We start from the raw sequence: 142,440 nt of genomic DNA, 5'->3' as shown, positions 1-142,440 counted from the left end.
AGGAATTTAATATCAACCTCGTAATCTCTCGCACTTCCTCACAAATGTTTATTTTTCCGCTCGATATATATAACCACTTGAGTTATTTATAGTGCTATAAGTTTTAGCGACTGACAGCCCCAGACGGAAAGTAGTTCTAGATTGATGCCTTAGTGAGTCATTGAGAATTACCAGAACATTCAAAACATTTAGCGAGGATTCTCAGGCGATAAGAGAGGCTGAGACAAACACCCCAAACAAGCCAAAAGACAGACTTTCCCCTTTGACCTTTTTTGGGGGGGGCAGGGGGGGGAAAGAAAACAAATGAAAAGCCAAAAGCCATGCCTCAGACCAGAAGTTATGTCAGGTCATGTGACCTTTGTGAACATTCGACTGCAGTCTTGACTCCAGTGGAAAACTCCTCTCTAGAACCTTCCGAGCTTCGCTAGGAGTCCTGAGAACACCAGAGCGTGAGCCTGGTGGAGCCACCTTAGGAATGACAGGCATGCTCACTCCCTCTGTGAAAGACTACGGAGACAAACACAGCATTTCTATTTCCTATTTCCTGCTGACCACTGGATTCTGGGTCAATGTGAATTTGACAGGAGGGAGGAGGGGGGTTGGGGGATACAGAGTTTCACAGTCAGTTTCGATGATTGCAAAAAAAAAACTTACAGTCCTAATCATTAGGAATCCAAGATCAACAGCTGGTCGGTTTCCAGTCTGCATCAATTCCGTCTTTCTTTTTTTCCCCCCTCCGACTTATTTTTGGAAGTCAAATCGCCCCAGAATGGACGGTTCACTGGCTGTGCACATTCCCCCTGCTTTTATTTGGAAATAATTTCCCTTTCCCTAAAGCACTAATCCGATCCAACGCTGAACTTCATTCAAAGCTTTTTGATACACGAGAACGGAGAGAATGGAGTTATGATTCGATTCTCACTCTTCCAAACGCATTCCGCCTCTAGGGCGAGTTGGGTTTTAGTGGCTTTAGTGGGGCTAAGGTATCGCTGTGAAAGGAGAGAGGAGAGGAAATGTGCCGCCCTAATTGGTTTATCTGTATGTAATGTTTCTTCCACCTCTGAGTAACGGAGTAATTCCTTTCCCCCTCTAATGTCCCCTCTGAATGTTAGTGGATACAGAGACTAATGCTGTGAATTCCAATGCCGATATTGTGCAGAGTGCAGACCTGAGACAGTAATGTAGGCCGATTGCCAATGTAAAGCTGTTGCCAATTTGCAGTGTACATGAATGAGCCCAAATGTGTTAAGCTGCCTACAGGTCGAAGCATAAACAGGCTGCTAATCTTTCAGATGTGCATCTTTAAGTGAACACATGTTCTTTATAAGCTCTCAGTAGAAATGCTTCCCTTCCCAGAGATAAGGAGTGGTCGCCATGGAGACAGGACTGGACTGTCGTGCATTGTGGCCAATGGAAGGGATGGCAGCCCGGTTAGACACGACATAGGATAGGACCAGCCAGAGTCCGGTGACGGGGCCCTGAGGGGTCCGCTGGGTCCGGGCCTGCGCTGCGCTGAGAGACACAGACAACAATGGAGCATTCCTGAGAGGCACATTCAGTTGAAACCATCATCATCTGCTTCGTTGAGTCTACTCCTGTAACGACTGTACCTCGTGCCATTCGTCCCCAAATCGGCTACCGAGAGAGAGAGAGAGAGAGAGAGAGAGAGAGAGAGAGAGAGAGAGAGAGAGAGAGAGAGAGAGAGAGGGGAGGGGAACTGATGGGAGGACAGAAGGAAATAAAATGGATAGAGGGAGGCTACAGTAGAAAGGAAGAGAGAGACATAGTGGGCGAAATCATCGCAAACAAGTGCTTGCAAGCATCAGTGCTTCCTGGGAACTGATGGAATGTGACTAATGAAAATAAGCCACAAACTGAGGGAGCCAGAGAGAGAGAGAGAGGATGGGGGGAGGGAGGATGAAGAGGGGGAGGAGGTAGCTGTTAATTACAGAGCCTACCCATAATGCCCCATTCAACGCCCACTCATTCACAGAATGTGGGAGAGGGAAGAATAGAGCAGGTTTCTAATTAGTGACGAATGACTGTCCACATAAAACACACAGGAGGAGGAGGAGGAAAACTGGACTCCCTCATTCAATTTAAACACACGCACGCACACTCTGTAATGAACAGTCCTCCTCTGCACTAGACACACACACACACACACACGAAAACAGGACTTCAGTCATCTGCAATCAGTCATCCCCCAACATCAACAAACAGTGTTTAACAGGGATGCTTTAGTGGCGTTAAGAGCCAGCGTTCAATTACACTTTGCTGGTGTTGATGTTTCCCCTCTCGTCCGTGGTGTAACTATTGCGGGTGTGATATACGAGTTGTGTAAACCATTAGGGGTGACTCGTAAAGTCCGCCAATGAGGCCGTAGGTACACTATAACACCTTCCATTTTGGAAGCCACTTTGTTGAAGAACTGTGGGAGTCTTGGGTGATTTGATATAGATATGGGTGATTTAAATATATATATATATATATTAGGGGTGTAACGGTTCAGTTGGCCCATGGTTTGAATCTCGTTTATTTTTTATTTTTGGGGGGGCTTTTAAGTGTTTATTTATTTACAAACTGTTACTTTACTTTAATTAGACTTATTGAACTTTAACATTCAGACACATTCCAGAATATGACTTGTATATTGTATGATCTAAAAATATAAATATCTAAACAAAAAACACTTTCAAATGTAAAAAAAAAAGAAGAAATAAACACTTTCAAATGTAAAAGTGCCTCTTAGCCTTGACTACTGGTATAGGAGAGGAAGAAATAAAAGTAAAAGTGCATTATAAAACCGAGAACCGTTGCACCCCTAATATATATATATATATATATATATATATATATATTTATGAACGTGTGAACGCGCAAAACACAGGGGTAGGGCTAAATTGTAGGGCCAAGGGGTGTAGTGGGATTGGGCCTCTGAGTTGAGACCTCTGGCTTATCTGCATCAGGCTTGGCTCTTCTTCCAAACCCCTCTGGACAGAGCTGTGTGATGTCTCATGGTTGGTTACACATTATGAATAATATTATAGTAGTATAATAGTCAGCCTGAAGACTTCAGTTTGGCCCATACAAGACACAATATCTCTTTCTCTCGTGTACGAGTCAAACGCATATAGAAACTCAGCTTATAACACATCAATCACTCATCCTTGTGAGCAACAATGATAGCAGCTAATTGGCAGCATTTCAATCCCAGTCATGTAAGTGCTTCTGCCCCAGCCATTCCAGACTGAGAAGCAGTGCTGTTAAATGTCACTTCTTCTTCAACACATGGTCATATTTGGAGGGGAACATAATCTAAACTAGCATACGACAGGCCTATGTATGTCCACTCACTGCATCATCCCAACTCAATCACTGACCATTGAACTGTGAGCATCGCTGTCTTAACAGGTTCAAACAATGTGCTCCAATTATTATTACTGTATTTTTACATTTAATATTATCTGCTATTGCCAGTGATCCAAAGTAGACCTAAACTAGGCTACTGTAATAATAAGCATAACATCCTGATAATGTTTATAGAGAGGAAACAAGAAGGACAATTCTGATGTTATTAAATGTATGTAGGCAACTCTAAGACTAGGCGACACTAAAGTGGTAGGTCATTATGGTTATGGCTGGGGGATTGTGATAGAGAATGGAGAAATGTATTTAGCTGATGCACATGATTAAACACATGAGAAAAGTCACGACAGGTTCATTAAACCATTCCAGCATTTGGTGTCTCACAGCAGGTAGGTTCCCCCACACAGAAGCTTCTAGAGAGCTTAGATGATGGTATCATAGACACTTCAGCTCATGGTTAAACAACCGTGAGTATTCTTCATTTGTCAAAACATTTTGAATTCACAGTCAAATCCTCACTGGCGAGTACAGTGGACATCTCACACATATTCAATTATTCCCACCCACACATTTGCCGGAGACCTGCCTTCTGCCTCTACACTAATTGAAACGTTGTAGAATGGCATTGATCCACAAAACATGCAGCGTTGTGCATTGCTATTTAGTGGAAGCTAATCTGGGCCCTCTATGTTCATTCAGATTTATATTGCGCTACTTTTTCTAAATGTGTGGGTCCGGGTCAGGTTCGGATAATTGTATCATCAGCATGATATCGGGTAGACATCTTCTGCCCCTCAGCACTGCGTCTCCTAAAGACACCCGCTTTCCCCTCTACTGTGTCCCTAAAAACTTATATTGCCCCCCCTTGTACTGTTTCTCTGTTTCTCCAGTGTAGAGAAAAAAAAAACTAGGTTTAGAAGAAGGTGATAGGAGAAGCTTTTTCCTTCTAACAATGGCCCCGGGCCTGTGCTGGATTACTCTTCCTGCTACGACTGGTGGATTGATGATTCACTTGCTTAGTATTCAAATGTATTGATTGTAAGTCGCTTTGGAATAAGGCGTCTGCTAAATGCCAAAAATGTAAAAATGTAAATGGGTAGACCGGCTTGGGCAATGTTTATGAAAATGCATGGGGCGGGTGCGGGTCTATAAATAGCCGACCGGCGCATCACTACGGAGACGGGTTAGTGTTATAAGTGTTACCCTACTAATAACCGTTTCCCTGCCTGCATTCTGGCCTGTTAGGCCTGGCTAACTGTACGAGAGGTTATTTATAGAAAAAGCCCTACAATGGCTGCCAAAACTGAAGAAACACATTCCTCCTCCTCGGCTGATGAACTTCAGGAGGAGAAGAGTGAGGAGAGGGGAGAGGGGAGAGATTATCGCCTGTGCTCTCTTCCGTAAAAGTTCTTCTCGCAGTACAAAAATAAATAAATGAACACGAAATTCAGTCAGCGGAGTCAGTTCTTTCCACAAACAGCACCTTTTAGGGAGAAGTTCTTCTCGTCAGTCATTTGGACATGGTCCACTGCTCTGGGGCACAAGAGGCACTTGTCACTGGGGAGGAAGTTCCCAAGGCTATTAAAACTTTATGGCCCAGAAGGAGTCACTCCTGAGTGAGAGTCTAAAGACCGATATCGGATATCCGGATGACAGACTTCAAGTGAAGGGAGATTCTCCCTCATTACTGGGGACCAGAAATGGATGTCACACCAGCACTTTGATCAAATCACTATTCTGAACTCTCTCTCCTGTGCAAGTCTGTGCAATTCTCTCTGGCATGTTGGCACCCACTTGGCTGGTTCAAGTTGTTGCTCGTAACATAACTGTGTGAGGGCTGGAGTGGGGATACTTGATCTGAAGTCGGATGCTAGGGGCATAGAAGTCAGACAGCCGGAACATTCTCTGAGGGTACAATTGTCAGAATTATCCGAATAATAAACAATAACCGACAGCTGCAAGGAAGCTATTAAACCTAAATCTCTCGTGAGTTTGCCTATACCCTCATTCAGAGGTTGACAGGTGTGCCCTTTCACTCCAATTCTCTTTTTTTTTTTTTTTTTAAGAATCTATTCTCATATCATAACAAGTCTATCATCATAACAAGTCTATGAAAGGTGAGATTTAGCTCCCACGCACACACACACACCACCATTCCATTCTAACATTCTAACATTGTTAGGTTATCATTTCTGACCATCCAGCCGCATGCATGCGTGTGTACAAGGTGTATAATTCCATTGTTTAGGGCGGTCACTACCGGTGTGGCAGTCGTCCAGGGGGACATTCATCCTGTCACACAATAGCAGGGCGGAGACACCGATGGTCGGGGCATGGGGCTCAGATACAGACAGACAGATAAACACATACACACTCAGTCAAACCCTGTCATTAGAGACCTCAGACACTCTGAAGGACAGCCTCCAGACCTGTGTTTAACTGCTCACGGTCCTGACCAGTCCGAATGCAGGAACTCAGGAGTTCAAAGCCCCCCGGCCCGACCCCCCCCCCCCCCCAAAGAGTAATAATGGAGCACTTGACCATACCAAAACAGACTGGGAGGAAGAAACCAAAGATAGGGGATGTGGGGCTTTTTTTCAGCATGTAACAGACAACCAGGTGACCCAGTAAAAAAACTAACAAAAAAAACAGACAGGTGTGTGAAGAGAGAGAGAGAGAGAGAGAGAGAGAGAGAGAGAGAGAGAGAGAGAGACAGAGAGACAGAGAGACAGAGAGACAGAGAGACAGAGAGACAGAGAGACAGAGAGACAGAGAGACAGAGAGACAGAGAGAGAGAGAGAGAGAGAGACAGAGAGAGACAGAGACAGAGACAGAGAGACAGAGAGACAGAGAGACAGAGACAGAGACAGAGAGACAGAGAGAGAGAGAGAGAGAGAGAGAGAGAGAGAGAGAGAGAGAGAGAGAGAGAGAGAGACAGAGACAGGGAAACAAAGCTACTGTAAAGTCATGTCTCCGGCACGAGCACAGAGACACACATTACCACATAACTATATGATGGGAAACTCCACAGCAGCCAAACAAGCAGAAGTTGCGGCGCACGGGACACCAGTAGGTGGCACTACAACATGTGAACGGCACAACCACATGGGGGAAAAAAAACAGTCAATAGAGAAGGGAAGACACCGAGACCGGAGGCCTTAGTGAATGGCGCGGCTGTTTAGCTGCAGGGTCTGGGGCAGGACGGCAGTTAGTCTGGGCATATTACACAAACACAACCTATGACATTGGTTTTCTTTGTCCCGCCAGCATAGGGTTGTCCCATGCCGGTTAACACACTCCAGTTATAGACACAAGCATCTGACGTGTGTGGGTTTTCTTTGCGGGCGGGTGGGTGGGTGGATTCTGCAGCGGTGGATTGGCTGGGCCCTACCCACTGGTTCCATAATAAACTCAGTGTCGGCCATCTTGTTCTGCCAGTGATTTGGACGGACACTGTGCCAAGAGGTGATTATGATGAGTTTACTACTCCCCTACGGCTGTGGGGAGGGAGGGCGTGGGCAGGGAGGGTGTGGGCAGGGAGGGCGTGGGCAGGGAGGGCGTGGGCAGGGAGGGCGTGGGGAGGGAGGGTGTGGGCAGGGAGGGTGTGGGCAGGGAGGGCGTGGGCAGGGAGGGCGTGTGCCGCTCTATCAGCAGTAAACACATCCACATCCGTGGCAGGAGGTGCTTCTTGAACCGAAACGCTAAGGAATCTGCAACTGACGCAACTAGGAAATACAATCTGGGGAGAATTGTGGGAGGCTAGGGGATTCAGAGAGCAATGCAAAAACACAGAACAGAAAACACAGTCTGTGCAGACTGTCAGGGGTGTGCGCGGCGCACATCCACGTTAATAACTCCTGGCACTCTGGGGTTCCCATAACCATGTCAGTTTTAACGGTTGGACTTACGAAGAGGCCAAGTTCAGAACGGGCTTCTAATAATCCCTGGGTTTCTTCAGCAGAAAGTGGCAGAGACACACCATCATCAGCGTGGTTGACAGATCTCTGAGACAGACGCTTCCACAGAGCCTGTTGATAAATCTCTGTTTTACGACCGGGAGGTGGGTGTAAGTCTCATAAAGCCATATGCATCCATATCCGTCTCAGAGCATGGTGAGGGTCCGGTAGGGTCTCTGTTCTAACCCTGATGAGGCATTACCTAAAAAGGACAAAGTCCAATGGGTCGAGCTCATATACCCTAATCAATGATAGAGTGGGAGTCTCGAGTGAAGGGTGGTCAGATGTGGACCCATAAACAGTGTGTCTCTCTGTGTGTGTGTGTGTGTGTGTGTGTGTGTGTGTGTGTGTGTGTGTGTTCCATGGAGCCATGCATGAGGGAAATTACAGCTTGTGTTTTTACATGCTGATTATGGGAGACAGAAATATGTGCACATGATCGGAAAGAATGCCCCAACCTTCGCTGACATGACAGAAAGTGGAAAAAGTGAGCGAGGGCCATTTCTCTCCCTCGTCCTTTTCATCACAACATACAGTGGCTCTACTATAGCTAGCATCATACAGTAGATGGAAAAAATCAAGAGACCACTCCAATTGTTTCTTAAATCAGCAGCTCTACATGTATGGCAGCCATTCCATTCCAGTGTCTTGAATTCCAACACAGGCACACCTCATTCTACTAATGAGTTACTGATTAGGTGATCACCTGAACCCAATCTTATTTAACAAGGAAAAGTATAAAATATAAAAACCACTGACTGCTGTGGTCATCACTTCACTATCCTCTCACAATAGGACCAGCTGGATGGCAAAAACAGTGCTACTAGTACCTCAAAAGTAATGGACCTATCGCTAAGCCACGCCCCGAAATATAAATTGTCCAATCATATCACAGCAAAAGTCACTACAGGCAGAAAACTCGGACAAACAACTCGCTAATATCTGATGGTGAAAAGCTTCTAGACTAAATATTCTTGTTATCTTTTAAAAAAACATGTCTATTACTTGCTGTGGTAAATCAGAAATCAGAAATTTGCCAACTCCCGCCATTGTAAGTCATTGAATGTCATTCAGTCACGGTCGGTCAGTCAGTCACTGTCAGTGAAGTGTTGTTTGTTTGTCTGAGTTTTCAAAGGGGGCGTGGCTTAGCCATAGGTCCATTGGAATCAATTAAACTTACTGGCAGAGAGGTACAGTGAGGCTGCTTCCTGCTACGGCTGAAAGCGTCCCAAGAGAACAAAAAGGACTAAAACAAAGTGCTGCCCAAAAGCCGTATGCATAAAGTAAGCCACAAAACCAGGAAATGGTCAGAGTCACTGAAATGGTGTATAAAAGGTTTAATGGATGCCCCCATCCCTACACATACCCCATGAAACAAATATCCACTAGTATGGACAAACAAAAAACAGGCATCTCTGCCTTAAATGTTCAGTGTTCAACGGTGGCAGGGCGGAACAGAGAGACAAATTAAGAAAACAATACTCACCCTCGCCCTGTCAGGCAAAGAACTAAGGGAGAATCATACTTCCCAGGGACATAAGCACCTAAACCAAATCCCACCCCAACAAAGTCAAAAAAGAAGTCCATCAAAATTCCAGAAATTGGGGAGCTTAGGTGGCGTAGCGGGTTAAGCGTTGACCATGTAACAGCAGGGTCCCCCGTTCGATTCCGGCCAGGGGACATATCCTGCATGTCATCCCTCCTCTCTCTCTCTCTCACCCATCCTTCCTGTCTAAATCTCTACTGTCTCTCTCAATAAAAATAAAATAAAAATAAATATGAGTGGGACTGCCCACTCAAAAAAAAAAAAAAAAAATGTAATCAACACAAAACAAAGAAAGGGTATGTGTATTGTGGAGAGGGCCAACAAACATGTCCCCAGGCTGCAGTCTTCTGAAGGCTATGGAGGACATCACCCGAATTAGCAGGAGCAGCACATCCAAGGCCACGCCTCCTCAGAGACGCCACCTCAACAGACCGACTACAGAACAAACAGAGTAATTTGGGCAGGGGCATAAATAACACTTCCTTCCTTCAGATTTCAAAGACCGTCGGTTCATAAGAACAAGGTCAACCAGCAGACGTTGGGGACAACAAAAGGTACAGAGTACAGACGGAGCGAGAACGACTCTCCGCTGACCGGGATGACCGCCAACTACATTCAAATGTCACTCAACAACCGAATAACATCGAGTGACGTACAAAAAGATTGGCGAGCGGGCAGCTGGGGTGAAGTGCATGGTGAGGAGGGTTCAGGCAGGGCTGAAAGATGCAAAGCTAGAAAAAAAAGCCCTTCATCAATGAGAAGCAAAGAGGAGCCAGGCTGAGGTTTGCAAAAGACCGTACGGATTGGACTGTAGAGAGACTGAGAATCCAATTTTCAGATTTGCCCAACACCCGATCGTCTGATGGTTAGACGGAGACCTGGAGAGGCCTACAAGCCACAGTGTCTCGCACCCACTGTGAAATTCGGTGGAGGATCGGTGATGATCTTGGGGTGCTTCAGGATTTCGGGATCTGACGGAACTGTGAAATGACTGACCAGGCCAGACACTAAACAGACACTAAATGGTAACTTGAGCTATGCAAGCATAAATTACGATTCAATTCGATTTGTGCAAAAATGTCAATATTCGTCTGTCACTGGACATTTATTATTTAACATACATGTGTATTCATTACTGTGTCTACAGTCCTTTAATTAATTGAATTCAACCCTGATACTTGTTTTGTGATTGGCTGGGATATGTTCTTTGATGTGGTTGAAAGGCTTTATGGGGCAGTGATTAGAGAGAGCCCGCCTATTCCCTCAGTGGGTGTCTTTTTCTCTCATCCACACACACACACACACACACACACGCGCACACACACACACACACACACACACACACACACACACACACACACACAATGAAAGGCCTCTTGTAACAGTAGTACTCACACATCATCGAAGATGTATGTGCATGTGGGTACAGTAGATCGGACAAACTGTACAGAACCAGGTAATGTAACACCTCAACACACACAGACACAGACACACCCACTCGCACCCCCACCCCCACACACACACACACCCACACACACACACAGACAGACAGACACACCTCAAAGCACTTGGCATTAAATACTGCTGGTTCAGGGCTATCCGGGAGTTGCGTTCCATCTGAGCCCTTGACGACTAACCAGGATTGATTGGAGGTCTTCATTATGTCAAACGGCCCTGTGTTTGATCCTGTGGAGTGAGTGATGGAACAAAGCTTCTCAGCCGTAGTAAATATGCATGAATGAATCCCTATGAGAGAGGACCTCAGTGAACAGGCAGACGCACACACACACACACACCTCCCTTTGATAGCTCATTATCTAGCAGAGATGCTAGGGAGGAGAGGAGAGTCTGCATTTTCGTCCTGGAAGCCATCTTGGTCTTAAGAAACCGTACTGTAGTAGTAGGGAGGATAGAGTGTGAATGATGTAGGCTACTTTAGAAATCGAAGAGTGTGCTACGACGACACTGTCCATGACACACTAGAGTAGGTACTGCAGTAAACAGAGGTACAGTACATACATAAGTACATTCATTTGGTCTCACTGGCGGACTCAGGGGGGGGGGGGCAGGGGGGGGCGACCGCCCCTCCTGGTGCCCCCACGGTTGAAAAACGTCTCTCTTAAGTGCCCTTTTGAGTGGCAAAAATGCCCTTTTGAGTGGCGAAAATGAGAGGATATGCCCTATTGGTGCCCCTCCAAAGGTCTAAACTTGACCATGTGCCCCCACAGTTGAAAAACGTTGCACTAAAGTGCCCTTTTGAGTGGCAAAATTAGAGGATGTGCCCTATTGGCTGCCCTTCCAATGGTCTAAACTTGACCATGTGCACTGATGGGGTCCCATGTTGTGCAGTAGGTGCCTTTTTTTCTTTTCAAACAGCCCGAGTCCGCCACTGTTTGGTCTGATATACCAATGAACTCTTCCTGGGAAAAGAAACATTCAGCAAGCAATAAAGAGGTGGTATCAGGAGCGAGTGATGAGGAGAGTAATAACTGGGGAAAGGTGCAGTGAAAGGGAGAGAGAGAAGAGAGAGAGAAACAGAGAACAAGGGAGAGAGAGAGGGGGGGGGCAGATGGAGTAGTGCCAGCTGTGTTGGGTGGGATGGGGACGACCCTGGGAAGAAACAAATATTTTCCCTCTCCCGGCAGCAGTAGTGACACAGCAGGAAAAACAAGCAGCTATTTATAACATCTTGTAGGAAAAACAACAACCATCAATGGACAAATGAGAGGGATGGAGAGGAGGACAGGGATGGCCCAGAGGAGTCATTAACCCACTGGAGAGAAAAAAGTTCAACAATACTAGGGTTAGACTGTTATACCGTAAACCGCCGTTTTTGAAAATAGCAAGGGTATTTGTCAATACCGTCATAAAACCGTCATAAAGTGCTATATATAATAAACGCCTGAACAGTGTTTGTCCAACACCCTGTCTGTGTGGTTGAAGATGCTATGAAAGTGATGACAGAACTTTGTAAACAATGTGATTTGTCAAAATGAAAGTGATAGAACATTTAGTAAAAAAAAAAGATTTGTCAAATAAATAACCCGTCAAAAAATACTATTTCAAGCAATCAGAAGGATACGCACTCGTCTGATGTAACACACTCTGCACTTTTGTACTCGAGTGAGTGGCGGTGTTTCCCATACATCAAAGTAGAACTGTGTTTCCTTTGATAAGATGGTGGCAGCGCGTGTAATGACTAGAAATCGTTTTTTTGTGATTATTTTCCTACTTATTTCAGTATGTTTACTCAGCATAGTCTTGCAAACACTTCATACGGCCGACAAACAAACACTTCATACAGCCGACAGACAAACAGTACGGTGTTTGGAACAGGAACAGGACCTGGTGCCCGGAGGAGGAATGCCTCTCGTCGGATACACGACCATAGGCAAAGTTGGCGCCTTCGGGCTAAACAACAACGCGAGCCTAACGGATTATCCTTCGGTCCACCTTTCACCAGCCGCGGTCGAATTCATAATTTGAACCCCAAATTGCTCCCAGTGAGCGGGCCGGCACCTTGCATGGTAGCTTGCCGCCATTGGTGTGTGAACGTGTGTGTGAATGTGTGAATGTGTGAATGAGAGGCCGTTGTAAAGTGCTTTGGATAAATCCGCTATATAAGTGCAGTCCATTTACCAATACTAGCAAAACTGTACTTTTGGAGAACACTGCTTTCGAGGAGATTCAATACCCTCTCTCTCCTCCACGGTTGACCTATAACAATCTACTGTACTGCTTGTGTCCATGGAGTGAAAGTTTAACAGGTGATGTTTGACATTTCCACACTGGTGTTATTACAGTACGGGACCACCCAAGGCCCTGGGGGGCAGACAATAGACAACGGTCCTCCCAGGCACCTTGTTATGCCTCACCTTGGAACGTACCGGCAAGGTGAAACGAGTGCGAGTGCCCGCACACACACACACACACACACACACACACACAAAATAACACACACACACAAAAGAACACACCCGCACACACACACACACACACACACACACAAAAGAACACACACACACAGACACAAGACTACATCCCCCCCACACACACGACATCCAATCTGGTTTCAGAGTCTGACCCGTCTGACTCATGTGCTGTTAGAGGAGCAGGATATGGAACATGGAAGACTCAGGGAGTAACAACATCAGACATCATGGAGGGAATAGCATCACTGGGCAGGAAATTACAGTACACTCCCCCATCCCCCTACCCCCCCCCCCCCCCCTTACACTCCACTAAGAAAGACATGTCCAGGTTAAGACTTACTCCCCAGCACTCTCAAGCGTAAGCCTGTAGGTAGGGTATTAACATATTTAGCATTAACATCGAAAAGGCTGCCATTCGTAAACATTCTAGTACATTACTCTAGGCTATTCATTCACTGTTTTCCACGCTGTTTCACACACCGTGACTTTAAAACCTTCCAGGTCATAGAACCTTGCTACAACCGGGGGCTGAGGGGAATTAGTTTTTTACGGTTGCACCGCCACACGTGGCCAATCCATTTCCACAATCCGTTTCGCCCGTTTTCATGTGACTGAAACGACTTGACACACTTGGATTTGCCGAGAACAAGGAGGGCAGTAAAAGACCTACGCACACGGATTAACACTGACACTTTCTTTTTGAAACATTGAACAACTGGCCCCATAATTCATTTCCGACTCATTTCTGACTGTGGACTCTTCCACCCCCCCCTCCTCTAGAAATGCAATCCTCTTTTCAGAGTAGTCTTTTTCAAGTGCTGAAGACATGACGTGCCTATAAAGAACTAGCCATTGCACATTAAGGAGGTATAAATGTTCTGTGGCAATGTTCTGAGGGAATATGGTTTATTTGATTCTACCTTGGAACTGCCTGTGTGTGTGTGTGTGTGTGTGTGTGTGTGTGTGTGTGTGTGTGTGTGTGTGTGTGTGTGTGTGTAAGGGCTACAAAGTGCTTGGATAGTGAGCTTGTATGGTGAAGCTGAGACACACACACACACACACACACACACACACTCCTTTTCATCACTGCCAGGGCAATAACAAGGGCAGTGCATAGAGGCGGAGGGTAAATGTTACTGCTGTCTAGGCCCCTTCTGAGCGATGATGCGTTCGTAAAACACACCCCGTTTACAAAGAACCCCTTTGTGTCCCTACGGCCAACATCGCTTTTCCATAACGTTGCCTTAATAAAACATAGGGGTTGTGTTGCTTACTCCTACCCAGCAAGCAGGATTGCATGAGTTCCTGGGGTGAAAATTATGCCATAAAACAGGGGGTGGGTGGGGGATGGAGGGGGGTACCATAGCAGCACCAAAGCTTTGAGACCATGGGGGGTAGGGGGCCTCTCAATAGTCTAAAATGGCCCCCTCTCCTTTCCTCATCAGCACAGGACAGGAGAACCCTACTGTACAGCCTGGAGGCAGCCATTCAGAGGCGGTTCTGTCTAGTAAACTAGATGAGCTGGTCGTGTTTCTCTCTCCAGCAGAGGCACACGAGGCACATGGGGATAAATGTTGACCTTAACACGTCCCTATTTACTCCCCCTGCAGACTCCCTTCGCCTGGGTCTGTGAAATGCCTGGAATTTGGAGCTCCAGAGCTGGCTGGTACGCCTGGCCACCTTATCCCAGGATTAGTGCCCTCAACCTGGGTAACTCTCCTTAGGAGTCAGTGCATGTATGTGGGTGTAATATATATGAATGATGCCCACAGGGCTGTATGTTTGTGGACGTGCATATCAGGAGTGCGTGTGTGTATGTGTGCTTGAGTGTGCATGCTTGTGTGTGTGTGTGTGTGTGTGTGTGTGTGTGTGTGTATGTGCGTGCATGAGTGTGTGAGTGTGCATGTGTGCGTGTGTGTGTGTGTGTGTGTGTGTGTGTGTGTGTGTGTGTGTGTGTGTGTGTGTAGTCAGGAGGGGATTAGTGCTGGGCCCGGCCCCCTGTGGCTGTGGTACTGGCGGACTTGGTCACTGATTGTGCTGGAAACAGACAGGGGTCAGGGCTGTGGGTCAGGGCTGTGGGTCAGGGCTGTGGGCCGTGCAGCAGGCCAGGTGCCGTGGGACGATGGAAACTATGTTATTTTCATCTCTTTTCTCCTCCTCTCCCCGGTTTTCTCTCTTCTATCCCTCGCTTGCCATTATTTCATGACAGGTAGGAAGGTCATTGATTTTGATTTTTTTGTTGCTTTCACATGCCACCACTCAAACACACACACACACTCACACTCACATACACATACACACACACATACACACACAGTTAAAAAAAAGCAAATAAAAAAAAAACAAAGAAACCCCAAAGTTTTTGTTTTTTTCCTGATATCCGTACACAACCACTCTCCTGGACCACCGAGAAGCTGTGTATATGCTGTGCTCATATACACTATATGAACCAACCAATATACACAAACAGGGCTGAGGAGAACACACATCGGGGCACTGAATAATGACAAAGGGAGGAATCGGAGGAATGATAAACAATGGAAGAGATAAGAGCCTCGCACATTCCTGTGGTGACTTTACACAACACTATATTCCCCGTCCCCGAAGACCGTCGAACGTGTGTTTCTGTCATAACGACGTTGTATTGAGGTGTCTCCCTCTCCCCCTTTGTCTAATGTACGAGATAAAGGCACAGTTAGCTCCTAAAGCGTTGAAGGACAATGCCATGGTCTGGTGGAGGAGGGGAGGGAGAGGGCGGAGGCGGGTGATTATGCCTTTTCTTTTCACGAGGTGTGCGCCCCCAGCCTTGCAAGACCACCTGTCCTGCTGTCTCTGCCTCGCTCCCTTGTATTACACCTCGCCTGGCTCTTGATAAGGTAACAGAAAGGGAGACTGCACACGGTTAACAATACTATAATATTTAATAAAGAAAAGAATGAGTTAACAGAAATGTTGGATAGAACATAACAGAAATGTTGCTGGTCGACGAGGAAGAGAGACGAGGAAGAGAGAGATCCATGACACCGGACAACTCTTATAGTCCCTGGGATAATTAGGGCAATCACCCACACCTGGTGGCTTATCTGAGAACAAAGAGAGAATGGACCACACAGGACAACGGTGCCAACCATAGATCCATACAACGTCAACAACCCCCCCCCCCCCCTTAAAACAGAGGCCTAGTAAAAAGGTCTCTGCAAAACCTTTAATAAAGAAAATATGAATTATAATAATAATCTGGCAACATTACCATCCAGCACAAGGGAATCGGGTGATATCCGCCACACGACCTGAACATCAACTCCCAACCTCCCCCACAACCTGCCCACCCTCCAGCAATTCCTGGTACCGGGAAAAGCTCTTTTAAGGAGGGAGTTGCGAGAGAGAGAGAGACTTAGGATAAGATTATCAGACCGACAGCATCGACTCACCCAGACCCTCCGGAGCACGTGACGTAACGCATCAGTGATGTCGTTCATTATAGACCAAGTTTACGTGACAAATACTTTTTACGGTTAGGAGTATCGATCAAATAATTTTGTTCAGAAACCTGACGTATAACAGGGAGTAGGGACCAGTAAATTTCGCCTGGAATGGCGAACCAGAAATAGGCAATAACGCCAACACTTGGTCCCCAGGACAGAACACTCGTGGTTCAGTCCGGCGATCAAACAGTCTCTTCATTTTACTCTGTGCCACACTCAAATGCTCACTCGCCATCTTACATGCCAGATGTAACCTCAGGTGAAAACCATGTACATAATCTATCAAGTTGGGAGGTGGATCAACGGTCTTCAGACCATCTTGTAGCACTGCCAGTAGGCCCCTCACCTTGTTCCCAAACACCAAACCACTTGGACTAAACCCTGTACTCTCCTGTAGAACCTCCCGTGCTGCCAACATGAGCCAAGTCAGTCCCTCCTCCCAATCCCTCTTAAGCTCAGTGCAATAAGTGCAACAACAATGACTTCAGTGTTTGATGAAACCTCTCGAGGGCCCCCTGACTCTGAGCATGATAAGCGATAGCAGTGTTGTGCTTAACGCGTAACTGGCGCAAAACTTCAGCAAACATTTGTGATGACCCGAGGTATGCCGAAAATGGATATGAACTGGGTCAATGCCTTTACAATCGATCTAGTCGTAATAGTACGAAGAGGGTACGCAGACGGATACCGAGTGGTTTGACACATTACCGTTAATAGATAGATACACCCAGACAAGGAGAAAGTGGCCCAACACAATTGTAAGTAACAAGTAAGTAAGCTAGCTAACTAGGATTGGAAATGACGTAGTTTCAGTTTAACAAGCATGCGAGAGTGGCTAGTTTAGATTAATAAGCATGCGACAATGAATTGGCTCACGTTGTTTGCTTCATTGGTGGGTTGTCGTGATCGGCGACTAGAAAGCATTATCGGATTTCCCCGATGTCATTTTTACTGATTATCGACCGATTCCGATTGCTAGCCGATCGATCGGGGCATCCCTAATACTAAAAGTGAACTGAACCTACATACTAGCCTATGTGTACAGGAGATGATGAACCTACATACTAGCCTATGTGTACAGGAGATGATGTGTACATAAAATGACATGTTAACACTTGTAAAGCCAAAATTACAGCTTTTAGCCAATGGAGGTTTAAAATGGAGGAATTTGAATTCCCCGCTCCCGTCCGGTGCGAAATGCATTCTGGGAGGCAGTATGCATACTGCAGTGTAAACGGTCGGCTGGTTTTCGCAAACTTATTATGAATTTAGTAGGCAGGCAGTATGCAGTATATACTCATTGAGTATGCTAGTATGCAGTATGCTAGTATGCCATTCTGAACACAGCCTTTGTCTCTGAAGCAGAAAAGAGAAGATCCTTGAGGGTGATACCACACCCACACAGCATGATACGATCAACAGTGAGAAAGAAAGAGAGAGACAGAGTGTGTGTGTGTGTGTGTGTGTGTGTGTGTGTGTGTGTGTGTGTGTAGGCTAGGGAGGATAACACCCCACAGTCAAGTCTCACACCTCCACTACAACGGTCCCATTCATCATAGTGTCCCAGACAGGACAAGGGTCAACACACACACAGACATTAATTACACACACACACACACACACACCATTTATATTCTTACGCACGCACACCGCACACAAACACACACACACACACACACACACACACACAATGTGGCAGGAGGATGTTTAAGCACCCTGAGAAACAATGTTTCTTCTAGGTATTACTTAGAGCCAATGAAACAGTGACGCTGAGATGTGTTGCGTAAAGGCCTCTTCATGCTTCTGCGTCATTCGTGAGCCTAGTCGGCCTACACGGTTTGCGCTGCGCAACCCTGTCGCAAGCACTCTGCAATTCATCGTTCTGCGTGGCCTGTGCACAGTGGTGGTCATGACACTTCGGTCCATTAACGTACCGATTCGATAATTAACGGTTGACAACAGCTGCAGTCAAAGTAGAGCATGGTATGGGTGCTGACTAACACTATTGATTATCTACTGTACCTCTATTCTGGTTTGTTTGTTGTGTTTCTTTGTTCATTGTCATGATTCTCTTCTTTTTGGGGGGGGTTTCCTGTACAGTGTCCTTGAGTTTGATAAAGACGCTATTAAATAAAATCTATTATTATTATTATTAAAGTAGGGCAGCAGACTGTACTGCAGGCTAGTGGCTAGTTCACAAACAAAGCTAATTAGCTAGCTAGTAAACAAAGGCTGCCTCTCAACTGGGATTCAAGCCTCAAGTGATTCCTCCAGTTAGAATCGGCCTTGTGTCATCAATGTTCACGCAAGTCTGGTTTGGAAATTCTCGCATTATTCAGGGCTGCTCCCGGAAAGTGTTCGAGCAGGTTCGGGCCGGAGCTTGGGCTTTAGTCCACCTTTCACAAGCCGCTGTCACAAATTCATCATTTGAAATTGGCGGCTCCCTCAAAGCCCTACAATGTGATTTTTAATCCCACGGCAATACTGTATACCGCGGTTAAATGAGGGGGCGGTTTCACGGTGTAAAAAATTGGATACCGCCTAACCCTAGTGCGTGGTGCCTTTGACACCATGTATGGGCATTTTACACTCATACATATTGCCTGAGGTCTGGTTAACCAATGCTCCTGATCAATACGATTATATGGTGTCAGTTACAACGCTCCCTAGCCGCTAAAAAACCAGGCACACGTAACATACACACACACACAAACACACACACACACACACAAACAGAATCTACACAAGACTGAAAACACACACACATAAGCACACACATAACCAAACACACAACAGCACCATAAACAGACATCAAAAAGCCCCCTCCAGTTTGCCCTCTCCACGTTGAGTGGAAATCCATACACGGTTCAGTCATAAAGTTGGACCCAAAGTGGATTTCCACCACATTTGATTATGTCTAGAGGGGAATCCCTCCCCGCTGCCCCCCCCCCCCCCCCCCCTCCCCTCCATCTGTGTACCAGTGGTCCGGCCCATGCGTCTCCCCAAGGGGCCAGACAAACCAAGCGGGAGTCAAGGGGGGGTGGACAAGCCATGATGGATGAGTCATCCCAACGGCCGGGCTCAATAGAATCTCACTGGGCCTCCACAGCAGGAGAGAGAGGAGAGATGGAGGCAAGAGAGGGCGATAGGAGGGGAGAGGAGATGGACAGATGGACAGATCCATTTAAAACACAATGGACACCCCCCTCCGGCTCTCCATCGGTCTCCAGATGATTCCAAATAGGGAGTGGTGTAGGTGTGTGTGTGCACGTGCGTAGGGGGTTAATACATGTGTGCACATACACTGTACTAACCCACTTGTACAGATTCACATACAAACATACGGTATATGTAAACCTACCCCCAACCTACACACACGCACACACACACACACACACACATGTGTGCGTGTGCGTAGGGGGTTAACACATGTGTGCACATACACTGTACTAACCCACTTGTACAGATTCACATACAAACATACGGTATATGTAAACCTACCCCCAACCTACACACACACACACACACACACACACACACACACACACACACACACACACACACACACACACACACACACACTATCGACCTCAGTGCCACAGGGTCAGTGGAACCCCCTGCAGACACAGATGAGCTCTATCCTGCTCTTCTTCTCCTGTTAACACTCCTAGGCCAATCAATAGAGTGGATTGATTCACACCCACACACACACCCATATACAAGCCCCACACACCCACACACACACCCATATACAAGCCCCACACACCCACACACACACCCATATACAAGCCCCACACACCCACCCACCCACACACACACCCTACACACCCACACATACTTGCTACCCATATGCTACCCATGCCACACCCACACACGCACACATGCTACCCAGGCTAAACACGTATGAGCCAGTCGGCCCTACAGCAGTGAATCAGCTATTGGATAATGACAAGGGAGGAGGCGTGTGAGAGAGAAGCTATCGTACACACAGAGTTGCAGAGGAACAATGGGCCTCGACTCACTATGGGCAACCACACCCAGAACCTACTGTTCTGTACGTCAAGTAAGTCACGTCAAGTGGTATCCAAGATGGCCGCCGTGTTTGGAGTAGAACATTGCAATTTGGAACATTGCAGTAGTTTGCTTATTTTATTGCTTTTAATTACCCTGCAATGTAGTTAGCTATAAAACACTTTATCAATGTAGGGATACCTTTTTTTTTTTTACTTATTATTATTGTGTTTTTTGTATCTGAATGCTGCAATGTCAATGTTAAAGAACCAAAGCCAAATAATTTTAAGATGTAATAAAAGCGATTCGGATTCTGTGTCCACCTCCTTATTGTTTGGAGACACGTCTAATCTCAGTCAAAATCGATAACTGATTAATATATACCTCCATTTCAAATGAATGGGAGTGATAGGTATGGTCCATCATTTCAAGCATAGAGCTGGATCTCCATAACAGAACTCCTGCAGGAGGCAGTACACATTTAGTTATCTCAAATTCAAATGGGATTGTTCATCAGATTGTTCATCAGTCCCAGTCGATATGGATTTTACATCTGTCCAGTGTGTGTGTGTGTGTGTGTGTGTGTGTGTGTGTGTGTGCACGGGATGTGGCTCTCCTTGATCAAGGTGTGTGTGTGTGTGTGTGTGTGTGTGTGTGTGTGTGTGTGTGTGTGTGTGTGTGTGTGCATGTGTGTGTGGTAGGGTAAATGGACTGACTTATATAGCGCCTTATTCCAAAGTGCTTTACAACGGCCTCACATTCGCCCATTCACACACACACATTCACACACCAATGGCGGCAAGCTACCATGCAAGGCGCCGGCCCGCTCATTGGGAGCGATCTGGGGTTCAGTGTCTTGCCCAAGGACACCTAGACATGTGGCCAGCCGGGGGTTCGAACCGCCGATCGGCCAACCTTGCGATCATTAGACGCCAGCTCTACCTCCTGCGCCACCGCCGATAGTGGAGTTCTGATGTGGAATTGACGGCCCTTTTTCCTGTGTCCTCTCTCCCACACACTGTTATCTTGCGCGGGGCTGACAGCCAGTTAACTACTACTCACTCCACTGTCCTTCCTGTCTGGTAACCACAAGAGGCACTGGCTCAGACAGCCATGCTGTTGTAGATACATCACTATAAATCATTGTGTTGTAGACACACATGCGGACACACAGACATGGGCACACACGCAGACACACAGACAGCTACAAACACACACACATACACAATTGAGAATTTCCCCATTGTGAATCAATCAATACGGTAGTATCTCACCTTCGAAAGTCAAGAACTTCTACACTTCGTTGACATAAAGCAGAGTGCAGAAAGGAACATTTCCAAAACGTGTTTAGTGGGATGAGCAGTGATTCTGGCACAATGAACACACACTAGAAGAAGATGAAAGAGAGCGTTTTCCTTCAAAGCAGACCTTGGATCTGCGGCTTTCAAAACAAGTAATGATGCAGAAGATGGAGGGCTACCGAGACAAATAATAATATTTACACCGCACGCACGCACGCACGCACGCACACAAGCAGTGGGACTCATGACGTCTGCCCCCTGCTCTCCGATTCCCTAATGTCTTCATTAATTTCTCTTCACGGAAATTGCTGCCTTGTTCTCTGACGCAATCAAAGACCGTCCAAAAATAAAAGACAATCCACACGGCTCCATAAAACGTCTGCCTTTCACAGTTGCTGCGATAATACAAGATGTCTGCAGCACATCCGACCCCCTCAAAAGGACTACCATGTGGTCTTTACCTACAAGACACCCTTCCGCCTCACACCCACATACCACCAAACCCCCCCCCCCCCCCGGCGACCCAACCACACACAAATCCACATGGTAGAACCCAGGTTGACCTAGGATTCCTTATGTGTCTCCAACTGGAGAAGCCTCTCTAAGGGTATAGCTACACGAAGACTAAACGCTATTTCGGGGTCGATCTGATCTCTGGCTACACAAGCGCTTTCTCATCGTCGCACAAAAGAATCTCTGGCCACATGGAATCGCGTATTCAGGTACACTGGGCATGTGCGTGCTGGTAGGCCCAGAAAACGATTCAAAGTAAGACAGTACAGTTACTTGCCTCTTTCATAATTTTATTTAGCCTATATAGCACAAGTCATGCATTGAATGTAACCTCAAGTGCATACCCTAAGCACAGAGCATGTGGGAGGAGAGGGGGAGTTGGACGGGGAGTAGGAGGAGGAGGAGGGGGGGGGGGTCCCAATTTGTCAGCTCGGGACAGAGGGGTGGAGCGCTGTTTTTGGGGGGTGGGAGAGGGGTGGGCAGTTGACCCCTGATGCCCTAGGAGGCACGTGTGCATGTGCTTTTGTGTGTGTGTGTGTGTGTGTGTGTGTGTGTGTGTGTGTGTGTGTGTGTGTGTGCGTGCGTGCGTGCGTGCGCGTGCGTGTCAGGCTAGACCAAACACCTGGGGACCAGTGTACATGACTGATTAGGCTGATGTGTGTTTAACTGTACTGACGCTGGGTATCATTCACTCAGCATATGCCCTTGGGATTGTGCACCCTCTGGCTCTCTTTCTCTCTCTTTCTCTCTGTCATTTTGTCCTTCCTCAATTTGTTTCTATTTCCGCGTATATCGTTTTCTCAAGAGCTTTCTCTCCATCTGACAAAAATCTCTCTACTGTGCGTAGCGTCTGTCTCTCTGTCTCGCTCTTTGGCTCTCTCCGTTTCTCCCTCCCAGTCTGTCTATCTGTAGGCTTTACTCTCCTGGGGGTTTGGAGGACAGAGAGGGGGAGGGAGAGAAGGAGAGAATGACTGGTTAATGACCACCCCTCTTAAAGAGAGGTGAACGTAGGAGTGAGCGTAGGAGGCAAGTAGGAGGCAAGGTGGAAGAGGGGAGAGAGTACAGTGAAGAAACGAGAGACTCTTTCTTGATGAAGAACACATTCCACTAGCGCTATCATACCAAATGAAACTTAACTATTAAAACAAACACGGGGGGAACGATTTTGCACATCAAAGTCTTTGGGAAAAGATACTGCGCCAGTTCATTATCTCATTTCTCACGGACGGACAAAAACAGACACAGAAAAGCCTTCTTAGATCCGGTGAGCCAAAAATGAGAGAGACAACCCACCAGTAAACAAACAAATCAACAAACAATGGAAGACAGAACCACAGTGGGACTTCCAAGCAGAGTTGGCCTATATTCTCACATTTTAATACATTTGAATAACAAAACACACCACCCTCCCGGACGTGACCCAGTTGCAAGAAGAAGGCCCCAATCAGCGCCGATGGTTTCCCTTCAGATCAAACATGCACTGCAGCATTTGCCCCAATCACAAGCAAACCAATCATCCAATAAAGAGTGCCGAGTAAAAAATGCCAGGTGAATCCCCCCCCCCCCCCTAACAGGTAAACGCTTCAGGCCATTTTGAAAGGAGACATGTGTGTGTGCACAGACGACAATAGAGACATTGTCATCACCACAGTTACACTCTTGACTTTTACACCCAGTCCAACCTATGGAAATCACTCCTCTTTTCCTATCAATTTACAGGCTCCTGATCAGGTTGTTTCAGCCATTTCCTTTCAACATGCAAACTTGCAAAAGAGACGATGACCCACTTTCGCCTTTTCACAGCCTGCCTTTCTTTTGATAGTGCAAGATCTTCAGCTCTGTAACATCAAAGGCGGTGCACCACCCTTGGAAGCCCCTCCCCCTCCCCCGTGTCAAACTAGAATGTTCTGTACTCAGGCGACGGGACATTAGGTTGGACGTCTGGATACGGACCTAAAAGGAGGGAACCGACTGTACCGGGCTCTGAACGGCTACACTGGGCATGTGAATGTCAGAGGGTCAAGTGGTTGATTATGATTCTAAACCCTTCTCTGGAGCCGGGAAGCTCGGGATGGATGGATGGATGAAGGTGACATTGGAGGACAGGGATGAGAGGACGACCTCTGAGGAAGGAATCTTTCTTTCTCTCTCTCTCTACCTCTCTCTCTCTCTCGTCCCGGGCGATCACATTAAATCCAAGCATAGCTCATGAGACAAAGAAAGGCAAGACCGACTGACATGATTTGATTACTTCTGCTGCTGCTTGTTATGACTACTGCCCGCTCATTCAAGGAAAGTCACCTTGCTTTACAAAGAGAGACTGTGTGTAGATAAAGCTGGCTGCTTTTGCGGGGGTGATTACATTACGTTACGGTGATTTATTAACGCTTTAAGTGCACGCATGGTACATGCAGAAAGACATCGCTAAAGACCAAGAAGAAAGAAAGAAAGAAAGAAAGAAACGAACTCCAGGAAATAGCTTCGAGGCTTCTTTCTTTAATCAAGGGTTTGTTGTAGAGAGCTGAAGGCAAGGGTTTTAGCGAGACTAAGTACAGCAGCGGTGTGTGTGTGTGTGTGTGTGTGTGCGTGTGTGTGTGTGTGCACGTGTGGTCTAATAGTGTCTACTAGACAGGCTGCAGCATGGTAGAGCTCCTCTCAAAGCAAGCCTAATCAGGAAATCACATCGGAGTCATTCAAACAAATGGTCCCTATTACAGTCCCTTAGGGCAAAGTTTACGATGATAGGCTACTTTGCGAAATGACAACATCCTTTTATGGGAAAGACTGCTCTGCTTGAATCAGAGTAGATGCTTTTCAGTTTTCCTTTCCGGACTAACTGCTAAACAGACAGTATGCCTAGGCCAATTCTTATCTTACAGGATACTGTACGTAACATGTTGAACAGGACTGTACGCTGTTCAGGTCCGGTTATTGTCTACAAACCTGACCTCAACATTTGTCAGACACTCCGAGAGGTCACTATGTGACGATGTCACCTCCGCAAATACAGATGATTAACCAATTATGTATGATGATCTGGATTACACTCTGTGTCCAGACACTGCATCAGCATTTTGTCGGTGCCGCACCCATCGCACCGACACCTGAAAATGTCAAACATTTCCCCCGGGAATGTGAAAGGGAGTTTTCCTCTTTTGCCACAGGAGAGTGAGAGAATCAATGACATGGGTCAACAGCCTTTTACTCCTTTGACCATTTGGAATCTAGTGTTGTGAATTGCTTTTGCAATTCAATTGAACAATGAAATGAATGTAGTACTGTTAATTCAAATAAATACAACGTTTTGGTGGTGCAAGGCTGTTATCTAAAATAAACCAACCAAAAGTAAAACAGACACTGAACAAAAGGTGGGGAAATCTCATACAGGGAAGAGTGATATAGAAGAGTGATATAGAAGTGCTTCAGTACTCGGGACTTCAACTTAGCTTCTCCACCACTGCTGTTTTGCACACTGTACATAATACCCTAACTGTACATATGGTATTGATATCCACTGCCCTTGTTCTGTACACTGCACATACTGTACATATCTTTGTCCTCGTCTGTAGATATCACACTATGTCTTTACTACACATATCATATTGATATTCATTCTCATATATTGACTTTTTTATATTCTTCTATATTCTTTTAGAATTGCACGTATACTGAATTTATATTCATTTACTTAGACTCACTGTAATACGATATATTGTCCCACCGTGTCCATACATGTAGGGCGTTGCACTATTGCATGTTAGATGCCGGACTGTGTTCCGTTGTCTTTGTGCTTACTCATACTGTCAATGACAATAAAGTTGAGTCTAATCTAATATCTAAAGTAGCGCAGTAGTAACGTTGCCTCAGCCTTGTAGGACCACAGTAGTAACGTTGGCTTAGCCTTATTTGGCGATACCAATAAACGCGTGCAACGTTGGTCTCCCAACCCAGAGCATGACCTCATCCTCCAGACACAGCCCTCGGAGTGGCAGCCAATCTCTGTGGTGTACCAGCATGGTTTCATTGAAGCAGGTTTATTTTGCAACCCCCTTATCAAACCCCCTAATGTTTGTTAAGATGTCTGATACGCTTAGAGGCCACCTAATCTGCACCCCGTGCCACCCCCCCCCCCATCCCCTCCTCCCTGGTCTAAGACCTTACTCACTCTTAGACCTTACAGTTTGATGGAAGTTCAAATAAAACTGGGTGTGTGCTTTGGCTAAGGTGCCTGACTGAGTAACGTGTGTGGGGGTGGAGTATGTGCGTCAGTGTGTGCGAGTGTACACAAGAGTGACAGAGCGGCTTGGTATTTTAATAAGGTTCCTTTAGTACGTTTTAGGCTAGGTTTCAGACTCCTGGATTTGGGCAAGATTGGCCAAGCGAGGTGCATAGCTGCCCTCATGGATCTGGGCATGGAACTCAATGACAACAAATATCATCATAAATCAACATGCCTGAGTGAAAACATACATGGAGAGCTGCAGTCCCACTTCACTTTCATTTGCATCATCATCTCCCTCCATCAAATCAGTGCCTCTCAAAAGGCTGTAACGATGAATAGATTAATCCAGTATCATGGATAGTCCCAAATAGTTGGTTTGTAGATGTTCAACTAACATTTAAACTAACTATCCATTAACCTTAAACTTAAACCTTATCCTAAATTCTACTCAAAACCAGCCTTTATCCCTAACCTTAACATTTTACATTTACATTTTTGGCATTTAGCAGGCGGCTTATTCCAAATCAACTTACAATCAATACATTTGAATACTAAGCAAGTGAATCATCAATCCACCAGTCGTAGCAGGAAGAGTAATCCAGCAGTCAGCACAGGCCCGGGGCCATTGATAGAAGGAAAAACCTTCTCCTATAACCTTAAGCTCTACTCTTACCCTAAACCTAACCTTGACTTGGTCCTAGCAAACTGTTGCATGTCAAGTTTCAGTTGATAGTTTGAGCAACTGTAGATCATCTATAGGGGGCTATCCAAATAAAGTGTGATGATGACCAAATAAATAAAGCATGTAGCCGAGAAAGGGTGTTGTACCACAGAAGCTCAATTCAAGCCCTTCATCTCTGGGCAGGGGACTAGCCACCCACACCTTTGATAACTGTAAAGTCAATGATTACTTCCCCCACTCATTGTTTAAGTACCACTTTTGGAAAATCTGTGATGACCTAAATTGCAAGGTGAAACATAAAGTAAACAATTATCTATTTCCACATTAGATTAAATGGAAGATTAATCAACTAATAGGAACATATTAATCAAGTAAGTGTTTGTTGCTAAAATGTCTAGCCTACAGTAAGTCCTTCCATGGGGTTTTAAATGACACCACTCCACGGTCTGGTTATCTTTGGTATGAGACGTCGACTGTGGGTTTGTGGTCAAGACCAGGTGTGTGACGCCCCAGTGGATCAGTCTCGATCCCGGTCGGGGTAAAGTTCAGGTGCACACACGCAGCCACACACACGCACACACACACACACACGCGCACGCTCTCCTGCAGTGTTTCCTGTCTGCCCTGGTTGATCATTTCCCTGTAATCTAATGCTCCGCTGCTCATCTCCGGTCTGCTGGTGTGTGTGTGTGTGTGTGTGTGTGTACCTGAACTTTTACCCAGTTTTTTCTGTTTTCGTGGCCCAATAGTACTTTTTGGTGACTGACTGATAAAAAAATAATAAAAATAATGATTGTCGCTCAAGTTGTATCAATGATTCACAAGACCTCCCAAGCGTGGGGATGACCTCACCATGACCTATGCAATTATCAGGCCGTGTTATCTTTTTTTTCATGTGTGAATAAAAGAAAATAACTCTTAAGTGTGTCTGTGTGTTTTGCATGTGTGAGTGAAAGAAAGTTATAAAAAATATTAAAAAGTGGGCCTGTTGGATCACATGGAGGGGGGTGGGGGTGGTACTGTATGTTTAGAGAGGAGAAGGGAGATACTGTAGGGTGTGTGTCTGTTTGGTGAACAGCTGGGTAAACACAGAGGCAGGGTGACTCTGGGTGCCGGGCTCTACTGAGAGAGCTACTGGACGCCAGGAGGTCTCGTGAGTCAACCAAAACACCCCTCCCTCCATCCAGTGTGCATGCGTGCTTGAACACAACCATAACACCACTTCCCCTCAGTCAGACCCCTATGAAAAAGGCAGACAATATTCACACACTCCTGGGGCGTATGCCCTTAGGCCCGCTTATGCCCGCTGGGGAGCGGAGTACTGTTTAAACAGTCCTCAAATCATAAGCTTGGCTGAGTGCTAGAGCCGTAATGACAGTACTGAGTGTTAAGAGTGCTAATGTGGACACAAGGTGACTCACTAATGATGGACCTGTGAGAGCGAGGGACGGACATAAACGTCCCCCTTAATGTTTCCACTGTCTCCATTGCAACGTATACAAGTGAGAAACTAATCAGTGAACCGAAGAAAATTGTTGTTGGTATGACTCATATCATTGAAATAGAGAGTCACACATAGGCAGAAGAGAGTTGGCAGAGCATCAGAGCATGCTGTCAGGAGTGGTCGAGTGGGCAATTCCACAGTAATAGAATGATCCTGGGACTAAATGATTTCACTTTCATATGTATGCCAAGCAAAAACCCTTGATAGCAAAGGTTAAAAAACTACACAACTGCACAAGGACTACTAACAACTCCAACATACATAAAAAAATATATACATACTTTAAGAACTGTGCAACTCAAAGCTTGGTAAAGGAATGACTCATGTTTTTTTTAATGTAACCACGTTTCCCCAAAAGATTCAAACATGTCTGCAGAAAGAGTGTGTTAGCTATAATAACATGCCTTTGAGTTTTGAAAAAAATCTCTTTTGGTTGTTGAGCTACAGTAAGTGAAGTGGACTTACCAACAGAACTGAATTGGTCCCCTACAGAAATGCATAATGTCTGGTTCTGAATATCATTCTGTACTAATTTGGAAGAAATAGAATAGGTAGGCCTCTCGACACACACACACACACACACACACAGACAGCCATTCTGCTCCTATTGTGGCAAGGATCCTAAGAATCTGTCAGAGACCTATTTGTTAGCGTGCTCTTTCATGATGCAGATAAATCCCTAATTTTTCTTAATTCTCATTAATTTCTTCTTTTCTTAATTTTTAATCCCTTAATTTTTGCAGAGGAAATTTTGTTTGTGCAACATGCATGTCATCATTCTAAATGAAAGTGACTTTTGCTCCAGATGTGTGCGATTAGCTGGCTTTGCTTTCCCCACTGTACTCCAAAACAATGAAGTCTCAGTTTATTGGAGCATGAGATGAGGATGCGCTGGTCTGTAACTACTACAGGAGGATTTCCCGCTGTTTGTTTCAGCTGTCCCGGAGGAAGAACCTCTTTGGAACCCTTTTAAGTTGTCGAACCCTTTCGGTTCCTATACTGAAATATGAATGAGGTTTGATGTTTCCTAAACACCTTTAAAGACTATTTCTGGTACGCTTTTCCATATGCTTGACCAGAAGTCAAAGCCTTTGCTTATGGTTTTTTTAACATGGAAGATGGTTGAGACGTATTTTCTATTTTTGATCCTCATGTGTCCTTCTACACAGAACTGCCCTAGGACGTTCTTCAAATGTTTCCTCAACGTAATGCTTTCGGTGGGATAAAGTTGAATAATAGGCTTAGGGCGGGCAAACAAAAGGTTAAAAAAACGGATGAAGAAGATGTGACATGATGGTGGTTTTACTGTGTAATTAAGACAGCTGCTTCACCACAAGAGCCACGAGGAGAGGAGGTTCGAGGAGGCGCAAACAGCTCACACACAACAACCCTCCAGGTTCAACCACAACAGCCTCCCTCCTGCCCGCCCGCCCGGCCGCACATTTACTCCTCTTCAATCCTCCCACTCCCCCCTCTTCTACCCACTCGCCCTGGGAAGAAACAACCCCCCGATCCGATTTCACAACGTAATCAAAACACTGGGCTTTGTGGGAGCGCTGGAGGATGGGGGCCTGGCAAAATGGCAACTTGGACTCAGGGAATCAAGGGTGGGGGGGGGGGGGGATCAGGCGCTAGTTTATGTAACCAAGGTCAGTTGGAGAAAAAAATAAAACAATCCTTGGCTAAGCCAGAAAGGGCACCAGCGAAGAAGAAGGGAGGAGGGCTCACCAAGGGAAGGGAAATATGAAAACAAACAGATAAAAGCTACTGTAGGAGGGCTCTCTCTCCGTCCGCGGAGCGGCCCAAAGCTTCTGGGTTTAGTAGTAATTGGGACCAGACGTTGACACTTTAAATAGCTGCTGAATACGCTGGGACGCGGTCGGGGGGAAGTGGACTTGTCACCAGTAGGGAGGAAACTCAATTCCCAGGCGATGTCCCGTTGTATAATTCAGATGAATCGAAGGAAATGTCTAGAAAGCAGCTAATGATTATTCCCTACCACAATGGCCTTGCCTCGTGTACAACAGAAGTCGCCAACAAAACAACCCCTTGAAATCAAGTTATGGAATATCTCCAGACACCGAATCGGGACTGCTCTATCAATATGTGAAAGAAATGTACGATTAAAAAGCCAATGAAAATAGAGATTGATGCACACAATTACCATCACTCAGCATGCATTCCCTCAAACCTTATTTTGATTTTGTCATGGACTCATGGTCAGTTCAAACCTAGGGCGAGGTGGCTACGGCCTACGTAACGAATGACTGCAGGGTCATGCCATTGACACCCAGTCCAACATCGTTCTCATAAACCTGACACTAATGTTGCTTCATCATCATTAGCCTGATTTTGGGTGTCGCTAATAATATATTTAAACAAAATCATTGTCACCACGGATGCAGGACATATAACCCAACATGCTAAGAACTGTTACGATAGACCGGTGGCATTACTAGCCTGCTAGCATCCGTTGGTTGATGCTGAAGTCACTTTTAAGTGTGACGCAGTTGATTGGTGATGATCACACGTAAATATATCAAGCACGAAATTCAGACAGGAATGGGAATCCTGTTACAATTCAAAAAAGTGTTTTATAAACATGTGTCGCTTCAGGCTACTTTGTCCGGGTTGCTATGGAAGTGTTCCAATGTCTTGCCCAATCTTGACTCAGGTCCAGGGGCTCAAATACCTGATTGTCTTCTCACTCTATAACAGAAAAAGACAAGTTCTTACCTGTAAAATTCCAAGTTCTACTGTTCTTTCCCTCAACATTCCAAACGTTCTAGAATTACTGGATCCCCATGTGAACCAATCCGAACCTAAAAAGAGAAGAGAAGTGATTAAATAAACATAAATAAAACGTCCTTTCTTGGATATATTGTCATGTGTATTGAAAACAGTTCTTATGAGAGGGATAACTTGAAGGCTGGTGCGTCATATGCATGCATGTATTAATATAATAACTCGGTGGGGTTGAATGTCATCTTTGCTCATGCTGTTCAGGTGAGGCCCACATGAGTAGAACAAGATATATTTTGTCAGAGAAGACATTAAAAGTCATGCTGAACATGGAGAGGCAAAGCGAAATACAAAAAAGCCACGGGCTGACAAATAGACCTCTACCACAGAGAGGAGAGACCTGGCAGAACTTGAAACATGGCCCCATTGTAGCCCTTTTACAAAAGCTCCTACCAGCCATGCTCAGAAAAGACGAGGCAGATTCAGTTAACCAGGTCAGTTGGAGTTCATAAGAGTTATGAACAAGAAACACCGAGCTATCAACCAGACAAAACAAGAAGTAAAGCAGAGTAAACATCACACATACTGAATAATCATCAAGGAACCAGACATCACGTCATAACTTAACACAAGATTAAGCCAAACAAGAATGGATCAGGCTCAACATCAATCGTCTCAACTCACTCGATAGGGCCAATTACGGGGGTTTGGTGTGGTTTATAAGTTAACAACAATGGATAAATTACAATTTCCTATGTTCAGTTTAGGTGTTGTCCTTTCTATGTCAGTAATATTATTTACTTCGTCCTCCACAGGAATTCTAAAACGATGGTCATAGTTAAGGAATGCTGCCGTCTATGCTTGGCCGAAGCTGCAGCGTCTCCAGAAACACTCGAGGTTTTAAAAGAGAGAAAGCAGTAAACTATACATTCTGCCCTGAGGACTGCAGCGCTGCTATCTTAGCACTTTCTCATCACCAAGGCAACGGCTTTACAAGTCAGGAAACCCTATAGCCCTCTGCCCAGCTGAGCTGGATCCGTTTGGTCTTGCAGAGAAGTGGTTCCCTCAGGTGATGCAAGCTCAGTCCCAGGAGGGAACCCGAGCAGCTCGGCCATGTAACGTCTTCATTAATCACTGACCTAGCCTGGGACTGCTGTAAAACAAGACCAATGGAGAACCAAAGACATATTTAATCATTTGTCTGGTCCTTCAACTATGTTGTTTTGGTAGCGAAGATGTGAATTAGGAAACTGAAATGAATAAAAAGTGTATTGTCATCTTGTATCTTTGTGCGTTTCTCCTCATAGGACTTCAAGGATTAGATTACCTTCAGCACAATGGTTCCAGGTTCAAGACAACGAGTCTAATGTAATCACAAATCTACACTGTGTAAGCATATTGTTAGCTGTTGCAGGGTTCTCCACAAAGAATGTAAGAGGTAGAGGAAGTGGTATTGTTATAAGGTTTGGCCAACATAGGCTAAAATACCAACCAATTGAAAAACACTCAGGGACTCACAAAACACAACCACACATACACTTTAATTTAAGGAGGACTTAAAGCCGGATGCTTTTAAGCCTTAATGAGTCCCATTGTGACCATGAAATGGACTGTGCCTGTTTCAACACAACTTCCCATCGTTTGAGACTAAGTACAGTAACTCCAACGAGTGACATAGCGTGTTCACTCACCCCTGCCAAAATCGGTGGGTCACCACCAGCCCAAACAGAGGGGTCATTGTCCCCTCACATGCACTCTGGGGGGTGACATCACACTTATTGTAGTGAGAGTTCTCTCGAACATGACCAGTGCACCAAATAAACAGGGCCTTTTTATTAGGACTAATAGGGCCAGCTCTACATAAATCAGGTCAAACAGAAAAGAGAAAATCAAATATTACTGCCACACCACATGGGACTTCGGACTAGTTGTCGGTAAATGGAGAGAAGGAAAAAAAACATGAGGTTTCTCTCTCAAAAAAGACTCTTGTGAGAAAATGGGGACTTCAAAATAAGTCAATTGAGACTTATTTCCAAAGCCATCGGCTAACTCAATAAAACAGTAAAACGAGCAAATGATTTGTTCGTTGCCTTTATGAATCACGGTAAATGTATAAATTATAAGAATTGACTGAAACCACTTTACAGCCAGCTAAAACTGCATGTTGGCCAGCTATGAGAGCATGCGCGTGCGCACGCGCACACACACACACACACACACACACACACACACACACACACACACGCGTACGCACGCACACACACACACACACACACACACACACACACACACACACACACACACAGGGGCATTAAGGCTTTGGTTGAGTCGACAGTAGCTATAGCATTGTGGTTCAGTCAGAGAGTCTAAAGAGTCACCCTACGTGACTTCATCCGAAAGACATGAGAACGTTTGCTGGAGCTGAGGATTAGACCAGGATTACCCATGTTACATAATAATGAACTGGGCATCTTCACTCACTTTAATGAGATAGGGGATGAATGCATTTCTGTGATAGCGTATTCATTCAACTGAATTGTGTTCTCAGTCAGAACTGAAGTATTACCCTCGTGCGGCTACTTCGTTAAGTTTAAGACGCATATTTCTAATGGTCCGCAAGGATTAAAGCGTCGATTTAATTTAATCTGACAGGGACACATGGCATATGTGTGCAAAATATGGAATCAGATTAGTCCCTTTCCATTTTTAGTAAGTAGAAAAAAGGACCCTACATTAATGTGCAGAGTCTGCGTGCATCTGCCTACGCATATACACACATATACACACATATACACACATATACACACATATACACACATATACACACATATACACCGTCCAGGTTATCAGCTGGGTCTCATCTGCCCACTTTCATTACCAACGCTTTTTTAACTCTCAGGGTGAGAGGTCATGGTCCCTCTGGCAGTCCCTCCTCCTCTCCACAACGCGATGGTCGACCCCCCCCTGCCCCATGGTCTGGCCCGTCCCTGCACCATCTGTCAGACAGTCTTTCACACATCTCCAGAGATCACATAAAGTTAACAACTGAGAGAGAGATCAGAGTCAATTCAATTTGGAGGCAGAGAAGTAGAGGGAAAAAACAGAGAGGGTGCTGTTCATACGCTTTCGTAGGGTCAGGCAACGGCCGACAAAGCCACGAACATCACGTTCATTGAAGACAACGATAATAGTCATGACGGCTGAAATTGGCCAAAAGGCAGCCAGAAAAATCTTCAAAATCCAGGAATTCCTGCAGGAATTCCTCTCTCGGCAAGCAAAGTTAATAAGAAATCCTAAATCAGAAGAAAAGAAAATGGCTAAACAATAGTGTGACTGTGTACACTAGAGGAAAAACTCAAGGGCAATTGATATGGACATCAATTGCATGTCCGTGGGGTGGTAGACTGTCTCCTCTCTGATAGCAGTCAGCTTGCACACAACTGAAAAATCAGTTTGTGATGGTATTGTGACTGTTTGTGACTGTTTGTCCTCTAACATGACCATCTAGTGCCTAAGAGACGGTGATAACGCCATGGGGAAGCAATAACAGGTTTTGGGAGTTGTGAAGTAAGTGACTGGGAAAGCTTCTAATAATGTCCTAGGAGGTTTGCAACAAAACTAAGGTTCCTTGTGTTATTCTCCAGTTATGAGGATGGTTTATTGCTTGAGTCATTGAATTACTTTGAATGCCTTTCGTACTGCCAAACTAGGTTGTGCTCTTGCCAAAATAGCAGATGACTCACTAAGATAAAAATATTTACTATGAAATACAAGACACACAGAGAAAGTCAAATAAACCACAATATACCATAGTCAACTAAAAGAATATGATGTTGACAACTATTGGCCAGTCAAAATCTCTCAATTTAGTTCCAGGGCCAACTTCACTCCCCTTATCACCTTACCTATATTCCAGTGGTTTCCGATCCATTTTCACAACTTTGGAAACTTCTCTCACACTAAAATCATATGAATGAATGAATGAATGAATGAATGAATGGACTTTATTGTCATTGCTACAGTACAGGTACCAAACAACGAAATTTAGGAGGGGTGAGCCATATGAGCTAGCTTGCATCACAATTATAGATATGCAAAAGGCCAAGATATGAAAAACTGTATGTCAGCTGCCTGGCACTATACAAGTTAACCTGTGATGAAAGGTCTTCTGTCTGAAAATCTCCATTCTCAATGCTAAACAAGGAATTGGAGCAAACAAGTAGGTCAGGGATCTTATTTGGCCAAGTTCTTGTGGTTAAGGTTCAATGGAAACAATTTTTCCCCTTGATTTAACAAACACAAACAGTGGAGCGGAGATCCATAGGAAGATTTAGGTCTGTATTCCCAGAAGATTGTTCATTCCTGTGGTAATAAAATGCTGCAATAAGCTGCTTTTGTGAAATGAAATTATTTCAAGAATTTCCACAGCAAGGCCGACTGACCTATGACTGATCTTAGTCCGATTCAATTGAGATGTATTGACTTGGTGATAAAGCTGAGTTAGGATTAGGGTAATTTCCTCAAGCAAAACATGTGATCTGAATATATATATATATATTCCATTGCAGTGTTTGAATCAAAGAGCAAATCACTCAAATCAGTGAGAAACCGGTATGGTGAGGCCCAAATGAGAGCAGAGCACAGAACAACGATTGACTTCTAATATCTACGACATGTGGTCATCTGAATGTCATTGCAATCAATTTGTGGGGGTCAATATGGGAGGTTCAGGGTCTTCTGGACTCGATAGGGGAGGTTCAGGGTCAGCTGGACTCGATAGGAGAGGTTCAGGGTCATCTGGACTCGATAGGAGAGGTTCAGGGTCTTCTGGACTCCATAGGGGAGGTTCAGGGACATCGAACGAGTGGCTATTCCAGTGTAGGGAGGACATATTAGCTCTAAATGGAACACATGCTAATTTAGAGGTATTCACCATTACCATTAATAGTCCTCCTGTTGCGTCTTCACCTTGAATGGTAACAAACCATTCAGTCCAGGACCACTGTAAACCATAGGGGGCATTGTTCAATACGGTAAATAATGTAATAAAAACCAAGTCAATTATGCTTTGCATTCAAAGCCATACATCCATACATGGCATACCAATCTGTTATAATGAGTTGAATCCGATTCCTTGAACCTTGAAGACAAATCCAATTGACGGAAGTTTGCATAGAACTCTTGCAGAGCTCTCACCAGCAACATTCGGAGATCATGCTATCATGCTACACCAAAACATGCCACAGACCAAGCCTGCTATATTCATAGCGAGGAGCAAAATAACAACACTTTAACTGTATCTCAGGCCCCCGGAGATCTCTGTGTTTGTGTGCACGATGAGCGAGTGTTTTTATTTCCAACCCGCTGCTTAACATTTTTCCGGGTTAACCCCTCCATCTGTGGAATGTTCTGGAGCCACACTGTCACTGCGTGTGCCTGGACAGAGAGAAAAACAGAGTGGAAGAATAGGTTTGGGTTCTCTCTTGAGCTTGCGTGTGTGTGTGTGTGTGTGTGTGTGTGTGTGTGTGTGTGTGTGTGTGTCACTATGTACAGTGGTGCCTTCGGAAAGTATTCACACCCTTTTCACTTTTTCCACATTTTGTACTCATTTTAAAATTGATTCAATTAGAGGAATTTGCCATCAATCCACACACAATACCGCAGAATGACAAAGCGAAGCTATTCGAGACTTGTGAAAGTATTCAGACTTGTTGCTATGACACTTTTAAAATTAGCTAAAATGCCATCAACAAATCACTCAATAAGTTGAATTGAGGCCATCGTAATGCAAGGATTATAGTTCATGTTTTTATAGGGTCTCTGATTTACATTGGAATCAATTACACACAGTATAGATTAGGATGTCACTACCAACTCAGAAAATGTCATAATTTTCTCTTGATTCTGACAAACTCCTCAGTCCCTGGCAGTGACAAATACACCCAAAACTTGATATATCTACTACTATTCTTCACACGAGAGATGGTGCGGAAACTGCATTGCATGTGCTGGATTTGCACTAAACGTAATGCTTTGTATTAAAACCAAATAAACACATTAAAACCAGCCACTTTCTTTGCTGTATCACTTGAATTCATTGTTGCAAACACAATTATGGATATGAGATATTATTTTCCATTTTGAGATTATTTTTGGCCACTTGGTTATACTGTAGACCAATTTTGTAGAGTGACTGAGATGATTTATTTAATGTTGTGTGGTTGTGTGTGGGTGTGTGTGGGTGTGAGTGATGCCTGTGGGCACTGAATGTCTCGATGCTACCAGAATTCCTTCCAGCTGGATCTCATTAGGATATCTGTGCTGAACACATCCGATTCTGATCCTGTGTGTGTGTGTGTGTGTGTGTGTGTGTGTGTGTGTGTGTGTGTGTGTGCGTGTGTGTGTGTGTGTGTGTGTGTGTGTGTGTGTGTGTGTGTGTACTAACTTTGCTACTTTGGTGATAACAAAACTATACAAAGGGAAATGTACTCTCATACTCCTTAGCTTAGCCTATATAGGGGCACATATCTACCTGCCCCTGACTGGTTATCACTATAACAACAACAATGCAAACTCATTTGGAACTATTACACATTCACCTAAAAACTTGTTTCTAAATTGCCTGCGAAGGAACCATACACAACATAACCAGACTAATGAAGAGAAACCACGACAAATAGCTTACATATGCTTTCCAACCTTCACTCGTTGTACCAAAACACAACTAACATGACAAGAGAGTGCGGGTGGGTGTGCGGTGGGTGACGAACCATGACTGAAATCTGTTATCCAGACTGAATACACGCCAAGCACCTCTCCTCCCATTCAGTCAAGTTAAACTAAAGTCCACTGGAAACAATACCTCATATCCTTCACCAGAACAGCCCAATAATTCCAAATGGAAGGGGGTTTGTTGAAGCTATAAAAGTTTTTAATTGTTTAACAGCTCCCTCACTAAACGCTGCTACTGCTGGGCGCCGCATGTGGTAAATGCCAACTGTATGTTACTTTGCCTCCCTGTCTAAACCTTCCATTCAAACCTACCACTAAAGAACCCGAAAAGTCAAATGAAACGTAAACCAGCATGTGTTCATCAATTCTCTTGAAAAAGGTTGTCGTCGTCGTCTCCCCCCCCCCCCCACGAACCTTCCCTTTCCTCACACTGCCCCGGGTGGGGGGGGGGTTTGTCGACGGGATCTGTTGGACACCTGCTGGCTTCGGGATTGTTGCTTGGCCGGCAACTCGGGCCCCTGTTGACGTTTTTATGGAAGGAATGTTAATGGTTGCTTGCCTGAGATTGTTGCCATGGCTCAGCTGGAGGCGAGAGGGATATCTGCCAATGAGACGGAGGAGGAGGAGGAGGAAGAGGAAGGAGGAGGAGGAAACGGTAGGCCTAGATGCTGAGGAGACCGGGGCAGCGCACATCAAAGCCGCTCTCACCCTCTTATCAGCGGCGTCCGACACGTTAGCAGAGCGAGACACCTCAGGGCTACTCTCCATGTTAATGCGCCGACTCTCGAATAGAGAGAGAGCAGCACAGCAGGGGGGAGAACAAACAGTAGATGAAGAGAAAGGGAAGTGATAGTGAAGAGAGAAGAGGGAGGAGGGTGGGGATGGGACCTGGCGGCACTCAGAAGTGCAAGTTCAGAGACTGTGAGGGGGCCGTACAGGTACAGTGAACACAATCTGCACGTGGACGGGCCCCAGTTTGGTACATATCCGTCAGTCTGCTCTACAAGTCAAAACTGCTGTTTTTTAGCGCTGGACTTTCAATGACATTCGCTCCATCCAGGTCAATTCTGTGGAGCCGCCGGACACCATTTCACACCCGTTTAACAAGTGGAAGATGTAATTGAAACAGTTTGGTGTGACCCTTAGCCAGTCCCCTGTTACCATACATGGAGTGTGTGTGCAATGGGGGGGATGATAAATGTGTCTGCCAACTACACCACTGGATGGGTGATGGGTGAGGCTGGGGATGGGGGTGGGGGTGGCGAAGCACACCCCACCCTGTTCTCCATAACCCCAGTTGTAAGGAAACAGAGGCCTAGTTCATTAACCACCCAGATTAGAGCCACTGGGGTGGAGCGGGTGGAAAAGCTTATTCCTGGTAAGCAAAAAAGACCATTGAGCTCTCCATTAATGGCATAAGGAGAGAGAGAGAGAGAGAGAGAGAGAGAGAGAGAGAGAGAGAGAGAGAGAGAGAGAGAGAGAGTTATGTATGAAGTGGCCTGCAGATTCGTTGGGATTCTGCACACACAGAGACTTGCAGTGTACTGTAAGCCATGCATAGCGAATGAACATATTAGGACAGACACTCACACACACTCATGGGGGCACAAACCCATGCCCCCCTCTACATGCACACAGATTGGGAGCACTCTTTCACTGCTTTCCCCGCTATACTTCACAGTTTCTGGTGGGGTGGAAGAGAAAAGATGTGTGTATCCAGACATGGTATTCTTTTAGTGTGATGAAAGTAATATGATCCTTAATAGCAGTAGTCAAGTTGTAAAAGAAAATCAGGGGGGATGGTGGATTTTATCATATTGGGACAATTTTAGCATCCCCACAGTGTGAGTGACTTCAGTGTCAGTGATTTGGTAGAAATGTCATTGCATGTGTGCGTGCCCCCTCCCTCGCCCACAGTATTTTACTCAATATGCGCAAAACTAAATGTTGAAATAGCAGTAACACCACGTTCATTGATAAAATGACACAAGGGATGGAAAGGGGGAATGGCAGTTTTAGAAGGGGGATGATTTTGAACGTTTTTATTTCAGGGGGGGATGCCATCCCACATCATCCCCCCTCAACTCGAGTGCTGCTTAATAGTAAAGTAATATGTCACTTCATGTGCTTATATGGCATTTTAGATATTGCCTCTTCCTCACAGAGACGTGGGACAGCACATACACTGGAAAATACCAGAGCCACCAAAATAAAATGAAAGACCAAAAGACGGCCTCACAGCAAGTGGCCATTCACTGAGCAGTGTGGGTTAGCTTAGCAACAAGTGGCAAAAGGTTGCTAGGAGACACCTTGGTCTCTAGGGGCTCTCACCCACACACACACCCCCAGACATATACACACACACACACACACACGGACGGACACACACACGGACGGACGGACACGAACACACACACACACACACACACACACACACACAGGCACATACAGGCACACACGAACACACACACACACACACGCACACACACACACACACAGACCAGTGTATTCACTAGGGATTGGCAGTTAACTCCTGATCTGTTGAAAATCCAACAGGAGTAAAACCGCTGTCTTTGGAGCGATGACACCTGACCTTTCACCTTTGACCATTTAGAAGTGTGAACTAACAGGAAGTGTCATGGTGAGTAGGTAACAACATGCCAGCTGTAAAAAAAATATTTAAAAAAACACCCCACCCCATCATGGCCCATGTCAGGCCCTGTGCTCTCACACGGGACACAGAGCTTAGGAAAAATATTTTGGTGTGATTTAATCTGAACAGCAATGTGTATCCATAATATGCAGTAGTTCTTACTCATGCATAAGTGTAGCTTTTATAAAGTGTAGGCCTGGTATTAGCATGAAAATGAGACCGAACCTTATCCATGTCTGCCAACCTTTTGTTGCAACATTCATAGTTAAACTAGCAGTGTTTGCATACCATACCAGTCACGGTAACATTATTGGAAATAAAAAAAAACGTTGATGAAAACTTGAAGGTCGGTTTCTGAAAAGGTCCATTTGGAACCAGCGAAAGGTCCATTTGGAACCGTCCTTCATCAAACCATCAGCAGCCAAAGTACCAAACTTTTAACAGTCCAGTCCAACATTGGTTGTTTTCTCTCCATGGTAACCCCCCTTTCCCAGGACAGAGGGGGTGCCCCCGGGGGGGTTTAAGGTAGGGGGGGGGTGTTTCAGGGTGACTGCCCCAGCTTTGGCAGCAGCCTTGAGAAAAAGGGTGTTTCTGGGGAAACCGAGTAGTCCCCATTTCCAAGGACTCCATGGTTTCCACATAGCAACGACCGGCAGTGTCGGTATTCTAAACACCGCTTTTCACACCGCCTATCGGCCTGCCAAAGCCACGCACCAAAAGAAAAACCTCAGGCTAATGTCACCATAACAGATGCCCCTAGGATTGTTTCCCAGGGGGGGTCAAAAGCCAAAAGGAGCTCCTGACGTCATCGAGATGATATTCTGTTTCAAGAGTGCTTCAATATCCATTCACTTCAAATCAGGAGTTGTCATGAACCTGTCAGCATGATTTGAGAACAATTCATTGAGAACCAAATTGAAATTGAATAGCCACACCCCCACACTCACGGAACCCCTTAGGACTTTACCAGGGAGTTAGTAAACCACTTATGCACGTATGCACTGAACGTGGAGATCCAATGACAATGTACCCTAAGAACTTGAACGTTTCGGTTCTCCTAAGCTTGAAGTGAGGCCTTTCGGAGAAGTTCTGCCCTCGTCTTTGGTGTGCAGGTTCCAGATGGTGGACACGCCCCCTCCACCACACCCACTCACCTACGCCGTCAACACCAGCTGTTCTCCAACTGACAGACAGACAGACAGACAGGAGAGCAAAGCCTGCAAACACTCATCTTCCCTTCCTCGACAACAGCCTCCCCATCTAGCCCCATACCTCTCTCTCTCTCTCTCTCTCTCACCCTCCACCCCACTCCCCCCTCTTTTTGGCTGGCCTTTTCAACCTTCACTTCAACAAAAGAAACAAAAGAGGCAGTGCCGCAGAGACAGAGAAAAGAGAGAGAGAGAGAGAGGGAGAGAAAAGAGAGAGAGAGAGAGACTGGAGAGAGAGAGAGCAGACTAATCTTTCAGAGGGGTATGAACACTTTACGAACTAGCAGGCAAAAATATGCAAACATATTATACACACACGTATGGGCACCGATATGCAGACTGTTGACACAAACACAACACAATGCAACAAAACACCTCAATCCAACTGGTTTAGTGAGCACATCACACTGCACCTTCTGGAACATTCTGAACATGCTGAATTTACAGTGCAAAGTGAATGAACATGACAAAAGATGGGTGAGGTTTGTGTGTGAGAGTGAGTGAGTGAGTGAGTGTGTGCCTTTCCAAGCTCTCCCTCTGCACCTGCCCCAGGTGGGGGTCTCATCTCCTCATAATCATCTGAGCTTTTGACAAAGACCTCCTCCGCCATGTCATTCTATCTCACCAGAAGGGCCTCATTCTCTAAATGGCCGCTTGAACTTGCTAGAAAAGAGTGGCAATGCTAGGAAGTGTGTGGTGGTGAGGGATGGAGGGGAGAACAAGGAATAGTAAAGAGAGAGAAAGAGGGATACAGGGAGAGAAAGAAACGGGGGGGGGGGCGAGAGGAAGAGCCCGACACAAGTGCTGATGCCACCTCTCAAAACTCAACTTTGCCCTCACCGCGGGGCTGTGTAAACTGCCCCCTGCCCCACCTTACCCTTTGGTAAGAGCAGAAATTGTTCATGCAGAAAGGTGTAAATATTCTGTAAAATGCTGATATAAAACCATGTTCATCGTACATACATATTACTATCATTCTCTCAAATATACAATATCCATCACCCAACCCCCTACTATGCAAAAAACTGTATCTTGCAAAAAAAGACTGAGTTCTTGTATTTCAACATCTCTGCTGGTATGTTACATGCATGGGAAGTGTGCAGGGTGCCCCTTCGAGTTAATAATTTACACTCTGATAGGGCACTTCAGCGGTGCTTCAAAGGAATTCCAATACAGCACTGTGTCTAGATTTCGCTGCAAAGTGATCTAGGCCCCCATTTACATATTTGAATAATGAACACGCTTTTCGCTCTAATTAAACCCTAAGAGAGTTTGGGAGTCAAAAGTCAATGTTATCTTAAAAAAAAAAAAGGCATCAGCCATTTTCACCAAAACTCCATGGGGTTAGTCATTTGAATAAGGGCATGTCTAGAGGGGGCATGGGGACCTCTTGACCAATGAACATCAACAGAAACAGGCATCCAAATTAGATTAGATGAATGCACATTTACTAAGAACTAAGAAACTAGTGAAAAGAATCAGTCGTACCAAAGGAGCCTTGTGCAGGGCGTACTATAGTCAGTACCACTGCCACAAAATGAATAAAGATGAGAATTAAGAGCAAAGTGTCTAGGCTTTATTAGGTAAAATAATTGTCACACTATGGGGTAGGCCTATCTTAAGATCTAGCTTTGAGCGACTCAAATCAAGTGTATATCCGGCTACATGGAGCTAAACACAGAACTATTGGGTCAAGGACCGACAGGCCTTATATATTCTACACTGATTGAGCGTGATATGCTTGCTACGCTCGTCTTTGTCAATTCCAAGAACCCCTGATTGATACAGTACAGCTCGAGATCATCTTCGATGGCTGCCGTCTATCTAGCGAGATCCACCGATCTCAAACGACGGCGATGTCTAGTTGGACTGACACGGGGTATCTGATCCTGCACCCCGCTCCTTCGTCTAGGGGGGTTTTAGCATTGCACCACCAGCGTATTTGACCTAATCTTTTTTTGCATCTGTTGGCTTGCAAAGCCCCATTTAAATGCCACATCACTCCGATAAGGTTATTGAGTTAATGCCCACTGACATAATTCAATTGAGTATTTAATCTGGCCATGGGAGTAGATGTGGTGGAGACCCCTTTGATCGTAAGTGCAGCGATCACATATCTAGAAAGCCTGGTTGTCCTTCCCGGTTAACTTGTCCTTGTGTCCATGTTGAACAGACAAAAAGCGTTCTGACTGATCAGGGACCAGGGTCGTGATTTTTGTCTTCATTACAAGTTTGTGGCACTTAATGCTGTGGCCGCTCTGGCCTGACCGAGCACACTGCGAGACACAGTTAATCAACGCCGTCGCTGATGATGTACTGCCATCGCTACCCACTCGCAGTTTGTCAAATCTCCGGTCCGCCCCAGTCCGTCCTTGACATCTCCCCACCTGTTAATTACCAGACCGCCGGGAGAAATGTCACGGCAAACAGTAAACAAGACAAATCACCCGAACGTCTAGTCTCTCGTCAGACAGCTCCCCCCCGACCTCCCTGTTCACCGCTGTGGAGGACACCCTGACTGTGCACTCCTGGAGACACCCTGACTGTTCACTATGGAGACACCCTGTCTGTTCACCATGGAGACACCCTGACTGTTCACTCCTGGAGACACCCTGACTGTTCACCATGGAGACACCCTGGCTGTTCACTCCTGGGGACACCCTGACTGTTCACCATGGAGACACCCTGGCTGTTCACCATGGAGACACCCTGACTGTTCACTCCTGGAGACACCCTGACTGTTCACCATGGAGACACCCTGACTGTTCACTCCTGGAGACACCCTGGCTGTTCACTCCTGGAGACACCCTGACTGTTCACCATGGAGACACCCTGACTATTTCCTCCTGGAGACACCCTGGCTGTTCACTCCTGGAGACACCCTGACTGTTCACCATGGAGACACCCTGACTGTTCACCATGGAGACACCCTGACTGTTCACCATGGAGACACCCTGACTGTTCACCATGGAGACACCCTGACTGTTCACCATGGAGACACCCTGACTGTTCACCATGGAGACACCCTGACTGTTCACCATGGAGACACCCTGACTGTTCACCATGGAGACACCCTGACTGTTCACCATGGAGACACCCTGACTGTTCACTCCTGGAGACACCCTGACTGTTCACCATGGAGACACCCTGACTGTTCACCCATGGAGACACCCTGACTGTGCACTCCTGGGGACACCCTGACTGTTCACTCCTGGAGACACCCCGACTGTTCACCATGGAGACACTGTGACTGTTCACCATGGAGACACCCTGGCTGTTCACTCCTGGAGACACCCTGACTGTGCACTCCTGGAGACACCCTGACTGTTCACCATGGAGACACCCTGACTGTTCACCATGGAGACACCCTGCCTGTTCACTCCTGGAGACACCCTGACTGTTCACCATGGAGACACCCTGACTGTTCACCATGGAGACACCCTGACTGTTCACCATGGAGACACCCTGACTGTTCACCCATGGAGACACCCTGACTGTTCACTCCTGGAGACACCCTGACTGTTCACCATGGAGACACCCTGACTGTTCACTCCTGGAGACACCTTGACTGTTCACTCCTGGAGACACTGTGACTGTTCACCATGGAGACACCTTGACTGTTCACCATGGAGACACTGTGACTGTTCACCATGGAGACACCCTGACTGTTCACCATGGAGACACCCTGACTGTTCACCCCTGGAGACACCCTGACTGTTCACTCCTGGAGACACCTTGACTGTTCACTCCTGGAGACACTGTGACTGTTCACCATGGAGACACCCTGACTGTTCACCATGGAGACACCCTGACTGTTCACTCCTGGAGACACCCTGACTGTTCACTCCTGGAGACACCCTGACTGTTCACTCCTGGAGACACCCTGACTGTTCACTCCTGGAGACACCCTGACTGTTCACCATGGAGACACCCTGACTGTTCACCATGGAGACACCCTGACTGTTCACTCCTGGAGACACCCTGACTGTTCACCATGGAGACACCCTGACTGTTCACTCCTGGAGACACCCTGACTGTTCACCATGGAGACACCCTGACTGTTCACCATGGAGACACCCTGACTGTTCACCATGGAGACACCCTGACTGTTCACTACTGGAGACACCCTGACTGTTCACTCCTGGAGACACCCTGACTGTTCACTCCTGGGGACACTGTGACTGTTCACCATGGAGACACCCTGACTGTTGTGTTCACTCCTGGAGACACCCTGACTGTTCACTCCTGGGGACACTGTGACTGTTCACCATGGAGACACCCTGACTGTTCACCATGGAGACACCCTGACTGTTCACCATGGAGACACCCTAGTGTTCACTCCTGGAGACACCCTGACTGTTCACCATGGAGACACCTTGACTGGCTGAGTCAGGCTGACTGACTGACTGACTGACTGACTGACTGACTGACTGGGGAGCACTTTGAGGACATTTGGTGAGACAGGGCCTGATGAAAGGTTTTAACGCCACACATTTGTTCTAGCCTGTACAGCTGCCTGACCATGGAAAACAAGGGCAGAAAACACCCATCCCCCCTTCTCTCTAACCTCTGACACCGTAACAGTTACATGGTGTCTGGGGTGACACTTGGCACCGTTTATTGAGGGAGAAGTGTGTTCAAACCCAGTGGTCATCATCGTAGTCCTCTCTTCCCAATATATCTGTGAAGTACTGATGCATCAATAAACTCAGCTAGAGGCAATTACCCTTTCACGTTTATTCAACCACTACGGTTCATTCACATAAGATAACTTAACCTCTATATACTTACCGATACATATCGTTATTGAAATCCTACAACCTTTTTGATTCATGGGATTGTCAGTGGTTCTGCAGCTTTTTTGTATTTGCATTCCCTGTCGGTTCATGTCTAGACTAAGACTTAAAATGAGTGAAAATCCTATTCCTCACCCCTCACCCCTCACCTGGCACCCTTGCAAAATTGCACTTTTTACTCAGGTCATCCCAGGTCAGGTCTTTAAAGGTCAAAACGAGCACATATAATGGTAGCATTTATAGACATGGGCCAAGGGTCATTTTACCAAGTCATGGGCTGCTCGGTGTTTTCTTGTCTTGACTTTGTCCAGGTACAAGTGCGGAAATATCACACTTCTCCAATAGAAGATCATACGCATTCATTTGAAAAGCAGAGGCATTGTGCAATATGTTCATGCCTTGGTGACTGCTTCCTTTGTGCCCATTTTCCACTCTGTAAAAATGTGTCCCAATTAGCCCCTCTACGACCCAACATGAACCACAAGAGCAGAGCCTGTGTTAGTCAGCTTCAGGCAACACTGGCCAGCTTGAACTAGGCTTTATATTCATTTGCACATGAACAACCAGTATTGAATAACAAAACTTTTTCAAATGAACAATAACTCATTTGTAGTCTTTACGACAGGAGACCAATGTCAGCCATTCTTGATTCCCCAGACTTTGGATCTCCATGCTGTTGGATAGGCCTAAAAACCCTAGAATACTGACGACAAATTCAGTGTCGGTATAAATTCAGTCAAATCTAACGGCCAATCCTCATCAGGATGCAGTGTTCTCGGCTTAAACCGAGCCGTCGGTTCAGTTATGAAGCAATCTTTACATGAGGAGAATCTATGACCTCGAGGCATGCGAAATGGAAAGGGCACACACTCTCACTGACTGGCTCGTATGTCTGGGCTGATGGCACTGAGACAAATGAACATCTCTCTCACTCTCTCTCTCACACACACACACACACACACACACACACACACACACACAACCATGACGGCCTGAACTTGAACTTTGGCCTCCTAATAACTGACCCAGATTTTTAACACATCTGATTTTAACACACATGGCATTCACTGTCTGGCTGCATGGTGCTTTCAAACAACTGCTGCTTGCCATCGGATTGGATTTAATGGAAGGAAGTGATTCACTGAATGAAATGGTATTAATTTGCCCACAGGAAATGTCACCCCTACCTCTCTCCTTGTCTTTATTCATAGAGCATGTCTTCAGCACAGGGCCATATAACACTGTCACTCCACATACTGAGATACTGGCATGCAAATGGGGGATCAGACTTGCTGCATCTTTTGGGGTCTAAATGTCGGAATAAAAGAAGGTATAGACCCTGTAATATAGGACCAGTATACTTTAATGTCTTTAACTGGATTTGTTCTTTTGTCAATTACACGTTCATTTGTTCATAAACTGTTTAGTCAAACACCCGCCGGGTAGGAAAACAAGTTAATAATTAATCCTAACAATATACTTTTTATTTATGATCTGTAAAATACTTATACTTATACGAGATTCGAGAAAACCCAGAAATTTATTTACACCAGACACACTGCAACCCAACAATCACAATACTTCATAGCTGGATTTAGGGGAGGCTGGAAACAGTCAGCGTGGTTAGTTCTACAAAACATTCACGTCTCAATTGCATCTGATTTTGGAGGAAGAAAAAAAAAGTACATAACGTGTTCCTTCACACGTGTTTTTGTGGATCATTATTTATTTATCATTATTTAACTCTAAATAAAAAACAATCGGGCACCCGGTGCCGCGTAGCGCCACATTGTTGACACTTTCTTTTCCTTGGAAGTGATAAACATTGTAACATTGTTACCAAACAGCAATAGACCACTTCTCCCTTCCCATGTAGTGATTGTAAACATCTAGCAAGTTGGTGAAATCAAGTTAGTTACAATTTGAGAGTCGACCCTATAACAAATAAGAATAAAAGAGACAAATAGCACCACAATGGCTATGACTCCATCACGAATAGCCCAATAGTGATCGTTAGCCTACCGCCGAGGGACAAGCCTCACTTTGCAAAACTGCAATTTTAATATACTATAACACACTGATATAGTATAGTTGTCGATGCAATACACATCATGCAATATTACAATGCATGTATGAACACTAACATTCAATGTATGAAACATGGTTTTGCAACATAGTAAAGTGGCCTATGCTATGGATGGCAGCAGTCAGGTGCAATGAAAGTGCCAGCGTGTTTTAAAACAAAAAATCAATTAAAACAACATTCACTCACCTTAAATGATTATAAAAGAAGGTTTTTTAATTCCCCGACCCACCGTTTCGTTCACCTCTTTTGAGTAACAGGCAAAGCAAGAGAAGTTTTCGGTGCCCCCTCGGACTGGGGGGAGGGTTGGGGGCAAGCTTATCCAATTTGTCAGCACCGAGGGCTTCTAAATCCAGGGAAATCACAACAGTCTCCACGGGTTACAACTTGAGAAACACGAATTCCATTGTCGTTCAAACTTGAGAGTTTTGGTTGGAGTTTGTTTTCTTGCTGGTTTTTTAAGAGTTCTTTCACGAGAGCTGCTTGCTTCATCAACCTTGCAGACTTTACTTAAAATACATGCATGCAAAATACATACATTTTCTTCTCAAGTTGCACACTGGTGCGCTTTCGTATCCCAGCCACATGTACCCGGCGAATAGTGTGGAGAATGGATAGATTGTAGACGATAGATTACCTCACAGGGCCAGCCCTCGATGCGCGTAAAAAAAGGGGCTTGGCTTGGCCATCCAAACTAGTCAAATGCCCTGGGTACATGAGGCACCCCTCCTGGCCAATTTGAGGTAGACATGATATTTGATTTACAATCAGGGGGATGTTAGGGGGGGAGTAGATAGATAGATTCACTTTTAATGAATGTGCAATAATACTATGTGCAATATGACAACCCTCGTGTACATAAGGTTCAGAGATAGGAAATGTTAGAATAGGTATAGCATAGCATAGAGTACAGCACAGTGTTTTATTTGTACAGTATAGTATAGTGGATAGTGTACATAGCCTTTATGTATGTAAACCAGCTCTTTTCCCTTCTTGTTTTTAGTATTTTTTTCCTAGCACCAGGGGAGCCCCCCCTCCTAAATTTCGTTGTATGGTACCTGTACTATATCAATGACAATAAAGACCATTCATTCATTCATTCATTCATTCATTCATTCATTCATTCATTCATTCATTCATAGATTGACAGTGTTGTTATGGTGATTTATCAGGATGCACATTTTGCCTGAGATAATTTAGGACTAGTTATAATAGACACACAAACAAATTGGGATATATACCATTTCAAATAACTGTATTCAATTAACCTTTAAAAAGTGCCCATTTAAGGATTTTCAAAGTATTTGACTTATAGCTAGTTATATATGAATGAATGAATGAATGAATGGACTTTATTGTCATTGCTACAGTACAGGTACCAAACAACGAAATTTATCCAATTTGTTTTACACTAAACATTTCCGTTATCTTTGTCAGCTCCTTGTGTTGGAGGGTTTGAATACTGCCTTCTTTGGTGAGTCCTCATGATGTCATCTCCTTGTGTTAGAGGGTCTCACCTTCAACATCTCATGCATATCAATGGAGACCACACATAGAACACAAACCCCCCAGCGCACACACACACACACACACACACACACACACACACACACACACACACACACACACACACACACACACACACACACACACACACACACACACACACATCGTCTTGAAGGAGAGTTTTTCTCTGTCTCTCTACCCCCCTCTCTAGGTGAAAAAGACCTCTCACTTCTCTCTGTTAATAAAGATGCCATTTAAATATGCTGTGCTCTCACAGGCCAGTTTAAAATATGCGGTGTTCTCTCAGGTCAAGGATGCATCCCATTCCTACCCCCATGCCACTCTTTTAAAAGCCACTAAACCCCTTCGTATTGAACTACTCACAAACAAGAGAAGGAGAACAATGCAGGTTAACCAGGGCATGAGACAACAAGGGGAAGAGGGATGGAGAGAAATAAAATAACAAGAGGGGGGGGGGGGGGGATATAATAAATAATCTGAGTTAGAGAAGGAGATTGGGTGAAAGTGAAAAAGAGAGAGGGAGAGGGAGGCGTATTTTGTCTGACCCCACTAGTTTGTGTGGATGTGGATGTGTGTATGTGTGTGTGTGTGTGTGTGTGTGTGTGTGTGTGTGTGTGTGTGTGTGTGTGTGTGCACATGCATGTGTGTGGTTTGGTTGTGTGTGAGTATTAGCAAGCACAGGCCAGTATTTGTGGCAGGGGGACAGAGAGGTGCAGGGCAGGGGACAGAGAGGTGGGGTGGCAGGGGGACAGAGAGGTGGGGTGGCAGGGGGACAGAGAGGTGGGGTGGCAGGGGGACAGAGAGGTGGGGTGGCAGGGGGACAGAGAGGTGGGGTGGCAGAGGGACAGAGAGGTGGGGTGGCAGGGGGACAGAGAGGTGAGGGGTGGCAGGGGGACAGAGAGGTGGGGTGGCAGGGGGACAGAGAGGTGAGGTGGCAGGGGGACAGAGAGGTGAGGTGGCAGGGGGACAGAGAGGTGGGGTGGCAGGGGGACAGAGAGGTGAGGTGGCAGGGGGACAGAGAGGTGAGGTGGCAGGGGGACAGAGAGGTGTGGGGTGGCAGGGGGACAGAGAGGTGAGGTGGCAGGGGGACAGAGAGGTGGGGTGGCAGGGGGACAGAGAGGTAGGGGGACAGAGAGGTGTGGTCGCAGGGGGACAGAGAGGTGGGGTGGCAGGGGGACAGAGAGGTGCGGTGGCAGGGGAAAGTAGGGTATGTGAATGAGCGCGCCTGTCTGCCAGGGCCAACACACTGCATTCATGCCTCCCGAAACACTAAGCCATTCATCCCCCAACTCCAGCTCTCAGACTTCTCTCCTGAATACCGACTCTGCTTTTCAGAGAGAGAGAGAGAGAGAGAGAGAGGGAAGAGCTGGATAGGCTTGGATAAGAGGGGGGGGAGGGGGGTAGGCATGGGGATTTGGGGGGTCAAGGGGTACGTCCCCCCCCTCCTTGTGTTGATTCACACAGAGTGGTTCATGAGAAACGCTTCAGTCACTGGGTTATTTCACACTTTGTGACCTACGGGTACTTGCTTTTGAAGCACCGAGGGTTTCCAACAAACATAATGATTCAAACTCACACAGTTATAATGTTTTAGATGTCCAGATGATTTGCCTATAGCAAAAAAAGAGAACCATGTTAGACTATTAAGCAAAATAGGAATTCCTTTCTTCACATTTCCTCCAATCATGCTCATACAAAAGTGCACCCATGAAGGTTTTAAGTTTATAGTTACATCCCATTATACAAGTATAAGAGAGTAATTTTGTGGCCGTAGTTAACTGCTAGAGATATTGTGGCAGTAGTTAAAAAAAATATATATATATATATATATATGATAATAATAATTGTTTTATTGCCATGCAATCAACTTGTCAGTCAATTGTTTGAATTCGGTATTTTACGCTCTAGGCCAGGGGTCGGCCATAGACGGCGACCCTGGAGCAATTAGGGGTTCAGTGCCTTGCTCACTTCGACACGTGGCCAGCCGTGATTCAAACCGCTGCGAGCTGCCAACTTTTGCAATCATTAGACCAGTGTTTCTCAACCCTCTCCTCGGGGCGCCCCAGCCGCACCACATATTTGATCTGTTCCACCACCAGCACACCTGATTCTACTAATCAAGTACAAAGCAATTATGGTTTGTACTTGATTAGTTGAATCAGGTGTGCTGGTGGTGGCGCCCCGAGGAGAGGGTTGAGAAACACTGCATGACGGCGGCTCTACTGGCTGAGCTACGCAGCCTCCCCAGGCCCTAAGGCAGATAAGGCAGATAAGACAAGGTCAATGAAGTGGCAATACTTAGGCTATAAGAGACAAGTGGGACAAATAAGACAAGTGACAATAGTTGGAAGACACAAAGAGGAGCTCCTATCGCTACTGTTTATCTGCATAACTGTGATTGGATGGCTTTCTATTGGCCAAATATCCATGCCTGCATTAGAACTATAGCTTACCCTGTTTCTGAGGTATAAAGGTATTATGCAGAACTATAGCTTACCCTGTTTCCAAGGTATAATGGTATTATGCATTTTGTGTCCTGATATTGCTTTGGCTTAGGCATAGCCGGCACAGGGGACGGTTAATACCACCTAGGCAAATGTGTTATGGTGCTATAAATACCCCCGTCTTAATCTCCATGAGTTCTGTCTAAACCACAGACCTCGAGACACAATATTCGGTGCCCTTTGATGGAAACATGTTTTTCATTATGGGGAATAAAAATGGGGAATGTATTGAAACATAAAAAATAAAAATAAACGGCGTTTCATGATATTATCTGTTGAGAAAACCAGATGATCTAAAAAAAAAACAACAACACACAAACAAAAAAACAGGACACATTTAATGCCATGTGTGGAGGTAAAGCCTTTGGTCAGATTATTGCGGCGGATACTTTACGTCATTGGATTTGAAAAAACCAAAACAACCTCCCCCTAATCTCAGGTAGTCTACTATACTAAATCAACATATCTGACTCTATCTTATGTAGTTCCACTATAGGGTGGAGTAAGCCACAAACAAGCCTGGACTCCAACTGCTACATATGGCCACTCTCAAGGTCATAAAGTAACATTTTAATAGACCTTGTCAGATGGTACAGCTGACTGATGTTAATGCCAATAACCTATTGGATTGGCACACTTAAATCCCTCATACCCTATTTGCCGCCGGGCAATGATAGATTGCTTTTTCATACTGTGGGGTGTTTTACTGTATGCGTTTCATGTATTGATCAGATTTGAGGCTGGGTGGTTTATTGCAATGCAAGCCATTATACCCAGTCACTGCTTTTATGACAAATATAGCAGTGCTATTGTAGTGTATTTTCATATGACGTGGCCATGGCAACCCAACGGCCACGTAGTGAAAGCAACATAGTAGGAGACTCTGTTTGACTCTGTTTTACTCATCCAGGGCTTGCTTGAGGGCAGAAACATATTTGTCATTTATCTGATTCGTTCCCCTATTCACTAGATAACCGTCCGTTTGTGTTGTTTCTGTTAGGAAAGATAGGGAGAGACACACGGTGGCCTTTTGACAATGCATATGCAGAGGATGGAATGTCATCATGGGAGGATAATTGCATTGGGGTCGAGTCAGCAAAACGGCCATAACATAGGTTACATTGGAATTGTATTAGAACATAGGGTGAGTTGCATTATAATAAGACAATGACATCCTATTTGCAGGACGGAGAATGGCCTCACCTACTCACTGGTATGCTTTGTATTCAACCAAATTAAAGTAACGTGGACTCTGTTTAGTTGGCTCAGCGAAATAATAGTGACAGGGTATAAAGTCCGCTACGTAGATGGACTCTTTCTCTTTATTTTTTCACATCCATCCTGTGACCGATTCGGACCATCAGCTCCATTGAAGGGGCCATGCTGTGTAACCTGCTTTTTTGAATAAACAAGTCTTGCTCAAATTTGCTCAAGAATTCTTCTTCATTTTTAGTAAGTAACAGATACCAAAATATATACGAAATAATGGCGAGACTAGCCCAGGAGTTAATTAATAGCTTATAAGTAATTATAGTGACCGTCAATTTTTACATCTCTTCATTCAGCGCCTGGAGGTAAGTACCTTTCTCTGCTCTTTCTCTGTCTCTCCCTCTCCCTCTGCCTCTCTCTCTCTCTCCCTCTGCCTTTCTCAAATTGGTTCCCTTCCTCTCTCACTCTCTGTCTCTCTGTCCCTCTCTCTCCCTGTCAGACTTCCAGCTTTGATGTAATTAAATGATCTTAAGCTAAACAAAAGAATTTAGATTTGTGTTGAGTATCTGTTAGAAATATAAGATAATTACAATTGGATTGAATTTAAAGAGCCGGATTTAGAAATCTGTATTTGTACATAAATGTGTAAATTGCACTGTATTGGGAAAATATCGTGTGTGTGTGTAAGCCTGGTACTAAAGGAAGACGAACTTTAGTAGTGTCTACATGAAAAGTGTAGGCTTGTCGACAGAAAATTAACGGAAGACGTTTTGTTAATGGGTCGGCAATATTGGTTATTGTGAAGATTAGCGAGAAGCTGATGAATGTGTTATTATGTGTATGGAATGAGCATTCCTGTTTGATAAAAGTGTAATTGGACTGTAAAGTCTGTTTTGGAAGACAAGAGGTCCTTTGTCCTTGTCAGCGGAGCACAAACACGCACGCAGGCACGCACAGACACACACAGGCTCAGATTTCTCTTGGGAGAGAGACCGTGGAAAAAAGGCATTAGAGAATATTAAAGTGAAATAATACGTTTAACTGCATTGAAAGATAATCTTGATATTGCGGAGTCGTGAATGTGCTCTGTTTGAGAAGACCGTGGTTTTTCGAGGAAAAACCGTGGGGTAGAGCCCATCCCCTCCCTTTCTGTGTGTCTCATTTCAGAGAAAAAAAAAAGGCTGCAAAAAAGCACACATGCACACACGGAGTTGAAAATCCTTTCTACTACAAAGGGAACCTGAATTTGATTGTTGCATAAAAGATAAAGTTAAAATCCATTTCACATAGACTATAGTGGTATAGAGATAAAGTGGGTTGATCGTTGGGGTATTTTAAAGTAGTTTGGGGATATTTGTTGAGTTTTCATTCACAAGTCTAGTGGAAAGCGGGCGCATGCGCGTTAGCCGGAGCACATTCCATACTAAGGGCGTAGCCCAGCAGAGACTAGAGAACACAGATTCTTTTTCCTCCATTTTTCTTCCTTGCCTTTCATCTCTCTCTGTAATAAAGTTGTGATTGCAGAAATCACGAAAGTTAAGCATAGTTTGTTAAAAGTAAAGATAGATTGTGGGCTTTTGATAGATTCAAAGGAAAAGAGGCCAGTCGTTCTGTGAGACATCTGTTTTCTGAGCAGAACACAGGAAGATTTATGACCATCGATAAAACAGCTCTGTGACTCTCGGTCTGCCTGTTTGCATAGAAGACAGAGATCTGTAGAGAACATTTATAGAATGATGTTTGTAAATGACTGTTGAATATTACATTACTTGTTTAAATACTAATTGATTGAATTAATTATTCAGATCATTTCATTGTCTGTTTCACAAAACAATTGATTGATTCCACAGGTTTGGTCAAATGTCTGTGACTGTCTAATGAAAACTATTCTGAATAACCATTCATTTTGTTTAATATTTTGATAACAGATAATTGACTCCACAGGTTTTAAATCAATGTATATGATGATATAATGAATAATTCTAACTAGTCATTAATTCCTTTCACTTAATAGTTGATTTATTTACAGATTGTAATTAATATTTGTAAGTTACTTTTCAGCATATTGTGATCGCTGAAGCATTGTGTTTGATAGGAGAAAAATAATAGGTTGTGACTTGAGATCACGACAGGGTGTTTTGAAGCAATCGATACCCAAGTCGGTTGCTTGGCGCCATCTAGTGGACAAAACACGACAAGACATTTTAAAACACTAATCCTCAGTGAGATCTATCTGAGGTCGATGAAATAGTCCTTTACATTAATAAATGGATGGTTGTAAATGATTGTAATATATTACATTACTTTAATTAATTTAATTAATTACAAATTGATTGAATTAATTATTCAGATCATTTCATTTTCTGTTTTCACAAAACTTTGATCAATTGTTTTGTGACAATCTAATGATAACCATTCCTTTGTTTGATATGTTGATAATAGCTAATTGACTTCACAGGTTTACATCAATGAAGTGTACGATTGTACAATGACTAAGTCTAATTAATCATTCATTCCTTTCAAATAACAAGTCGATTTCTTTACAGATTGTAATGAATAATTAATCATTCATTCCTTCCAAATAACAAATCAATTTCTTTACAGGTTGTTGTCACTATTCGTATTTTACATCTTTTTATTTCAAGTTCTTTTTCACAGCTTTTGATTAAAGAAGAGCAGAACAGTTTATATCTGAGGATTGAGCAATCAAGGGTTTTGTGAATCAGAAAGCGTGACCTGCCTTTGTAATTTGATAAATTGTGTTGAACAGCCTTTGTAGTTTAATAATTAAAGTTGACCTGAACTATAATTAGTATTGACTGAGCAATTAAGTGATACACATTCATACACAATAAGGGAAAAACATTTAGATTAAAACTAAACTAAATTTGGATTGAATTGAATTGAAATTAAATTGAATTTAAATTTGAATTGAATGATTATTTAGTTATGATTATTAATAATTAATTAATATTAATTAATAGTGATAATTGATTGTTAGTGATTAATTAGTTATGATTATTTAAATAATTTAAATAAAATTGAATTAAAATTTTAATTAAATTTAAATTAAAACACACACACATAGATTACATTTAAGTCAATAATACACAATACCACTGAAACAATCCGTTGTTCTGAATTGTAATGTTCTGTGTAGACAGTTGACGCAGTTAAAAGTTGGACTAGCATCTGTTTAGCAGATACGGCAACAGAAGGTGGGTTGTAAGAAAAGTACACCTTATAGCATATTTTCAGCATATTAAGCAGTATAAATATTTCAGACATGGGAGCCAAACCCAGTAACATTGTGAGGGCTGTTAATACAGACAAGGGAATATTAGCAAATTCATCCCCTGTGGCTATAGTGGAAAAAATGAATCCTCTTGTTAAGGAGATTAGCAAAATGTCAACGAAATGGAATATTCGTTGGGCAGACATTGAACAACCATGGCCAGAAGAGGGCACCTTTGACTTACAATTAATTGCAACATTGGAGATACTTATCAATGCACATAAGGCGCATCAAAAAGGAAAGATTAGATCAGAGAAACGCAGGTTAGAGTTAGCTATTTTAGACCTCTTCAAGGTAGAGGGGCAGAAAGTAGCATTAGCTTGGAATAAGAAAACAGCTCACATGGATCCAGAAAAAAGAGATGAATTGGCCAAAGCAATGGAAGAGAAAGTGAACATTCCATTCTCACACACAGCTCCAATCTCCAGTCCTCCTCCCTATGCCAAGATACTGGAGGACAATTCTCAGCGGATCTACCCTCAGGTCCCCGTCCTAAGTACGAACGGAGCCTTCACTATCAAAGATGGGGGTGATAATGTACTAGAGAGGGGAAGAGCGAAAGTGACCGTGGATTTCGAACCAGAGAACAAGACAGATGACAATGAAGATGGCAGTGGAGGTGAAGGCGAATGTTCCGGTGCTGACAGCAATGCACAGGGAGGTTACAGTGCTCAGATCAGAAAACTAATAGCCAGGGCCGAAAAACAGGGAAGGACAAGACGCTATAAAAAGGGAAAAGAAGAAAGTGGTTCTGAAGATGAGCAGGAGTCTCTGAAGATAGAGAAGAAGAAAGAGAGCTTAAAGCAAAAGAAGAGGATGTCGGAGGAAGAGGAGGAAGAAAGGGTGAAAAAGGATAAGGAGGAGTTAAGAAAGAGGGCAAGAAAACTCCAGAGAAGCCTAAGAGAGGAGGAAAGTTGTATACGACAGATAGAGGAACTGGAAGAACAGATAGCTCAAGTGACATCATTTCATACATCCCAGCCGAACCTCTCAAGAGAATATCGTCAAGTGTCATCACATCATACATCCCAGCCGAACCTCCCAAGGTCTACAGCGACACCAAGGTGGGACGAAAGAACGGAGCCACTAGTAAGCAATTATGGCCTTAGACCAAGAGGGAAGGCATCGGAGGAAGAGGAAATTCAGGGGATCTTCCCGGTGCTGTTTCGAGATAACAAGATAGAATATCGTCCTTGGGGTCATACAGATCTGTCTGAAGTGATCGAAAAACTCCCAGTCCTAGAAGATGGGGGTCACCCTTGGACTAACGAGATGGACGTGAGACTGACAGGGACGCAGGCCGCGATGGGAGACCTGAAAAGACTCTTAGCCTTTATTACAGGATTGGACACCATGCAGGAAATATTGACGAAGGCAGGACTTCATAAATATATCGGTACATCAGTTTATGACCCAGAGCTCTTCGCAGCAAACAGAGGCAGGCTGTGGAAGGCAATCAGAGAGACATACCCTACTCACATTCACCCAGACAATATCATTGTGATGCCACTGGGAGAAGATGAGAATCCCAGAGGTTATGTAGCCCGTGTGCACTCTCAATGGAGAAGTGTGACAGGGAAGGATGCCGAAGATAACCCGTTAGAAAAAGCCATAATCAGGGAAAAGATTCAACAAGGTCTCCCTACCCCAGTTAAGAACAAGTTAGCAGAAGTGGTGGGGCTACGACACATGAACAAGGCTGTTTATATAGACAACGTAGCACACCAAGTAGAATTATTTAGAAAGAAGATTCAGATACAGAAGGCACAAGACGAAGACTCACTCAGAAAACTAACTCAAGTACAATTGACTGAAGGCAAGAAAACCAGAGAGAGAGTGCAGACCATAGCCCTACAGGTCCCATCTCAGCCACAGCAACTGCAAACTGTCCCTCCCCAGTCATACCCACAGGGGCCACAAGGGGGGTATCCATACCCACAGGGGCCACCAGGGGTGCAAGTGGTTCCGTACCAGCCATACAACCAGCCTGGCCAAGGACCACCACAAGAGGGATGGACCGCAGCCGGGAAGAAGATGTTAGGACCATGTTTCCAATGCGGCCAGGATGGACACTTAGCCCGTACCTGCTGGAAGAAGAACCAGGGGGGCGCAGGGGGGAAACAAAAAGGAAGATATAGGCCCCCTGCTACACCGGCTCCAGGAGTGGTGAACCCCTACGGAGGCCCACCAGCTGGGCTATAGGGGTGCCCAGAAGATCCGAGAGGGGGGTGCCAGCTGGTGGTGACGAACAGGCCTGAAGATGAACCTACCATATGGGTGTCGGTCAACCAACGTCCATTAGAATTGATGGTGGACAGTGGAGCAGCCTACACCTGTCTGAAGCCTGAAGATGCCACGCACCTTCCTATGTCTGGGAAATATGTGAAGACAATCGGATTCGAGGGAATTAAACAGCTGATCCCTACTACTGAGCTTGTAAGCTTAGAGTACAAAGGACAGAGAGCAGATCTGTCAATACTTGTATCAGAACACACGCCAATAGGGCTACTAGGGAGAGATGCACTATGCCAATTGAACTGTACAGTGAAATGCACACCTGACGGCTGTCGGGTGACAGTGCCACAAGAGAACAGACAGCTATCTGTCATGATGGACAACAACGCATCTATGGTGTATTGGGTGGGAGGGCTTAGCCCAGACCTAATGGAACCAGCAAGGATGTGGGACAATTATATCCTGGCACACATGTCAGAGGCCAGAAGGCCTACTGATCCATTGCATTGTACACTCCAGTATTTTAGAGAAGTTGCAGATGCAAACCCAGATGAGTGGCTGAAACATCAGCCAAAACAGGTACAGCTTAGTACAAGTTGTATAATCCTAGGCCCTCAGGGAGTGGCTATGAAGATAAACAGTGACACTTATCTAGATCAGGAGCATAAGATTGAGGGTAGCATCCCTCATGTGACACTTATGATATCTGAACACTATAAACAGAAGCATTTAGGGGCAATGATGGCAGACTCAGAAAAAGCCAGATTTGTAACGACAAAAGAAAACCCTGCTATCTGGAGGAGCATTGATGGACAGTTCACAAAACTGATGATCTCTGCTCAAGGAATAGGACATCCGCAGACTGTGAAGCTAATGAACCAGCTAATCCTTCCTGTACAACCTGAAAAAGACCTCAGAGAAGAAATGATACAGAATGTGCCAGCAGACCTGTGGGCAAAGAACAGTACAGACATTGGATTTGTGAAATCAGCTCGTCCATTGAGAGTTGAACTCATACCGGGTGCAAAACCCCCTTGGAAAAACCAATACCCATTGAAGCAGGAAGCAATTGATGGAATTGAGCCACAGATCAAAGGATTGTTAGAGGCAGGAGTCTTGAAGATAACTCAATATCCGTTAAGTAACACACCTCTTCTGCCAGTAACGAAACCTGATGGTTCATATCGTCTGGTACATGACCTACGGGCTGTGAATGAGGTAGTTGTCAGCTATCCAGCCGAAGTTCCTGATCCTCATGTGCTGTTGACTCAGATTCCATCTACAGCCAAAGTATTTACAGTGATTGATTTATGCGGGGCTTTCTTTTCTATACCTCTTAGTGTAGAAAGTCAAGGGTTATTTGGGTTTACCTACAAAGGTCAACATTATCAATATACCAGAATGCCACAAGGGTACAAACACAGTCCTCATGTTTTTAATCAGGTCTTGAAGGAGGACTTAGACGGGTTAGGGCAGACGATAAGTAGTACTGCCATTCAGTACATGGATGACATACTCCTTTGTGCCCCAGATGAAGAAACATGTCACAGGGATTCCGTTAAACTGTTAAAGGTTTTGGCGGAGAAGGGACACAAGGTGTCTAAAAAGAAGCTACAGTATTGCCAGGAAAAGGTAACTTACTTAGGACAATCTATTACACAGGGACATCGCAGTGTCACTAACGAACACTTGGAAGCTATTCAGAAGGCTCCAAAACCACGAACGGTTAGGGAAATGATGATGTTTTTGGGCATTACTGGGTATAGTTCAGCATGGGTGGAGGATTACACTAGACTGGTCGCTCCATTGAGGGGGATGATTAAGGAAACAGGTAGTGATAAACTCCAATGTTGCATTACTTGGACAAGGGAAGCTGATTTGGCGTTTGAGACAATTAAACACAAATTACAAGAAGCGCCAGCTTTAGCGCTTCCAGATTATTCCAAAGAATTTGGATTGTATGTTTCTTCTTCAGCCAAAGGGAAGTATGCCTGCGCTGTTCTTACGCAACCAACAGGCATTGGACCTAGTCCACAGCCCATAGCCTATTACTCTGTCGCATATTCAGAGGTAGAAATGGGTTTCGCGCCATGCTACAGAGCAATGGCCGGGGCATATCTTATGTACGAGAAGGCAACAACCTTAACAATGGGGTACCCAATTACCATTCTCTGCCACCACAGTCTAAGGAATCTTTTGAATCAAGGCAAGTATACTTTGACGATGCCTAGGATTAGGAATTATTACAGGATGTTGGAAAGAGAAGATGTAACATTACTAAGATGTAACACACTTAACCCAGCAGAGACCTTGCCAACCCCAGAAGATGGGGAACCACACGATTGTGTGAAGGAAGCTATGAGGTACTCTAAGCTTAGAGCAGATCTACTAGCTTTGCCTTTAAAGGAAGCTGACGTTGAGTATTGGACTGATGGATCTTGTTACCGGGTAGGAGAAAGTTTACGTGCTGGGTATGCCATAGTCCGATCCCAAAATTCAGGGTTCATTGTGGAACAAGCCGAGGCTGTTCCTCAGCCTTGTTCAGCTCAATTGGCTGAGTTAATTGCCCTCACAGAAGCATGCAACTTGGGAACCGGACGAAGAGTGACAGTGTACACCGACTCTGCCTACGCCCATAATGTGTGTCATCTACATGGAGCTGTATGGAAGGGACGGGGTTTTAAGAAAACTGATGGTTCGCCTATTCAGCACCACGCTCAAATCATGAAGCTGTTACAAGCCATGATGAAACCAAGGGAATTAGCCATAGTGAAGTGTGCCGCACACAGATCTGACTCATCACATGTCACACAAGGTAACAGGGCTGCAGATGATGCAGCCAAAGCCATTACAGGAGCAGACAAAGCAGGTAAAGTTCTGCTGGTCACACATGAAGCACAGTTACAGGGCATGGTCACGCTTGAGGATTTGTTGATGTTACAGAGTGGGGCAAATGCGCTAGACAAAAACCTATGGTTAACAAGGGGGGCTAGTCAGGATGACACAGGTCTATGGAGAAATCATGAGGGACTGGTTGTGGCACCCCCAGATTTATTAGGCATGCTGATACAGGAAGCCCATGGATTAGCTCATGTGGCCAGGGGGGAGGTAAGACGCAAGATCACCAAGGAATATGGTTTTTGGGCTCCATATTTATTGGAACAAATAGACCATATCCTTGGTCAATGTGTGGTCTGTTTGAAAAACAATATCAGACCTGGAATACCAGTGGGAACTGGGCATATCCCTACCCCAAACGGGCCAATGAAACACTTGGTGATTGACTATGTGGACATGATTCGTCCTGTTGCAGGATACAGGTACATGTTAGTTGTAGTGGACAGGTTCAGCAGATGGGTAGAAGCATGCCCCACTCGAAAAAAGGATGCTCAGTCTGTAGCAAAGTTCCTATGCAGGGAATTCATACCTAGGTTTGGAATTCCAGATAGGATAGCGTCAGACAATGGTAAGGAATTTGTGGATAAGACGGTAAAGCTTATACTACAAAAGTTGGGAATCAAGCAGAGATTTGGGTGTATTTACTCACCTCAAAGCCAGGGGATGGTAGAGAGGATGAACGGGGTCCTTAAGAACCGTCTTTCTAAGGTCTGTCAGCATACAGGTCTTAATTGGGTGGAAGGACTCCCTCTTGCATTGATGGCCTGTCGTTCCAGTGAGATTCGAGGGCTGCACTTGACTCCCCATGAACTGGCTATGGGGAGAATAATGACAGCTCCCTGTGCACGAACCAGTGGGAAAGGGCCAAGTTTGGCTCTCTTGGAGAGTGACATGAAAGCCTATGTACAGTACATGACTAACCGGCAAAAGAGTATCTCTTCTTATGTGCTCCACAAACAGGAACGTGAAGAGGAGGTGAACGCACAGGAGAGGAAGGACGCGTTGCAACCGGGTGACAAAGTATACGTGAAGGTCTACAGACGGAAGTGGCATGAGGCTCGACGGGAAGGACCATACGAGGTCGTTCGGTGCACTGGGACTGCCATCCAAATCAAGGGGTCCCCCACCTGGTACCACGTTCATCACTGCATCAAGGCACCCAATGAGGACGATGAGGGAGAGCCTCAGCAGGATGGTGAGGAGACCCCTGGGGACGAGGAAGTCCACAGCTTGGACATCCAGGCTGACGAAGATGTTGGTGAGTATCTGCGCCGTGATGCAGATGATGAGGGGGGCCTCGTCCCAGACCCTGTCCAGCCCAGAGACGAGTGGGCCAAGGGAGATCGTGAAGGATCCAGTGACTGCGACACCCCTCTTGGGGGTTCTACCAAGCCTGGTGTTGCCCCTGTTGTCATCCCTTCCGACCCTGACAATGCTCCAGACGGAGATGTCAGCAACCCGGGCGGCTGCCCGGACCAAGGTACCATTGAGAGACACAGACCTGTCAGTGATACACCCCAACCAGACAGATCCCGTGATACACCGAGGCCAATTAGGAGGAAACTCAAGCCATGCCGTTTCAGAGACTAATATAACCCTTAGTGTTCCTACCCCATTGACTTCCTTGGACAATGCTACACTTCACTCACACACTGTTATGCCTGGACGTCAGAAAAGATTTATCACATTAGGTAGAGCTTTTATTTGCCCACATTCACGTTGTACTGTTGATGATTGTTTGATCTATGCCTCGACTGAACTGGCTGAGTGGTACTTACTGGATGCCAAATATATTACACTTACACAACAGTTAACGTCAACACTTGTGACATTAACTAATGTTGACAATGAGGTGAACTCGTATTGGTGTGCTAGACGTAATATCGGTGAACAGGTGTTTGACAAATCCAACAATTTCAAGGACAAAGTTTGTAGTAACATTCCTGACTTTCCACACGACTTTTTGGTGGACTGTAGGGAATTTGTGCATGTGCATGAATATATTTTTCCAGTTGAGTTACCAGGAAAGGTTAAAAATGTTACTGTAAAGGCTTCTACGAAGGCGATTGTAGTCGCTACTGACGATTATTTGTTGTATGATTCTAATCACCTGGGGACACGGTCCCACCCTAATTCTGCCACTAGTATCATGAAAGATTTTGCTTCAAAAATGAATTATTCTGATTGCTGGATTTGTCAACAGGTCCCTGTAAGTACATCTGCTCCTATGTTTTTCCCCATACCGTTAACTAAAGCAGAATGGTTTCATTATAATTGGCAGGGTTTAGCCCAATTTGTTTTACAGGGCAAGAACCAGAGCTCTTCTTGTCAGCCCAGCACGATTCTGGTTCCTTTAAATTCTTCCTATGCAGGTGTGGATATTGGTGTGTTGGAACGTCTGACAGCAGCAGTTAACGAACACCATAGGCCTAGCGGTGTGGGGAAGGTTATTATTGATAGGCTTACACATTTGTCACAACCAACAGGTCCGAAGAAGATATATATTATCCAAGCTATGTTCGTTCAATTGAATGGTACTGCATTGAGTCCTCATCTGTTATGTTCTGGGAGTGTGACTTCTACACGGTGGAGAGGTTCAGTTGTTATTTCTGGATTGAAATGTAAAGTTGTTGATTGTGCTATGGTGCCTCAAATGAAATTACATGATACCAATACTACCAGACGGCAGAAAGGCACCACGCAGCTTAAGGTCATGCCTCTCGTAAATATTACAACCTGTATTGACATACAATCTCGGCCCAAGGGCAGCGCGCTTCGTCAGCTAGGGGCCGCGTCTTGTATAGGTGGTGTCATTTTCCCGTATCCTGGTACGGAGCTTCAACTCCCGGAGGGTGTGTTTCTTGTGTGTGATAATAATGCATTCTCTAAGCTTCCTGCTTTGAGTGAGGGACTTTGTTATTTAGCTCATCTGATACCTTTGATTAGGAAAGTTACTCGGGAAGAGATGTCTGTACTTCACAAACAAGCAACCCATCGTAGTCGTAGGGCGTTATCTACCGCTCAGAAGTTTTTTGGCCTAATATTCCCAAGTTATGGTGTCTACAACTCTCAGACTGAATTAAGTGCCCTATCATCCGTTCTTGAAAAACACATTAATGCTTCGGATGCTGTAGTATCTGCCCTGGCTACTGAATTGACTGAAACTAAGAATGTAGCTCTCCAAAATAGAATGGCTTTGGACATTATTTTGGCCAGTCAGGGTGGTACTTGTGCTTTGATAGGCGGTGAATGTTGCAGTTATATTTCGGATTCTGGTAACGCTCTGTATGATTTCCATGAATCTAACAAGAAGGGTATAGAGGATTTACGTAAAGAACACTGTTGGAATACATTGGATTTCTTTGATTCTGCTTTTTCAGGTATTGGTAATATGATCAGGTCCGTCGCTATTATTCTTGTTGTCATTATCATCTGTATTATGTTACTTGGTATTTTAATCAAATGTTTTGGAAAGTGTATTTCTGATGTTCCGGTTAATGCTTTAATGATGGCCGACATAGCTGATGAGCAAAAGCTGGATTCTGCTTTGCTTTCTGATTTTGTTTCCTCTTTTGATGATTTGTTTATTAAGTGATGTTTTGTGATTGTTTGCTTCGGTTCCTGTTTGTTTCTTTCTATATCATGTGATTGATGTCGGTTGTGAAGTGATGTAATGGTTACGCAACAATGGAAGCTCCTGACTATGAAAGTGTTATCAATCTGAGACAGCGGTAAAGGCTGTTCTCCAACTGGGGCCATGTGCTAGCAACCTCTGACCCTGCCGCTTCGGACGAGGGAAACATCGGTCGTTGGAAATTTCTGTATCTCAGTTTTTGTATTATGCATGATGAACTGAGTGATGTGTTGATGTGTTGATGTGTTGATGTGTTGATGTGTTGATGTGTTGATGTAGTTGATGGGTTGATGTAGTTTTTCTGTCTGTCGTTTAGTTTCGGAACACACTCTGCGTGTTCCGAGGGGGGCTGTGTAGTGTATTTTCATATGACGTGGCCATGGCAACCCAACGGCCACGTAGTGAAAGCAACATAGTAGGAGACTCTGTTTGACTCTGTTTTACTCATCCAGGGCTTGCTTGAGGGCAGAAACATATTTGTCATTTATCTGATTCGTTCCCCTATTCACTAGATAACCGTCCGTTTGTGTTGTTTCTGTTAGGAAAGATAGGGAGAGACACACGGTGGCCTTTTGACAATGCATATGCAGAGGATGGAATGTCATCATGGGAGGATAATTGCATTGGGGTCGAGTCAGCAAAACGGCCATAACATAGGTTACATTGGAATTGTATTAGAACATAGGGTGAGTTGCATTATAATAAGACAATGACATCCTATTTGCAGGACGGAGAATGGCCTCACCTACTCACTGGTATGCTTTGTATTCAACCAAATTAAAGTAACGTGGACTCTGTTTAGTTGGCTCAGCGAAATAATAGTGACAGGGTATAAAGTCCGCTACGTAGATGGACTCTTTCTCTTTATTTTTTCACATCCATCCTGTGACCGATTCGGACCATCAGCTCCATTGAAGGGGCCATGCTGTGTAACCTGCTTTTTTGAATAAACAAGTCTTGCTCAAATTTGCTCAAGAATTCTTCTTCATTTTTAGTAAGTAACAGATACCAAAATATATACGAAACTATTCAAAGTCAAAATTGGGATCCACATTTGGGAGCGTTCTGACAACTTTTTTGAGGGCGATGATCTGTTAGGCTTCCAGGTATTATCTGAGTGTTTAGTGTAGATCCTTCCAGATAGACTCTATCTGTGTTAGACTTGGAGGTATTATCTGAGTGTTTAGATCCTTCCAGATAGACTCTATCTGTGTCACTGATTATGACTATAACAGGCAGTTGGCCCATGCATTGCCTGCAGTGCCACTTGAGAGTGTTGACTAGCAAGTGAGCATCTGTTCCAATAGTTGATCATGTTGATATCTAATATTTCTGACCTATTTCTCTGTCGGTCGTTGGTGATATCGTACTGTGTGCTGCTGGGATATGCTGTAACTGATTGAGCAAAAGTTCAGTCAGACAGACATGATGAGCAACGTTTTTTTTTTTTTTTTTTTTTAATAAAGACTGATGTGGAAACGTAGTTGTTTGTGTCTTGTATCCCCAACTTTAAAGATAGTTGGAGGCTGGTGGAGGTAGAAAACACATGTTTGCGAAACCAAAATACGTCGCTAGAGGTCGCTGTTTCACCACTGATGTCTTGGCAGTCAGGAAAAACGTTTGTCATTGTGAGTCACAATACACATTGTGAATTAATTGTATTTAATGATCTGCTTCATGAATGCATTAAACCATATATGTGTGGTCAGCTATCCACTTGTCTTGGTTGATGAAGCAAGATCATGACACACGTTCTGTGCTTACCTATTGTGATGCAGCGTGCAACATACTGTATGCATTTGTGTTGCAGTCAGGGATCATTTTCATTGTTCTGATAGTCATTGCCCTACCTTGTAACCTAAGTACCTATCATGTCTATCCAGCTATACATCCATTATAGTTTCTTTTATAAATGGATTCTAACAGGACCACTCTAGATCATTTATCTAATACAAAGGAGAATATTTTAATGAGTCTTAAAGGGAAAGGTCACCCACATTACAAAATCACATAAAGTCTATGGCCAAGGACAGACTTAATGTGTCTGTGTGGTATGTCAACTTTCACAGTGTGGTTGATGTCAGGAACAAAACACTAACACTGCATTGTATGTAGGAAAATGGGAGCATTTGTTTTACAAGGGTGTAATTTACTGCTAAATTATTAGAGTTAAAAATAACTGTAACCCATTGTCCTAATGCTTTACTCTCTGTGCCGTTGTCTTTAGTGATTGATGTGAAGTTGTACCGCAGATACAGTATTAGGAACTTGCCTGAGACTGTGAAGAACTTCAAACTAAAGCAGTCACCACTGATGGGCCAATAGAATGATATTCTACCAACGATTTAGAAATCAATTTCCAAATTCTGAATCAATTAAGAAATGGACTGAAACACCTAATCCAGAAAGTATTTGTATGAACTGTAAACAATGAACTGTACAACACAACAGTAACGATTTAAAAAAGGACTTTTAGAGTAGGGGTGTGTCAACATGTTGATGCCATATCATGAACCATTGCCTCTGTCAATTTAAGGCAATTGTGGTGAGACACCATCTCCAGCTTACTAAAAGATCAGCTAAAACCTTCCTTATTGATCTCTTCGTCGATGGTAAGTCGACAACATGGAGAGTATCCTCTTTGCTGTGACGGTCTTTCATTATAAGTCACCAATCAATCCTTCAGAATCAGTCATACTTATTTTCTGTCATACACTCATGGTTTGGTTTTTGTTGGGTAATGTCTGTGTTGTTTTTGTGCCCGCTTTTTCACCAACTTATGGGGACCAACCTGATTCAACATCTTTTTTCCAAATAGTCTCTATATTACATAATGTCTCTATATTACATAATGCCTGCAGCATCTCAGGAGTCCTTCAGGCCAAAGCCTGTGACCAGAGTGGTAAGACCAGGGGGAAACATTACTTTGACCTGCAGTGACACAGCAGAAACTCTCTGATTTTGGACAGAAAGCCAACAATGTGCCCTTCCTCATTATGTCAACAAACAATAGGAATATAAATTGTGAATGAAAAATCCATGGAGGCTCTGGCCTTACAGTCTTGACCACAGTCATTAACACATCCATCAGTCTGACCATCAAAAGCATCATTACATACGTAGACTTACATACGCTTATTATTATTGCACCTCAGAGTCTGACATCTGTTGTAGCAATATCCTTACATACAATATAAATGGTACTGTGTATGTATTGCATTTCAGAACATACAAACTATATCTTTACTGAGTTCTATATTCAGGATGCAAGAATGCACCAAAGATTTGGTATGTATACTGAAGTGTGACAGGCTCAGAGACGCAATCGGAGGACCGCCGATCCCGTCGGAGGGGCCGTCGCAGGGCTCCAGATCTTTTCAAACATGTTTCATTTTATCGGCCGACGGAATCTACATTCTGCTAGTCTGAGATGGGCAACGACCCGTGTGGACAGCACAGCCAATGAGAGGTCGAGGAAATGCAGCGCGAAGGAGGCGTGAAAGAAGGGATGGCTCCGAAGAAAAAAGTTGTCAGCGCTCGGTGGAGTGAACAGATGGAAGGAAGGCTTTTCTGAGCAAATAAATGCACATGCAACAAGTGCAGCTAATTGTTGTTGCATGTGCATTGCATTGCAACAATTGCATGTGCATTGCATGTGCATTGTGCAATTGCATGTGCATTGCATTGTTGTTGCGTGTCGAGCTCCATCTTTTTGCATGTGTGAATAGAATCAGAATCGGTTCTTTTGATTGACTGCTCCAAGGAAGAGGAGAGATGTGTTGTGAATCCCTCTTCGGCTCCGCCCCCTCCTGCCTCGTTGGCGCTCGTGGAGCCTCATCAGGCTCAAGTGGAGACAGCTGGACCTTCCACAGCAGGCTATCATCTCAGGAAGAGGCAGCCCTATAAAGAGCCCCAGAAACCTTCCTCCGACGCGTGATTATTTTGACCCATGTGGTTAGTTGTTTGGCTCTCCCTGTTGTCTATTCTATTTCTAGTAGTTTCACTTCCGAGTTTTGTTTGTTATTTTGTTAACTCTAGTTGTTTTCTTTGTTTACCCCTCGCTCCCCAAAGGAACATGCCTTCCCTGCCTAGACCCCTGCCTGCCTATCGACGACGTCTCCTGCCTATGCCCCAGCCTGCCTGCCGACTACTCCTCCTGCCTACTCCTCCTGCCTAACCCGATGTGGGCAACAAGGAGTTGCTGGCCATCCACGCTGCCCTCGGAGAATGGAGGCACTGGCTGGAGGGGGCTAAGCTGCCGTTCCTTGTTTTTTTGGAAAATTGATTGAAAACTTTATTAGAAGATTTGCAGAAGTAGGTACATGAAAGTACATATTACATACAAGGTTGTGTGGTCTGACCACAAGAACTTGACTTACATGAGGACGGCAAAAAGGCTTAACCCTAGACAGGCACGCTGGGCCCTGTTCTTCAGCCGATTCGACTTCACCCTCACCTACCGCCCGGGGTCAAAGAACGTCAGGGCGGACGCTCTCTCCCGGCTGTTCCCGGGGGGGTCCTCGGATATGCCGGGCGGTGACCCAAGACACCATCCTCCCCCCTACCCGGGTGGTAGGTGTCGTCACCTGGGCCATCGAGTCGGTGGTCAGACAGGCTCAGCGTGCCGAGCCGGACCCAGGTACCGGACCCCGGCCGGCACAGACTTTTTGTTCCCTCCACTGTCCGGCCGCAAGTGCTAGAGTGGGGGCACTCTAGTCACTTTGCCTGCCACCCTAGATTCTATTGAGATAAATTCCTGGAATTCACATGTGTATGTAAAGAGGTACATCTTGATAACTTTTGAACCGTACATGATAGAACCATGGGGTTTGGACCATTGTTTTTCTCATGAAATTCTCTGTGATGGACATATTTATTTTAATCTAAAGTGAAAGCAAAATTATATGTGTGAACACCCTACACCCTCGCACCGGACGGCGGAGTTTATCAGCCGGCGATTTTGGTGGCCCACACTCCGGGGGGACGTTAAGGAGTGTGTGGGTGCCTGCACCACAAATACAGTCCTAAATTCAGAGTTGCAATCAGTGGTTGAATGGATAAAGAATAATAAACTAGTGTTAAACATATCAAAGACAAATAGCATCATTTTCGGGTCAAACCATGCTCTCAGTAAGAACCCAGTCTTGAAACTTTTAATAAGTGACAAGGCAATCGATCAAGTCCAAGAGACTGTACTCCTAGGAGTAACATTAGACAGTAAAGTACTTCGTTACGGGGCTCCCCTTATCCAAAGGTAAGGACACCATCCTAACCATTGTGGACAGGTTTTCCAAGGCTGTCCACTTTGTCGCCCTTCCCAAGCTCCCCTCCGCGGCCGAGACTGCAGACCTCCTCACGCTCCATGTGGTGAGGCTTCACGGGATTCCCCACAACATTGTGTCCGACCGGGGCCCCCAGTTCATCCAAGGTGTGGCAGGCCTTCTGTAAGGGAATTGGGGCCTCGGTCAGCCTCACCTCTGGATACCATCCACAGTCCAACGGACAGGCCGAGTGGACCAACCAGGCCCTGGAGGCAGCCCTGCGTTGTGTCACCACCAGCAACCCCGCCTCCTGGGCCAAGTACCTACCATGGGTGGAGTATGCCATTAACACCATGGAGAGCTCCGCCACGGGTATGTCCCCTTTTGAATGCTCCTTGGGCTATCAACCTCCTCTCTTTCCCCAACAGGAGCTGGAGGTGGCAGTCCCGTCCACCAGGGTCCACCTCCGCCGGTGTCGGTGCATCTGGAGGACCACCCGGACCGCTCTGCTGCGGGCCACTGAGCGGTCCCGTCGCTGTGCCGACCGGCGGAGGGTGCCAGCCCCGGCCTATCGTCCCGGCCAGAAGGTCTGGCTGTTGGCCCGGGACCTGCCCCTCCAGACTGCCCAGACCTCCTCCCGTAAACTAAATCCCCGTTATGTTGGGCTCTACACTGTTGACCGGATTATTAACCCTGCAGCAGTTCGATTGAACCTTCCCCCTGCTCTGAAGGTCCACCCAGTATTTCTTTCTTTCTTAATTCTTTTTATTGATTTTTAGACATATACATTAGACATTACACGTTACTTATGGGATGATCGGGTGAGCTGGTTCATATCAGGCATAGAGGCATGTAGGCAGCGTTTACATGAAAAAATAAATAAAAAATAAGTATGTGTGTATATCTAAACGGTAGTAAATACCTAGAAAATGGAGAGCCACCTCCGTCAGCCCCTATACAGCCTAGTATGCCCCTAGATGTTTCCCACCCCCAGTTCATCATTGATAAAAAGAAAGAAATGGAATGTAATGGTAATATCCCTAAAAGAAATGAGATTAACACAAACCCAAAGCATAACCCCAAACAAACCATAACATAAAATCAAAATCATAGTAGAACAATAAGGATAAGAAGGGGGGGGGCCATCTAGTCATCATCTGGTTGAATGGTGATCTTACTCAGGTGGTCGGCGAAAGGCTTCCAAGTCATGTCAAAGGTTGTATGTATTGTACTTTCTAAGTGAGAATCACATTTTTTCTAGTTTAATGTGGTTCAGGATCTCTGAGCCAGCTATTATGTGAAGGGGGAGGGTGTGCTCCCATTTAAATAGGATAAGTCTTCTTGCCAGTATTTCACGTGTCCCTCCTCAAGCCTGTTTCCACTAGCCCCCTGCACTGCCTATGCCCCAGCCTGCCTGCCGACTACTCCTCCTGCCTAACCCCCAGCCTGCCTGCCGACTAATCCTCCTGCCTAAACCCCCCCACCGTCTGCCTGCCGACATCCTCTCCTGCCTAACCCCCCCTGCCTGCCTGCTGACTATTCCCCCTCTCTGCTCTGGACTGGTTAGTACACGTACATATTTCAACACCTCACTCATCTACATATCTACACCACACTAGCTCTTGCACGCTAGACACTCACACTCAGACACATAGAGTACAGTCCCACTCACACCTCATTTACATTTTCTAGTTCTCTGGCATCCACACATTCCCCCCACTTAGGCCCCGTTAGAGTAGGTTTATTATTTTGTCCATTTTAATAAATCCTTTTATTGTTATTTGCCTCTTGTGTCCGTCTGTTCTGGGGTTCTGCCACACTTGACTCTTTTCCTAGTTATAACATAACAAGATGTTTTCTATTGCACAAGTGGAAGTTTATTGAAGATCACACGTAGAGTACAGAGTATAGCACCTTAACCTGAGGCGGTCTCAGAGGAAAAGGTACCTTCAGTTTACAATACATTATATACTTTCACAAAACCCAGAGCCCTTCCCCTTTTGGCCACTATGATGTAAGACCTGATGGCCTTCGAAAACTGTTCTAAAACTATTAATTGAGTGTTGTGTTTGACGTGAGAACTGAAAAAGGAGTATCCTGCTACACTTGGCTTCAAGGCCCTCAGACGCCTTCCCAGGCAGTCTTATGGTAGCGCATCCTTTCCATAGTGCACCACAAATGTTCATGTCAATATGAATCTACAGAAGTCCCGTGTTAATCAATGGTTGTGCTGAGATCAGAGGAGAGAACTGTTAGCGCAGGTCGGCAGGATCCTCACACCACCCGGGTCACGGCTTTTCACTGTACTGGTGCCCCCGCTGGTGGAATGAGCTTCCCACTGCTGTCAAGACTGCAGAGTCACTACCTATCTTCTGTCAGGACTGCAGAGTCACTACCTATCTTCTGTCAGGACTGCAGAGTCACTACCTACCTTCTGTCAGGACTGCAGAGTCACTACCTATCTTCTGTCAGGACTGCAGGGTCACTACCTATCTTCTATCAGGACTGCAGAGTCACTACCTATCTTCTGTCAGGACTGCAGAGTCACTACCTACCTTCTGTCAAAACTGCAGAGTCACTACCTACTGTATCTTCTGTCAGGACTGCAGAGTCACTACCTATCTTCCTCTGTAAACCGAAGACTCATCTTCAGGCTACACCTTAACTGTCCCTCTTCATCCCCTCTACCCCCCCTGTACAGTTTCTCTACCGTAAATATATAAAAAAGAAAGAAGTCAGTAAGTCAAACCGGTAAACAAATATTGACATGGTATTGGTCTGATTTCCTTGTATTGTTAAGGTTCTGGATCCTGTCCAGACCAGTGGAGCATGGGATATTACTAATTGTATCCACTAGATGGAGTTAGTGACTCAAAATAGAAAGTGCTGTTTGACAATTAACCAGCATTGTATTGGAACACTGTGACAAAGACTGACATAGTGACAGTGTGGCATTCTCTCATGGAAATGTTCTGTTCCATACAGGAATGAAGAGGACTACCCAGAGGCATTTCTGGGTACTTTAGAACTAGAAGACATTGGGGGCTTCGTCCAGGGCGTGTAATATTGGTTTCTTAAGTGAAATAGAATCAATAGTCTACAATTCAAGGAAGACCACCACCCCCTTCCCGAGTCGTTGTCATTTAGGTAGTCCCAAGGAATCAATATTTATCACAGAACCACCCATGCATCGATACCCTCCAAAAATGTCATTCATGTTATGTAATCTACAGTGCGGCGGCCAGGTTACAATTGCGTGTGTGTGTGTGTGTGTGTGTGTGTGTGTCAGCATCGTTCTCTAAGAACAGGAATTGCATTACTGCCCTGTCGTCGCAGAAAACAGGATGTTTTAACACTGCCTCCTTAGGGACTCCTACAATTATTGCCTGTGTTCGTAAACCAGTATCCATCAGACTACAGCTTTTAAACCAGTATCCGTTATACAGTTTTTGAAGACCACAAATGGTCTATGAAAGCCACCAGCTAACATGGTCTATCTCGTTAGCAGTCCTTTTACCATGCTTTTACCAGGCTCATTGTTGCAGAATTACCACCATATTTTTCAGGACTGACTGGTGTCATCTCTTGGCAGCATATCATTTGTATAAACGCATATAAGGGTTGATGTTGATGTTGTGCCCTCTACAAAATGTGAATCCGCTTTGATTTAGCGTTTCATATTATGGCATAATATTACATTTAGAAAATCTTAAACATTTAGAAGAAGTTAAAGGTAAAATAAAAGTACATTTCTAATAAACATCTACAAAGCAGCTTACATCTGCAAAATAAAAAAATAAAATGAAATAAAATATTACCTTTCAGGTTACCGTATTTTCCGGACTATAAGTCGCACCCGAGTATAAGTCGCAGCAGGCCAAAAATGGGCCATGAAGAGGAAAAAACCACATATAAGTCGCACTGGACTATAAGTCGCATGGTTCAAGGGAACGGGCTTGGCGGAATCAGCGGGGAAAGAAGACCCTGTTGAGCTTGACTCTAGTCTGGCACTGTGAAGAGACATGAGAGGATTTGTAAGCCCAGGAAGGACATAATTCACGTTGAAACTTCTTCTGAAAGGTTAAGGAATACTTGTATTATCGAGTGTAAAGTCCGCTAGCTAGCGCGGGGCTAACAACATGGCGTCGCGGAGGAAAAATGAAACTTTGAACAGCCTCTAAAAGGTAATAAATGACTTTAATATCGTTTCTAACGTCCATAACATTGTGTATAAGGTCCATAACATCATGTTTAATGTCCACATTGTCGTGTTTAATGTCCACATTGTCGAGTATAATGGCTATTCTATCGCGTATGAAGCGCTACCGGAAGTAGCAAAATGCTACTCGCGGGTACAACATTGCAACGTTAAACAGCCTCTGGAAGGAATAAATGACTTTAATATCGTTTCTAACGTCCATAACATTGTGTATAAGGTCCATAACATCATGTTTAATGTCCACATTGTCGTGTTTAATGTCCACATTGTCGAGTATAATGGCTATTCTATCGCGTATGAAGCGCTACCGGAAGTAGCAAAATGCTACTCGCGGGTACAACATTGCAACGTTAAACAGCCTCTGGAAGGAATAAATGACTTTAATATCGTTTCTAACGTCCATAACATTGTGTATAAGGTCCATAACATCATGTTTAATGTCCACATTGTCGTGTTTAATGTCCACATTGTCGAGTATAATGGCTATTCTATCGCGTATGAAGCGCTACCGGAAGTAGCAAAATGCTACTCGCGGGTACAACATTGCAACGTTAAACAGCCTCTGGAAGGAATAAATGACTTTAATATCGTTTCTAACGTCCATAACATTGTGTATAAGGTCCATAACATCATGTTTAATGTCCACATTGTCGTGTTTAATGTCCACATTGTCGAGTATAATGGCTATTCTATCGCGTATGAAGCGCTACCGGAAGTAGCAAAATGCTACTCGCGGGTACAACATTGCAACGTTAAACCGCCTCTGGAAGGAATAAATGACTTTAATATCGTTTCTAACGTCCATAACATTGTGTATAAGGTCCATAACATCATGTTTAATGTCCACATTGTCGTGTTTAATGTCCACATTGTCAAGTATAATGGCTATTCTATCGTGTATGAGGCGCTAGCGGATTTACTCCTTGGTTCATGTCAGTCAGAGATTACCGTATGTCAGTTCATGTCAGTCAGAGATTATGAATTATTGATATATAAGTCGCACCTGACTATAAGTCGCAGGACCAGCCAAAGTATGAAAAAAACCGCGACTTATAGTCCGGAAAATACGGTACTCTAAGCTTTTCAATACCTCCTCCTAATTGTTTTCTTATTTTATTTTTTTCACATGATGAACCCATGCATTTATAACCTACAAGGCATCTAATTCATTTACATCCCTCGGCTGCTCGGAAATCTATGTACAGGATTCAGAGGGGGTTGTCTTAAATGCTTATGTCCTATGCATTAGTGACAGCACCTGTTCTCTATTCAATTGTATGGCCGGGGGTCAATGCTGGGAATGTTGTGCAATGGCACACGATAAATCAACACCAACCTCACTTATTACACCAGCAGTAGCAGACACACTGTTCCCCTTTGCATGATATGTTTGGACCTGGTTGAGAAGGCCAATATATAGTGGCTAAGTCATCCATGTAAGCTAAGGTATCATATGATGCTGTGGGTGGCTCTTCTTGTTTCTCTGTATGTAACATCCTAGGGAAACAAACATTGTGGGTGAATAGACACAAAGAACTCCAGTGCTTCTGTCCTAATACATGTCATCACCATCTATTAAGTCACTTCCAAGAAATGGCCTCTGGCTGAGTCATATCTAGTCCTGTCAATCCAGATGACCCTTCACCTGTAAGCCCCGCCCCTGTCCAGGCCCTCTTCCATCAGAGGCTGCGGGCTGCAGCTGGATATACTTGCATGCTGGGCCAGGAAAAAAGGTACCGTCCATCCACAGTGACCTCATCTCCTCTCCATCCCCCGACTCCTTGACCGATACAGGAAGTGGTGCACATTGAAGAGGAGGAGTCTACCCTTTTCGGTAAAGCAACGCTTTTCGAACTAAAATAGATTAATATAGATAGATAGATGGATCAATACAATCATTATTCTTTTTAATATTCTTTTTATTATTGTTTCTTCTTCTTCTTCTTCTTCTTTTTCTTCTTGTTATTGTTATTATTATTATCATAATTATTATTATTATTATGACTACTACTTAGGATATTTATAACATTTTTATAACATGTATAACATTGCATTGGGTTGTGTTAGGAGACTGGACTGAAAGATATAGCACAACAGACACACAATCAGTTTATGTAGCTAGATAGCATTATTAGGACATTATTCATACCCCACATACTGTAACTAGAGCCTATCAAAAAAATCCTACAAATATTAAAACACTAAATGTTAAATTAAAGGTGAACTGCAGATGTAGTCGTAGGAGGTAGGTGACAACCACAGCCATGGAACAGGGGGAGCAGGGAAATGTGGGTGTGCCCCATCCCTCCCCCATATCCTCCTTTGAGGATGCATTAGACATTCTGAGATATTGTATTACTATATCAAAGCCAAAATAGGCAAGGGAATGACTGAAGCTTCAGTGTGTGTGTGTGTGTGTGTGTGTGTGTGTGTGTGTGTGTGTGCGTGCGTGCGTGTGTTTGTGTGTGTGCAGAAGGGCCCCCCCCCCTCCCCTTGTCTCTGGCAGGTTGCAGCAGCCCCCTCATTGTTCGCGCAGCGTCACGGAGAGGCTTGTGCACTGCGCCACTCGGGGGCAGATATACACACACCCAGCCTCTGTGTCTCTCCTCCTCCTCCTCCTCCTCCTCCTCCTCTCTCACATTCTCTCCTCTCCTCCATCCGGCAACATCCTTCGCTCCCCCATCCCAACCTCCAGCAGCCATGGCCAGCACAGTATCAGGTAACGCACAACAGATTTCTAGGATGTGAAATCTGTGGCCACCCTTCTGTTACAGCATAGGGGTGCACATGTATTCATCTAAATGAAAGCATTTTGTGCCATGTGTTTGGTGAAATATCTAGCTATAAGATATATAATAATATATGGATATATATGTGACGTGACAGGGTGGGGAGTAGTTTTCACCTAGCTATACAGTAGTACCCCTGTAAAATGTTTTATTATTTTTTATTTTTGTATGTACTGTACAGTATTATACCATTTTTGTTTGACCTAATGTCTTTCCACATATAGTGTGACCGTTAATGAATGATATACTTGAATTCAATGAATGAATCTTGAATGTTGTGGCTTTGAGTGTTTCCAAAGGTCATATAGCAACTTTAAGGATGGATATTTCATATATCGTTCTCTGAGGTGACAGAAGACTATGCTGTGTATCTTGTTCTAAAAGGGGGTTCGATTATTTCGGAGCAGATCATTTCACTGTGAGATAGAGATCTTATTGAATCGCCTGCAGTCATGCCAAGGTGTGACTGCTGATAAAATGCCGGCTTGATGATGCAGATCTGAAGCAATAAAAACAGGGGGCTCACATTGAGGCTTGCAGTGCGGCAGACTACTGTATATATATATATCGCAGGTCTTATATGCAGTTTGCTCTAAGGAAATTACTAGATATATACACCTCTTTGATTCAGCATCCAAGGCGACAATATTGAATTCATTTAACTCAATATTGAAATTGAATTCATCTCAGAATTTTCTGGATCTCGTCCAAACTTTATATTTCCACCGCAGATATAATTGTTCATACTAGTATTACATTTTCACACAGATGTTAGTAGATTAAGACTTGTCGACGGTATTATAAACCTTTGATTGATTGATTGAAAACTTTATTGGAAGATTTGCAGAAGTAGGTACATGAAAGTACATATTACATACAAGGTCAACTAACAGGATAAAAACCCAAGAAAGCCACTGGCTTATTTCAATTGGGGTCCTTGATTTCCACTGCCTCATACCTGAATGGCAGTGGAAATAGTTTACACCACGAGAAAACATCATAGTATATTGTTACCAACGTTTCAAACATTTAATGAAAAGAATGAGACTTAACAGGCAAAGTGACATCACTGGGATTACTGTATAGGTATTTATATCTTATATATCTGTAGGATGTATTGTGTTGTATGTGTACATGTGTGGAGGGTCAGGTTGGAAGTGCATGGCAGATGATATTGAGAGATGTGTCTGTGTTCGAGGCCTGGTGGATGAGGTGGCGTGTGGGTCACTTATAGTATGAATTGACATGATTGTCTGCCCCAGCCGATTATTTAAGTCATCTTACTTATCAGATGGATGTCAGTATTAAATATTCATGAGAGCTTTTAAGGGTTAAACAAAGGTGTTTGTCATATACATTTTGTTTCAAATCATGAGTATTTATTTTTTAAATCATTAGACTTAAGGAGTGAAGTGCTATTATTATTGTTCTCCGGCATCTGCCGTTTTTGCAATGTAATACAAATAACTTTGACATAGTAAGCCTTAATAACACACAACAACTTTGCATGATGGCAGTGCTGTCGGCCACACCCTGCCATGTATTGTCATGTCAGTTGGCCACCAGGTGGCGCTTTACCGTGCAATTGCACAGGAAATGTGGTACAAAGGTCTGTCTCTACAGAAAACTAATTTGCCTAAAGGACCCATAACTTCCACCGTGATGGGATTTAGAATTTTGTGAAAATCACTAAAATCTCCTCAACCACTGCTGGGACCATGGTGGGCATGATCATTCTTATACAGCATCTATGGACCAAGACCTATCAACCCAAAGGCAAACTAATGAACTTTGATGAGGTTGTCTCCTATTATTTACATGCTTAGATGTCAGACATGGTGTGGGGTGCGTCACTACCAAACTTGGCAAACATACTGTATGTCTAACAGTCAGGGCCTAACGTGTGCAGTCATACAGGCAACTCTGGTATGCTCCCGTTGTGATTTAATTCAGAAGCACATGATCACAATAGATATTCAACAGTAGACAATCGTTGTCTGGTTAATCTAGTTCCTTGTTTAGACTCTGTCTCTTGGAGACAGTGTTTGAGGAAATTAATGTATCCAAAAAGATTATCTTCTGGAGATCACCCCCCCTCTACTCGGCATCGTCACATCTGAACACCTGAATTCCCAGGTAGCGGAAAGAGGACAAGTTGTGCTCTGCCTAGAATAAGTGCACAGGAAGGGGACATTATTGACGTCATTATTCTTTGTGCAGCTCCTGTTCCGTGTTTTTGTTTTTCTGCATTTCCTCCCCACATGCCAACCTGCATGGACATTATTTTTGGCTCTTTGCCATCACCCTGGGTGATAAAAGAGGTATATTTCACAGCTGTCTGATTCTTTGTGTAATCTATTTCTGGTCTGTAGACAGTGGCCTTTGATTTGAGTGCAAAGATCAACTTTGGTTTCTGCCAGCATTGCCCAGCAGAACCAGCTACAACACAGGCAAATAGCAATTGAACAGCAATGTAACATTGTTTTTGAGCCTTTTTTCGGTCACTGTTATCATTATTAAAAGCAGTAAACTGCAACAGTAAATGTCTACAATAATCTATTTACAGACCCAGGTTATGCTAGTCAGTCCTTTCTTGGAGTAGCTTTCTGTATTCTATTCATTGAGTCTGAAGAGTTGATCTACAGCACACACCACACGGCATAAGGATGGGGTCATCTAACAACAGTCTATAGGCCTGCTGAACATATGAAACCCCATTAACATGACTTATATCAGTCACATTGTGTACTAATCCTGGTACAATCGTTGAAAATAAGGTTTTGTGCCTTTATTGTTTCAAATTGCTGCATCACCTAAAACGCAATTGGTTGCCTCCCCATCCAGAGAATGCTAATGGTGTCTCTGTGGTTTGTGCTCGTTCTCAGACTCACACGCCGTGTTTCCTGCCCTGGTTTTAGACTTGAATACCACAGCAGGGGAGGACAAGAAAAAAAGACAAGAATGTATAATTTACACCTACTTATGCCAAGAGTTCACAGTTCTCTGAACATTGATCATTGAAACCTTTCCACACATTTCGAAGTAGGTCAAGTCAATTTTATTTTGTTTTTTTCACCCTGAAAATTGCCCTGACACAGAGAGCAGCCATTTTGAAGTATTTCTGTGGAGTAATGATGTATACAGAACACACAGCGTTTGTTACTTTTTCTGAGTGGGGCAGTCCCACTCATATGTTTCTTTTTAATGACAGATGTAGTAGAGATTATGACAGGAAGGATGGGTGAGAGAGAGAGAGAAGGGATGACATGCAGGATATGTCCGCGGCTGGAATCGAACCGGGAGCCCTGCGGTTACATGGTCAGTGCTTAATCCACTACGCCACCTAAGCCCCCCCCCCCACAGCGGGTTTTGTTGTTATTTGCTTTTCCTCCTTCTCATGGCAACCCAGGCTTCACAGGCCTCTCCACCGCCTCACCCAGAGCGAGTCGGTCCTCTGCATGGAAGAGGCACATTAGTCAGAGAGAAAGAGAGGGGAGGGGGGTTAACATTCAGCCTGGGATCAAAATCAGACCCTCCAGGAAACACTAACCCACATGCAAACAGAAAAACAGGAAGAACGTGTTTTTCTGTGACGTGCAGTGAGGTCAATGAACCCGATAGAGGTAGCTTCAATTCACCATTCATAACACGTTCCATTAAATGGAAATTGGCAGCCACTGGAAGTTTTTTGCTAGAGATAGCTAAGGTTGAGGAATAGACATCAACTATATGTAATGGGCAACTGTGTGTGTGTGTGTGTGTGTGTGTGTGTGTGTGTGTGTGTGTGTGTGTGTGTGTGGGCGTGCGTGCGTGTGTGTATGTGTGTGTGTGTGTGTGTGTGTGTGAATGAATGTGTGTGAATGAATGTGTGTGTGTGTGTGTGTGTGTGAACACATTAGTTGATCTTTTCTCTCAGTTAGCATGCAGCCCTATGGTATAGGCCCGATCGTTCCCCAGGATAGTCGGTGTTAAAGTGATATTTTTCACCCTCGTCTCAGTCAGCCTCTTCCTTCACTTTAAGTTGATCTAGTTGATCATACTGTGTTACAAACAGTGTACACTGCAAAAGGTAGATCTAAGTAAGATGAAATATCTTAAATCAAGGCAATATTTTATAGCTTTTTAAATTGTTTTTGAGAGCTGACTTTCTGCAGTGTTGAGGAGTGGTGGCCGTCTATAATGGCATTGTGAAAGTTTGAAGCAGTATCTGAGCTATGATTAGTGTGGTCCTCTGTGGGTCAGTCGGTAGACCACAGTGCTAGTAACAACGCTTAGGTTGTGGGTTTGATTCCTGCTGCGACCATATATACTGTATACTGAAAAATGTATCCACACACATTCTATCTCTGCAGCTCAGTCCTTTCTTCAAAGCGCACAGGGGGCTAATGACATCATTCCGCCCGGCAGTGGCAATAAACCAAGGCTGTTACCTCTGTGCTGTGCTAGCCTAGGATAAGGAGGCATTTTATCCATAGTAATCATATTTTCAGACAGCTTCATAGACAGCTCATTACTGGGACATGATTTGGGACTGTCAGCAGGCAGCTGGTCTTATTACAAGGATCATTTGCATATTTACCCCCTCCAAATATGCACACACACTCTCTTTCTCCCTATTCTCTCTTTTTACCCCCCCATCTCTCTCTCTCTCTCTCTCTCTCTCTCTCTCTCTCTCTCTCTCTCACACACACACACACACACACACACACACACACACACACACACACACACACACACACAGACACACTCACACACACACACACACACACACACACACACACAGACACACGTTTCGCTAAGTGGGTCCAGTGAGCGTCGTTTCAGCTGAGCTCTGACTAGCATTTCAATAATTAATGACCCAGTGTTTTGCAAGGATGCCCCTTTTCTAGGGATGTAAGCAAGGGACCAAAGAAATGCACTTCCAAATACCACGCATGTTTTCAATATTGTGTGCCTAGCCGTTAGAGCCTGAACTCATGACATCAAAGGTCTTGTTTTATTGTGCTAAAGATGTTCCCTCAAACCAATCATACCTAAATGGCACATTAGCTAATAGCGCACCTGTAGCGCACCTGTTTAGCTAATAGTGCACTATTGCTAATATTAGCTAATAATAATAATAATAATAATAAAATAATTGGCTAATAATTGGCTAATAATAAATAAATAAATAGCTAATATTGAGCTAATTAGCTAATAACAGCTAATTAGATAATAGCACATTAGCTAATAGCGCACACGATACATTACTGCAAAGCTGCGGTGTGTCGGAGCGACTGCTCCATTAAGATTCTGATCTGATTCAATATTGACTTGCTAAGGCCGTCAAAACAAGTTAGAACACATTGTGACTCTTTGTCAACGACGTCGTTCTTGAGAGCTCTTCCGTGTCCAACCTGCATGCATGACTGAATGATAAAGCGGTGCCAAAAACCAACTGGATGAATGCCTATCGATTTGACAGTGAAACGAGGCTGTTATGCGAATGCTAGGCAACGATTACAGCGACACAGTAAGAAAGGTAATGAGTGCACAGCCTTAAGGTGACCTCTGACCTGGACTTTGTCACACACGACTAGCTGATAGAGGACCTATTCTCTGCCAAGTAGAGTCACCTTGGCACATGATGATTGTGGTGTGTTTTTTTAGAAACAGTGGACACACACACACACACACACTCTATACACACACACGCACACACACACACACACACACACACCACACACACACACACACACACACACACCACACACACACACACACACACACACACACACACACACACACACCAACACACCACACAACTTGGCACATGATGATTGTGGTGTTTTTTTTAGAAACAGTGGACACACACACACACTCTATACACACACACACACACACACACACCAACACACCACACAACTCCAGCTGGGAGCTGCTGATTTGAGTACCCGTGCTGCAGTAAGTGAAGAGAAAGGGAGGGAGGAGAGAGGAGGGAGGAGGGAGGAGGGAGGAGGGGGAGGGGGAGGGAGGAGGGGGAGGGAGGAGGGGGGAGGGAGGAGGGGGGAGGGAGGAGGGAGGAGGGGGGAGGGAGGAGGGAGGAGGGAGGAGGGGGGAGGGAGGAGGGAGGAGGGGGGAGGGAGGAGGGGGGAGGGGGGAGGGAGGAGGGAGGAGGGGGGAGGGAGGAGGGGGGAGGGAGGAGGGAGGAGGGAGGAGGGGGGAGGGAGGAGGGGGGAGGGAGGAGGGGGGAGGGAGGAGGGAGGAGGGAGGAGGGAGGAGGGAGGAGGGGGGAGGGGGGAGGGAGCAGGGAGCAGGGAGGAGGGAGGAGGGAGGAGGGAGGAGGGAGCAGGCCTGCGTGCCCACTCTGCCCGACTGAGAGACTGCTGTTCCCAGGAAGCCCTGCTGCCCACGCCCATTAGCCCTCTGTCTGCAGTGACAATGCCCTTTTACTAGCAGCACCACAACCATGACTCAGAGACTGTGTCGCCAGGGAAACACAGGCTGTATGCAAACTGTCCGATTCTAACACAGGTCTCTATTGATCTGTCTGATTCTAACACAGGTCTCTATTGAACTAGAGACAATTTACTATTATCCCCAAGCACACCACATGTATACGGACTACCTAAATGTGAGAATTTTGATGTTGAATTCATGTCGCATGTTGAATCCTCTCGGCTGCCACACCACACACAAAAAAGGCTCCGGTGATTGAGTTCCACGTGATTTCCTCGCTCAGCTCACTCAGTAAAGCCTCTCTAATCCTAGCTATTTGAAACACTAACAAAAGTTGTTTGAAAACCATCTTTAACGTATATATCCATGTCTTCACTTCATACTAGCCCGGCGATTAGGCTGTCTGATTTGACACATTATAAATACTTAACACACACTTAGTGTCATGTACACTCCTAATCATTTACGGAGGCCGCTGGGGAGATGGGGGACCTCTCCCATGATCGGGCCTTGCAACTCTCAGTGCGTTCTCCCTTGGGCATGACTGATCAAGTGAACTGTCAACTGAGCCCTTTTGCTTGTGCCATGCAGGCATGGGTGGATAAGGGGGGACGTTATCCATCTAGCCCAGAAAATGGTGACTACATGACTTTGAAAATAGTTCCCTATACCTACAGGTTCCCTAAGGTTAGGCAGTGTGTATACACGTGATGTGCTTGTTAAGGTTAGGTAGTCTGTATACACGTGGTGTGTTTGTTAAGGTTTGGTAGTCTGTATACATGTGGTGTGCTTGTTAAGGTTAGGTAGTCTGTATACATGTGATGTGCTTGTTAAGGTTAAGTAGTCTGTATACATGTGATGTGCTTGTTAAGGTTAGGCAGTCTGTATACATGTGATGTGCTTGTTAAGGTTAGGTAGTCTGTATACATGTGATGTGCTTGTTAAGGTTAGGTAGTCTGTATACATGTGGTGTGTTTGTTAAGGTTAGGCAGTCTGTATACATGTGATGTGCTTGTTAAGGTTAGGTAGTCTGTATACATGTGATGTGCTTGTTAAGGTTAGGTAGTCTGTATACATGTGATGTGCTTGTTAAGGTTAGGTAGTCTGTATACATGTGGTGTGTTTGTTAAGGTTAGGTAGTCTGTATACATGTGATGTGCTTGTTAAGGTTAGGTAGTCTGTGTACATGTGATGTGCTTGTTAAGGGTAGGTAGTCTGTATACATGTTGTGTGCTTGTTAAGGTTAGGTAGTCTGTATACATGTGATGTGCTTGTTAAGGTTAGGTAGTCTGTATACATGTGATGTGCTTGTTAAGGTTAGGTAGTCTGTATACATGTGATGTGCTTGTTAAGGTTAGGTAGTCTGTATACATGTGATGTGCTTGTTAAGGGTAGGTAGTCTGTATACATGTGGTGTGTTTGTTAAGGTTAAGTAGTCTGTATACATGTGGTGTGCTTGTTAAGGTTAGGTAGTCTGTACACACGTGGTGTGCTTGGGGATGATAGTCAACTGTTTACAGACTACTCACAGGCTGTGTTCTTTCAATCTGTTATGGCAATGAACTTGTACTTGACACATTTTCTAGTCTTTCAACATGAGAAATCCCAGAGTGTGTCTTTAATGCGTGTGGGCTTTAACATCGTTTGAACATCAACGAGTTGGCAAGGTGTTTCCAGCAGGATCGGACCTGAAATGTTATAGACTTGTGGTCTACGTACAACACATGTACGCGGATAGTACAAACAGAAGGAAATACACTGTGGCCGTTGAGCTCTCGATCTCATAGTTACCATAGCGATAGCTGGGCGTTTATGGGGAGGAAATCACGTGACTTATTGCCATGACTCATTGTCAGTGAAAGGTTAGTTATCACTGTGGTGGTCACAGGGTTACCTTTCCAAATAGAGCACTCGGTCGTGGAATGATCTGGAACATTTTAGACTCTCCTTGTCAGAGCAAAAGATGAAAACTAAATCAACACAGTTTCTATGAGAAACAGTTATTATGATTTGGTAAGTCTACTAATCCACCAACGAAAAGGACACCTGGAGCTTCAATGGCTATCAGGTCCTATTCTGAAAGGCGCTGCTATGCAAAGCCAAACAATGTCACAAGCTCTCAGTCATGGGGGATGCCATCCCTGTCGCTTTGTGATGATGTGCAGTGTGGGGATTTGGAAAACTTTTGTCCAGTGTCCAAATGTATCACCAGAGCTGCCAAGTCTCACGCAATCGCCGTGAGACTCACGCATTTCAACCAGTTCTCACGCTCTCACGCCACACCTCTATTTCTCACGGCGAGAAATAACAATTGTTTTACGGGACTTTTATTTTTTAAATTCCTTGAAAGAAAGCTACCGGACATGAGTTTCGTGGCATCTTTCTGCACGCGCGTCAACTTGAGTCTGCAATCGAAGCGGCAGGCGAGCGCTGATGGAAGAACCTGTGTTCACGCGAGCTACAAGAACGTAGCAAGCAGTGTTGCCAGATTGGGCTATTTTTGGTCACATTGGACGGGTGGATTCGGCAGCTTTTAGACCGGTTGGGCTGGACATTGTAAATTCCGTCTGGCAACCGTGGTAGCAAAATATGTGCATACATTACAACATCGTATCTGGTAGCCTACTGGACTGGGTTGCACCAATTTGGCGTAAGTCATTACTAAATGCAGGCATTTAGTAGTTACTAAACCCCTAGTTGTTACTAGCTAATTTCAAACTAGTTGTTTACTAATTTCGGTTGCACCACGCCAATCTTTTGCCAATCTTAGCTAGTAAAAACTCAGTTTTGGTAACTGTTTTTTGTTTCTCTACTGTAACATAACTAGGTACATTATTAATAATAATAATAATAATAATAATGAATAATAATTACAATTTACAATACAAATACAATTTGGGGTCCCTCCCAAAAAAATGTGGATAAAAGATCAACCACCAAGCCCTCATTCTGACCCAGGAAAAACCCTGGTATGTACTGTATAACATGATAGCCATCTATGAGAAATGCACTGTATATAAGATGATGATCAAGGGTCTTTCTGCTGCTGACCAAGGGGATGAGTCCTGTTGATGGGGCCCATTTTTCTTTTAGAGTCTGTAGGCTACTGTATTTGTTTATTAAGATTTCATAAATATGATATATTGTCTGAATTTTTTTCTTGTTTTATAAAATGTTAATTATTTTCATTTCTTGTGCTGGTTTATTGTGAACAACATGTACAATTGCAGGAAACTAGCACAAATAATTGGGTGGGAGAGAGGGGCCGCCGCTGCCAAAACGCGCACAGTTTTGGGTCGCTCCACCGCCAAAAAAATCTCACTCCAAACTTTTGGTGAAACTTGGCAGCCCTGATCCTGCACCTTACCTGTTCTACACCTGTGAAGCACTTTGGTTCAGCTGCTGCTGTATGTAAACGTGCTATACAAATAAAGCTGACTTGACTTGACTTGATTGCAAATGAGGTTTAGGTTGGGGATGATCGGGGCGGCTGTGGCGCAGGAGGCAGAGCCAGTGCCAAAGATAACAAATATTAGAATTACTCTGCCGCCATTGGTGTGTGAATGTGTGTGTGAATGGGTGAATGAGAGGCCGTTGTAAAGCGCTTTGGAGCAGCTTTGGAGCAGCAAAAAAGTCAATTTACCATTTACTATTAGAATGTGCATGACTCAGGCAAGACTAGGTTTGTGTTGCACTGAACAGCCGCCACCACATAACTTGACTGAGTTTGTTTACCGTGATTGATACTGAAATGTTAAATTGGTGTCACAAAGTGGTGCCACAGGTCGGACCGCCTACGTTCCCCCTTGACCTTGACCCACCACAAGGACATTTACAACTCTGTGTCTGAGGTCAAACTAGCCATTTTAAATCACTCCCTACTTACAGGTATTTTTCCAGCGGCATTTAAAACTGCCCTGGTTAGACCCACCCTGAAGAAAAGTAACCTACCCTGAAGAAAAATGCACTAACCCTAACCCTCTGATTGGAAGGGAATGGAATGATGAATGAGACACAGATGAAAGGACACACGTGGACGTAACAGATACTGTGAAAGAACAAGGAACAAGGAAAACAGCAGGGGTATTTCCCTTGTTTCTCCCTTGCCCCTTTCTTCAGTTCCAGTGTAAGATGATGTTGTTGATGTGGTTGATGTGGGTACGGCGCATGTGATGTGCACCTGGGTCGGGGCGTATCTGTAGAGCATTTGACATATGGGAAGGTTCCAGGTTCAGGGTCACAGCAGCTGACCCTTACAGAGGAGTGAGTAAGGCCTTTAGGCTCTCATGAGATATTTTTTATTTATTTAATTTCTTTATGAGTGCAGCAGAAAACTCTCTTTTTTTTTTTTTTTTTTAATGACAGATATAGTACAGATTATGACAGGAAGGATGGGTGAGAGAGAGAGAAGGGATGACATGCAGGATATGTCCGTGGCTGGAATCGAGCCGGTAACCCTGCGGTACATGGTCAGCGCTTAATCCACTACGCCACCTAAGCGCCCCCAGGCTCTCATGAGATATAGACAATCTGACTAGCACATGAACAGAAACTGTTCAAGTGGCGTGATGTTTTTGACCTGGTGGCCCTGTACCGCTGTCCAGAAGGGAGTAATTCAAACAAGCTGTGAGCTGGATGTGAGGGGTCAGCCACAATCTTGCGTACTCTCTTTCTCCAATGATCTGGAGCTATGGAGGTCTGTGATGGGAGGCAGGAGGCGGCCGATGATCCGCTCAGCTGTCGTTTGTTGCATTCTGTGAAGTTTGTAAATAAACTGCTATCTCGGCTAAGCTCACTGTTTCCCATCAATGCACTCCACCGCCATGGCCTCTGTGCACGCTCAGCACACAAGACTCCACTACTGAAAAAAAGACATGTTGAAGCTTGTTTAAGGTTTGCCAAACAACATTTGGACAAGCCAGTGAACTACTTGGGAGCATGTACTCTGGTCAGATGAGACCAAAATTAATCTGGTTCCTCGTACCCCCACCGCATGACATCTGGGTTGAACTGTGTATAATCTACAATGTACTTTTCCCCCCCTATTATAGGGGATTCTGAAGCTGCGTCTTCAGACTTGTGCTGAACCGACACTTTGACTCTGTCTGTCCTTGGTTTTGGTTTTGTCTCTTGCTTGCAAACAATAAAATGATCAGACTTTATTTCTTGAACTTCATCTCTAAAGGGCTAATATTGCAGAGTGGTTTACCCTAGAATATCTACCACACCGGCCCAACCAGAAAGGGAAGCTCTGTGTCAGAGTCAACCGTACTCACTGATGCTCTCCTAAATACAACATGAGCAAACAATGCACCATGAGGAAGGAAAGTGAGGGAGGAGGAAGTGTTCTGCATCGATGCCTGATTTCTACCGTAGTGTGATTCTATTCTAACAATATTATTATGGCGTACGCTGGTGAATGCACACCAGACAAGCCTCCTCCCAGGCTATTGTTGTAGTTTTATATCATTTTATACAGAGAAATTGAATTGAAGTCTCTCTACAGTTTGGCGAATCTAGCACTCAAGGAACGCCCATTTCCTTCCTGTAAGGGATGGGCCAAGATCTGTGGCGCAGTGAATAATTCAGACTATGGACAGGGCCCATAACTTGTGCCATCACAATGTGATATAATATGATTGGTTCTCAAGAATAGTGACCTCATGACCAAGGACAGTTCTATAAATATGAGTGCCGCCCAACGTTGGCGGCTTTTTGCTTTTTGTCTGCTCTTTTCTCTCTGCGCTCATGTGACTTTGCTTAATAAAAGGCCTCCTTGGAGACAATTGATTTTAAGCTCTTTGTGCTTTATAAGGTTTACTCAATCTAGTAAGAATCAATTAAATCCACGACACTATCAAACTTCCTCTATCTTTGTTTTGGTCTTGGTTCGTCAACCACATGCATAAAACACTCTATAGTTGGTCACGACGGAGCATGAAACTGCATGGAACATAATGCAAAACTGGGCTGACCTGGTTGTTATTGCAAAATAAATCAAATGATCCTAGTGAGGTAGAAGGTTCAGTGGGGATTCTAAATGCTGCTTGCAGCTGAGGCTATTTTATCCAGACTGGCAGAGCTCATAAGAACAATGAGTGAACAGTTTTCTCAGAAGCCTGATTGCTTTATTGATTTCCTGTGCTTTTTTGGCAAGCTTAATCCATATCCATTAACCCACATCCGAGCACGCACCCACCTCACCCACACACGCGCACGCACACACACACACACACACACACACACACACACACACACACACACACACACACACACACACACACACACACACACACATATATACACACACACACACTGCACAGTCCCAGAGGATAAGCTGTGTATCAATGAATAATTGAGAATGCTCCAAATGTTGGGAGACCAGATAGAAGCCCCAAATATTCTTGAATACTGAACAGGTGCATCTCAAAAAGAATGTATATTATGGAAAAATTCATTATTATTATAAAATTGTATTATTTTTTTTCCGTAATTTAATTCAAAAAGTGACACATGAAGTAAAATATTTCAAGCCTATTCTGTTTTAATTTGATTACGACTTGCAGCCCATGAAAATCAAAAATCCAGTATCTCAAAATATTAGAATATTACATAAGACCAATAAAAAAAAGGATTGCTGTCATTCAGTTATGTGTCATGTTTGATGACAAACATAAACTAAATATCATGTCTTTCTTTACTCCGTCTTTTCCAGCTTACTCTGACAAGATCAAAGAGATGTCCATGTTGTCTCTGATCTGTTCCTGCTTCTACTCCCAACCACATCCCAACAGCCTCTACCAATATGGAGGTCAGTGATGTGAGATCTATCTATCTATCTATCTATCTATCTATCTATCTATCTATCTATCTATCTATCTATCTATCTATCAGTCTGTCTGTCTCCCTTCTCTCTCTCTCTCTCTCTCTCTCTCTCTCTCTCTCTCTCTCTCTCTCTCTCTCTCTCTTCAGAGCTGTTGTTTATCATAGCATTGGAGTTCAATTAGGGGACATCATTCGCTGCTAACTGCATTTTCTTTTGTAACATGGCAAATCCAATGAAGATGAGACAATGTTTGTAACTTTGCATGGATTTCATACTTTTCAAGGACACAATGCAGAACTCTAAATGTCATCACATACACTGTAGCACGGTAACTGTAGCAAATGGATTCAACTGTAAGAACTGTAAAACTGTAGCACTACACAGTAATTCAATTGTAACACCATACAAGCAAATGTGACAGGGTCTGGTGAAAAAGTCCCGGCAAGTACGGCAAGGTATTTTTTAAAATTATTATTAAAGTGCACATTGATGTGCCATACATTGAAATCTGTTGAAGATATGCTTATTTGAATGTTGGTACACCTCAAACCAAATACAGGAGAAACTCACTCTGAATCAAAACACATGCTTTAGCTACCTAGCAGCTAAAAAAGAACATCACTATGAACTGCATGTTTAGCACATCACAACATGCTGACAGAACATCAACATGATAAAAACACATAACTACACATAATTTGATAATCACACAGTCCTTGCTTTTGAACACATCCGAAAACACAAGTTTGTTTACAAGCCATGTATCACTTATCCAGTAGTCACGAAGCAGGATAGCAGATGACACAGTGAATCCAATTCCCAAATTATGAGTATTTAATGATCCTAAAACTGTTGTTTGTTATATTGAGTGGGCTCTTCAATACTTAAACATTCGTAATATGAAAAAAAAACGATATATTTTTTATTTTTGAAATAAACTTTTGGGTCATTTGTGCGACTTGAGAATTGCCGACATGCAGACCTTTCCACCAGACCGTGTTACAGATGGCCAAAACCCACTGTTCTCCTCCTCAGACATGGAGGTGAAGTCCGTGAACAAGCGGGCGTCTGGACAGTCTTTTGAGGTCGTCCTGAAGGCCCCAGCTGACCTCTCACCCGACAAGGCCCAGACCCTGGCCCTGGCCTCTCCCCCCAAGAAGGACCCCTCCCTGGAGGACCTCCAGAACAGGCTGGAGGCTGCTGAAGACAGAAGGAAGGTAAAAGTGAGATGCATGTGGATCAGGACTTGCAATAACGCCTTCAATATGGAGAGATGAGTTGTCATCCGCTTAAAATCTTGTTCAACTCAATACCTACAGTATATCTCACTTCTCACTCTCTTTCTACATCCCTCTGTCCCTTTGTCGGGCTCTTCCCAATTTGTCTTGTCACCCATCCGTATTTCTTTTTTTTCACAACTTTGTTTATTGAAGTTTTCATGACAGTATGAAATCAGCAGTAGGTCAAATTGTACATATATATTATTGCACATACCTACATATATATAGTCCAAATAGAAGTCTATTAAACGTAGACTACAGTAAATAAATCATACACACACAGAAATAAAAATAATTTAAAATAATAATAGCTAGGACACATGGCCAATTGAAAACACATTGATTGTATAATTAGGACAAGGATTATACAGGAGAAATAAAGAAATAAAAAAGATAAGAAACAAACATTGGGTTACACTTCACCACACATGTAGATAGATTATCCCAACCAGATGATACTAGGATAAAGGTGATTATTATTGCTTATGGGGTGTCTATTGAACACTGTTCCCCAACATAGGTAAAGAAACGACCCCATGTTTACCCATCCGTATCTCTCTCTCTCTCTCTCTCTCTCTCTCTCTCTCGTAGTCCCAGGAGGCCTCTGTGCTGAGGCAGCTGGCAGAGAAGCGGGTGCACGAGCGCGAGGTGCTCCACAAGGCCCTGGAGGAGAACGACAACTTCAGCAGGATGGCCGAGGAGAAGCTCAACCACAAGATGGAGGTGAACAAGGAGAACCGCGAGGCCCACTTGGACGCGTTGAAGCAGCGGCTCCGCAACAAGGCAAGTGCCTCTCAGCGACGGCCTGCTGTTCCACAACAACCTGTTCGACGCAAATGTTAGAGTATATACAGTGTATTATTTTCCTAAGAACCTGTCTTGCTTCCTTTGCAAATGCAATCAGAGGTATTGAATGGAGAAGCAGGTGCACAATAGGGACTAGATCTCTAATATGATCCTCGGTCGATTGCCTTCACTCATGTACCAGTGTGATCGAGTAAAACGTCTTTATTGAATCATATTGCAATATGGAGAGACAATAGTTCAACCAACAGACACTGTCTGTGGGATGAGATTTCTCTGCCAGACACATCAATTCATAGCCGTACACAAACAACCAGGCTTAACGATAAGAAAGTAACTGTCCAGGGTCGACTCGTTCAAAAAGCGGGGGGGCATACTCACACAAAGGTCTTGTGTTCAGTTAGTCAGATCATTCCAGTGAATAAGGTATATGATAAGAGGCAATTAAAACTTGTGAGGTAAGTAATTGTGAGGTAGTATATAATGACTAATAATGGCAGCAATAACGTGAAAGTAAAAGTGTTTATAAATGAATACGGTAATAGGAAATGATTCCTATTTCTTTCAAAGTTACTTAATAATAATAAGTATACACGTCAAAAAAAGAGGAAATAATGGTGAACTGTCAACTGTCATCTGTCAATAACGTGTAACCATTTATTGTACTACCCTTTTTCCAACTGTCATTTGACCTTGTGTGGGAAATATTTGAATGTTGTCCCACTCCAAATATAAAAACAGGAGAGATCTCAAACTCAGTGTTAAACCTAATATTCAGATCAATTCTTCAGATGCAAAAACCAAGGAAACGCTGTGCTTTAGTAGAAGTTAGAGTTTATTGCACACTTCACAGAATGCAACAAACAGTGAGCTGCGCTTGGAACACAACAAGTGGGTCCCCAAAGTACCTTCTTTCCACCTTTATATAGGGTTCTAGTAGATATAGTGATCTATTTTTGAAAACAAATATCGTCACCCTCTTTATTCAGTAGATGGACATCCTCCAAACTTCCCCCACCCACGCCTGGCGCAGGCAGTGGGAACGGTGACAGCACCACCATCTTTATGATACTCAAGAGGGAACACTCTGAAATGATGCCAGGCCAACCGGGGGACAAGTCACCCATTTCCCCCGCAAACTTAAATGATTAGGTGTACATGACAATGAGTATGTGTAAATTAAATCTTATTTGTTGGATCACTGTAAAATCAGACAGACAAATTGCGCAGAGCTACTCCATCCCTTTCAGTTCCTCTATGAGATCATACTGTTAGGATATATATTTTCCAAAGGTCCTATTGTTCATTCTCTAGCAGTTACATATCTTATCAGTTTTCCTGTTTTAATATGCACATTATCAGTATTGTATCCTAAGAACACATACGACCAACTGTAAGCTACTGTCTGGGAACTAGTCTGATGGCCATGAATCCAGATGCTGTAAGAACGATAAGAAACTCTCACGCTCCCACGTCTAACACAAGACAACACTCAATTCATACTTTTAGAACATTCTAATCAAAGGCCGTCAATCAAAAGGACAGATTCTAACAATAGGTACTTTTCACATGCCCCCCCCCCCCCACCCGACCTTAAAGAGTCACACAGCCAGCCCGTAATATGAATTAGATTAGGCAACCTGATATATCAAAACATGGTACATATGCATCATTGAAGATGTATTGGGGGTAAATATGACAGGTCATGCATGCCTTCAGACTACCATAGTAAATGCTTTAGTATATACAGTATATATGATTATGTATGGCATACTGTATATGTGGTTATGTCGAATATACTGGTATTATGCATACTTGAGTAAAATAGCGTTCTGACGATGATCAAAAGGCTTTTCAAATTCCCACACTTGTCACAGGAAACGTTATAACTAAATTGCAAACATTTTCATTGTTATGCCACAGGAAATCCACGCTGCTGAGGTCCGCAGAAACAAGGAGCTTCAAGCTGACCTCTCCGGTTGAAGAGAGTTTCTACAATTTTGTCAAGAGATTCTCATCTGATGAGTTCTGGTCTCTACGTCAGAAAGCTTGTGCATTGTTCAGTATACACTGGTCTCATTGTTCTGTACACAATCTGATAATTCTCCATTAGTTTATTTACAACTTGTTTTTTTAATACATTACATAGACATTTTGAAATGAGACTGATATTCTGATATTGCGGACAGGTACAGATAAAGTAAAGTCAGATTATGGGCCAGATACAAAAAGCATTTGCACCTGTATTAAGATTGTAACTGATTGGTAGAGTGGAACAAAGGAACAAAAGAGAAAATGCATAAAAAATGAAATTGTCTTTATTCTTTTACGTTAAACAAGTTATTGTATTGTCTTAGTTCTATTACCTTTTCGGTGCAATCATTCCACATTTGTGTAAATTCTTTGCAAATCTTGCCCTATGTGTATGTATGACTTTATAACTGTCCAAAATGGCGTCAAACCGTTACAGCACATACTGTTGCAGCAAAAGCTACTAAAAGACTGCATTGAGGAATTCCCCTCATTGATGGTCAAATCCTTGAAGAACAAAGGAAGTAGTAAAAACAAAACAAAATTGTTAAAAGTTTCATTCTTATAGGAAGTTGCATTCATGCTGCAGGTGGATCTATTCCACATATTCTCAAACTGTTTTTTTTATCATTGAGAAAATTGCTTAGATTTTCACACTATTCACCTCTCTAATGCATAAGGGATACTGGAAGCATCTCTGGATCCCAGTGTTGCTCTTATCCTGAGTCTGAATCCAAAGTTATTCCACACAGTCTGTAGGCAAACATCTTAACACAGTCTATAGGCAAACATCTTAACACAGTCTATAGGTTAACATCTTAACTGGACGATTCACCATCACAGAAGTCACACCCATTGTAAGTTTGCGTAGCAGTCTTTATTCAAGCATGTCAAACAAATGAGTTTATGAAAATGAAGCACAGCCACATTTAGGCTTCGGTTCAAAAGTGAACTTTGCCATAGGTGAGTAAGGTTATTGTACATTGGTAAACTGCTATAGCATTGGTTCAGTGTCTAAGGTAACATTTCCTAGCCTACTGAAATTCCCTGCATTGTTTTTTTAGGGACAGTCACTCACTACAGTGCATAATACTATCGCTGTAGGGAATTATATTAAGCCACAAGATAACTTCAGCAGGTGTCTGCTGTTTATCCTTTTGTAGTGGACATGTAAGATAAGAATCAAATGCTGACATTTAGCACTGAATGTATTGCCAGACACAGTGGCCCTGATAGCAACTAATACTGTAGGTTATATTGCCAGTATATTGCCAGTATTCCTGCCCAGGGTAATTCTGCTGAGCTTCAACAGGGGGTATTGCTAGGACAGAATCACATCATGCTGGTGCTTAACTTGGTTGGCTGTTGCAATGCCTTAAGTAACCTGAACATCGTGCCAACTACTGGTTTGTCTCTGTGTGTAAGATAGGTCCTGTCCTGCCACACACACACACACACACACACACACACACACACACACACACACGGTTGTGTACTTATAGTTGACGTCTAGTAAATTAAACCAAACTTCAGTGACATACAGTGTGGTGCACAGGCCTACTGCACATATTTAACAGTATCACACCTTCAATACAATGTCTGATCTGACTGTTATTGGTCTAGGTCAGGATAAATAGCATAATAATACAATTAGTGATACCAATTATCTTGTCTTTCACATGTCAAACACCTTACCATTATGTGATCAAATCAAATGTGGTAATATGTCAATTGGAGCATGAAAGACTCCCACTCGAGCTTTCATAAATATGTCTTTAAGCTTCCATAACCTGGACAGTACAGTAATAAATGCTTCTTAACTTGAATGAATCATGAAACTATTCGTTGTATTAAATTGTTCATTGTTCATTGACTGTTTTGGTAGATCATTCATGTATGATCAAATGATCTGTGTAGATTAGAAGGTGTACAGTAATAAAAGTCCTATGACTTGTGGTACAGTATTGGTTCTTCCTGCACAGCGAGACGCTGACGACAGTACGACAGTAAGTAAGCTTAGAATGAGAAGGTTCTATCTCCGTTTAGAATGATAAGGTTCTATCTCCGTTTAGAATGAGAAGGTTCTATCTCCGTTTAGAATGATAAGGTTCTATCTCCGTTTAGAATGAGAAGGTTCTATCTCCGTTTAGAATGAGAAGGTTCTATCTCCGTTTAGAATGATAAGGTTCTATCTCCGTTTAGAATGATAAGGTTCTATCTCCGTTTAGAATGATAAGGTTCTATCTCCGTTTAGAATGAGAAGGTTCTATCTCCGTTTAGAATGATAAGGATCTCCGTTTAGAATGATAAGGTTCTATCTCCGTTTAGAATGATAAGGTTCTATCTCCGTTTAGAATGAGAAGGTTCTATCTCCGTTTAGAATGAGAAGGTTCTATCTCCGTTTAGAATGATAAGGTTCTATCTCCGTTTAGAATGAGAAGGTTCTATCTCCGTTTAGGGCAGTTCAGAGATATTGAGCGTCAAAGTGTTTACATTCCATTATGTACATTACATTATCAATTATTCCATAATTTTATTAATTAATTACTAACAAAACAAACAAAAAACATTTAAAAAATAACACCAGGCATTAATAAACACCTAATGGATCAGATTATGTAAAAAAAACTCAATTTTGACAACAATGGAGATAGAACCTTATAATTCTAACGTCACGAGAATGCAGAAACGAAACTAACGGAAGGAGGAGGAAACGTTCGCTGCTCAGCGATGGGGAGAGTTCACTCAACATTTCGATAACATTATTGAATGTGCTAAATATGGTCTAGACATTATCGGATATGAGGCTATCACCATCTCTTGTTCGGTAAGTTCAATCAATGTTACTATTTTTTCGCAATTTACAATATATAAAAACGGACTATGCGGAAACGTGTTAAACGTTGCACATACAATAATGGTGACAATTGGTGACGTTAGAATTATAAGGTTCTATCTCCATTTTTGTCAAAATTGAGTTTTTTTTTTTACATAATCTGATCCATTAGGTGTTTATTAATGCCTGTGTGGTGTTCTTTTTAAAATGTTGACATTTTTGAGTTAATAATTCATAAAATACAAAGGTTCCATCTCACAAAACATAATGGAATGTAAAAACTTTGACGCTCAATATCTCTGAACTGCCCTAAACGGAGATAGAACCTTATCATTCTAAACGGAGATAGAACCTTCTCATTCCAAACGGAGATAGAACCTTCTCATTCTAAACGGAGATAGAACCTTCTCATTCTAAACGGAGATAGAACCTTATCGTTCTAAGCTCACGAATTGTATTAAACCTGTTGGCATGTAATCTCATGTTCTATACTGGTAGGCTATGTTTTAAATAGTACGATCATTAATTGGTACTTACGTTTATTCGTCTCAAATAGAGTGAACAATAAAAACCTATATTTATATATATAAGTTATTTATAGACATGGTGGACAACAACTCATGAAAGATGAGTCAATTTCGGTATAAGAGAATAGTGACCACATTAAATGGTCAGGCTGGGACATTTTTGGAGCCAATAGCCATTGATTCTTGAATAATAAAACTTTGTGTCACAACTCACAATCTTAGTTCAAAGTTCAATTCACCCCATCACAACTCGAAATATACATTTGTTTTACTCCTCTGTTCGTTGCCTAATTGTAAACAAGAACTGTATAGCTTCAAAACATGGTTAAAGTGATCACTTTGATCAGTCCTTTCATCTATAGTTTTGCTATTCATTTGAGAGTGGTTACATTTCTCCAGGTGCATCCCTCAGCTGTTCACCAAGAAGTGGCAAGTGGCAAACACTTGTGTGAATCCCTCATTGCCCCTATATGTATGTGTGTGTGTGTATATATATATATATATATATATATATATATATATATATATATATATATATATATGTGTGTGTGTGCCTCATGTGTGCCTCAACGCATGTTCATCTCTTTGGTTTACTGATTGAAATATAGTTGAAAAGTACTTAACAAAGTGATATTCTTTATCTTTTCTAGTCTCAACAAGTCATTGAAGGCCATGGCCAGGGACATGGAGATCGTCTTTGAATGATAAGCACATCCTTGACACTTTGCATGCGTTCCGTTATGTGAATCCCATCGTTATAGGTCTAGCAATGTCAGCAAAAGGGATAATTAGGTCCAAACTGACTGATCTCTTACAGACATGTCACTTTAAAGTTGTATGTTCTTTGTGCTCTGTCAAAGAGAACGAAATTACGTACACACCTAAACCAGTCAACCACCAATGCAGTAGGGATTTTCTACTGGCTAAAGTCAAGGGGGCTAGCAAATGGAGACCTATTTCTCGTCGCCCCTTATTTCCAAATCCTGCACAATACCAAGTGTGCTGGTTCTTTGCGGAGGGCTCTGGCTGTACGAAGCACAGGAATCGATGCACTTTTGCCAGAAGCCCCGAAGAAGCCACGGTGTGGGACTTTGAAAAAAGTGTGAGTGTAGATCACAGCACTTTCATCAGCCTGATAACAGAGAGGGAGAGAGTTGTCGCCCAAAAGCAAAACATAGCTGAAAAGATATGCACTGAGTTTTCAGGGGAATTTCAAGAACTCTGTAAACACTGCTTCCTTAGCAGTCCACATCAAATTACAGTCAAAAGGTGGAACAACACTTGCTCAGCAGATGCAGTGCATGTCTGGGACCCAGTATTGGTCCATCACTTGTCAGAAAGTCAGGGGAAGGAAGTCTACAACCAGATACGACCTCTTCCTGCAAACTGCGGTTTCCAGTACTGCAGCCATGTCATGCACGGTATGCCCTGCTGGCATGGCCCCACACAATGCCAGTTGGCCCACAGTGAGGTTGAGATGGCTGTGTGGAGGGCAGAGACCGGCGGTGTATCGATTCGCCAGGATGTCCTACTGCTAAGTCAGGAGAGGCAAAAGTGTAGTCAGGGTGTAGTACCTGCCCCCGGCCTGCAGGCGGCCATCTACTGCAAGACCTGCCTCTTAGTACTCTCCTCTGCTGAGAGCTTTGTCAAGCACTGCGCCTCCTTGGGGCACGCTCAGATGATCTCTGGGGACACAACCACAGACTGGAAGCGTCGTCCCCCGCCCCACGGCCGTAAGGCAGAGTTTTGGCCGTGTGAGAGGTAAACATGTTTTTTGTACACACCTATATCACCTGCGACACTTTAAATGAATGTGCAATAACACTATGTGCAATATGACAACCCTAGGGTACATAAGGTTCAGAGAATAGGAAATGTTAGAATAGGTATAGCATAGCATAGAGTACAGCACAGTGTTTTATTTGTATAGTATAGTATAGTGGATAGTGTACATAGCCTTTATTTATGTAAACCAGCTCCTTTCCCTTCTTGTTTTTTTTAGTTTTTTTCTTTCCTAGCACCAGGGGAGCCCCCCCCCTCCCAAATTTCGTTGTTTGGTACCTGTACTATATCAATGACAATAAAGACCATTCATTCATTCATTCATTCATTCATTCATTCATATAAGCATCTGTAACGCTACAACACAACAAACCTCAATTCAATCAATTACAGATGGAGGATTTGCAAGACATGATTGACACAATGCATATGAATGAATGAATGAATGAAAACCTTTATTGTCCCCAATGGGGAAATTTTGTTGTCAAACAGCTTAGTTAGGGCAGACAGAAAACATTCAATAAATAAATAAATAAAACAGTGCAGGCTCAATAAGTAAAAAGTGCAAGTAAAGTGCTCAAGTGCATGTATAGTCCAAGTAGCAGTCTTAGCTCCAGGTCTCCCCCACCCTGCAGGGCCTGGTTGTAGAGTCGGAGTGCAGCTGGAATAAAGGACTGTCCAAATCTTTTTGTACTTTGACGGGGGAGAACAAATCTGTGGCTGAACTTGCTCCTCATCCCATATGTGGGTTCATGTCCTCAACAAAACAATGTGACAGTGTAAAATTCAACCAATATTAAATGTGCATGCTTTCTTCCTGAGTTACAGTGGGGTGCAAAAATGTGGGCACCCCTAGTCAAAATGCCTTTTACAATTAATATCTAAGTGAAAAGAAGCAAACCTAACCTCTAAATGGTACAAAGTTAAACGTGACACATTTCATCACATTTTAAAGCAAGATACATTTTTATTTTTGACTTTTCACAGTTTCAAAATAATAAAACAAGGAAAAAGGCCTTGTTTTATTACTTAAAGCTAGTACTTTGTAACTCCTCCTCGGGCAACTATAACAGCTTGAAAATGCTCCCGAACCGTTCCCAAACTTTTGCACAGGGCCCTTTTCCGTTTTTATCACTTAAAAAAAGAAAAAAGAAACCTTGCATTAAAATGTGCAGAAAGGCGTCATGTTTCACTTCGTAGCATTTAGTGTTCAGGTTTGCTTTCAATCACTTGGAGATTAATTGTAACAGACACCAGGGGTGACCAAATATGTGCACTCCACTGTATCCTAGAGACCTGCCATTGATTGAATTGGGGCCTTAACAACACATGGCTTGTGCTGCCATTTCCTCATAGGCCTGACACCTGTGAATATGGCACTAACTGTGTGAACGCTCACTCTGTGGAGGAGCTGGAGGAATGGCTGATGCGAGCACAAGAAGACAAGGAGATAAGGCAGAGTATCCAGGCTCAAGGCCTCATGTCTTACAACGAGCGGCTCCTGGGGGAGTACAGACACAGCAGCAATGAAGTGCACATTGTAAGTCATCATACATTAGAGGAGTATCTTTATATATATTTTTACACACATTTTGATATCCGTCAGATCCACATTAGAAAAATGTTGAAAAACAACATTGCCCCTGTATATTGCATGAGAGGCAATCAATTTATACTACGTCTGGTTTTCAGCAGTACAGACTGGACATAATCCGACTATTGGTGCCATTAGTGTTGTTCCAATATGTTGTTTATTTTGTATTTCATATATTATTACAGATGCGTAAGTTATACCATCAGTGTAAGGTCTAAAGCAAGGACATACACTGTGTGATAATTGAAAGAGCCAAGATGTTATATGTTGTTATATTTAGGATTTTAATAGAGTTGGGACAGTGTATAAATCATTTATGATACTCTCTCCTCCCATGTACAGAGTAAGGTGCTTCTATTCATTCTACTGCATTTGTCCGACATGTTTTATTTTCAAATGTTCCACAAACATTATGATTTCATTTGACAGATGTCAGAGCAAGTTGATGATGTGAGTGTCACTTGTGATGAGGACTTCGATGTGGCATGTGTCCAGACTGATGCAGAATTCAAATGGAATTTCCAAATCAAAACAGAGGTAATAGAGCAAAGTTATAATGTTATTTTATAACATCAAGTGTTGCTGAATACATTTCTGTTTCTTTTCCCATCTAAAGTCTATCATTACCCATTTAGTCTCAAGGCCAGGGGTTTTTTCCCACAACTTTGTTTTTTTACTTTGTCCTTCATCACTATCTCTGGACTCAGTGAAACAGACTAAACATTCATGCAGGGTTGTCAGGTCTGGCTAAAATATCCAGCCCTATGGCCACTCAAAACCAACCCATAAAGCCTGAAAACTAGAAAGAGAGACACATTCTACAGTAGTGTCTTACAATGATAATCTAAATACAACCGGTAAAATGTTTTTACCTTGTTCTCTGCATTTGTCCCATTTGTTCACCACACTAAATTATTTAATCTGAACTATTGAAGTTATTGATAGTGAATAGTTAAGATTGTTATTAAAATGGTGTCACAAGGGTTAAGATAATCGTGTTGTCAACTGGAGTATACAAATTGAAAAGCCTTTTCCAAAATAATTCAGGTACTGGGTGAACGAGGCAAAAAAGGTCTTGAGGGAGACGTTTGTAGCTAATGCTGTTGGTTTATTATTCTCAATTGTGAGCTTCCAGTGCTCTTTCAACACACACAACACCCTCCGACTCCCCCTCCCTCCCTGCTCCCCCTCCCTCCCCCCCGTTCAACACACACAACACCCTCCGACTCCCCCTCCCTCCCCGCTCATTCAGCCACAACCGGCCTCACTGCCTCATAATCAGCAACAGCAGGTCACAGTGAAAAAGAGAAATGCAACATAGTTTTCGAAGTCGATCAATTTGGTGTGAAAACCGCAGACATGCGGTTTCAACTTTATTGTCATTGCAGAGTACACGTTCCAGACAACGAAATGCAGTTTAGCATCTAACCAGAAGTGCAGATAGTGGTATAAAACATGACAATGATAGTGATAGGTACAGGTAGTATGGCTTATAGCTGTGTTTTTAACTTTGACAAAGCTATTACAATTGTGCAAGAAAATGATATTGATCAAATTCTCTGTTTTTTGTGTCTGCACAGAGAAGTCTGGCACATGTTGCATTATTGAAACAGGAACCTGGAGCCTCTTTCTCCCTGGGTGAAAACAGTCCTGAGCCCTGCACCTACTCTACAGGTGAACACTTCTGTAGCACAGACATGACCTACGACATCACAGTCTCATTCAAGTCCCCCAATCCAGGCCTCTACGAACAGTGGCTGGTGTTTGACTTTGACATGAGACCAGTGCTCCTACAGAAACTCAAGGTTAAAGTAGGAAATCAGTCAGACCTTCAGCTAGTGGAGCCACCAGAGAGCGACAGACATCCCTCTCAGAATCTGGAACGTTGGAATCGTGGGAACAGGTTCATCATCCCATGTTTGGACAAAACCGAAGTACATGAAGAGCTACTACAGGAGTACAAGCCTCCTCAGATTAGCTTGCGGTATAAACCACTTGATGACAGCAGTGCACCCATGAATCACCAGAACTACAAGGAGAGAATGCACGGTTTCCTCTACAGAGAGGAGATGGCAGAAGATCAGGTGGTTTCAAGGTAATTAAAGTAACTTAAAAAATGTTATATTAAAGTGTGTGTGTCCAAACCAGGGTGCTATATTTATGTATGCTGGTGCACTCCTCCAAAATACATTTCATTATCCTACTTGAGTATGGCCTCGTTGTGGAAGTCTATTACTTATGAAAATGTATGCTAGCTATGGTTAGGGTTAGGGTTAGGGTTACGGCCGAGAGCTGCGGTGTCCATAGCAACGCAGTGGGCGACGTGCACATCATGCGGAAGTGGGCGTGGTTTTGTCCAAACTCCATTGCGATTTGGGTAGTCGGGCCCTGGACCATGTATTGCTTGCAAAGGTCTGTTTCCCTGCCGAGACAGCGTCTTGCTGAAGCTGATCATCTCAAACACGAGAGCGGCTTTGAAAACCCCTTGGCTAAATGCTACAAGGTTGTGGGCACGTCATCAGTGTGTCTCTTTAGCATGTTACACTAACGGGTTACCCTAATAGGGTTACCCTCACCATAACATAAATAAAAATACAGAATACATAAAACAGTCCATGACAAATTGTGCATGCATATTTTAAATCTGTATTAAGAAGGACCAACCACCTAAGTCTTTCCATTTTCTTATGAATTTCAGACTCAATGTTCAAGGGACCATCGCCTTGTCTGCCACCCTGTGTGACCCTCAGTTTGGGATGAAGATTGCTCCTCAGGGAGAACTGTTTGGTGCTGTCTCGGTCCCTTTCACTCTTACCCCAGACACCCCAGAGGGCTTGGTACTTAGAAGAGGTGTTCAGTCAGCTCTCATAGCACCTGTATCCCAAGCGAATCAAAGTCGCAAGGTCTATGAAGCCATTATCCTTCGAGACACCACAAGTGAAAATAAAATGCACTTGCAGCTCTCTAAAAGATGCTGCTCTGATCTTAAGCTACAAAGCAATGAAACATGTGACATGGAAGTTCAGTTCCAGCTGAGTCGTCTTAGGTTCTGTGAGATGCACAAAGCCATAGATCTCCTTCCAAACACAGAGAGAGTGCTACCGGAATTCGGAAACTATAGGGTTCCGCTGAATGAAATTCAGTATCCAAAACTAAATGCAAAGCAGCAGGCAGCCATTGATTTTATCATAGGGGACTCGGATGGTACAGAGGTTGTAGCACCCCTCCTTATATATGGACCATTTGGAACTGGGAAAACCTTCACTCTCGCGACAGCAGCCAAAGAGTTGGTACGGCAGCCAAACACCAGAGTTCTGATTTGCACTCATACAAACAGGTAAATTACCCATAAACATCTTCAACCCCAATTGGATAACTTGAATTTGTAATTTCTGGTGCTTCTATTTGTTATAATACAAAACGTGTGTATTATAAACACTGTAATGAATAGACTGGTTCCATCTGTATGGTTATTATGGTTGTTAACAATTAAATGGGTTTGCTGCCAAAAAAGCAAGAAAGTCTAAACTCTCAAACTCTCTCTTTTGTCAGTTCTGCAGATTTGTATGTCAAAGATCACTTCCATCCATACATCAGCTCTGGACACCCTGAGATTAAACCACTGAGGATAAAGGCAAATAAACCAGGGGTTCCTGTCAGTGCCACAGATAAGATCACACAACGTTACTGCCTTCTATCCCAAGATGGCCAGTTTTTCCTCCCTCCTACAAAGTCTGCCTTAGATTGCCACAGAATAGTCATAACAACCACTGCAATGGCAAGGTACTTCCATGACCTGAAGCTCCCTGATGGCTACTTCACCCACATCCTGATCGACGAAGCCTCACAGATGCTGGAATGTGAGGCACTGGTGCCCCTTGGTCTGGCAGGGCGAGACACCAGAGTGGTTTTAGCTGGAGATCACATGCAGATGTCGCCAAAGCTCTTCTCAGTGGAAGATGACCAACGCTCCAATCACACTCTACTGAACCGCCTTTTCATCTACTATCAAGGCCAGAAGAGTAGTGCTGCACTGAAGAGCAGGATCATTTTCAACGAGAACTATCGCTCCACCAAAGAGATAGTGGAATTTGTGTCCAAGACCTTTTATGTTGGCACGTGTGATGCCATTAAGGCTGTTGGAAATGTTCCAGCTCATCCTAAAGAATATCCACTGAGGTTCCACCATGTCAGAGGAGAATGCCATCTGGACCCCTTATCTATGTCATGGTTTAATCTTCAGGAGGTTGCAAGCGTGGTCGAAATAGTGCAAACTCTTCTCAGAGACTGGCCACCCAAGTGGGGAAATCAAGATCAAAGCTCTATTTGTGTTCTATCTGAAGGATGCCAGGTAAAAGTTACATGACTTGTTGTCTGATTAATTACCATATGAAGGAAATATGAATATGAAGGAATAATAAATATTTCTAATAATGCATTTCTTGAAATAGTGAACATTACTCTAGTGAATTTGTCTATAGTTTTGTTCCAGTGACTCTTAACTTTTATCTAACATTTGTGATGTATTTGTCCATAGGTTTCACAAATCAGGAAAGAGCTTCGGAAAAGACATCTTGGCAGAGTGACTGTAGAGAATATCGCCAATGTTCAAGGTATTTGAAATGATGAAAACAACATTTTAAAATTGTATGTGATAAGTAAGAAAAACATTCCTTGATAATAGTCTATTGTCAACTAGAGAGATGTTTTTAGACTGTAACAGCACCTGGGGTGGGTAAATGGTAAATTGACTGACTTACAGTATATAGCGCCTTATTCCAAAACACTTACAATGGCCTCTCATTCACCTATTCACACACACATTCACACACCAATTGTAGCAAGCTACCATGCAAGGCGCCAGCCTGCTCATTGGGAGCAATTTGGGGTTCAGTGTCCTGCCCAAGGACACCTCGACATGTGGCCAGCCGGGGTTCGAACCGCTGATATGCGGACCTTGCGATCATTAGACGCCGGCCCTACCTCCTGAGCCACAGGGTGGGGTGCTGCTTCACTTCACAAAATCACTTTGCTTAGAATATAAAATAAATCTCATATCATATAATATATATGATAACATATGATAACATGATAACATATATAGGATAACATGATAACGTTACAACCGGTTTCATTTTCAAGTTTTTGTGCAGCGGAAGCCGGCAAAGATATTAGCAAGATATGAGCAAGAGTGCAGGGTTGCCAGATGGGGCGGGTTACCGCCGAATGAGCTACTGGATTTAGCGGTTATAGACTGGTTAGGCTGTAAAATGTCAATCCCATCTGGCAACCCTGCTAGAGTGACGTAAAAGTCGCATTAAATGCGACTTGACAGTTCAGACGGGGGCGCGTTGCTAAATATCAGATATGTATCCGATATAATACCACCTCTGAACGCGACCCAGGTCGGATTTTAAAAAGTCAGATTTCATGTGACTTGCGCTGTTCACACGGTCATGCATAAATCAGACCTGAATCACATGTCGGCAAAAAAATCCGATTTGGGTCGCATTTCACTGCCGTGTGAACGAAGCCTAGGTGACAAAATGGCTGGCGAGTGAATGATCTTATGTTGTGCTATCTTCTGGTAGTTGCCCAGCTAATTTGTGGCTATGTCATATCACTGAGTCTACCGTAAACTACTGGAAAATCATTGTATACAATTTTGTATTTAGTATCCCAAAATGCATACTTTAACAAATTGTTTTGCTTTCTTGACAGGCAAACAGTTCAGGGTAATAGTAATGACAGCCGTTCAAACCCGTGACAGCCTCCTCCCATCTGACTCAAATTGTCTGGAGGTCTTCAATGATGCGCGTGTGCTGAACACAGCCATGACCAGGGCTCAATCCCAGGTTGTTATTGTTGGAGATGCTGCTGCCCTCTGCTACTTTGGGAAAAACTCAAGAATCTGGAAGAGCTACATCGAGCACTGCATCAGCAAGAGCAGTGCTGAGCCGAAACACATAACCAAAGACTTCATTGATGGTGATATCAAAGAATTCTCAAGATTCCAAAGACCAGCACATCTGGAGAGCAGCACTCAGTCTGTTATGTCAGGTACAGAGAGCTACACAGATGCAATACTGCAACAGATGAAAGAGGACCAAAGTGCAGAAGACTACAAGTCATCTGACATTGGCAGTACAGAGTGTGTGTCCTTAGTTGAGCAAAAGAGACCACACAGCAACACATTTGGAAAAGATACCCTGCTGGACCTGCTGAGAGAGCAGCCAAATGTGTACAAGCGAGGTGAATTGGTAATGGAGACATATAACACAGGTTATATCATACCATTTGACAACTCCACTGAGCACATTATCATCAAAGGTAGAGAGAACCTAGGCAAGTCCTTCTCTGGTGATGAGGTGGTGGTCAAAACATCTCATCTTGATGGCATGTCACAGGGGGAGGTGTTAGGCATCACTGAGGAGGCGGAATCACCCCGTGTGTTTGTTTGTACCCTTGAGGATGAAGATTACCATAAATCAAAAATGAAATCTGAACATCAATATTTCAGAAAGATTATGGTACCTATCAATAAAAACACCACCAAGATTTGCACCCTGATCAGCAAGAAAAGTCGCAATTTCATTCCAATATGGAATAACTACGATGGAGACTGGAAGATTGTAAGATATCAACCACTCAACGAGGAAATCAAACACAAACATGTATTTGTGGTGGAGGTGCTTGACTGGAAAGAAAACTATGCCTTTCCATTAGGGTATGTGATTGACATTCTTTCAATAGGTGCATCTTTGGATGAGGGACTAAGGATTTTGGATGCAGAATTTAAAGTCGAACCATTAAATTCCAGAGATATTGTAGAGGAAGAAGCATGTTTCCCAGCAGACATCCAGAACGGTAATAGACAGGACCTCCGCGAATTGATTACTTTCACTGTTGACCCAGAGATATCCAAAGACTTGGATGATGCCATTAGTGTCATGGACAAGGGGAGCCATTATGAGGTTGGAGTTCATATCGCAGATGTGGCAAGCTTTGTCAAACCTGGTCATCAGTTAGATGATGATGCCAAAAAACGTGGAGCCACATATTATTGTTCTGGAAAAGAGCCAGTTTACATGTTCCCAAAACTAGACAGCACGAAACATTGGAGTCTTTTGCCTCATCAGGATCGCATGGTGATTTCATTAGTTGTAAAAGTGGACAAGGCAACAGATGAGATTCTTGACAAGACCCTCCAACTGTCTCGAATAAACTCTGATGAGAAGTTGTCTTATGAAGAGGCGGAGGACATCATTCAGAAGCACTCGGGAGAACAGCCCAAGTTTGATACAGTGGAACACTGTGTCGCCGTGGCATATCGTTTTGCCAAAGCTCAAAGGAAGGCCAGGCTTCAGGACTGGAGCTACGCCCGACCCGATGACCACCGGAGGCCAGGGAAGAGGAGATCACATCAGATGATTGAAGAGCTTAATATAATGTTCAACAGTTCTGTGTCTGAACATTTGATTGACAGAACAGAAACCATGTTCTGCACTCCTCTTAGATGTCAAGCAAGTCCTAAACCTGAAATGGTTGAAAAGTTGAAGGAACAGTACAGAAACCTCATACCATTGTCTTCACACCTGAGGCACAAAATTGATCATGACAATCAGATTTTGGAGGGCCAAAGCTTCTACGTGCTAACATCAGTGTGGAATGAAATCCTGTCAGCTGCTCAGAGAGGGGAAGTTGACACTGACAGAATGATTGACTTGATTGCGACAGATGACATCTACCCTCAGCTTCTTCCAGTAATAGCAAAGTTCAGGAAGTGCCTTGACAAAGCCTATGTCACCCGTTGGAACTCATCCCCTGAAGCAAGTTTTCAGCACTATTCCTTGAACCTTGACTATTATACATATGCATCCTCACCCATTCGACGGTACCATGACATTATCATACAGAGGCTCTTGCATTCAGTCATAAGTGACACTCCAGTGCCATATTCTCCACAGGATATTGACATTTTGTGTCACCAAGCTGATGAAAAATACAAGAGGGCCAATGACTATGAAAAGAAAGCCGAGATGATTTCCTTTGCTGTGAACATGAAGAAACAAAATGCCTCAAAGCTAGCATTTGTTGTTGGTGTCGAACCAGAGGGAGACAGTTTCAAGCTGTCATTTCCTTTTGACAAGAACTTATTTCCAGACAGTTTACCTGTTATGTACAGAGATTTGCAACTGGAGGATCAACCGCTTTATGACTACACAGAGAACCACATGAATCTGAAATGGAGAAAACGAGTGTACTCAGTCGAAACCGCCAAAATTCACCTTGAGCTGCAGAGGTTGCAAAAATGTAGTCCATGCACTGAGCTCCCTCAAAAGACTTGGAAAGCTATTGTTGAAGCAATTGACCAAGAAAATTGGAACGGAGCAAGGTCTCTCATAACGAGCACCAACACAAAGCAAATTGAACGTTTGAAGAGTCCTTCAAAACATTTTGAGATGGATTTGCTTCAAGCCGAGGATGACTCTCATCGAACTGTCCATGATCCAAGTGAAAAATCTGAAATGAAGCATTATGTTGATCTCACTCTCCAGTTGAAGCCAGGCGACACACTTCAAGTCCAGATGACATCTGAAGTCAAGAGAGGTTATTTGACACCCACTGTTCAGCTAGTTTGCGTCAAACCAAAGTTTGAGATTTGCGTAGACCATGCCCACAGCCCTGTCACATGCTTCTCCAGATGTGCAGATCGTCCATCCCAAACCAAATATGACAACGAACAAGAGTATGTGAAGATCTGGAGACCACTATGTGAGATGGAGTCTGCTGCCAATGCAGTGGATGAAAGTGACAGCATTATCATTGAGGAACTGGAGCTGAAACTAAAGCGAGGGACCAGAATTGAAGGAAGTTTTTACCTCCCTGTCAAATACATCAAGGACTGGGCCATCGAATTCAACCTCGCCAAGTGCTTACTGTGCATCCGGAAAAGGGGTTTGAAGCTGACCTCAACACCTGACCCTTTCCGAGAAGTAGTGGACCCCAGCAACTTCACATGGGTGGCCCATGGTGTTACGACCAAATTTCAAGAACCAAAGAAGACTAAAATTCTAAAAAAGTCTCAAATTGAAGCCAAAAGAGTTGACTTCTATATCAACCACTTGCCAATGGATACAACTCCAGACTGTATCTTCCAGGAAGACATGCTCTTCACAGTGGAGCTCATCCCAAAGCTTCTACCAGATGTGTAAGTATTGAAATAGCAGTTCTCTTAGCACTTAAACTTACAGCACTGTTATTTCACACCTCTTGTTCCACAGTTGTTGTTTGTTTATATTTTAAAAAGTAGGCTACATTGAGCTCCATAAGTTCTGGTATTAAGCTAAGTATTGCAAAGAGGACGAATGTAATCTTCTTTTAGCTCTATACTGACACAGTTTGGATTTGAAATGAAACATCTGGAGTAGTAACAACATTGCATTAACATGAGTTTTATTTGGCAATAGAATATGGAATTTAGTGGTTTGTGTTATTACAGAAGTGAAGTAAGGAATAGTCCTTATTCCAATTGTGTAACAACACAACTGGACCTAACTCCATCAATATTCTATAACAAAGCAGTTACTTATGTACTTAATACAACGGTTTGATCAGAACAAGCATTATGATTGGCCGAGAGGCGTTCGAAGCTGTGCTTTATTCCCTGATTAAAGGTGCGCTCGTAAATTCACTCTGAGAATCTGCTCTGATTGTTATAGAGTGCTCTGAAATCAGTTAATTTACGAATGGTTAGTTAAAAGTCTTTACAAACTAACTGTAAACATGATGGACACCAACGATAACATTACCATAATTTTGCATTCATGTTGACGTTAGCTAGCTTTCTGTTGCTAACTTTAATGATGTTGACAGTAGATACTCGTTAACTAACGTTGTTATTTTCATCTTTTAAAAATCATTTGAGTGTGGCCTGGGGTGGTCCAATGGTCTAGCACCGCGGTCTACAGTGCACACATATATGTCAGCATGGGTTCGAATCCGGCCCATACCCTGCTGACATCTTCTCCTTACTTTCCTGCCCAACCACGACCAGCTATTAATGCACACCATGTCATGCATTAATGCTTACATTGTTGTTACTAGAGCATTTATAACATTACAACTCAGTAGTAGTGTCTAAATAAATTGAAAAAAAAACTAGTCATGTTAATGATAATAAAGTAGTCATGTTAATGGTAATAAAGTAGTAATGTAAATGGTTGTGTTACATTCTCTATCTATCTAGACGGAAAGAAATGGCTGTGATCAATGTCACTTCTGCAAACGACCTCGTCCAGAAAATAGCTCTTGGACAACACATTCCAAAAGGAGGTAAGTGTTACGGACCCATCCTTGACAACTCCTTGGCGCCCCCCTCTGGCAGCCCATTGACACTGCGTCACTCCCTATTTCCCATCGTCACGGACTGATGTGTTGCACCTGCTCATGTTTGAATGTTTCTTGTGAATGTGGTAGCTGTGTGAAATCATGAATTCCTTTTGATGAGCAAATACACATTGAAATATTGTATTCTACTTTTTCATTTGTGGTGACCATGATTAAAAGTATTGTCTTGCTGTCTTACTTGGTGTTACAGTTTCACAATGTGCTGTGACACGGTTGCGAATCATGAAAGAAAATGCACCAGAAGGGCTCCCAGAGCTGAACTCAAGTCAAGTTGATGCAGTGGAGAAAGCTTTGAATAACAGCTTCACACTCATACAAGGGCCACCAGGTAAGTTAATTGATTCTAAAGCCAGAAGCGATCCCATTGCTTTTCATTATTTAAAATATGCACACCTGTTTTATAGGGACTGGAAAGACAGTTGTAGGAATGTACATTGTGTACTGGTTCCTTGAGCTGAACTGCGCCAACCCCTGGAAATGTGAAGACCCCAAGGACAAGGACAAGAAAGAAGTTATTCTTTACTGCGGCCCTTCAAACAAGTCTGTTGATGTCATTGCAGGTAAGTTTACCTCATTGCTTGGAATTACATGTGTGACAACTGACAATGAAAAGAGCTACCTGTAGGCGAAATCATTTTTCTGTTTTTTACATGTGCTTAAACTACAGATTGTAAGCTTTCAAATGATGCGTCATACGTTGAAATCGGAAACAAATTGAAGACGACATGAGTATTTGAAAGTGGCTACACCTGAAATCACTGGTTTATGTCTGCTTAACCCCACCCCCAACCACTCCCCCTCTAGATTGACAGCTGTCAGCTGTCAATATCTGTCAGTGTTAGTCACTGGGTCAGATAGCTATAGCTAACATTATTACCTAGCAAGGTATTACCTGAGCTAATTAGCCAGCTTATCATTATGGAGGCTTTATGGTTGTTGTAACTATTATTCTTTTAATGATACAAAAAAGTCTTGAATCAGAATCAGAATTTATTTTACAGTACACAATAATACAAATCTTTAGCTGTGGTTCTTCAACATTAGCTTTGCAGCAAGGTACATAATCACAACAATACCATCACAATAATCACAAGTAAATAAGTAAAGTAAGTAATGATAAGTAATAAAGTGATAAGTGATGGTAGTCGCACTACAGCAGAATTAAAGTGCAATCAATAGTGTAACATGCTGTGCAAAGTTCAACAAGATGAAAATGAAAGTGTTCAGGTATTTCTCAGGTAGTGTGCAATTCCTGTGTCCTAATGTTTTCAACATTAGCATTGCAGCAAGGTACATAATCACAATAATAAGTAAATAAGTAAAGTAAGTAATGATAAGTAATACCGTTTTCTGAGGTGCTGTGGAGTCTGGTGGGCATGTGGTGTCTTTTGCCTCATCTGAACAGAATTCTCTGATCAAAAAGATACTTCTGTCTGGCCATGTCAAGTCCGAGTGGGCCTTGAACATGAAGATCACCTCCGGGGGGCTTGACATCAGTGATTTTCAGCCATAACCACGCCAGGTTCCTTAGCATCAAAGCTGAAACAGACGGACGACAATACATTGAATTATTGCCCACAGTAAATGTAATAATATTACCGCCATACCCTGTTCATAAAATGAAAGTTCATACATGATAATGAATTACCTTAAGTGCTGGTAACTCAGGCAATCGGGAGATGGAGGGCAAGGCCAGGCACAGTACCACAGCATGAAGTTGTTCTGAACAGTAAAAAAAATAAACATAAACACAGTTAGCTAGCTGTACACGGTATCAACAACACAACTTATAAGAACAGCATAATGTGCTATGCGATTATTTTAGAAAGTCTTACGCAATACCACACATAACTTACTAGCTAATGCTAGCTAGCTAACACGGCTAGCCCAACCCACGTAACAAAAGAAAAACAGTTAACTAACTGTACACAGTAGCAACAACACAACTTATAAGAACAGCATAATGTGCTACTATGCGATTGTTTTAGAAAGTCTTTAAAAAGTCAATACGACACAGAACATACTAGCTAATGTTCGCTAGCTAACGCGGCTAGCCCAACACAAACAAACAAAGGACTGTAGGCTACTTACCCAAAAGCAGAACATGTTGTGGTATGTTGATCCCGTGAAATACGTATGTTGTCCTAGTAGTCAGGTTTGTTATATAATTTCGTGGGAATTTTTTGGGGATTTGCTAATCTATACATTTTTGGAAAGGGCATTGTATGAGGAATCAGAAAATATATGTTTCCATTTGCACAGATGTCTGAAAGGTGGCCATCTTGGCATTTACAAAATGGCCGCCATAATACACACGTTTTGTAATATCTTGGCTTCTAAATAAGCTAGAACATTGATTTTAACTGCTAAATCTACATTTTCAGGGTCAATGGTTGTAGTTACAAAGCTTTTTTTTATTTTTTTATATCATCCCATAAAAATGTGTAATTTATACTTTAAGAAATTGTCATTTTTCTATTACTTCGTTATTCGTTACTTTGTTACTATGTGAGTCCAAAATGACCCACATGCATTCTATGGAATCTCATGGGAACCTTATGGTAAGATTCGCTCTGGGATCATTGGCATCTCCAACAATGCCAGACAGAGATTTTTCTTGGTCACACCAGAACTTTCACGTCTGTCAAAATAATTCAAGAGTCAGTTTGACATGGAAGCTGACAGAAGCACACAGCACCATGAACTTGGGCCAAATGCAATCAAGAGGGCACATTGTACAATCAACAAGATCAAAGCAGCCATACTCAGTCATGGAAACCCCTTTACCACTGAAGGTGACAGGCTGCACAATGTGATAACGCATGCCTATATCCCAGATGAGAAAACTTGCTGGTATAGAGATGGTAAGCACGCAGATCAGAAAGAGAAGATGGAAGTACATCGGCCACGTGTTGAGGAAAAGCCCGGATGACCATCAACGCATAGCCCTCAGATGGACCCCTGATGGACGAAGAAAAAGGGGACGCCCCAAAGAAACCTGGAGAAGAACCGTCGAGAGGGAGCGTGACATGCTGGGTCTAAGATCCTGGGAGGCGGCGGCTGCTGTGGCGAGGGACAGAGACCGGTGGCGTAAACTCGTTGGAGGCCCTACTCTTCACACCCGAAGAAAAAGGACCTAAGTCAAGTAAGTCAATATCCCAGATGAGTATGTACCACAGATCTTGAATGCTGATGTCACTGGCCAGAAGTTGTATGAAGACTACGTGTCAGAGCGGATCAATGGAGATGTCAGCCTCTGGGTCCCTGTGAAGAAAGTGAACAACAAGATGTTCCTGTCTGGGAAGATTACAGTGAAACTCAGAGACAATACTGTGGATCTGAAGGAGACCAAGGACCTGTTTGCGAGGCTGATGGTACTTGTCAGGTCAAACCGAGACATCAACCTGAAAGAGGCCATAGGAAACTATGAATTCACTCTGACACCAAGGGCACTGTTCGCTCCTGATGGAACAATCCTGCCATGCCATGACAAGTCCAAGTTAATCCATCTTCTCGACAAGCTGACAAGAGAAGACATACTCTATGAAGACCATCAGCCGCCTCAAACTGGAAGTGCTACCCACCAAGATGCAATGGATACAGGATTCACAGACCCCAAATCTACTGATCAGCCAAGTCGGAAGATAGTACTGGTGGATGGCATGGTGCTTGTGCAGAAGCTGAGCAAAAAACCAGCCACTGTAGTGACAGTCAAGGATCTGAGTGGCTGCTTCAATGACAGACTGATGTCACTAACACGAGATTATGATGAAATCATCCTTGTGTTCGACACATACAGGGCAGATTCTCTGAAGAGTGTGCCAGAGACAAACGAAGACAAGGAAAAGCTTCTATCCAATATCAAGTCAGAGATGACACCAACATCAAACACGTCCCAATGAGCAGGTTCCTCTCACATGACAAAGCGAAGGCTGATCTGACTGACTATCTTGCTGCCAAAACTCTAGAGTACAACAGGGGATCCTCCAAGCTGATCATCACGTCTGCTTCTGGGCACACTAGGAGCAACAAAGACCTGGTCTTTGAGGACAACCACGAAGAAGCAGACACACTGCTAATCCACCAGGCTGTGCTAGCATCACAGCGAAACCAATCTTATGCACAGTTGGTGTTCATCTCCTCAGACACAGACGTTCTAGTGCTAGTCATAGCAAACTATCATCTCTTGCTGACGAACACGTCCATTTATATGGCATCTGGTGTTGTGCAGATTAAACCACTGTGGCAGGCTCTAGGTACAGAGAGAGTAAAGGCTTTGCCAGCATTCCATGCGTTCACTGGGGCCGACAACACAGGGAGGTTCTCCCGTATAGGCAAGGCAACGTGGCTGCAGATCTACCTCAAAGCAGATGAAAATGTCATCGATGCTCTGCAGATGCTTTTGGGTGAAGCAGAAGTGACAGAGGGAATGCTGTCAACACTGGCTTCCTTTGTGTGTGCAGCTTACTCACCCAAGGGCATCAGAATAAGCACAATCCCTCAACTGCAATGGCACCTCTTCTGCAACCATAGGGCAGAGAGTGACAAGCTCCCTCCAACACTTGGAGCTCTGAAGCAGCACATATTGAGGGTCCATGTGCAAACAAGAGTATGGGCACAGGCAGCCATTGCTCTGCAGGATCCACAATTGGATCCCCTGCAAAATGGGTACTCCAAACATGAGGATGGCATGCTTAAACCAACAACCACAGACGTCCTCCCAGCCCCAAAGTCCATCATTGAGATGGTACAATGCAAATGCAAAACTGACTGTTCTTCTGGCAGATGTTCATGCAGAGCTAAGAACTTAGCCTGTACCGACATGTATCAGTCAGCAGCCAGTGCCAGAACGATGACGATTCCCAAGCCGTGACGCACGAAAGTGATGATGATGAACTAATCTAACAGCCCAGCTCACATTGGCACGCATTGGACTCGCCATTCACTTATCACATCACACATAGCATAAACGCGTATACATAGTCAAAAGACACAACCCGCCTGTCATTACACATAGAGTAAATACACATCCCACAAACAGAACAACCAGCACACCATACACCCCCCACATTCCTCCCATTCATTTATTTTGTTTCATTCCCTATTTTTATCATTAAATATGCCATTAGGCTAAAGATTTACCTGCCTCTGTATTGCCTTACTGGTTGCTGGCTGTTGCCATAACATCCAAAAATGTATAGATTAGCAAATCCCCCCAAAAAGCCAACAAAAGTTTAAATCATAACATCGAGACTATCTAATGCAGGAGGTTGTCATGATCATACTGTGGTCTGTGGACTCATGTATGGAAGTAATAGAAAAAATACAATTTCTTAAAGTAGCCTATAAGTTACACATTTTTATGGGATGATATAACTTTATAGCTTTGTAACTACAACCATTGGATTCATTGACCCTGAAAATGTAGGTTTAGCAGTTAAAATCAATGTTCTAGCTTATTTAGAAGCCAAGATATTACAAAATGTGTGTATTATGGTGGCCATTTTGTAAATGTCAAGATGGCCGCTTTTCAGACATCTGTGCAAATGGAAACATATATTTTCTGATTCCTCATACAATGCCCTTTCCAAAAATATATAGATTAGCAAATCCCCAAAAAATTCCCACGAAAGTTTAAATTGAAACATAGTGAAACTGACTATAGTAAAGTTTCGTTTCTTGGGGACTTTCTTTGTGCCTTCAGTCATTACTGAACAATTGATGAGCTAAGCAGTGTTCATCGATGGACAAACTCAAAATACATTCTCAATAAACACATTTTGAGCGAGCTCAACGGCCAATCACACCCAAGTGAAAGCATACATGTTATTTCAGCCACAAGCATGACAAACAAGCCTATTTTGTTGATAGATTATACTTATTTAATGAACGTAAAACTGTTCGGAAAAATAACGAGTGGGTACTTCACATCTTCAAGTTGAATGTTAGCTAAAAAAACGAAAATCTGAGTTTTAGGTCAGAAATAGTTTGAAGACTGATTTGACGTATTTCTGTTTTGCGAGAGGTAACTTAAAACACGCTCAGTCGTCACATTTTATGACCAATGTTTCACGTTTTTTGTTGACAAAAGTGTGAATATTTCACAAATTATGTGGCACTGCCGTCCATGTTTGTTTTGTAGAGTACCTGTTGAAGTTTGGAGACAAGCTGAAGCCCCTCAGGGTGTACAGTCGACAGATGGAGATGCTGGAGTACCCGTACCCAGGGAGTGCCCTTCAGCTCTGTCCCAAGTCACTTCGCCAAGAGAAGTCCAAGCATGAACTCAGGTATTTTAGATTAGACTAGATTCAATTGTTTCTCTCAAACGTGTCATACTTCAACATTGCATCACTGTTAACCTGTATTATTGAGTCATTTGATCATAATACAAATTATACACATTTCCAATGTGTTAATAAACTGTCATCTGACTCCATACAATGTTTAGGGGTATCACCTTGCATCATCGCATAAGGGAGGAAGCAAATCCACTCTCCGGGGGAATAAAGGCGTTTGACCAGAGAATAGACCTCGCCAGACAAAAAAAGGGACCAGAGTTGACGGAAAAAGAGGTTGAAGAGTGAGTTACGGACAGGGTTCGAGTTATAAGCTGAGCTTTGTGGGGGTCTCCAAAATAACAGTGCGAAATGTTCTCATGCACGCGCGCGAATCATGCCCACACAGCGATGGGACCTACAAGTTTTAATCAGCCATAGGCTGCTAATTTCACCACATCAACAGCACCACATGAAACAACAGCTATAAGCGATAGTCACGGCCGGGTATCTCGGCCAATAATTTTGTTGTTTTTGCTATACAGTCCATTCACTTTCCCTGTTAGCACGACACATTGTCCACATCTCCATTTCCAGTGACATCGCACCTGACATAAATAATCATGTATGCTCGTCCATGAATTGTGCTTTCATCTAATGTTATGCTAATACGAGAATCAAGTGATTTGACATTAGAAATGAATTTGTTTTTCATCTCTTGTGCAATGTGCTCTACAATCTGGTCACATGAATGATCAGATCGGTGAGTAGGGCCGACTGTCGCACCATTCATCTCATTAAGTTTCATAATTGTATTCAGTTTTGTATAAGGCATCCTTTCTTTAGGCTGCCCTGAACGAACTAGCTGTCTCCTTATACATACTGGAGGTGAGTTCTGCTACTTTCTTCGGAAGCACTTGGTTTTGTTTGAGCTCTGAAAACAGTTTCAACGTTAGGTGTCAACAGGTGCGGCTGAATTCAAGTTTGGTTTCTTGGATGAAAACCCGAAACTTTCCAGGCTTGTCGACTCGGTCGGCAGCAGTGGCCTTTTTTTGGGAGGCATGATAGCTAGCTACTGAATGTTTTCTTCTCAATAATCGTGTTTTCACGTTCGCAAGCTCTCAACGATCATATTCTGCTGTTGCACATTATTCTACTGCGCCCCATAGTGTCTTGGTGGTAAAGTGCAGGCAGTCAAAGGCCTACTGTCATTCACAGGAGATTAATGGTGCGCGTAGTTCTTTTGGAAAACGTGTTTATTTTAGAATATTTATCATCTAAATAAATATAAATAATACTCATTACATTTATCAAATAATGGTTGTGGTAATGTATTATTAGCGACCCCCACAGATGTATGATTTTACTGCTTTCATGGGAGCTCGGACCTTCTTTATGGGAGCTCAGCTCCCATTGGCTCCCACATAACTCGAACACTGGTTATGGAGCATCATTTTGCTGCCATAAAAAAGCCTCTTCCTAAATGTTTCATTGTCTTTAAGCCTGTGTCTGCATTTTTTTTCTCTCTTCCAGCTACAAAAAGCTTCTCAATAAGGCTCGGGTGTTGGAACTGCAGAAGCACAATGTCATTTTGTGTACCTGCACAGCAGCATCCACCCCTAGCCTGATTAAAACAGTCATTGCACGGCAGATCCTCATCGACGAATGTGCCATGGCAACGGAACCACAGGCCCTCATCCCATTGGTCTACCACAAACCAGAAAAGGTGTGTAGAATATCCGCTTAGTTGTCATGTCATGTTTTTCCACTTCAGATCAATACATTCAGAATGTTTCCTTTGTTTTAATTGTGATGCAGTTCCAGATGTGAGGTGTCATGTCCTTACGAATGAAAAGGTTTTAAATAGGTGTTCAATCCAACAGCAACTGGCCTAGTCTGGCCTCCACTATGTTTACATCATTGGAACTCCTCAGTAAGATGTTTTGCATGATCATTTGTTTGATTTTGTGTGACATTAGTATTTTTTAATCTGATACATTACAGAGGAGTGGTACTGTAGAAGCACTTTGAATTGCCCCTGTTGTATGAAATGTGCTATACAAATATACTTGCCTTGCCTAAATCTAGATTGTGATTTTGCATCTTTCTGCATGAAGTTAATCTAACTCTTAATCTAACCTTTTGACGTGGAAATACATGCAATGTTATGGAGTGTCGCAACCCTGTCTTCTCACCTACATACAGGCTAGGTAATCATGTTTTGTACGTGATAATAATTGATGGCAAACTAAACCTCTTTGATTCTCACTAGATTGTGTTGCTTGGTGACCACAAACAGCTACGTCCCATTGTCAAGAATGAACTTGTGCGGAAGATGGGCATGTCAAAGTCTCTGTTCGAACGTTACTTTGAGATGCACAAGGCCAGGGCAGTGATGCTAGATACCCAGTACAGAATGGTAAGGGATGAAATGGTAACCTAATTCATAATTGAACAATGTTAAACAAAGGTCAAATGTCACTGTGCCTCTGACAACATTCAGGTATATAGAGGACATTTCCCTCTATTAATACATTTTTTAATATTTGCCTTTATTCATTGTAATTTTTATTTTCTTATGCTCCTCTTGCTGTATTTTTAAGTAATGTATGTAAAGCACTTTGAATTGGCCCTGTTGTATGAAATGTGCTATACAAATAAACTTGCCTTGCCTTGCCTTGCCTATACACAATAATATATGCAAAGAATTGTCAATGTTTTTCCCCTTTTTATAGCATGAAGATATATGCGAGTTTCCATCCAATGAGTATTACGGTGGGCTTTTGAAAACCCATGTGGATCGCCCAAACAGTGTCCTTCAGGCTGACCGCAAGCAAACCCACATTGTTTTTGGGGACATCAGCGGAGAGGAGATCAGTCTGGTAGTGACAACAACAAAGGGAAATGAAAACTCTAAAGCCAATAGGAAGGAGAGAGACATAGTGGTAACGAACCAATTTTCCATTGTGTAGCTTATTCTTCAGCTAGCCTTTTGTAAGTCTTATCATGCCACTCATACAAATACACTTTTTGTCTCTCACAGGTTCGCGTCGCTCAATCATTGGTGAAAGAATCCAAAATAAATCAACAGAGTATTGCAATTCTATCACCATACAATGCCCAGGTGTCCGAAATCCGAAAAGAACTGAAGAAAAACAAAATGGACAACATCACTGTCACCACCATCACAAAAAGTCAAGGTATAACTATCAAACACTCTTTTCTGTCTCCCATTTCCATCTTTGTAGTGTTTCTAGTAGTTTCACCTGCTGTCCTTTTGAAGCCTGAACCGATTGGGTCAACCTTGGCTAACACCAACACTGCTCTGTCACCCAGGAAGTGAATGGCGTTATGTCATCCTGTCCACCGTGCGCTCGTTGCCCAGCGAGGAGATCGACAAGGAGCCAGACAGGGCTTGGCTGTCGAAACATATCGGCTTCGTTGGCGACCCAAACCAAATCAACGTAGGCATCACCAGGGCCAAAGAGGGACTCTGCATTATCGGTGAGGGAGACCAATGCATGATCATCATGATGGTCATAGACCCCCAGGACCAAGCTCCGCACCATGGGAGATCGGGCCTTCTGCTCGGCTGCTCCCAGGCTGTGGAATGCTCTCCCTGACCACCTAAGGGCACCACAGTCTGTGGATGCTTTTAAACCAGGCCTTAAAACCCACCTTTTTAATAGAGCCTTTTTTTTGCCTTTTAATTGAAAAAGTTTATTGTTTTATCTTCCTGTTTTTAATTGTAGCACTCTGAGATTTCTTATGTAAAGTGCTTTTATAAATAAAATGTATTATTGTTATTATTATTATTATTATTATTATTATTATTATTATTATTATTATTATTATTATTATTATTATTATTATAGTTAGCCTTTCAAAATGTCATCTTCATTTGCTCTCTTCTTCTCCTCTCTAACCCTTTTTTTCCCCTCAAAGGTAACCAAGAGTTGCTGAGTTGCAGCCGGGCTTGGAAAAATCTCTTCAAACATTATTCGGCAAAGAACTTTGTCACGGAGGCCAGCAAAATCTCTGTGCGCAAAATGCCTAAATAGTCCTAAACATTGTCAACTTTGACACACATGGTCTCGGCACTGTGCGCTAATAAACTGTGCACTGTGCCTATTATCACCCTACTCATTTGCTTTATTCTATTATTGTTGCATTTGCATTCTGCTGCTATTGTTGATTTGGTTGATTTTATATCCTGCTTTATTTTATTATTCATGTTGTATTCTACTGCAATGCCAATGTCGAGAGAAGAACCTGAACACAAGAATTTTACTGTGTGACCTGTAGCCTACAACCAATTCTGATTCTGATTCAGTGACATTGAAAGAAAGATTTTTGTAAATGTGTTAGTTTAGGCGGAGGTTTGCAGTGTTGTATCATTTCAAATGTACTTGTTTGTGATTTGTATGTGGTTATCAGAAAACAATAATAATATGTAATAGAAGTGTCAACCTTTTTAGTGGGGGGTTTTCAGGATGGATTGTAGTCTTTTTATTGCATTACTGTGAAAATTATAATAACCATTGTAAAATAACCAATTGTCAAATATTCAAAGATATCAAGATCGATTTTTAAATGAATATAATAGTACTGATTTTACCGTGTAATGACATTATATGCAAACTTTGAGTCCAAAAAGTGCCTTCTCAGGGTCTAAAGCTGAATAATTAATGTGTATTAATTGAACATTTTCTTACTGCTGAAGATGTTTTTCCATTTTAGACAGCCTGTCTGCTGATAGTGTCAGGATATGATATTGTTCATTTTGTTTGGGAACATCATGGCTATGTAAATCACACATTTTGTATGCACCTCTTGAATTAAAAGTGTGTTAGCTCTGACATGTCTCATCCCTTTGTTCCATGTTTTTATTTGTCTTTCCATGAAAACTGTTAACACACTATTGGACATGATTACGTGTAAATGATCAAATCTGCATTTTTGTGCAGTGAAACTTAAATTCTCTGAATGTCACATGTGTTATGTGTTTCGTCAGTAGATTGTTAACAAACATGACAATATGTGCTAAGTCAGGTTTGATTGAATCTTTTTGATGACAAGACATCACCACAGGCAAGTCTACAGTAACAAGCATAAGCTATAGAAAAGTGTACTTGCAATTCATTTAAGTATTCCAAGCATATCATTGAATAGCAAGAGTGGCAAAAGAATTAGCAAGTTACTGTATAAACATATGGCATACAGTATACTGTAACATATACAGATTGTATCCTTTTATTACTGTGCCAGTGAATTTGCATGTGAGCAAAGGATGACCTCACTCCAATGACATCACATTGTCTGACCATGCCCAGTTGGGTTCCTTCCTGATTGTATTTCTTGTAAAGCAAGGACAGTGTCTCAAAGTTTCGATTTTGCAGTAAACTAGGAATGAGACTCATGTTAGTTCCTGTTATGTGCTAAGTTTCATTTCTTCAGAAACAGAAACTAATGCCCTCAGGAGATTGGATGTGGCGTTGCTAGGGAGAGACTGTGAATACACCATAAATACTGCAGCAACCACTTCCTGGAGTACACAGAGGACTGTGTGGAGTGCATGGGTTTATTGATGGTAACAGAATGGATTTCAAGAGGACAATACAGCTCCACAGTTTATGCCTCCTTTCTAATTTTTCGAAGAGGCAAGTATTTCATATTCCCCTTGTTTATTATGTTAATATTGAATACTTACTGAGTGATACATAATTATTTGAGTTTGAGACAAACAGACTGCCTAACTGTCTGAATGTTCTCTCAGGGTTTTATTATTATCTGATTATTGACTTTGTACTACAGTATGGATGCCATACTAAATTCAGAGTAACTCAATATGTGTTTGTTAGTGTGACCTATAAGCGTACCAGATATTAGATACTCAGGTATCAGGTGTCACAGGATGCTACTTAAAGATACAGTTCACAGATATATGTAGACTGCTTAATCGAATGTATGTTATTTTAGGGGATGGGTAGGGATGGGTAGGGATCTACTGTATTTCTATTTTTAAGTTATTAAATAATCTTGTTTTACTCCATTGTTTGTAAACAATATTGTAAACAAACACTGTATAGCTTCAAAATATAATATAATATTAAGACTTGTGTTTGTTTATAATGTCGAATATTTCTCTGTTTCAGTGATAAAAGAAGAGGTAAAAACTCCTGGCCAAAGTTTAAAAGTATTTATTCAAAAAAGATCCAGTCCTCAGATTACACGCATACGAAACAGTCACAACGTGATTCGAGGTAGACAAGAGACAGGCCGCTCCAGCCTCTGCACAGAGGTTTTATAGCGGCCCTCAGCCAATCACATCACAGTATGTTCTTGGCCAATCATGATCCTTCCTTCTAGGCCTCTGATTGGCCTAGACCCTCGGGGGCGTGCATGTGCGTGTGTGTGTGACTGCGCATGTGCGACAATTGAAAATCTTCCAGAGATCGTTTATAATGAAGTATATGAAGTAATAAAAATATACGTGTAATATGTGTAAAATATACGTGAATATAAGAAGGCTTATTAATGTGTAAAAATATACGACACATCCCCCCTCGGACCACCCAGAGGGTGTTCCGAAACTAAATGATCACGAAAACCAAAACAAAAACACAAACCCCACATATCACAGCTAAGAAAATAGAAAAATAAAAAATAAAAAAAGTAAAAAAAAAAAATAAAAAAAAAAATAATAACTATTAAGAACCCAAAGACATCATGCAAAAAATAGAAACCAACCAATAATAAAAAGAATCTTGAAAATAACAATCACAATTAAACTAAACACAGTCCATCATGCACAAATTAATATAGAAACTTCCAACGACCGATGTTTTCTTTGTCCTTGAAGCGCCAGGGACAGAGGTTACTAGCACATGAACCCAGTTGGAGAACAGCCTTTACCGCTTTCTCAGATTGATATCCTTTCCCAGTCAAGAGTGTTTTCTTCGTTGTGCTAGGAACAGAACCGCTTTCCTTTCTTTGCATAACCACCACACCACTACTCAACTGACATCAATCACATGATATAGAAAGAAACAAACCGTAATCGAAGCAATTAATCATAAAACATCACTTAATAAACAAATCATCAAAGGAGGAAACAAAATCAGAAAGCAAAACAGAATCCAGCTTTTGCTCATCAGCTACGTTGGTCAACATTAAAGCATTAATAGGAACATCAGAAATACACTTTCCACAACATTTGATCAAAATACCAAGTAACATAATACAGATGATAATGACAACAAAAATAATAGCGACGGACCTGATCATATTACCAATACCTGAAAAAGCAGAATCAAAGAAATCTAACATATTCCAACCGTGTTCTTTATGTAAATCCTCTACACCCTTCTTGTTAGATTCATGAAAATCATGCAAAGCGTTACCAGAATCCGAAATATAACTGCAGCATTCACCGCCTATCAAAGCACAAGTACCACCCTGACTGGCCAAAATAATGTCCAAAGCCATTCTATTTTGGAGAGCTACATTCTTAGTTTCAGTCAATTCAGTGGCCAGGGCAGACACTACAGCATCCGAAGCATTAATGTGTTTTTCAAGAACGGATGATAAGGCACTTAATTCAGTCTGAGAGTTGTAGACACCATAACTTGGGAATATTAGGCCAAAAAACTTCTGAGCGGTAGACAACGCCCTACGACTACGATGGGTTGCTTGTTTGTGAAGTACAGACATCTCCTCCCGAGTAACTTTCCTAATCAAAGGTATCAGATGAGCCAAATAACAACCACCCTCAATCAAAGCAGGAAGCTTAGAGAATGCATCATTATCACACACAAGAAACACATGTTCCGGGAGTTGAAGCTCCGTACCAGGATACGAGAAAATGGTTCCACCTATACAAGACGCAGCCCCTAACTGACGAACCGAGCTGATCTTGGGCCGTACTTGAATGTCAATACAGGTTGTAATATTTACGAGAGGCATGACTTTAAGCTGCGTGGTGCCTCTCTGCCGTCTGGTAGTATTGGTATCATGTAATTTCATTTGAGGCACCATAGCACAATCAACAACTTTACATTTTAATCCAGAAATAACAACTGAACCCCTCCACCGTGTAGAAGTCACACTCCCAGAACATGACAGATGAGGACTCAATGCAGTACCATTTAATTGAGCGAACATAGCTTGGATAATATATATCTTCTTCGGACCTGTTGGTTGTGACAAATGTGTAAGCCTATCAATAATAACCTTCCCCACACCGCTAGGCCTATGGTGTTTGTTAACCGCTGCTGTCAGACGTTCCAACACACCAATATCCACACCTGCATAGGAAGAATTTAAAGGAACCAGAATCGTGCTGGGCTGACAAGAAGAGCTCTGGTTCTTGCCCTGTAAAACAAATGGGGCTAAACCCTGCCAATTATAATGAAGCCATTCTGCTTTAGTTAACGGTATGGGGAAAAACATAGGAGCAGACGCACTTACAGGGACCTGTTGACAAATCCAGCAATCAGAATAATTCATTTTTGAAGCAAAATCTTTCATGATACTAGTGGCAGAATTAGGGTGGGACCGTGTCCCCAGGTGATTAGAATCATACAACAAATAATCGTCAGTAGCGACTACAATCGCCTTCGTAGGAGCCTTCACAGCAACATTTTCAACCTTTCCTGGTAACTCCTCGTGAACATATTTATGCACCAATGTCTCACAGTCCAACCTATAGTGGTGTGGAAAGTCAGGCCTGGTCCTACAAATTTTGTCCTTGAAATTGTTGGATTTACTAGCCACCGGTTCACCGATATCACGTCTAGCACACCAATACGAGTTCGACCTCTGGTCAACATTAGTTAATGTCACACGAGTTTCTTGCGTGTTGCTTGAGTATTGATCAAGTGTAACATATGTAGTATCCAATAAATACCACTCGCTCTCTTCGGCGGTATAGATCAAACAATCATCAATAGTACAACGTGAATGTGGGCAAGCAAAAGCTCTACTTGCTATGATCATTCTTCTCTGACGTCCAGGCATAACAGTGTGTGAGTAAAGTGTAACATTGTCCAAAGAAGTCAATGGGGTAGGAACACTAAGGGGTATATTAGTCTCTGAAACGGCATGGCTTGAGTTTCCTCCTAATTGGCCTTGGTGTTTTACGGGGTCTGTCTGGTTGAGGTGTATCACTGACAGGTCTGTGTCTCTCAATGGTACCTCGGTCCGGGCAGCCGCCCGGGTTGCTGACATCTCCGTCTGGAGCATTGTCAGGGTCGGAAGGGGTGACAACAGGGGCAACACCAGGCTCGGTAGAACCCCCAAGAGGGGTGTCGCAGTCACTGGATCCTTCACGGTCTCCGTTGGCCCACTCATCAGTGGGCTGGACAGGGTCTGGGACGAGGCCCCCGGCATCATCTGCATCATGGCGCAGATACTCACCAACATCTTCGTCAGCCTGGATGTCCAAGCTGTGGACTTCCTCGTCCCCAGGGGTCTCCTCACCATCCTGCTGAGGTTCTCCCTCATCGTCCTCATTGGGTGCCTTGATGCAGTGATGAACGTGATACCAGGTGGGGGACCCCTTGATTTGGAGGGCAGTCCCAGTGCACCGAACGACCTCGTATGGTCCTTCCCGTCGAGCCTCATGCCACTTCCGTCTGTAGACCTTCACGTATACCTTGTCACCCGGTTGCAACGCGTCCTTCCTCTCCTGTGCGTTCACCTCCTCTTCACGTTCCTGTTTGTGGAGCACATAAGAAGAGATACTCTTTTGCCGGTTAGTCATGTACTGTACATAGGCTTTCATGTCATTCTCCAGGAGAGCCAAACTTGGCCCTTTCCCACTGGTTCGCACACAGGGAGCTGTCATTATCCTCCCCATTACCAGTTCATGGGGAGTCAAGTGCAGCCCTCGAATCTCACTGGAACGACAGGCCATCAATGCAAGAGGGAGTCCTTCCAACCAATTAAGACCTGTATGCTTACAGACCTTAGAAAGACGGTTCTTAAGGACCCCGTTCATCCTCTCTACTATCCCCTGGCTTTGAGGTGAGTAAATACACCCAAGTCTCTGCTTGATTCCCAACTTTTGTAGTATAAGCTTTACCGTCTTATCCACAAATTCCTTACCATTGTCTGACGATATCCTATCTGGAATTCCAAACCTAGGCATGACTTCCCTGCATAGGAACTTTGCTACAGACTGAGCATCCTTTCTTCGAGTGGGGCAAGCTTCTACCCATCTGCTGAACCTGTCTACTACAACTAGCATGTACCTGTATCCTGCAACAGGTTGAATCATGTCCACATAGTCAATCACTAAATGTTTCATTGGCCCGTTTGGGGTAGGGATATGCCCAGTTCCCACTGGTATTCCAGGTCTGATATTGTTCTTCAAACAGACCACACATTGACCAAGGACATGGTCTATTTGTTCCAACAAATATGGAGCCCAAAAACCATATTCCTTGGTGATCTTGCGTCTTACCTCCCCCCTGGACACATGTGCTAATCCATGGGCTTCCTGTATCAGTACGCCTAATAAATCTGGGGGTGCCACAACCAGTCCCTCATGATTTCTCCATAGACCTGTGTCATCCTGACTAGCTCCCCTGGTTAACCATAAGTTTTTGTCTAGCGCATTTGCCTCACTCTGTAACATCAACAAATCCTCAAGCGTGACCATGCCCTGTAACTGTACTTCATGTGTGACCAGCAGAACTTTACCTGCTTTGTCTGCTCCTGTAATAGCTTTGGCTGCATCATCTGCAGCCCTGTTACCTTGTGTGACATGTGATGAGTCAGATCTGTGTGCGGCACACTTCACTATGGCTAATTCCCTTGGTTTCATCATGGCTTGTAACAGCTTCATGATTTGAGCGTGGTGCTGAATAGGCGAACCATCAGTTTTCTTAAAACCCCGTCCCTTCCATACAGCTCCATGTAAATGACACACATTGTGGGCATAGGCAGAGTCGGTGTATACTGTCACTCTTTGTCCGGTTCCCAAATTGCATGCTTCTGTGAGGGCAATCAATTCAGCCAACTGAGCTGAACAAGGCTGAGGAACAGCCTCGGCTTGTTCCACAATGAACTCCGAATTTTGGGATCGGACTATGGCATACCCGGCACGTAAATGTTCTCCTACCCGGTAACAAGATCCATCAGTCCAATACTCAACGTCAGCTTCCTTTAAAGGCAAAGCTAGTAGATCTGCTCTAAGCTTAGAGTACCTCGTAGCTTCCTTCACACAATCGTGTGGTTCCCCATCTTCTGGGGTTGGCAAGGTCTCTGCTGGGTTAAGTGTGTTACATCTTAGTAATGTTACATCTTCCCTTTCCAACATCCTGTAATAATCCCTAATCCTAGGCATCGTCAAAGTGTACTTGCCTTGATTCAAGAGGTTCCTTAGACTGTGGTGGCAGAGAATGGTAATTGGGTACCCCATTGTTAAGGTTGTTGCCTTCTCGTACATAAGATAAGCCCCGGCCATTGCTCTGTAACATGGCGCGAAACCCATTTCTACCTCTGAATATGCGACAGAGTAATAGGCTATGGGCTGTGGACTAGGTCCAATGCCTGTTGGTTGCGTGAGAACAGCGCAGGCATACTTCCCCTCGGCTGAAGAAGAAACATACAATCCAAATTCTTTGGAATAATCTGGAAGCGCTAAAGCTGGCGCTTCTTGCAATTTGTGTTTAATTGTCTCAAACGCCAAATCAGCTTCCCTTGTCCAAGTAATGCAAGATTGGAGGTTATCACTACCTGTTTCCTTAATCATCCCCCTCAATGGAGCGACTAGTCTAGTGTAATCCTCCACCCATGCTGAACTATACCCAGTAATGCCCAAAAACATCATCATTTCCCTAACCGTTCGTGGTTTTGGAGCCTTCTGAATAGCTTCCAAATGTTCATTTGTGACGCTGCGATGTCCCTGTGTAATGGATTGTCCTAAGTAAGTTACCTTTTCCTGACAATACTGTAGCTTCTTTTTAGACACCTTGTGTCCCTTCTCCGCCAAAACCTTTAACAGTTTAACGGAATCCCTGTGACATGTTTCTTCATCTGGGGCACAAAGGAGTATGTCATCCATGTACTGAATGGCAGTACTACTTATCATCTGTTCTAACCCGTCTAAGTCCTCCCTTAAGACCTGATTAAAAACATGAGGACTGTGTTTGTACCCCTGTGGCATTCTGGTATATTGATAATGCTGACCTTTGTAGGTAAACCCAAATAACCCTTGACTTTCTACACTAAGAGGTATAGAAAAGAAAGCCCCGCATAAATCAATCACTGTAAATACTTTGGCTGTAGATGGAATCTGAGTCAACAGCACATGAGGATCAGGAACTTCAGCTGGATAGCTGACGACTACCTCATTCACAGCCCGTAGGTCATGTACCAGACGATATGAACCATCAGGTTTCGTCACTGGCAGAAGAGGTGTATTGCTTAACGGATATTGAGTTATCTTCAGGACTCCTGCCTCTAACAGTCCTTTGATCTGTGGCTCAATTCCATCAATTGCTTCCTGTTTCAATGGGTATTGGTTTTTCCAAGGGGGTTCTGCACCCGGTATGAGTTCAACTCTCAATGGACGAGCTGATTTCACAAATCCAATGTCTGTACTGTTCTTTGCCCACAGGTCGGCTGGCACATTCTGCATCATTTCTTCTCTGAGGTCTCTGTCAGCTTGTACAGGAAGGATTAGCTGGTTCATTAGCTTCACAGTCTGCGGATGTCCTATTCCTTGAGCAGAGATCATCAGTTTTGTGAACTGTCCATCAATGCTCCTCCAGATAGCAGGGTTTTCTTTTGTCGTTACAAATCTGGCTTTTTCTGAGTCTGCCATCATTGCCCCTAAATGCTTCTGCTTATAGTGTTCAGATATCATAAGTGTCACATGAGGGATGCTACCCTCAATCTTATGCTCCTGATCTAGATAAGTGTCACTGTTTATCTTCATAGCCACTCCCTGAGGGCCTAGGATTATACAACTTGCACTAAGCTGTACCTGTTTTGGCTGATGCTTCAGCCACTCATCTGGGGTTGCATCTGCAACTTCTCTAAAATACTGGAGTGTACAATGCAATGGATCAGTAGGCCTTCTGGCCTCTGCCATGTGTGCCAGGATATAATTGTCCCACATCCTTGCTGGTTCCATTAGGTCTGGGCTAAGCCCTCCCACCCAATATACCATAGATGCGTTGTTGTCCATCATGACAGACAGCTGTCTGTTCTCTTGTGGCACTGTCACCTGACAGCCGTCCGGTGTGCATTTCACGGTACAATTTAACTGGCATAGTGCATCTCTCCCTAGTAGCCCTATTGGCGTGTGTTCTGATACAAGTATTGACAGATCTGCTCTCTGTCCTTTGTACTCTAAGCTTACAAGCTCAGTGGTAGGGATCAGCTGTTTAATTCCCTCGAATCCGATTGTCTTCACATATTTCCCAGACATAGGAAGGTGCGTGGCGTCTTCAGGCTTCAGACAGGTGTAGGCTGCTCCACTGTCCACCATCAATTCTAATGGACGTTGGTTGACCGACACCCATATTGTAGGTTCATCTTCAGGCCTGTTTGTCACCACCAGCTGGCACCCCCCTTTCGGATCTTCTGGGCACCCCTATAGCGCAGCTGCTGGGCCTCCATAGGGGTTCACCACTCCTGGAGCCGGTGCAGCAGGGGGCTTATATCCTCCTTTCTGTTTCCCCCCTGCGCCCCCCTGGTTCTTCTTAAAGCAGGTACGTTTTAAGTGTCCATACTGGCCGCATACGAAACATGGTCCTAGCACCTTCCTCGGTGCTGTGGTCCATCCCTCTTGTGGTGGTCCTTGGCCAGGCTGGTTGTATGGAACCACTTGCACCCCTGGTGGCCCCTGTGGGTATGGATTCCCCCCTTGTGGCCCCTGTGGGTATGACTGGGGAGGGACAATTTGCAGTTGCTGTGGCTGAGATGGGACCTGTAGGGCTATAGTCTGCTCTCTCTCTCTGGTTTTCTTGCCTTCTGTCAATTGCACTTGAGTTAGTTTTCTGAGTGAGTCCTCGTCTTGTGCCTTCTGTGCCTGAATCTTCTTTCTAAATAATTCTACTTGGTGTGCTATGTTGTCTATATAAACAGCCTTGCTCATGTGTCGTAGCCCCACCACTTCTGCTAACTTGTTCTTAACTGGGGTAGGGAGACCTTGTTGAATCTTTTCCCTGATTATGGCTTTTTCTAACGGGTTATCTTCGGCATCCTTCCCTGTCACACTTCTCCATTGAGAGTGCACACGGGCAACGAACCCCCGGGGATTTTCATCTCCCCCCAGTGGCTTCACAATGACATTGTCTGGGTGAATGTGAGTAGGGTATGTTTCTCTGATTGCCTTCCACAGCTTGCCTCTGTTTGCTGCGAAGAGTTCTGGATCATAAACGGATGTATCGATATATCTATGAAGTCCCGCCTTCATCAATATTTCCTGCATGGTGTCCAATCCTGTAATGGTAGCTAAGAGTCTTTTCAAATCTCCCATAGCAGCGTGCGTTCCTGTCAATCTCACGTCGACTTGCGTCGTCCAAGGGTGGCCACCATCTTCCAGGACTGGGAGTTTTTCGATCACTTCTGACAGATCTGTATGATTCCAAGGACGATATTCCATCTGGTTACCTCGAATCAGCACTGGGAAGTTCCCCTGAGTTTCCTCTTCTTCCGATGCTGTTTCATAATCGCTTACTTGTGGCTCCGTTTTTACTTCCCGCCTTGGTGTCGCTCCGGACCTTGGGGAGTTCAACCGGGATGCAGGTGATGCTGCCGCTTGAGATTGACGACACGTTTCTCTCTCTACGTCTAGGTCCTGCAGCTGTTGTCTGTAGTCCTCTTCGTTTCTTAGGATTTTCGCACGGAGTTTTCTTGCCCTCCTTTCTCCCTCCTCTTCATCCCTGTCTTCCTGCAGCTTCTTCTTCTTTTGCTTTAAGCTCTCTCTTCTCTTCCCTGCCTTCAGAGACTTCTGCTCATCTTCAGAACTATTTTCTTCTTTTCCCTTCTTATAGCGTATTTTCCCTCCCTGCTTTTCGGCCCTGGCTAGTAGTTTTCTTATCGGAGCACTGTAGCCTCCTTGTGCATTGCTGTCATCACTGGAATCTTTGCTATCTCCTCCACTGCCATCTTCACCGTCATCCGTCTTGTCCCTCCTGTCGTCCCCTTTTCCCCTCGGCTCCTCCTTCTTTTTCTGTTTGGCACCTGACCTGTTCTCTGGTTCGAAGTCCACGGTCACTCTCGCTCTTCCCCTCTCTAGTACATTTTCATCCTTATCTTGGATAGTGAAGGTTCCACTCGTACTTAGGACAGGGACCTGAGGGTAGATCCGCTGAGAATTGTCCTCCAGTCTCTTGGCATAGGGAGGAGGACTGGAGATTGGAGCTGTGTGTGAGAATGGAATGTTCACTTTCTCTTCCATTGCTTTGGCCAATTCATCTCTTTTTTCTGGATCCATGTGAGCTGTTTTCTCATTCCAAGCTAATGCTACTTTCTGCCCCTCTACCTTGAAGAGGTCTAAAATAGCTAACTCTAACCTGCGTTTCTCTGATCTAATCTTTCCTTTTTGATGCGCCTTATGTGCATTGATAAGTATCTCCAATGTTGCAATTAATTGTAAATCAAAGGTGCCCTCTGCTGGCCATGGTTGTTCAATGTCTGCCCAACGAATATTCCATTTCGTTGATATTTCGCTAATCTCCTTAACAAGAGGATTCATTTTTTCCACTATAGCCACAGGGGATGAATTTGCTAATATTCCCTTGTCTGTATTAACAGCCCTCACAATGTTACTGGGTTTGGCTCCCATGTCTGAAATATTTATACTGCTTAATATGCTGAAAATATGCTATAAGGTGTACTTTTCTTACAACCCACCTTCTGTTGCTGTATCTGCTAAACAGATGCTAGTCCAACTCTTAACTGTGTCAACTGTCCACACAGAACACTACAATTCCAGAACAACGGATTGTTTCAGTGGTATTGTGTATTATTGACTTAAATGTAATCTATGTGTGTGTGTTTTAATCTAAATGTTTTTTCCCTTATTATGTATGAATGTGTGTCAGTTAATTGCTCAATCAATATTAATTATAGTTCAGGTCAACTTAATTATTAAACTACAAAGGCTGTTCAACACAATTATCAAATTACAAAAGCAGGTCACGCTCTAAGTCTTTCTGATCCACAACCCCTTGCTTGATCAATCCTCGGATAGAAACTGTTCTGCTATTCTTTAATCAAGAACTGTGAAAAAAGAACTTAACTTCAAATAAAAAGATGTAAAACACGAATATTAATCACAACCTGTAAAGAAATCGACTTGTCATTGGGAAGGAATAAAATGATTAATTATTCATTACAATCTGTAAGGAAATCGACTTGTTATTTGAAAGGAACAAAATGATCAATTATCAATTACAATCTGTAAGGAAATCGACCTGCTACTCGGAAGGAATGCACAATCAACTAGACTTAGTCATTTACACTTCATTGATGTAATCCTGTGGAAGAAAACGTCATCCCTAGACCACTATAAACCAATTGATCAAAGTTTTGTGAAAACTGAAAATGAAATAATCTGAATAATTAATTCAATCAATTTGTAATTACTTAAATTAATTGAAGTAACCATCCATTTATCATTGTAAAAGACTATGTCGTCGACCTCAGGCGGATGCACTGATGGAGGACCAGTGTTCCAAAGTGTCTTATCGTATTCCGTCCACTGGAGAGCAGCAAACAATTAAAAATGTCTTATAGTGTTTCATCCACTAGAGGGCAGTAAATAATTAAAAACGTCCTATCCTGTTTCATCCACCAGAGGGCAGTAAATAATTAAAAACGTCCTATCTTGTTTCATCCACTAGAGGGCAGTAAATAATTAAAAACGTCCTATCGTGTCTCTTCCACTAGATGGCAGTCAATAATTAAAAACATCCCATCGTGTTTCGACCAGTAGAGGCCGCCACACCGAAGATGTCTTACAGAATGACTATATCTTACCTAAAACTCTCAATCTATCTTTTTTACTTTTACAATCTATACCTAAATCAATTGTTAAGTGAAAGGAATGAATGATTAGTTAGAATTATTCACTATATCATCATATACATTGATTTAAAACTTATGGAATCAATCAATTGTTTTGGGAAACAGAAAATGAATGATCTGAATAATTAATTCAACTGATAAGTAATTAGTTAAATCAATGTGATACTGAAAAGTCATTCACAACATCAATCTATGCATTAACCTTTTAGATTCTTTCACCAATATTCTGTAAGCGGGCCTATTGGCTCCGCATGCTCTCTCTGTGTTTGAAATGTGCTGGCCCCTGTTTTCCCTCCCGTTTTCCGAGTAACCGTACCTTTAAACTTATTTGAAATACCCCGAGATCAATTCACTATATCTCTATTTTTATCAATCCTAGTCTATGTGTATGGTTTTATCGTTATCGTTTAAGAGATGAGTACTGAAATCTATCAAACCCGCGCGTGTGTATTTGAAAAAATGGATGTCAGGGGGGAAAGAAGCCACCCAACACTCCTTTGTTCTTTTACCAAACCGCTGTGGACTGTAAGATTAATCTTCACACAACACTGCTTTTCCACAATAATTATTATTCTCCACAACACAGCAATTCCAAGAATATCTTTCAATGCAGTTCAACGTATTATTTGCCAAGATAATCTTATTCAAATACTCCTACAATGGCATATGCTTTCTACTAGGCTCTGTGTCCCCTGAGTCTGCATGCTTTCAGACAAAGAAAAAAATTGGCGCCAATTCAACTAGCGGCCTTGTCCGCAGGTCTGACATGCATTCACACAAAGAAAAAATTTGGCGCCAATTCAACTAGCGGCCTTGTCCGCAGGTCTGACATGCGTTTCAGACAAAGAAAAAATGGCGCCCTTTCTACTCAAACCACGTTTTTCCTCCGTGCTTCTCAAGTAAATTAACAATGTATCCCTTTAAAATAGCGCTATTTTCTGCTCACTAGCACGGACTCTGCTCTTTCAAACTAGGAATTCCGATTCCATACCATTGAAATAGAGCTATCTCCTGACAAACACTCACTTACAAACCACATTAACCAAGCTTTTACACTCCATCAGACTATTGCCTGATACAAACCACATTTATTAGCCCACTAGGAAAACGTCTCCCCCTAGCTTTTGTGCTAATACCTTGTTCTCAAAACAAGACTACAGCAGCTTCTTCTCTGCTATACCACAATTACCACACACACGATAAAAATCGTACAATTAAAACACTTTTCTCAATACAGGTTTTACAACCCGGCTCTCTCTGACTAACCTCTACCCAGTTATATATTAAAGAAGATCCGTTTTAAATATAGCTCATTCGATATACACAGTCTATTTTGCACAGCTCCGCCTTGTCCTCGCGAATTCAGCAGAAACTTACCCTTGTTGACTTGAAGAATTGCAAAACGACCGGTCATCCAGAGCTATGGAAATGTCCCTTCGTGGTCGCCACTTATGTCGAATATTTCTCTGTTTCAGTGATAAAAGAAGAGGTAAAAACTCCTGGCCAAAGTTTAAAAGTATTTATTCAAAAAAGATCCAGTCCTCAGATTACACGCATACGAAACAGTCACAACGTGATTCGAGGTAGACAAGAGACAGGCCGCTCCAGCCTCTGCACAGAGGTTTTATAGCGGCCCTCAGCCAATCACATCACAGTATGTTCTTGGCCAATCATGATCCTTCCTTCTAGGCCTCTGATTGGCCTAGACCCTCGGGGGCGTGCATGTGCGTGTGTGTGTGACTGCGCATGTGCGACAATTGAAAATCTTCCAGAGATCGTTTATAATGAAGTATATGAAGTAATAAAAATATACGTGTAATATGTGTAAAATATACGTGAATATAAGAAGGCTTATTAATGTGTAAAAATATACGACAATAGTAAGTAAGTAAGTAAGTAAGTAAGTAAAGCTTTATTTATATAGCGCCTTTCGTACATGAAATGCAACTCAAAGCGCTTATCTCATGGATGGTCAGTCCTTTCATTCATAGCTCTGTCTATGAGTTCCTGGGTAGTTACATTTGTCCAGCCCCATCCCTCAGCTTAAGAGGATGAGTGAGTGAGTGAGTGAGAGGTGGCAGGTAACCTAGAGGTTACGAGAGGTCAGCCAGCAATCGGTAGGCTACTACTGTACCCTTGAGCTCACTTAACCCCTAACTGCTCCAGGGGTGCTGAAGATGGCTGACCCTGTGCCCAGAACGCTGTTCTCCCTGGGGGTGTGCGTGTGTGTTGTTGTGGGGGTCTGACGTGCAGGTGTGTTGTCTTGGATGGTGTGTGTGTGCAGAAATACCACATTCCAAACACAGTGCAGAATTTCTTTTAATCACTTTACTGTGCTATATAAACAGATTGTAAACATTGACCAACATTGACCTCGATACACTCACAGTTGTGTTGCAATAATATCCCAACTAGAGCTACAGTATGTGTGAATAGTGACATGACATGACTTTGTTATCATTTCTAAGTTGAATGAAGTATTGATAAATGGGGAAGTCAACACATTTTTTTCATGGTTGGTAGAGTTGTTTTCAGAGGATATTGGGACATAACTAAGACTGAGATGTTTCTATGGTGAGAACTGTAAGACTAGGGTTTTCAATAGCCAATTCCAAATATAGCAACGTAAACCTACATCACGGGGGGGCACTATCAAAATCTTGTTCAGGGCCACCAAACTTCTAGAGCCGGGCCTGACCTACATCTCTCGTGGATTGCAGTCTTCTCATTGCAGTCTTTGCACTCTTATCAACACTAAAATGAGGAAGCCATACAGTGTAGCTGCGAGTCATAGCTTTAAGGATGCTTGCCCTCCATTCACAACCGTGGGTGTGCCGTGACCCCCTGCAGGTGCCTGGCTGCTTCCTTACTGCTGTTTCCCCTGGAATCACGTCAGGGTCACGTCAGGTCACCACTTTGTTGTTGATTCAATTGATAGTTAGGAGTGTAGATGGAATTTATATGAGCACAGAGAGCCTGAGTCAACTGGCTTTACAAGGCCTTTTATTATAATAATCCCTGCCACTCCTCAACCTTGACTCTACATTATCTCACCAATCTCTTCCCCAACTAAGGAATGTTTGATTGCCAAATACTGAACAGAGAGAGCTTCAATTCTCTCAGTATATTTGATATAAAACTACGACACATGTTTGATGGTTTGACAATTTAAGATGTTTTAATAGTTTCACACTACAATCTGGGTTCCCTGGAATGCTAACCACTGCCAACAGGTCTGTCTCTAGCCTCTGCTACAGACTTCTGGGGGGTATTCCATCACCATTGCTAAAGGAAAATCCAGGGTTATTTTGGATAACTCGCACGAGATGTATCAAAATAAGCCTGGATTTTTTTGCTAAGTCTCGCAAGACAGAATAAGCCTGTCTCACGAGACAGTATGTTTTTCTCCCCCTCTACCCTTTCTCTCTAACTATACCTCTACAAATACTAAAAGGAGCTTTTTCCAATTGGGAATTGCAGTTAAATTCAAATAGCCTCATCCCAGGCTGAACACCGAGCAACACAAAAAGCCATACAGGATGTACAGGCTACTAATAGGCTAGTCTGCTATGGATTTTCAACTGAAGGGCAGAGAACCAGACTTGATGATGGTTTGACAGTTTAATGGCACAGAGTGACATGGTGCCTGATAGTGCACACGCCCATTCGGCCAAAGGTTGTTGTAGTGTTGTAAGGTCTTAACTACGCCACCTATAGGTGAAGATTAGAGCACCATATGACTCAGGTTAGATTTATAAGAATGACCAGTAGGGGGACAGTGACCAAACACACTTTTTGGTCATTTGCGTCACTTCAGAATTGCGTCATGCAGACCATTTCACCAGACCGTGTCACATATGGGACCGTTGAAAATGACAACACTTTGTTTCCTGGTCCAATATATTAAAAAAATTACTTTTAGGAACTTTTACTTTTGTGTCGTCTTGTCATTTTTGCCACGTGTGTTTGATTTAATGAAGTGCCGAATTTGAAAGTACCTGAAGAGGTCTGATTGTTGTAGGTTGAAGGCAGTACACAGCTGAGCGAAGCTGGAGAATGTGCCATCCCTGTAGAAATCACCAATTGTGCTAAGACCTTGTCTGTCCCAAAGAGAGAATCTGACATTGATCCTAGCAGGTTTGAGCCGCTCATTATTGCATATTGGAGCGTATCCCAGCCAAAGTGTTGTTTGATTTGTTGCAAAAATATGAGTGTGTCTTCTTAAGATAGTGCATGGCACATTAGTCAAAACTAAATAATTGCGTGTCCCTTTAAGATAATGTATAGCACGTTAATCAAAACAAGATATCTGTTATCGTTAACTTTCTTGCCAAATAATAACCCCGCTCTGTCGCATTTAAAGATCAGTCAAATAAGTGAGTTGCATTTATTCATAGGAACAGGAGTCAGAGTCTGACATGACTATGGAAAATGATAGGCTAAACATGAAACCAACATGAAATCACTTGCTAGTCAAGCCAAAATACTGCAATGCAATTGATTTGGTGAGTAATCCCCACTGCTATGTAGTCAGAGGCGCCCCGTCCATAGAGGCAACCAAGGCAATTGCTTGGGGCCACCAAACAAAAAGGGCCTCCAAATTTTTTTCCCCCAAATTTTTTTTTTCACATTTTTTTTTCCACATTTTTTTTTTCCAGATGGGAGTGTTACATTAGTTTTCTTAAGATGGGATAAGAAATACATCTGTTCAATGGGCATTTGCCAAAGTAGCCTACTGTTAATCAGTATTTATCCTGTATAGAATAGAATAGAATAGACTTTATTGTCGTTGTACAGTTGCCTATACAATGAAATTGTAGTGGCTCTTCCGAAGGTGCAAAAAAACAGAAAACATATTCACATATTCACAAACATATACACATATAAGATAAACATTTATGAACATGTCTTATGTCTACTGTTCAGTGTCTACTGTATGGTGTATATGAAGATGTTATGACGTTTTATCATGAAAATAATGAACAGCAAGCTAGATCCAAAACTAGGGCCGGTGGAGGAGGGCAATTGTCACATTGGACATTTATTGAATAGAACAGTCAAACTTGGCGACGTACAAAAATAATCCATAAGCGATCTAAACCAGAAAAATAACAAACAATGCGTATAGAATATGCGTATAATGCGGTCAACAAAAATACATCGCTCCCCTCTCTCTCCACTACCACCATGCAAGGTGCGCAGGTGCTTAAATTACCTTGCAATATCACCCCCCATAACCATATGACTTCTCAATACGGTGATCTAGGCAATAAACAAACAATCAAAGTAAACTCACAATAAACCCATTAGCCTGTTATACTAAATACCCCCTAAATCATATTCATACCTCCTACAACACCTCAGGCCTTTGGGTCGGGTGGTTCATGGAGGCAGACTGAAAGGACACACATTCATTGCCTATTTCATAAATGTTCTCCATATAACGACGTCGATCATTGATAGGCAACGACACTATATAATTGTTTGCCTGACTGGCAATCGGATTTGGGCAGTCTGGGGATTTACACGACAAATCAAATGAAGAACTACAAATCCCTGATGACAGGGAGATGACGTATGACTGCTCTGATGAATCAACCCCTATTTCATTATTTTCTCTATATAGCGACGTCGATCATTGATCGGCAACGACACTATAATATAGTTTGCCTAACTGGCCATCGGATTTGGGCTCCTAATATCTAAAAAGCACTACGGTTTTCTTATTTTATCGGATTAAAGTAGCGAAGACCAGAAATTCCCATTGACCGCCAGTCAAACTTCTCCCCTTCTATCACCCAAAAAGGGGCGTGATCATTCTGATGACAGGGAGATGACGCGCAATTGCTCTGATGAATTGTAGTTTATTGATAGCTGGCTAGTCTCGCGGTGCCAGCCGTTTCCACTTCCGCTTTGCTCTCGCTCCAAACGTCTGGAGACCTTTATCCATAGAACGGATTCTATGTGCCGCCCGGAGCGAGCGGCAAATCTAGGACACTGATAGGCCGGACCGATGGGAAGCATCGCCCCCCCGTCCTTCTCATTGGTTCAGCGGGGCAGTTTTTTTTTTCAAGTTAACTATTCATTTGTTACGTATTTATTTGACATCTGGGTACAAAATATAAATAGTTAATACATCATGTAGCCTATATTAAAGCCTTTAAAAAGGATTCATGATAAGATCCATCATTTACATACATTTACATGCATCATTTACATGCTCCATGTTGCATGTAATTTGTATGCTACTTGTGGTCCAGTATGTCGCAATGTGTACTAGGT

General features: G+C 43.4%; 2 protein-coding genes across 2 annotated transcripts; both read left to right on the top strand.

The window, feature by feature from the left end:
- Positions 1 to 38,568: 38,568 nt before the first annotated feature.
- On the top strand, positions 38,569 to 95,637 carry stmn3 (stathmin-like 3; the record flags this gene model as incomplete). Its single annotated transcript, XM_080545991.1, has 5 exons — positions 38,569 to 38,650; positions 91,460 to 91,555; positions 92,606 to 92,787; positions 93,442 to 93,633; positions 95,578 to 95,637. The coding sequence occupies 5 exons, from the start codon at positions 38,569 to 38,571 to the stop codon at positions 95,635 to 95,637; spliced, it is 612 nt and encodes a 203-aa protein (XP_080402117.1).
- A 4,180-nt stretch (positions 95,638 to 99,817) lies between these two features.
- On the top strand, positions 99,818 to 123,968 carry helz2b (helicase with zinc finger 2b; the record flags this gene model as incomplete). Its single annotated transcript, XM_080545445.1, has 19 exons — positions 99,818 to 100,809; positions 102,187 to 102,370; positions 102,854 to 102,961; positions 104,005 to 104,519; positions 105,123 to 105,761; positions 105,977 to 106,775; positions 106,962 to 107,037; positions 108,146 to 111,635; positions 112,674 to 112,759; positions 113,025 to 113,162; positions 113,239 to 113,394; positions 118,977 to 119,121; positions 119,283 to 119,414; positions 120,643 to 120,835; positions 121,382 to 121,528; positions 121,845 to 122,054; positions 122,153 to 122,309; positions 122,446 to 122,613; positions 123,055 to 123,968. 19 exons carry the CDS (start codon positions 99,818 to 99,820, stop codon positions 123,168 to 123,170), a joined length of 8,451 nt encoding a protein of 2,816 aa, XP_080401571.1. The 3' UTR covers positions 123,171 to 123,968.
- Positions 123,969 to 142,440: the final 18,472 nt, after the last annotated feature.

This window comes from Nansenia antarctica, assembly GCF_963989245.1.
Source record: "Nansenia antarctica genome assembly, chromosome: 15".
NCBI classification, from domain to species: Eukaryota; Metazoa; Chordata; class Actinopteri; order Argentiniformes; family Microstomatidae; genus Nansenia; species Nansenia antarctica.
Note: the sequence above shows the minus strand (reverse complement) of the source record. Positions and strands in the feature narration are given on the sequence as shown.